The following is a 115,980-nucleotide window of genomic DNA, read 5'->3' as shown; positions in this document are numbered from 1 at the left end:
GGGGGGTGCCCGCGTCTCCCGTCACGCGAGCCGCTCTCTTTATCGCACCAGCGATGACGTCAGCCCCGCAATTCACGCGCACGCGATCCCCGCATTCCTGGCCGAGCCCCTGCGATCAACGCGCGCGCCGCCCTGGAACCACGGTGGGGGGTGGGTTGGGATGTGGTGGGGGAGGGGGTCACAGACGACGACGACGAGGAGGAGGAGGAGGAATAACAACATCCTGAGCACGCACCACACAGCCCCACCAGCACGCGGAGCTGGGTGGGGGGGGGGGGGTTTGCGAGCACCTATTAAGTGTGTGAAGTTGAACTTCGTTATTGTTTTTTAGTTTTTGCCCATCGCGCCGTAAGCCAACCGCGCTCATCAGGTTGCATCAGGAGGACGGTGGTGGCGCGTGATGGTCACGTGACCCAACAAACTCCGCTCACTCTCACGCATGCACGCGCGTGCGCGGCCGTGTTTGTCTTCCCGGCGATGGGGTCGATTACGCGGTGTGGACGAATGCGTTTGGGAGTTTGCCCTGCGCGAAGTCCCCCAACACACACGAGGCGGAGTGACACTATGAACCGAACCCCGGCGAATTGAGTTCGATTCCCGGTAAGGGATAACATCAGTAAACGATTGATTACTGAACGGGTCCTGGGTACCCGTTGCACTGACTAGCGTGGTGACGTTTGGTTAAACATCCCCCATGCCTGGGGGTGGGCAACCTAAACAACAAGAAGATGCCACTTTTTCGAATTCCGTAAAATAAAAACATCAATATTTCAAAAGTCGCGTGGATGGTCCTTAATAAACAACGTCACAAAACAGCCCTTAAAGAGCCGCATGTGGCTCCTGAGCCGCTGGTTGTCGACCCCTGCCCATGGATAACTTAACTCCCATGGTGAATTAGACTCCCATGGTGAGCTGGACTTCCATGGTGAATTAGACTCCCATGGTAAACTGAACTCCCATGGTGAGCTGGACTTCCATGGTGAATTAGACTCCCATGGATAACTTAACTCCCATGGTGAGCTGGACTTCCATGGCGAATTAGACTCCCATGGTAAACTGGACTCCCATGGTGAGCTGGACTTCCATGGTGAATTAGACTCCCATGGTAAACTGAACTCCCATGGTGAGCTGGACTTCCATGGTGAATTAGACTCCCATGGTAAACTGGACTCCCATGGTGAACTGGACTTTCATGGTGAATTAGACTCCCATGGTAAACGGGACTCTCATGGTGAACTGGACTTCCATGTTGATTTGAAGCTTTCGTGACTGCAGGAATCCATACTCTTTGGATCTTTCAGTAAAGAGTATGGACTTCCATGGTGAACTGGACTTCCTTGGTGAACTGCACTCCCATGGTAAATTGGACTCCCATGGTGAACTGGACTTCCATGGTGAGCTGGACTTCCATGGTGAATTAGACTCCCATGGTAAACTGGACTCCCATGGTGAACTGGACTTTCATGGTGAATTATACTCCCATGGTAAACTGGACTCCCATGGTGAACTGAACTTTCATGGTGAATTAGACTCCCATGGTAAACGGGACTCTCATGGTGAACTGGACTTCCATGTTGATTTGAAGCTTTCGTGACTGCAGGAATCCTTACTCTTTGGATCTTTCAGTAAAGAGTATGGACTTCCATGGTGAACTGGACTTCCATGGTGAACTGGACTCCCATGGTAAATTGGACTCCCATGGTGAACTGGACTTCCATGGTGAACTGGACTTCCATGGTAAACTGGACTCCCATGGTAAACTGGATTCCCATGGTAAACTGGACTCACATGGTGAACTGGACTTCCATTGTAAATTGAACTTCCATGGTAAACTGGACTCCCATGGTAAACTGGACTCCCATGGTGAACTGGACTCCCATGGTGAACTGGACTCCCATGGTAAACTGGACTTGTATGGTCAGGGGTCGGCAACCAAAATAACAAGAAGAGACATTTTTGTTCGAATTTCAAGAGCCGCACTGCAGTCCCAACAGAGCCCCCACCTGTGGCTCCGGAGCCGCAGGTCAGCCGACCCCTGCCCATGACCGACGCGGCGCCGGGAGGCGGAACGGGGCACCGTGGAGTGGTCACCGCACCAGGCACTGCTCATCTCAGGTTGAGTCGACCAAGGACATCGGAGGTGCTGCTGGTCGGCACTCGGGCTCAGGCGAAAACATTTGTGGGAGGACCAGGTGTGGCGGTCGCAGACACAAGTTTCCCCAGTTACATTGGGGAAGCTAAACGACATGTCTCGAAACGTGTTCGTGAGCATAAGGCAGATTTAGACCTATACCTTTGCCGTGGCTGATCATTTTTTTAATGCAGCTGGCTCACACAAAATTGATTTCTTTGAGACGATGGTGACTTTGCAAGCCTACTGGCTATCAACAAAGATTCGTTCATGCAGCCATCCACATATATACAGACACAATTTCAACCGAGAAGATGGCTATAAACTCAGCAATCATTGGAAAGATGTCATCAACCACTTTGAGTCGTGACTTGATTTTTTGTTTTTTTATTGTCAACCTCCACCGTCAGCAGTGATTGGTGTAGTTGCAGTTGATGTCTTTCCTCCTACATTAACATGAGCTGCCCCGCCCATGCTGCTGACACACTTTGGGCTACGATAACCCCCCATTTCCTGATGGCGACCGCTTGTGTTGCGATCGAAACGTCGTGACTTTTTTTAATGTTTTTTAGATTTTTTATTTTTTATTACTGAAAGAACCAGAATAAGTCTACATTATAGACTGCCAGTACGCTCACTCAGGTTCAGTTTAATAACCATTGCTACAGTCTACATTATAGACTGCTAATACGCTCACCAGCTTAAAAACCAGGCTACAGTCTACCAGGCTACAGTCTACATTATAGACTGCCAGTACGCTCAATTTTATTATTTTATTATTATTTTTTCTTTATCGAAATAACCAAAGAATATGAATTCCTGCAGTCACGAAAGTTTTAAGTCAAAATTTATGCCTGTGAACTTGGCTCATCTATGACCAAATCAGCCAGAACTGCACCCAATCTTGTGAGACCTTGGAAGCTAAGCGGAGTTGAACCTGGATAGTGCTGGTTTAGGTGACCACCACGATGCGCAAAAGACTGGTGGATAGAAGAAGGAGACTTTAAGCCATTGCAAAATTCCTGCTTTAGAATATGGATCAGAAACATGGATCACTGACAAAGAAATTATAAACAAAATGTGAACAGTGCACAAAAGTACGGAGAGAGAGAGACGCGATTTATAATTACACAGAGAGACAGAAAGAGGAACGGATGTAGGTATTCATAATAAAGGTTTTTGGGTTAGATCGCGTTTATTTATAAATGTGTCGTAACCCTCCACCACCCGACACGGCCAATCAGCAAAAAAAAAAGTGTCACGTTGACAAAAGACAAATAATTCACTACGTTTGAGTACTCAAACTGTAAATGTGGATTCACTCTTCAACACACCGGTGGGCTAAAGTAGTGAATTATTTGTCTTTTGTCAACGTGACACTTTTTTTTTTGCTGATTGGCCGTGTCGAGTGGTGGAGGGTTACGACACATTTATAAATAAACGCGATCTAACCCAAAAACCTCTATTATGAATAATATTGGTCGCGAAAGCCTACGTGTTAAACGGATGTATGTATGTTGAACTTCTTTCGCACCGTAGGTAGCCACCCGTCCTAATCGGAGGTGCGCGGAAGGACAACAAACTAAACACAAAACGCAGTTCAAAAGAAACGAGTTTGTCAACCTAGATAACACTGTAACAATTTTTGTTCGTTCCTGGGTAGTAAGTCTTATTTCTTAATTGTTTATGCCTCAAAAGTACAGAAAACTGATATTATTCCCTACAAACTTTGCTTTTATGACCAGGACAGTGATATTTTGAAATGTACCTATTTTCCAGAACATTACAGATAGATTCAGTGCTGAGTAAACTTGGAGTAACTTCTAGAACATTCTAAAACTCTCCAGTAATATAAATAGTAGTTTAAATACAGGGGCCTTAAGCCCACCAGTTCAGTTTAGTTCCAGCTGCCTAAGTGGATACATATCTGCATTTTTCTGAGATGGCATCAAGAGGCTACAAGCATCCGGCAGACGCATTTTGCTAAGTCTGCGGCCAATTTATCAAGACAAGAGCGAAAAAGTTATCTGTGGAAGCATCTGCTAAGATGTGTGAGGCCTACAAGGCATATGTCGGCATGCCTGTGGGGGATCAGGACAAACCCTGGGCACCTCATTTCACCTGCGAGCAATGCAAAAAAACTCTGGAAGATAAGATGGACAATTGTTGCTCGGAATTTTGGGTTATAAAATTTGTAAAAAAAAAAATTAAATTGTAAAAGTTTTACATTTTGAAATGTTTTGCAATTTTCATTGTTATTGAAAAAATATATATCATATATGAAAAATGTTGCGAGAATCTCATACACTTTAGTCATGGGTGAAATAAATGTATTTTTGTAGGATGGTACAGAGGGGAAAAGAGAGCCATTAAGTTCGCTATCCCAAGAATTTGGCAGGAACTCACTGACCACTCAAGCAACTGCTACTTCTGCATGGTGGACCCTTCCAAACGTCGGACTGGCAAGAATGCACCTGCTATCACGTATCTGGACCTTCCTTCATCCATCGCCCCGGTGCCACAATGCCATGAGCTCCCCGTACCCACTCCTCCGGAGAGAGAGCAGCCGTCTTTAGAAGAGAGCAGCAAGTCAGAGAGCGAGGAAGACGTTGTAGATCCAGATGACAATTTCAGAGGTGGAGCTGAGGAGAGAAACCCATACTACCCCAACCAAAAAGACCTCAACGTCTTGGTCAGAGATCTTGGTCTCATCAAGTCCAATGCCGAGCTTTAGACGTCTAGGCTCAAGCAGTGGAACTTGTTGGATGAAAGTGTGCAAGTCGCAGATCAGAGGAAGCGTCACCAACCTTTTTGCAGCTTCTTCATCCGTCAAGATGGGCTTTGCTTCTGCCACAATGTGACCAGTCTGTTCAGTTTCAGTTTTCAGTTTCATTTATTTGGTATAGCCCTGTGAGCCATTCGGCTCTTGAATCGGGTGCAACCGTAACAAACAAAACACAAAAACATGAACAAGAAAACATCTTAAAGTGACTATGCACAAACAGAAAAATCCAGGAAAAAACAGCAAAAATCTTCCAGAAAAAGCACCGTACACCAACGCTCTGTGCAAAAATCCCAGTGGAATGCAAGTCAAACAACAACAACAACAACCACAAGACAACTTAGATTAAAGCCATCATTCTAACTCCGTACTACAACAAAAAACATGGCCAAACAAAAAAAACGTTTTCGAAATCACCAAAATAAAGCCATAAAAGCAATGTAACAGTGATCATAGGAACTGTGACCGAAATTTCACAATAAACGACATAAACAACATGTACCACCAAAACCCTGTAGCCATAGCTGGCTGCATGAGTCACTCCACAATAGTAGGAGCATCAGTTGGAGTGTCAAACATTTCCAATGCGACTTTAAAGATTAGCACACTAAATAAAAACACAAGATCATACTTTGCAGCGGTCATCCGGAGCGAAACATTTTATTTTAGGCCACTGAATAGCAGTGGCAGCAAGGGGTGTACAACTCCTCTAGAGCAGTTTTGAGTGAAGATCTCATAGGTAGTGATTCAAGTTGCAGTTTATTGGCAATAGCATTCCAGACCCGAGGGCATCAATAGCAAAGGCCCTTCCTCCAGTATTTGTACGACAATAAGGAATGTGAAGCTGGTAAATGAGCAAAGACCTTAGGTAAAATGTGTTCTTTGAAACAGAGAGGAGATCCAGCAGGTAGTCTGCGGATTTTTTGTAAGTACATCGTGAATAAATAAGATCTGGTGCACAAGCCGTCGAACATTAAGAGATGTTAAGTTTGACCCAATGTAGAGATCACAGTGGTGAGTCCTATATGGGCAGTTCAATGCAAATCTTAAGGCGGAGTGATAAATTGAATCAAGCTTCTTCAGTACAATACTTGGGTTCTGATTTATCGGAATTGCCTTTAACCACAATGAGTGGCGCCTCTTCATTGACAGCTCATCCAGATGCCTCAAAACCGTGCTGCTCTATAATGGCAACAAGTACCCGTCTCTTCCCCTGGCTCACTCGGTGCACCTCAAAGAGGATTACAACAGCATCAAGACCTTGCTGGACGCCTCGAAGTATGATGAGTACGGCTGGGAGGTTATCGAAGACTTCAAAATGGTGGCATTCCTGATGGGTCTCCAAGGCGGTTTTACCAAGTTTCCCTGCTATATTTGTCTTTGGGACAGCAGGGACACCAAGGCGCACTACCACAGTTGGGACTGGTCACAGCGGACCGAGTTCTCTGTGGGGAGGAACAACGTCAAGTGGGAGCCACTGGTGGACCCCCGGAAGGTGCTGATGCCACCACTGCACATCAAATTGGGCCTTATGAAATATACTCTTTCATAAGGTCCAAGTACCTTCAAGACTTCTTCCCTAAGCTGTCTGAGGCAAAGGTCAAAGCTGGTGTCTTCGTCCGACCACAGATAAAGAAGATCCTGGAGTGCAATGAATTCCCCAAGAAGCTCACTAGGAAGGAGAAAGCGGCTTGGAACAGCTTTGTCGCAGTGGTTCGTGGCTTTCTGGGCAATCACAAGGTCGAAAACTATATGGAGCTGGTTGAGACTCTGGTGAAGAACTACGGTACATTGGGCTGTAGGATGTCCCTCAAAGTCCATATCCTTGATGCTTATCTTGATAAATTCAAGGAGAACATGGGAGCGTACTCGGAGGAGCAAGGCGAGCGCTTCCACCAGGATATACTGGACTTATAACGAGAACATGATGTGAGACTACATTTGGGGGCTGATTTGTGAAAGTGATTTACAGTATAATCGTAAATCTCGAAAAACTACTCACTTCTAAATCTTTTGTAGTCATTTTTGTATTACTTTAGTATAAATACATGTTAATTTTGATTCATATGTAATTTTTTCTGACTTTACGTGAACGAAAAGGCACAAACTCGCCATTTTTCTCATTGAAAATAGTTACATTTCAAAATATCACTGTCCTGGTCACAAAAAAACAAAGTTTGTGGGGAATAAGAGCCATTTTCTGTACTTTTTATGCATAAGCAATTCGGAAATAACACTTACGAGCCAGGAAATGTTTCTGTGTTACATAGTGCAATTTAAAAGTGCATAGCTCCAGTGGCTTCCTAACATCGGAAGGAAGAGCGTTCCAGACGGTCACAGAAACGCGTCTGAAAGCGCGCGATGCGGTGACCATCTTTGTTCGATGGCGAGTCAAAAATTCGCCGCTGCGAGGATGACCACTAGAGTTCGTGCGATGGTTTGTTTATGCTGCTTGACGAGATCAGCGAGGTATTGTGGTTCATTTGTGGCGAGCACTTCGTGTGCGTAATGGGAACGCGCGCACTGGTTAAAAAAGCACGCGTGGGTTAAAGACCCAAACCACAGTGTTAAGAAGAAGAATCTGGCTCTGGCAGCACCCGTTGCTCGAAGGGATGATGATGATGGTCAATAATTATGATCGAGTGGCAGTCAAGGGATGGCATGCGTCCGAGAAGACGTCCAATGTGGAGGATTATTTATGAAATCAGCTCGTGTGCAGGTGCGATCATGTGGAACGATGCATCGCAGGATTCTGATAGATGGCAACGGCTTGCTGTGGCCTTCATCCAGCAGTTGATTGATCAGGGCTGCTGCTGATGATGATGATGGTGATCATAAAGCAAAATCGCCGGCAGATGACAGTATCATTTTTTTGGTTACCAGTGGAATATGTTGTTCAGTCGCATAGCGCTGCACCTAAAAATAAACCCAAAGTGTTTTTTTTTCTCTGTGTGTGTGTGTAAATTGTTTGTAAAGCGCTGCAGGCACATAGAGACGATCCATCGGTGTGACGAAACAAACCTCGCGATTGAACCAGAATTAAATGAGGGTGCTGGGTTGGCAGCGGCGTACGATTACAACAACAACACCAGCAAGGCTGGAAGTCATATGGTGCGCGCGGCGGGGTGGCGGTGTCGCAGTGGTTAGCACACAGCGCTGTGAGCACGACCAGCAGTGTTTCGATTCCTATCCACGGCTAACATCTGACTCGGTCTTGTGGGACTCTCATCCACCACGTTGCACTCCAGGCCAGCATGTTGACGCAGTGGATAGAGACTATATTGCATGTACACATATAGAACCATTCGATGCACACACTTTAAGAACCCAACAATACAGCAGAAAACAAAAATCGCGAATTAATTAATTAAACGAGACCGAATTAATGCAAAGGGGTGTAGTAATAATTATAGTAATCCACACGAGGGAGAGAGGGCATTGTTGGTTAATCAGCAGTGGATAGAGAATGGCTGATGATATTTACATAAGCAACGATATACACACACAGAGAGATTACACGACAAAAAAACATTAAGGCAGCGTTACGAAATCCATCGCTGTGAAGGGAGTTCCGGGCCAATGTCGGAATGTTTGACTCGCGTGAACTTTACACATTCTCACAACGCAAACTGCTGCTTTCTAAGCGCCCAGGGTTCTCGCGAAGCCGCATTTGTTTGTGTGAGACAGTGGTGTGCCGTACACAAAATGAACCCGTTTCAAATGAACGTGGCCTCAATGTCTTTGTTGACTTCCCACAGTCGTTTTCTTCCTGGCGTTTGTCCCATTCGTGTGAGGTTTGCTGCCTTCTCCACTCATTGCTGTCCTAGCCCATCACCTCCACATCCACTCCACTCCACAGTCCTTCAAGTCCTGGTTCGCCACTTCCAACCGCGTGTCTCTACATAATCTGCAGGAGACACTCTCCCTCATTAGAGACACTCTCCCCTCTGGGTGTCTCAATAGAGACACTCTCCCCTCTGTGCCTCAGTACAGACACTCTCCCAACGCATTCCTAGCAGTCAGAGCAACACAGGAGGTATCCTGGAACAAATCCCATTTAATGTATACAGGGTGATATTACCAAGCCCTTAACATGGAATGCAACTCGTTAATTTATTTAAATCGTCCACTTAAAGGGCAACACACTTGGTCCATCAGGAATGTAGCAAGCATCCAATTCCCAACACAGTCACTTCATTGACATGTGCTGTGGATACAATGTATGTATGTTTAACTTCTTTCGCACCGTACGTAGCCAACCGTGCAAATGTGAAAGGCACTGGGAGCCGGGTCTGATAAGTGTGATTTTATCTTTCTCCGTGTTTATCTGGATTTTTTCTCCCGTGTCCATTTTCAGTTAGCAATCAAACAATGTGATTTCAATATGGGACCTTGCTTACCAACAGCAAAATATGAGAATATGTTTTTCTCTTTCTGGCAATACAACTTGTGTTAAGATGTTAAAACGCCAAACAGAAACCTTTTTTGCGAGGAATCATGTCTGCAGTAACCACACGTACTTGTGTTTGGTGATTTAATATTTAAACACGGCTGTTTTATTTTGCCAGAACGGTTAAACCCTATTCTTATATTTCGATATTGGCAAGAAATTTCCCATATTGCAGCTGCTCACCCGAGCTATCAATGACCTGACAGTGGCATCGTCTTTGTGCTGTTCGCCTTTTGGCGTTTTCTGGTCTAACAATTCGAGACTAGGCTCTAAAGAAAGCTGTCTTTGGTGTGGTCCAATCAGTTTCAAAGACAATGCATCATATACTGCCAGATCATGTTTTTTGTTTGCATGTTCACCACAAGTATCTGTGGTTCATGCAGACATGATTCCTTGCAAAAAGGTTTATGTTTAGTGTTTTAACATCTTATAACATCTGTGTTATTGCCATAAATGGTAAAACCTATTCTTATATAATGTGATTACAATACAATGGTACGATGAGATGCCGCTTGGCTCTGACCAGCCTCTAAAGACAACTCAAACACATCTGTAAATAATTCCAAATTCAACCTCTAGGCTTTGAAATGTAGTTTTATCTTTGTATAAACGTATTCAAGAGGCGTTCTATGAATAATGATCATTGCCCAAAACTTAGAATATTACAAATATATGTTTCCTTTAGTTAACGAATGTGTTAAGTTTGTGTTTTTGTTTGTGCACCACTACCAACGTGATGTCACTATCGTACACGGAATTCTCGTGCGTTTTGTGGTACGCCATGATGGAATAACGCGCGCTATTGTATTTAGACTTTTTATTGACACGTGCGAGCCAATTTTCAGAATAACGTCATCCGCAACGCCACCCAGCCTTGCACCGCGACCCAATAGCGTTGCCAAAAGCCAGTGCGGTACGGTGACCTGTGTGCTTACACTGTGCAGCATCTCAGCGTGTGTACGCGCGTGTGTACGCGCGTGTGTACGCGCGTGTGTACGCGCGTGTGTACGCGCGTGTGTACGCGCGTGCGTACGCCGAGATGATCTTCATCTCGCGTCTCTCGTTGTGATCGCACGCTGTCAAGTTTACTTGCGTTGCGTTCAACGCTTTCGTATTTCTTGCTGTATTTCTTTCTTTTCGTCTTTATTTGATCGGAATTATATTATAGTTTACGTGATTTTCTTTTTAATTTAAAGTATTATATTGTGTGTACATGTAATGTATTGATATGGGCTAGGATAATATTGGCGATTTTGTCTGCGAGTGTGAGTGAAATCCCCCAACCCTCTCCTTTACCATTATTTCTTATGGGGAACATTGCTTTGGACATACGCGATTTTGAGATAAACACGCTTTTCCAGGAATGCATCTATCGCGTGTGCCAAGGAGTGCCTGTAAGCTGTACACTTATTGAACAAAATCGCTTCTCACAAGCAATTGTTTAGCGACGGACACATTCCGAGTCTGTGTCTATTGTAGATTTATCAATGATTTATTTGTTCTAGATTTGAGTTTTTCGTGACTGCAAGGATCCATACTCTTTGGTTCTTTCGGTAAAGCCACGTAGGTAGAAAATAACATATATTTGTTATCTAGATTCCTCCGAATTCGGGTTACAGCGTTCTTATGAAATGATATTAAAATAACCTAAAAATTAATAATATCCTTGAACCTTTTGTCAGTGAAATGTTGATCGCCATTATGCGTGGAGTGCTTAGCACAGTGGATAGCGCTTTGGGCTATAAAGCCGGCAAAGCCGAGTTCTATTCCCGGACACAGCTGACATCAGTGGTGAGTGACATTTTTTTTGTCTTACCAGGCTTAGGCCCACTGAGCTATATAGCTCTTTTTTTTAGAAGCGAACTGGTCACAAATGATAGCTGAACGAAGTGGCTTATCATATGGGAATGTATAGCAACCAAATGCTCTAAACGCGTGTTGACTCTAAATGTGGAGGGAAAAAACCCGGAGGGTCCGGATAAAAATCCACGCGACCACGGGGAGAGAGACACGCAAACTCCAAAAATATACAAGTGTTAGGGTCGGGATCGAACCAGGTGAGGGAGTTAACATCTTAACCAGTCACCAGCTCACACCGGCCAACGTGGTTGGCCGGTGTAAGCTGGTGAGCAAGCAAAACGGGTGGGGGGGGGGAGAGTCTTTGTCTCGCAATGGATTTACAAAAGATGTGGATACAAGTTAAATATATAATGAAACAACACACATTTAACTTAACATTCAGATTTTATTGCACATACACTGATGCATATGTATGCCGCATACTTTCCGATCGCCCTTCGTGTATACAAAGGCGATCATTGCAGTAGTGTATGTAGATACAGATGCAATCACTTCAACTCCACACATCACAAAGATGCCTGAATAATGTAAACAATACCCAACATAGTAATGCATTTTTTTCTTCTTCTTCTGCTTCTTCTCGGAAATCTACTTCCAGCTATTTTACACCAGGCGTATAAATGCACGCTCTTGGCGCTGTATGAAACTAATAGAAAACAAGCGAACCTCGCTCCATATCAGCAGCCGTAAAGCCTTCCCTATTATATGCAGCTCAGTTTCCCACAAGGTGATGTTTCGCCTCGTACGAGTAAGACATATCGCACCCCTCTCTGCTCGCATATCTCTTCCCCCAGATCCTGGCCGATCCTCTGAAGTTGTTATCAACATCCGAGGGCAAGCGTGCGAGGCCACGACAGATGGTGTATCTTCGTCAGTATCTCCACTTCAAAGAAGTGCACAATGCATGGGGTTGACTGCCTCGTGTATAGGTGGCGTGGCCTGCAATAGCGTGCACGCATGTTTACCTGTTTATATATATAATATATGTGTTTGATATAGGATGATGATGATGATAATACAACACATAGCTTATATGTCTGTATTATCTCGCTCCGGAAAGTAAGACGAATTTACAAAACACGTGCCAATACAGTTATACCAATTTGGTTACACACACAAGCACACACATGCGCACGCACGCACGCGTCCCGGCTTACAAGACGCACTCCTCCTCCCTTTTGTTGTTTTTAAATATACAAAGCGGGTGTGGGTTGGGTGCCTGCGTCTTATAATCCGGAGTGAGAGCAAATACCATTCACGCATTCCGAATGTCTCCACGTCAAAATGTATACAGGACGGGTCCGGATCATCATCACCATCATCCGGGCAGCATTTGTTTAAGGAGGCAAACTCGAGACCGGTTTCGGCCTCCTTTGTCTCATCAGCAGAGCCAGGTTTGTTGAACGAATGCTGCCCAGTCGCCAGATGTCATTGGTAAGAGCACTCCATGTTAGCTGCGGTTCCCAATTCAGCCCACAAAGCAATCTTGTGCACGCACTCATTATGCGTGGCGAACTCCCGTATTTATTTATAAATGTAGAAATCTAGATATATATGACCTCTTATGATCATTCGGATTTTAAGATGTTTGTGTTGCTCAAGATGTTAAGCGTTTGCAATTCACGTGAACAACGCTAGACAGTAACAAAAAAACACTAATTATATTGTATTATTCTATCATCTGTTGAGAGAACGTAAAATCCGAGTCATTGTAAATCAGTGGCGAATCCATAATTGGGCAACCCTATACGTTTTATACACTGGCTGCTTTAGAATCATGGGACAAAAGATTAAACTTGCGCTACAATTATAAACAAAAAAAACGGTTTGCGAGTTTTATCGCGACAATGAATTGGGACACTGAATCGAATCGTGGCTCTGATGATTTTCTACGCTTCCAGCATATGTGTAGATATCACTTAGTCAATCCACTGCTAGATGGGCCATGGAGTTCTTTGACCATACTTCACCACGCTGGTCAATGCGGGTTGAAGGGAGAGGGATGCCATGACCGGATCAGATATCACTCGACACTTGGTCGAGGGTTTCATATCGCGTAGTGCGCTAATCACTGCACCACCGCTTCCCCCCTACCCATTGTCTCATATGTAGTGCAAATACTTTACGAAATTAAACGATTTGATATTTCCATCCACATTCTTTCAGCGTCAAAATGTCTTCATGCGCATTGCGTACCACGGGGGCGTGGCCGCTGGTCTCGTCTCGCTTGGTCTTCATCGGTGAGCCGTGGCCAACTGAGCATTTGCCCAAGCGTGTTGAACTTGACAGTGGGGTAAGAACCAGCGTAATTTTAAATACCACGAGCCTCGCTTGAGCTCTATTCATGCGAGCACTGCAGCGTGAATCGGATAAGTTAGATTCAGGCCACGGCTAAATTAAGAGTTTCGCAACAACGCACCCCCCCCCTCCCCCCATGTGTTCCGTGCCAGCTAACCTAATAGGTGCTCGCAAACAAAACTTGCACCACAACAATTTGTTTAAAGGCTATATGCGGTGATCTTTGTCCTTTTGTTTGGTATTTATATACACAGTTGGGTGCGTGCACATTTACAAAGCGTTGCTCGATATACACAGCTGATAAGCGCACACAACACCAGCACGCACCCAGGAGCCTTTCATTTGCACGCCGAGTGCCGACAAAGATCTTTTGTACATCTTGTACAAATTTAACCGGTGGCAAACAGGCAGTGGGAGTCCTTATGAGATGTTACAAATATTCACACCCTTCGCCTGGAGCGCGACCTTCTAATCGCCCGTCACCTCCTTGTCGCTCTTCTGCACGGCTACCACCACGGCAATAATTACAATCATTGGGTGAGTTGGATCGTTCTTCAAATGCCCGCACCTCCCGTTAGCACGGTTGGCTACGTACGGTGCAAGAGAAGTTGAACGTCGAAGAGAGAAACACAAACAGATCGTGATCGATGTTGCGGTGGAACTTTATCGATTCCTCCTCGCATGTTGAGGACTCGAGTCGACCAGACTCGAGAGTTTTATTTTGTCTCGGCATCAACGCTGCGTCGACACCACCACACAGCAGGCCAGAACGCCTCTCTTTCTACTCATTTTTCCTTCTATAAACTTTTATTTCTACAAACTTTACACTCACTGCTCCTCCACGTTGGAATCGCCTCCCTCCCGTCGAAGGTCGCCACGGTGGCGAGATGTTAACTACCTTGCCCGGTGTGCAGGAGGTCGTGGGTTCGATCATAGCCCAGACGCCTGCATATTTGGAGTCGAGAGTATTTGGTTGTTATACATTTCCACATGATAAGCCAGTTCGTTGAGTTATAATAGATTTATAGCTCAGGAGATGGATCCATGAAATCCGCTTATATACAGGTGGTAGTTGGATTGTTACACCGCAGGATTGTGAGAGGTGGTGGAGGCTTGGGGAGGCCTTCATCCAGCAGTGGATTTACCATGGCTGACGATGATTATTTAATTTTGATTATTGATTGTGATCATCAGTTTCTTATTCGTATAGGAATGATGAAGATCAACCAATAATTATCATCATCATACATGTGAATATAATTACCATCATATAAGTATGGTCTTCATCACACATTATCAACATCACAAATAAAATATAATTTAAAATATCAGCATTATAATGATCATCAGCTAAGCATCATTCAAGCATTATGATCATCACCAATAAACATTATCACGATTTACCATTCATACTCTTAAGGTGAGTAGCATGCGTAATGTCTGGCGTTTAAGATTGGCATCGCCAGTGTCCTCACAAACGCCAGCAATGTATTTTACAAAGTCTCACCAAGAAAAAGACCCCCAAACTTTATTAAATTACACAAATGCACTCTCAGTGGGGTTTCTCGCCTGGTTAAATAAAGGAATGATTGAATTCGTGAGTAGGTGAGTGGATCACTTTTTCGTTTCACACATTCACACGCACATCCACACGGGCACAAAGGTGTCACATAGAGCGTACGGAGTCACTATTGGGGCAAGTTCTGTAAGCGAGCACCCATTAAAGCTTGGCAATGCACACGAGGTGGGTGCTGTGGTCAGAACCACTGAGGCTGAGTGGACCTAGGCGATGCACAGGAACGGTTTGTACATCACTCGCCACTAATGTTAGCAGAGGCTGGGAATAGAGCACAGTTTGTTGTGTAGTGCGCTAACCACTAAGCCCCCGCTCCACCGAGGTAACACACACATATTCACACACACCCACACACCCACACTTAGATCAACAATGGGGCATAGTATACAGTGCATCTGAAAATTCATGTCGAGGCATTCATACGCCACAGACGAAATGTGACAGACGCACTCCACTCCCACGCACGTTCGCAGGTTCCTGTAAACATCGCGTGCTCCAAGGTGTTTGGCATGCGGCTCCCTCCCACACTGCAAGACTCACCCTCCACCCTCCACCCTACCCTCCACCCCCACACTCCTCGCACACGCGAACCCAACCTACATCAGCAGATTCTCAATTGAAACCGATTCCGGCGCGTATCTCTTAAACGATGAGAAACCCCCCTCGGATAAAAGAACAGCAACACAAACCCCAAAGCGGTCGTCAATAACACTGCCGTTAAATTAAATACATATATAACACGTGCTATCTGACATTTCGGGCAGTTCCCCTTGCCTTGTACTTCGATGCCAGTGGTTGTTGACCTGATGCTTTGATGGTTGTTGTTGTTGTTGTTGTCTGCTTACTGCCAGCGCAGTAAACATCGCAAACAGCACTCGTAGAAGTCGACACGCGTAAACCAATCTCGCATTTCTCTGTCTGACAAGTTTCATTTGACAAAAAAAGTGTTATCTTTGGTTTTTTGTCGCTCGTAGGCGGAGCCAAACTCTGTACCCAGTGACTAAACAATAAAACTAAACTCTTTTTTTTATTTGACCAGGTAAGGCCCACTGAACTAATATAGCTCTTTCAGAAGCGACCTGGCCACAAATGACAGCTCAACGAAGTGGCTTATCATGTGGACACGTATAGCAGTCGCTAAATACTGTGAACAGACAGGGCCTGTCCATACAAAGCCAGTAGGCACAAGGCAGCAGCAGTAGGCAATGCTAGCCATACTCTACGGATGATTTCTAATCGGGATGAAACCGACATGCAGTTGTCTCATTCTGTCAATACTGCTGCCTCGGATAACGTGACCACAATTGTGACCCGTGGCGATCTGAACCAGCAAGGCTGTGCCCGCGGTACGAATGTGCCTGGGCAGGACACGTCCCAGCAGGTGACGATGGCCATTGGTCAAGAATAATGATAGTGGCAGCCAAGAAATGGAACGCGACCTCTAGGACGTCCACGTAGGAGATGGAGTGGTGGAATCCTCGTGTGTGCAGGTTTCCAGGTGGATTGTTACATCGCCGGATCGTGGGAGATTGAGGCAGCTTGCGGAGCCCTCTGTTTTCCACCGATCATTCATTCTCCTCAAAGGACAGCCACTGTTGGCTTCCCACAAAGCAGTACTTGTTTTTATCTACCCTGGAGGGATGATTGGTTGAACGTGTCACTTTTCAATTGTAAAAGTATTGTAACTACAGTGACGTCTCTTTTTCCATACGGCTGGTGTAGATGCAGATCAACAACAAAATTGTACTTGTTAATGCAGATCAACAACAAAATTGATGCAGATCAACAAAAAAATTGTAGTTGTTGATGCAGAGCAACAACAACATTGTAGTTGTTAATGCAGATCAACAACAAAATTGATGCAGATCAACAACAAAATTGTAGTTGTTGATGCAGAGCAACAACAAAATTGTAGTTGTTGATGCAGAGCAACAACAACATTGTAGTTGTTAATGCAGATCAACAACAACATTGATGCAGATCAACAATAAAATTGTAGTTGTTGATGCAGAGCAACAACAAAATTGTAGTTGTTGATGCAGAGCAACAACAACATTGTAGTTGTTAATGCAGATCAACAACAACATTGATGCAGATCAACAATAAAATTGTAGTTGTTGATGCAGAGCAACAACAAAATTGTAGTTGTTGATGCAGAGCAACAACAAAATTGTAGTTGTTGATGCAGAGCAACAACAAAATTGTAGTTGTTGATACAGAGCAACAACAACATTGTAGTTGTTGATGCAGAGCAACAACAAAATTTTAGTTGTTGATACAGAGCAACAACAAAATAGTAGTTGTTGATGCAGAGGAACAACAAAATTGTAGTTGTTGATGCAGAGCAACAACAACATTGTAGTTGTTGATGCAGAGCAACAACACAATTTTAGTTGTTGATGCAGAGCAACAACAAAATAGTAGTTGTTGATGCAGAGCAACAACAATATTGTAGTTGTTGATGCAGAGCAACAACAAAATAGTAGTTGTTGATGCAGAGCAACAACAAAATAGTAGTTGTTGATGCAGAGCAACAACAAAATTGGAGTTGTTGATGCAGAGCAACAACAAAATTGGAGTTGTTGATGCAGAGCAACATCAAAATAGTAGTTGTTGATACAGAACAACCACAAAATTGTAGTTGTTGATGCACAGCAAGAACTGCATCTGACATCGACACCACAGTTACCGCCTGGCCTAAACTGTAAATATTCAAGTAAATATCCAATTGGCAAGTTGTGTGTGTGGTGGGGTAAAGTGTGGGTACTCCCACCTCTCCCAAGACATCTGATCAGCATTAAAGAGTAGGCAAATTACCGTCTGTAATGGATCTCAAGAGTTCACTCTGGCAGAGGCCGTTCAGCCAACAGTGACCTGAGCAGGCTATTGCGGGGCTGCACCTTGAGCTTTGTTTAAAAAAAAAAATCACCGTAGTATGAGTAGCATGGAAGCCTGGCAGTACAGCAAGTAGGTTTGTGAGCCACCGCATGCACAGGGAAGTGTCTTCCTCTCTCGTTTGCGTGGGGGTTTCTCTGGGAACTCCAGTTTCCTCCTGCACAAAAACACAAAACATTCTCGAACTAACAAAAACAATTTCCTTGCAAAGGTTGGCCGAAACTTGTCTGCAGGACTGCCAAAAGTGGCTTCTTTTATTTTTGAGATTCATTGAATCTTTTTTTTTCTGCTGGGTAAAGATTTTTGTTCTTTAACAAACAAAATAAAACGACTACAGTATTCTAATCTGTCTCCATTCACTCCCGGTTAGGCTCCGATTCACTTGCTCATCACAGACACACACACACGCACACGCACGCGCGCGCGCGCTACAATGGCCATGCCTTTGACGTGAATGGATGCAGAAACGTGTCAGGCCCTGAGCCCACACACTGGCCGCTCAGCCCATTATTTATTTGCATTGATCACTCTCCGTGTGTCGCCTCAATAGGCGCCGAATGCGTCGGGTCACGCCGCAGTGAAACGAGCGGATCGAGTGACGGCTGCTCATTCTGGTGACGCTAATTCATGTTGTTCGGTCGCTTGATGGTGGCATTAAGACCAGTTGTTGCGTGTCCGCGTGTGTCTGCGTGCGCTCGCTACAAACACCAAGATCCCCTCAATAGCATTAGCAGACTGTCGGGGCAATTGTTGTTAGCGAGCAGCTTTGAAGGCCGGCACAGGACACGAGGGGGTTGCGTGGCAAGCAACACGCCCGACCGCCTTTGTCTCCCTAGTGGCGCTGTTTACACACCACGCACCACCAGTGACGATTATCTGAACCGGTCCTGGGCCTCCTTTAGGCCAGCTCAGCCTTAAAGTTATTTAAGGTCCACTTAGCTATATCGCTCTTTATTTCAGAAGCGACCTGGCCACAAATGGGCGCTCAAGGAATTGGCGTATCATCATGTGGACATTTACAGCAGCCACATACTCTATAACGCGTGTGTCTTAACGTGGAGGACCCGGAAAAAAAATCTACACGATCACGGAGAGAGAGAGACGTGCAAACTCCAAATATACCGGCGTCAGGGTCGGGGTCGAACCCACGATCTCCTGCGCACCAGGCGAGAGAGTTAACATCTCGCCACCTGAGTCATCCCCAACAGCTCACCAACACGCACCCACCAGTGTAGTAAAGTATTATCACACAACCCCTCACGACCCACGTGGTGTGGGGAGGCCTTCATCCAGCAGTGGATTTATCATTTATCCATACAAATGTTTTAACGCGATTTTGAATGTATGTGTGTTTTTGTTGGGATTGTATTTTTGTTTGCTATGGATTTGTTCCTAAATCACAACACTGTAGCAGAGAGATCAGTGAATGATTAGTTTGTTTACTTGAGCATTAACTCAGCGATTGCGTAAGAAGCCTCGGCTAGGATCTAGGAGTGAGCTGAATTTAACTCAGCGATTGTGTTCGGCGAGGCGCCACGTGCAGAAGACAACTCGTGCGAGGGTTTAAGTAACGAGCGGTGTTTCTGAGGCTCAGAGGCATTGGCTCAGCTCTTGCCACTGACCTTGGCTTCCGGGCTGTGACCGTGACGTAATGTACAGAGGGAAAAAAATATTTGATCCCCTGCTGATTTTGTACGTTTGCCCACTGACAAAGAAATTATCAGACTATAATTTTAATGGTAGGTTTATTTGAACAGTGAGATACAGAATAACAACAACAAAAAAATCCAGAAAAACGCATGTCAAAAATGTTATAAATTGATTTGCATTTTAATGAGGGAAATAAGTATTTGACCCCTCTGCAAAACATGACTTAGTACTTGGTGGCAAAACCCTTGTTGGCAATCACAGAGGTCAAACGTTTCTTGTAGTTGGCCACCAGGTTTGCACACATCTCAGGAGGGATTTTGTGTGTTACCAATTTTTTCTTGGTGACTATGGTCCCAGCTGCCTTGAGATCATTGACAAGATCCTCCCGTGTAGTTCTGGGCTGATTCCTCACCGTTCTCATGATCATTGCAACTCCACGAGGTGAGATCTTGCATGGAGCCCCAGGCCGAGGGAGATTGACAGTTCTTTTGTGTTTCTTCCATTTGCGAATAAGCGCACCAACTGTTGTCACCTTCTCACCAAGCTGCTTGGCAATGGTCTTGTAGCCCATTCCAGCCTTGTGTAGGTCTACAATCTTGTCCCTGACATCCTTGGAGAGCTCTTTGGTCTTGGCCATGGTGGAGAGTTTGGAATCTGATTGATTGCTGCTGTGGACAGGTGTCTTTTATACAGGTAACAAGCTGAAATTAGGAGCACTCCCTTTAAGAGTGTGCTCCTAATCTCAGCTCGTTACCTGTATAAAAGACACCTGGGAGCCAGAAATCTTTCTGATTGAGAGGGGGTGAAATACTTATTTCCATCATTAAAATGCAAATAAATTTATAACATTTTTTACATGCGTTTTTCTGGATTTTTTTGTTGTTCTTCTGTCTCTCACTGTTCAAATAAACCTACCATTAAAATTATAGACTGATCATTTATTTGTCAGTGGGCAAACGTACAAAATCAGCAGGGGATCAAATACTTTTTTTCTCTCACTGTACGCACGGTGTATTCGGACGCATTGCCGCTCTTGAAATATTGAGATTGGTGCAGAATTCTAAACAAACAAAACATTAATTATTGTTATTTTGCTTGCCGATCCCTTGGCTTAGAATCGCGCTGACCGAACAGTGGCCTCAGCCGAGAGGCCCAAGCCTAATAGGCCTTGGCGATGGATTGGCCGAACTCACGAGAGATTTCTAGCCGGCCACGAAGCACATTAGCACCCGTGTCCAGTGATATCCGAACCTGTTCTTCCCCTAGGTCGACTCAGCCTGAAATTGTGACCTTGTGCAGTGTCATCATGAAGGTCAGCACGAGCGCAACAAAGGTGTCGTGTGTGTGTGTGTCGTGTGGGCAGCTGGCCACGTCCATCCTCGACACCGTGTGCCAATCCGGTCTTAATAGGTGCTCGCTAATGGCTTGCCCCAAGGTACCTGTGGTGTCGCTGCTGGTGCACCGCACCACATACGGTGCGGTGCACTAGCAGACACACACGCACGCACGCATACGTACACACAGCCACACACTGGACAGGAACACACACACGCGCACACAGTCGCACCTGCGGACAATCTGTGTGTCAGCATCGCGTGCGTGTAAAGGTGACCAGATTTTTTTTTGTTAAAAAACACCGCTCCCACCCACCGCCCCCAAGCCTTGAGCTCACGAGCAAAATAAACCTCTGGCTGTTGAGTGAGATTTTACCTTTACCTGGAGGGGCGGGGCCGTGGCGACGGTGGTGGTGGGGGGGGATGGAGGGGGGGGCCCACAGGTAACTTGGTCCCACCGTTACGTCATCGCCAGTGACGTCATCCACAGGCGCGTTAATGTTATTTTTACGCATTTGCCCTTTTTTGTTTAACGTTTCATTTGCCAACTGACCTGGTTTACATTTGGTGTTGAAAGCCACGGCGACGAGCAGAGTGATGAGTGCGGATTAATATCAGCCGGCCCCGAGCTGCGGAAACGATTTCATCATTGGCCTTCGTGATCTCTTGCCATAGTGTCGGAATGATGTCAGCTTCTTTCGAAACCAGGTCACATTCACAAATAAGAAATCGAGAGTCCACCGATTCACCTGACACTCAACCCGGTTATGGAAAATGTGAATATGCTTCGCCTGTTTCCGACAATAATAGGTGTTAGGATGTTCAAACATGAAATAGACAAGCTTTCGCGACCGCAGGAATCCAAACTCTTTGGTTCTTTCGGTAAAGTCACGTGGGTAGAAACATAATAGATCACGACGTTTCGATCGCAACACAAGCAATCGTCATCAGGTGGGACAACCACAGCAAGGAAAAAAACTGGCTACTTCAGCAGTTTGTGGTTGTCTGTGGTTGTCCCAGCTGATGGCGATTGCTTGCTTGCGTTGCGATCGAAACGTCGTGATGTCTTATTATTCTACCCACGCGACTTTACCGAAAGAACCAAGAATATAGCGTTAGAGAAGAGAAGGACGCCAACAGGCGAACGACACGAAGTCAATGCGATTCACTCGCAATGCGATTCACTCGCAATTGTGTCTCCGTTTGTGCGCAGCTTCGTGTGATGCGGTCACGTTCAGACTCTACGCAAATCCAAATTGTTCTTGTTGTTGTTGCTCGAGCTGGCAGCGAGCTATGCGTTGTAATCTTCAATGTTGGCTAAACCCCTGCCACCCACTCCTTCCCATTGTCTATGAAAGTCGTCCTCCAATGATAATCGCCACATCCCCGGTACCCGCCCCTACTGGACATCTGTGAAAAAGAGTTTTATAGCTCATCGGATTCATCCAGTATGAATGTTATCTTATATTAGGCGCTTTATACAATTATACATAGCATGACAATAATTAGAAATAAATGATTGGGTCATTGTGCGTGGTGTAGTTTTGACTCCGCAAAGCAACATGGGTCGATAAAGAGGAGTTAGGATAGGCCTGGTGGTAGTTGGGGGGCGACAGAAAGCTGGAGGAGCTGAAAGGAAATCATCCAACACGGCACTGGGAAGACGAAGGGGTACGGCGAGGGGTTTTAGCCAGGAGGGAGAAGGGGGCCACCGCTGTCGAGTGTGTTGACTAAAGAGGGCAAGTGTTGACTAAGGAGGGCATGTGTTGACTAAGGAGGGCATGTGTTGACTAAGGAGGGCAAGTGTTGACTAAGGAGAGCATGTGTTGACTAAGGAGGGCATGTGTTGACTAATTATGATGGCAAGTGTTGACTAAGGAGGGCAAGTGTTGACTAAGGAGGGCATGTGTTGACTAAGGAGGGCAAGTGTTGACTAAGGAGAGCATGTGTTGACTAAGGAGGGCATGTGTTGACTAATTATGATGGCAAGTGTTGACTAAGGGGGGCAAGTGTTGACTAAGGAGGGCATGTGTTGACTAAGGAGGGCATGTGTTGACTAATTATGATGGCAAGTGTTGACTAAGGAGGGCATGTGTTGACTAATTATGATGGCAAGTGTTGACTAAGGAGGGCAAGTGTTGACTAAGGAGGGCATGTGTTGACTAAGGAGGGCAAGTGTTGACTAAGGAGAGCATGTGTTGACTAAGGAGGGCATGTGTTGACTAATTATGATGGCAAGTGTTGACTAAGGAGGGCAAGTGTTGACTAAGGAGGGCATGTGTTGACTAATTATGATGGCAAGTGTTGACTAAGGAGGGCATGTGTTGACTGAGGAGGGCATGTGTTGACTAATTATGATGGCAAGTGTTGACTAAGGAGGGCAAGTGTTGACTAAGGAGGGCATGTGTTGACTAAGGATGGCATGTGTTGACTAATTATGATGGCAAGTGTTGACTAAGGAGGGCAAGTGTTGACTAAGGAGAGCATGTGTTGACTAAGGAGGGCAAGTGTTGACTAATTATGATGGCATGTGTTGACTAAAGAGGGCATGTGTTGACTAAGGAGGGCAAGTGTTGACTAATTATGATGGCAAGTGTTGACTAAGGAGAGCAAGTGTTCACTAAGGAGAGCATGTGTTGACTAAAGAGGGCAAGTGTTGACTAATTATGATGGCATGTGTTGACTAAGGAGGGCAAGTGTTGACTAATTATGATGGCAAGTGTTGACTAAGGAGGGCATGTGATGACTAAGGAGGGCAAGTGTTGACTAAGGAGGGCAAGTGTTCACTAAGGAGGGCATGTGTTGACTAAAGAGGGCAAGTGTTGACTAAGGAGGGCATGTGTTGACTAAGGAGGGCATGTGTTGACTAATTATGATGGCATGTGTTGACTAAGGAGGGCAAGTGTTGACTAAGGAGGGCATGTGTTGACTAAGGAGGGCAAGTGTTGACTGAGGGCATAGTGGAAATGGAACGACATTGGAATGCAACACGAGCAGAATAATTAACGTGACATTTCCCATTGATTCTCAATTACACTATTAGATGTTTGTATTGTGAACGTAATGAATCGGTATTAACCGCTATATGGATGCATTATTCTCAATTTCCACATACAACAATCACAATAACAATGTTTCATATTATATAGCGTCGCCGTTCATGCCAATTGCGTCTCGCAATGGCTGAAGAACCAGGGAAAAGATGTGTCATCTCCACGAATGTTTACAATTTATAGAGAATGTGTCATCTCCACGAATGTTTACAATTTATAGAGAAATGTCACTTCCACCAAAATTAGAAGCACGGGGTCGCGATGTAGGTCGATGCTGCTGCTGGTGGTGATGGTGGTGATGATGAAAGTCTGGGCGGGTACGTGTGGGAAGTGTTGTCCATATGTGTGTGCCTGTACGAACCCGTCGACCCGAGTTCGAGTCCCGCTCAAGGCCAACATCGGTGACGATTTATCTGAACCGATCCTGGGACTCCCCAAGGACGGCTTAGCCTCAAATGAGTTCCCGTTGCACTGTATAAACATCGCCACTGAGGGAGAAAAATGTGGCCCAGTTGTTATACTAACCATCCAGTTATTATACTGACCATGCAGTTGTTATACTGACCATCCAGTTGTTATATTGACCATCCAGTTGTTATACTGCCCATGCAGTTGTTATACTGACCATCCAGTTATTATACTGATCATGCAGTTGTTATACTGACCATTCAGTTATTATACTAACCATCCAGTTATTATACTGACCATGCAGTTGTTATACTGACTATCCAGTTATTATACTCACCATGCAGTTGTTATACTGACCATGCAGTTATGATACTGACCATGCAGTTGTTATACTGACCATGCAGTTGTTATACTAACCATCCAGTTATTATACTGACCATGCAGTTGTTATACTGACCATTCAGTTATTATACTAACCATCCAGTTATTATACTGACCATGCAGTTGTTATACTGACTATCCAGTTATTATACTGACCATGCAGTTGTTATACTGACCATGTAGTTGTTATACTGACCATCCAGTTATTATACTGACCATCCAGTTGTTATACTGACCATCCAGTTGTTATACTGACCATGCAGTTGTTATACTGACCATGCAGTTGTTAAACTGACCATTCAGTTATTATACTAACCATCCAGCTATTATACTGACCATGCAGTTGTTATACTGACTATCCAGTTGTTATACTGACCATGCAGTTGTTATACTGACCATCCAGTTATTATACTGACCATTCAGTTGTTATACTGACCATCCAGTTGTTATACTGACCATGCAGTTGTTATACTGACAATGCAGTTGTTATACTGACCATCCAGTTATTATACTGACCATGCAGTTGTTATACTGACCATGCAGTTGTTATACTGACCATGCAGTTATTATACTGACCATCCAGTTGTTATACTGACCATGCAGCTATTATACTGACCATGCAGTTGTTATACTGACCATGCAGTTGTTATACTGACCATCCAGTTATTATACTGACCATGCAGTTGTTATACTGACCATGCAGTTGTTATACTGACCATGCAGTTATTATACTGACCATGCAGTTGTTATACTGACCATGCAGCTATTATACTGACCATGCAGTTGTTATACTGACCATGCAGTTGTTATACTGACCATGCAGCTATTATACTGACCATGCAGTTGTTATACTGACCATGCAGTTATTAGCCTGACCATCCAGTTATTATACTGACCATGCAGTTGTTATACTGACCATGCAGCTATTATACTGACCATGCAGTTGTTATACTGACCATCCAGTTGTTATACTGACCATCCAGTTATTATACTGACCATGCAGTTATTATACTGACCATCCAGTTATTATACTGACCATGCAGTTATTATACTGACCATCCAGTTATTATACTGACCATGCAGTTGTTATACTGACCATGCAGTTGTTATACTGACCATCCAGTTATTATACTGACCATGGAGTTATTATACTGACCATGCAGTTGTCATACTGACCATCCAGTTATTATACTGACCATGCAGTTATTATACTGACCATCCAGTTATTATACTGACCATGCAGTTGTTATACTGACCATCCAGTTATTATACTTACCATGCAGTTATTATACTGACCATCCAGTTATTATACTGACCATGCAGTTGTTATACTGACCATGTGGTTGTTATACTGACCATCCAGTTATTATACTGACCATGCAGTTGTTATACTGACCATGTAATTGTTTTCTGACCATCAACCCCCTCGTGTACCGTGCCGGCCTTCATAGGTGCTCGCTAACAGCACTTGCCCCAACTTTCGGTCAAGGCTATACGGGTATATTTGTCTTTCGTATGCATATGCATTACTGTATATGTATATTTTAGATAAGTGTATGCATGGGTTTGTGCATGTTTTATATATATGCGGTGTATATATATCGACGTAATATGAAGCATTTAATACATTATAAGGTGGCATATTACGTCGATATATACACCGCATATATATTCAAAACATGCACAAACCTTTGCATACACTTATCTAAAATATACATATACAGTAATGCATATGCATACAAAGACAAATATACCCGTATAGCCTTGACCGAAAGCTGGGGCAAGTGCTGTTAGCGAGCACCTATGAAACCCAGAGCACTCTTGGTCCTCGCAGCGACGGCTTTTGGCTCGCCTCGTGGACGAAGGCGGCGGTCACCGCAGCATCGCGCGGCGCCTTCAGACGCGCTCCTGCGGCCATCTGGAACGCTCTCTTCCTTCCGATATTAGGACGCCACTGGAGCTGTGCACTTTGAAATCGTAAATTGAAAACTCATTTCTTTAGAACTGCTTTTTTGTACGTTTAGTTCGTTGCCCTTCACTCGCACCTCCGATTAGCATGGTTGGCTACGTACGGTGCGAAAGAAGTTCGGCATACCGTACACACATAGATTGATCATGCGGGAGTCTAATAAGACTGCTCTATTAAACCGGTCACGCGAGTTCGATTCCTGGCCATGGCAGGGGGCATCATGAGACCACCCTGAGCTTCCCGTAGCTCCACCCGAACCTTCATAAACATGTGTAACCTGTGAACATCAGCACTGGGGAGACAAAGGTGACTGACGTGGGTTCGGTTGAGGTCACGCCGCCCCCTTGTTTGCTGTTCCGGCCTTCAAAGGTGCTCGCTAACAGCACTCACCCCTATACGTACGTCCACGCTTGTCCTCAGACTACTTTGCACACTCAGCAGATGACTGATATTGCATATTAAAAATGGTTTATTTTTCTAGACTCTGAATGTTGCGTCGCGCGAGCATGCAGACGCGTATCCGTGAATGCGTCACAACGTCCGTATAACCCGTCGTGGTATTTGTGTGTGTCATCGCACACGTGTTTGTGTGAGTGTACTCAAATGACCGCCTGGTGCGGTGCGTAAACATCGCCACTGGGGAGACAAAGGCGGCCGGGCGTGGCGCTGTTGACGCACCCCCCTCGTGTGCCGTGTCGGCCTTCATAGGTGCTCGCTAACAGCACTTGCCCCAACAGTCTGCCAAGAGCTATACGTGGGGGGGGGGGTACCTTTGTCTCTGTGTGAGAGTGTGTGGAAGAGAAAGACTGCGTGGCGGTGATCGCGTGCTGCCTCGCCACGCTTTAAGGACGGCGGCATTGACACCCACACAGCCATGCAATGCGCACTCACGCACACACACACCTACACTCGCAGACAAAGATCACCCGTATAACCTTTAACAGACTGATGGGGCAAGTGCTGTTAGCGAGGAGCGACCACACGGGGGATGGGTGGGTGGCCGGTACCACGCCCGACCGCCTTTGTCTCCCCATTGGCGATGTTTACATCCCGCACAGGGTAATCATTTGAGGCTGAGTCGACCTAGGGGAGGCCCAAGATCTGTTCAGATGATCATCATTCCGTGTTGATCGTGAGCGGCAATCGAACTCATACACACATACGAACATATAGGCACACACTCACTGCCATTTACATACATATAGTTGCACGCTTTTGGTTTAAGAAAAGCGCCTCGAACGAGATAGCGCATCGATTGATTGGTTCACACACGCACATTGCACTCGGATGCATTCACTTACACTCTGAGCAGCTGCAGCTTTGATTGTGATGTTTGTTGCTGGCCGCTTGGCGGGGGTTTTTGGGTCTGAGCTCAGGAACTTACAGGCAATACATGGGTACGTGAACTCACACTTACACACGTAATGCATAGGTACATTCACTTACACTTAAGTACATATATGCACACCGTGCATACCCATCGAATGCGCGTGTACATCCACACAGACTTGCACTGCGCACTACACTCACGAAGATCGTCCCCCCACAGCCTGAACAGACTGAGGGCAAGGGCTGTTAGCGAGTAAGTCGCACGAGGAGCTGGGTGGCCAGCACCACGCCCGGCCGCCTTTGTCTCCCCAATGGCGATGTTTACACACCGCACCAGGTTCTCATTTGAGGCCGAGTCGATCTAGGGGAGGCTCAGGACCGGTTCACATATCGAACCCGGGTCGCACACTCTGCAAAGCAAGGAGAGAGAACACACACACACACACACACGCCCAAAAAGACAAAGATCCCCCGTATAGCCTTAACAGACTGTTGGAGAAAGTGCTGTTAGCGAGCACCTATGGAAACTCCACACACTCGCCCGCACTCTGCAGCAGAACGGATCTGAGAACGTAGCAGTGGCGATATTGACGCACCGCACCAGCGACTCAGACCGGCAACACGCACGCACGGCGAAATCAATCACACCGCGACAGACTTGATTCGCGCGGAGTTATGCAAATCGTCGATTTTGATTTTCGACCCGGGATTTTGATTGTATTTTTCGCTCATGGCCGTAGATTCAGCCTCGAAAGTTCAAAATTGCTCGAGAGTAATATACGAGCCCGGGCCGAACGTTCACGGATCATCAGACAGGTTCGCCATCGGCAGGACAAAGTAGTTCTCGTCCCGTAGAGTGTGACGCCTTCGCCGATGGAAAGTGGGGAAATGCCTTTACGCGCATTCACGCGCGGATAAATAAATATCGTTATTTATTTAGTAATATATAAGTATGTAGATATATATTTCGACAACTCGAAACATTCGTCAGTAAGGCGTTTTGGCAACGACCATTCTTGATATTTCCTCGGCATATCACATTCTTCATATCGCATGAAGAAGGGTAATTTCCCGAAACGTCGCCTATTATATATATTTTTATTTAAAGCCACACACACACAGTGTTATTGACGAATGCGTTGCATAAAAAAAATGTTAAATTAGCCTTGTTAATTGTTCACCACCCCCAATACAGTTCAGTAAATCTGTCTAAGCATCAGCAGCTCCCTCACTCGCTCGCTTGCTCAATCAATCCTTGAGGCCAACGGGCATGGGCTTCGAGTTGATTCGGGCTCATCAGCATTGGTTGTCCGTCTCGCGCAGTGGGCGGCTGCATGCGTCGCGTGCCGCGCGGTCAATGCGGGCGCCTCTCCTCGGCTCTCTCCTCTCTTGCGCCTGGGCGAGGAGGGGGGGGTCGGCTCAGGTGAGCGGACGAGAGCCGCTGTGTAGTGGTGGACAAGGCGCTTCCATTGCAATGTCTCGCAATAGTGGCAGTATCATCATCATCAGCAGCATCGTAATCAGCAGCAGTATTATCAGCGGCAGCGTTATCGGCAATATTATCTGCAGCAGTATTATTATTAGCAGCAGCAGCAGCACTGTCATCATTATCATCATCAGCAGCCTCAGGAGTGATGCCATTATTATTGTTAGTTATATAATCATCAGAAACAGCTGCCACAACATACTCATCACCATCTATAATTATAACGATCACTGTTAATTGTAATTCATCATCAGCAATAATGCAACTATTATTAGTAGCAACAGGAGTAACAACAGCGAGATCACTTAAGGTTATAACCAACAATTATCGGAATAGCTTCAAATGTCACGATAACTTGTAATATAATAGATTAGCATCAGCAGCAGCATCAATACACTCATCCATCATCATCAATCACGGCCACCCACGTCACCATCATCATCGCGCATCAAAGCTCTCATCACCCGGAGCGAAAACTTAAAACAGACGCAGAGTCGAACAGAAATGAAACGAAACATATTAAGCTGCCCACACACGTGACATTTGCGGTTGCCTCGAAGTTGTGTTTGACCTTGTCACTCGGGGTCACACATCTGATCGCCTCCGCCAACGCTCGCTCCCAGCCTCCCCCTGTATGTGTGTTGTATGTGTGTTGTCTGTGTGTTGAACTTCTTTCGCACCGTACATAGCCAACCGTGCTAATGGGTGGGGGAAGGACAACAAACTAAACAAACAAACAAAAAACCGTTCTAAATAAATAACTTTTTTTAAATCTCGATTTTAAACTGCGTATGCTTCAGTAGCTTCCGAACGTCGCAGAAGCGATGCAATGGAGAGCTTCCGTGATCTGACGAGATCCGGCATTTTCTGGGTGATTCGCTCATCGGCTTAAGCATTGTCTTGATTTTCCTTCGCCGACCTATTCCATTCCAGTTGTGCTATCGGCCTCGAGGCAAGAAGAGGCTACAATAAGCGTTGATAATGTCTGCATTGGCCTTGCCTCCTCACCAGTTCTAGACCAAAGGCCGTCAAAAGCGGACAGTACAAGGGCTATGCAAACGCCAAAGCACGTGTGTGTGTGTTTGTGTGTGTGTGCACATTGCACCACAAAGATGTGCGTCTCTTTGGTGTTTTAACATCTTAGCACCTGCATTATGTCAGAAAGGGTAAAGCGGGGGTTTATTTATACGTAACCTTAACAATGAGCGTGAAGGCTTACGTATAAATGAACCAGTTACATCGCATGTTTTTATATAGCAGTGGGAAGAAAGCAGTGAACCAGAAAAAAAAACCCATTCAGAACAGGGGGAGATCATACAAACTCCACACAGAGCCGGGAACCGAACCCAGGCCGTTGTTGTTGTCAGACACAAGTGTTACCAATTGCGCCATCCGACTGTTGCAGTAACCTATTAGGTTTTTTTTTTAAACCAAAATAAGGGCAGCAGATGAATCAGTAGTCGCTGTAAATCTGACAAAAGGACACAGCTCTATAATAGTCACCTGCCAGGCGCCTTAAGGGACATCCCTGCCGGGGGTGGCTGGAGGGAGGCGGGAGGGGTGGGGTGCGGGGACTTAGCATCGCGTGTTCAACTCAAAAATAATAAAGTTGAAAGAAGCGAGAGAAGAAAGCAGAAAGAAAGGCCTCACCTCGCTGGCTTGGAGAACGAATGTCGATAAGATAACAAACTCCGTACACCCCCCCCTCCCCCCATGTCCCCAGGAAAGAAAAGAACAACCCATAAAAAAACACGTTGATCCAAAAAAAAAGTAACGATCCCCTTCTGTTCACACACACACACACCTGTGCGCGTGACGTCACGGCGGGACAGGTGAGATATATATAAAGAGCAGGAGCGGTGACAAGCCGAAGTTATTTACGCGCTAAGCCCGACCTGTGCGGGCCTTACTGAGAATCTGCTGTAGGGAAATAGCAAAGCACGCGCACGTACGTACACAGGTACACACACAGGTACACACACAGGTACACACGCAGGTACACACACAGGTAGACACACGCAGGTACACACACAGGTACACACGCAGGTACACACACAGATGCTCACGCACTGCTCCTCCTACTCGGTGCTGTTGCTGCTGGTGCTGTGCTCAGATCTGTTTCGTCCTACATTGACGGCCAACCAATGACTGAACGGTTGGTTACGTTGCTGTTCTGGAGGTGTATGCGGTCAGCTTAGTGGTGAACTCCGACGTGAATACGAGTTGTATTTTAGAAGTCCGTGTGAGTGCTGCTGGGTTTGCCTGCGAGGAGCCATTGTCCAAGATCGGAGCGACGATTTCAAGAATTATCAGGTGAGGTTTCAAAGTCACTTTTGTTCAAATTAGAGGCTATTCTACGGCAGTATAACGTGTGCATGTAGGTTACACTTCTTTCACACCGTACATAGCCAATCGTGCTAATCGGCGGGTGTGGGGAAGGACAACAAACTGAACAGAAATAAACAGTTCCGAAGAAATTAGTTTTTAATCGAGATCATTTAAAAGTGCATTGCTCCAGTGGCTTCCTAATATGGGAAGGAAGAGCGTTCCAGACGGCCGCAGAAGCGCATCTGAAAGCGCGCTGCAGTGACCGTCTTTACGTGGTGTGAAGTTTGTTCGTGCAGTAGTGAAATATTTGGTGCACTTCGCAACCTAGGTTCAATTCCCGGTTATGGATACAAATGGCGAGCAATATCTTGGCTTGTCCTGAGCCTCCACTAGATCGACTCAACCTTCAAGTTAATATGTGGTGCGATGTGTAAACATCAGCACTGAGGAGACAAATGCGGCCGGCTGTGGTAGACTTTGTCAAAAACGTCAGTGCATCCCCGCCCAAATAATGCGTTCGGCGGCCCTGAGCCAGTGGTGGAAATTCCACATTCCCATGACGTGGGCAAGTGTATCCATTTGACGAATGAAAGCATATTCACATTTTGTTCTAACTGACATCACGGGGTACACGCATTTGCTTGGTGAAGCGCCTGCGCAGAGCAACGCATCCATCTCCTCGTCTCACACCGCTGCTTGGCACACGGCCAACACAGCAGGGCCATCCTCTGTTTAGAGTTACCCGTATCCTCGTCTTTGTGTCTCCATCCGTGCCTTTCCCCATCGCTGCCTCTCTCCACCCGTCTCTCTCTCTATTTATAATCAGTGTCCGACTCTCTCTCTCTGCCTCTCCTCCTCTCTGCCTCTGATCCATCCTCCGCATCCCACCCGCTCGGTGTTCCACTGACGGTTTTGAGACATCCCTACAAATCCCCAATTAACCCACCACCCACACCTCGTCAATCAAGACATCATCATACCAGTCGCGTAGCTACCGAGTGTGCAGGCAGTGCAGCTGCACCGGTGGGGGAGGAGGCGTAGCGGCCCAGGCGCCGGGTTATGCTGACCCGACCATAGTGGACATGTGCATAGCTCATAGGATTCCTCCAGTCTAAATACATAATCTGATGCGGGAAGAGTAGCGGGGGGGGGGTTATAAAAATTGGCCTTGGGGTCCCCCCATTGAATTTCTTGCACAAGGGAGCGGCATGCCAAACACGCTACAGCGCTGTTCAAACATCACCAGTATCATCAATACAATACGCCGCCGGTGCATCATTACATCTTGACCTCTGACCTCTGCGTGCAGGTGACAGGGAGACTCCACCATGGACAGCGCACAAGTGAGCGTCATCGCCTTCGGACCCACGGCCGGTGGAGTTGGATGTGGAGGAGGCGTCGAGGATGACGAGGAGGAATGCGGCAGCACCTCGAGTCCACTGAGGCGCGTGTCGCGCCCTCGCGGCGCCTACACGAGGAGGAATAAACCTCCATACTCCTACATCGCCCTCATCGCCATGGCGCTCAGGGACTCGGCCTCGGGGAGACTCACTCTGGCCGAGATCAACGACTACCTCATCGCGAGGTTCGACTTCTTCCGGGGCTCCTACACGGGCTGGAGGAACTCCATCCGGCACAACCTCTCCCTCAACGAGTGCTTCGTGAAGGTACGGCGCGGCATGGTCGGTGGGTCGGTCGGTCGGTCGCTTTCTCTGCTCTGCAGCTCCCATGGTCTAGTACTACTCACGAGTTAATGGACAAAAGTACATTACTTAGCATAAATTATTTTAAACTCGAGCGTTAAGGCGATGCTCATCTCTGCTGTTTACAGCCCTTATGGCCGATGATAGAAATTCCACATTCCTATGGCGGCACTTATTTGATCGACCCCGGAGGGATGAATGGGCCGAGTGAACCTCCATCCAGGAAATGAACTCACCACTTCCCATTGCGAGCCTCTCGCTGTACCGCTGAGCCACGTGGACGGACATAGCAGGAGAGTATGTGAACCCGGCCACTCTCGCCATTGATCTGGGCCCATCACAGCCCAGACGGTCACCGCATCGTGCGGCGCTTTCAGATGCGCTTTTGCGGCTTCCTGAAACGCTATTCCTTCCGATATTAGGAAGCCATTGGAGCTATGCACTTTTAAATCTAAATTGAAAACTCATTTCTTTAGAACTGTTTTTTTGTGTCTTTACTGTGTTGTCCTTCCCCGCGCTTCCGGTTAGCACGGTTGGCTACGTACGGTGCGAAAGAAGTTCAACATACATGCAGTAACACCATCATCTCCGTGCACAAGTGTGCGTGCCAGCCACGCTGTGGCACCGACCACAGGCACGGTTGCCTCTTGGCACGACTCGTCGATTCATTGCCGCTGTGCACGCGCGGCCCGTTTGGGCAGTCCATTGTCCTTAGGGCTATTTGACCCTACTTCACCGCGCTGGTCAGTAGCGATTGTGCATTGATTTTTGCGGCACCACCCGCCCTCTGCTGCCAGACCGTTTGGCTCTATATGGCAGGAAACCACAGTGCCTGGAGAGAACCCACCAACGCATAAGAAGGGATAACACGTATAGATTAATGAACCCACATGCCACAGCCCCAGATTCTATGACACACATTACGCATGGTGGTAGCCCATTATCCATGCTCAACCCCTGCTTGATTTTCGAGGTTCGACGGGATTGGGTGCATTGTGGGTGAATAGGGTCACAGGCTTTCATTATTTATGTACGTTGAACTTCATTTACACCGTACGTAGCCAACCATGCCAATCGGAGGTGCGGGGGAAAGACAACAAACTAAACACAAAAAAGCAGCTCTTATGAACTGAGTTTTAATTCTAGATGAATTCAAAGTGCATAGCTCCAGTGGCTACCCAATATTGGAAGATAGAGCGTTCCAGACGGCCGCAGTAGCTCATCTGAAAGCGCCGTGCGATTCGGTGACCACCGCCTTTGTTCGATGGCCAGCCAAGTCCGTCACGAGGGCATGACACTTAAGAACAAAAAGTCTGCACAGATGGGTTCACGAACCGGGTTTGAGTGCACAGTGAGCGAATAGCGTCACAGGCGTTCGTTCTGGTGATCATCTCACGGTGCCACTATCTTCGTGTGCCGCAGGTCTTGCGGGACCCGTCCAGGCCCTGGGGCAAGGACAACTACTGGATGCTGAACCCGGCGAGCGAGTACACCTTCGCCGATGGCGTCTTCCGGCGCCGGAGAAAGCGCCTCCCCCGTAAATCCGACGAGCTGCACCTTCCAAACACCGCCTCTTCCTCCTGCTACTTCTCCTCCTCCTCCTCCTCTCCACCCTCGTCATCAACATCACCATCGTCACCATCGTCGTCGTCATCTTCGGCGTCGCCGCCGCTGCTGTTGCCGCTTTCCATGGCCGGTCCGATGACCCATTCACCGGCCAGCCCCTGTTCTCCTGCACGGCATTTTTTGCTGAAGCCCCCGTCAACATCATCATCAGCAGCAAGATCGGGAGGAGCAGGTGGAGCAGGAGGTCTCGGCGAGCATCAGAACGTCAGGAAGACCTTCAGAAGCGCCTTCACTATTGACAGCATCTTAAGCCGGCCGGACCGGGCGACCGTGGAGGTGGTACGCTCGGACCACGAGAGGTTCGGGCTCTCCTCTTCTCCTCTCTCATCGTCGCCATCGTCACTGTGGCTGCCCACCGGGTCACCTCCTCATCACCTGCTCCACCCCTCGCCAGAGTGGGGGCTCCTGATGTATGAGCTCAGCCGGTGGCCGTGGATGGTTGATCAAAGTCTCGCTGCTGGTGGTGTTGTTGGTGGTGGTGGTGGGACTGTGGGTTCGTGTCACCATGCGTTCCCAGCTGCGGCTATGTGTTAAGCGGCTACGGTCGCGTTCTTTGTCTCTTTGTTTCGTTAGTTTTCTTTGTGCAACCGTTGTGGCAGCATCTTTGCCACGGTTTTGCGTTACGGGGTAAATTTATTGACGCAGGGACAGACAGACGAAGCGGGTTGATGGACAAGCCTGAAGATGCACGAGCAGGAATTAAAGACTGACAGGAAAGTGGATAGATGGATAGACAGACCTTGAGACACAGCAGGCAAAGAGAGAGTGTGTGAGAGAGGCATAGAGAGAGAGAGAGCAACTAGGGGTGAGCGAAAAGGGAGAACGACAAAGAGGAGGGATAATGAAGGACAATTTGAGCAATAGCGATACGGAGGCGGAGTGGTTGGCGCACTGCTCTTTAAACGCTGGTGACCTGAGTTCGATTCTCAGCCACGGCTAACATCAGTGGAGAGTGATATCAGAACCGGTCCTGGGCCCATGTGAAGGGCTGCAAGTTGCTCTTTTGCCCGATGATGTTTGTTTATAGGAGGCGCGGGTGTCTCAGAGGTTACAGCTCTCAGCTGGCACTGCTACATTTGTGAGTTGGAAGCCAGGCAAGCGCCGAGTGATTAAACTGGGATCTCAAGTGCAGTGAGTTGATGGTCTCAGCACGATCACCAGCGACTACACGAATACAATGAAGTGACACTGCACTTAACGTGTGGATACATTCTAAGAATCAAAAACATCGGTTTGACTGTCATCGGATGAACAATATCTCTCGGTGGCAGGGCAAGTGGGAAAGTGCTGCCTCTCCCCTTACTGCGTGAACCAGTGAATCTCAGACGTAGCTCTGTAATGTCCGCTTCTTCCGCGGGGCATTCGTTCTCTAGCACGATGGGTCGCACCGCTCTGCGTGAGACACGGATGGCTTCTTCACGACAACAATGCGACAGACACCACATTGAGGCTGAAACTCGGAGAAATTTACAAAATAACGAAATTTAAATAGAAATAAGAACGTGTATGATAGAGGAGCGTCAGTCAAAAAAATAAAGTAGTTCTGTGTCCCAAGTATAATATCTTTGAAAATACCAACTCTTTCTATGGTGGGGTCACATCTATCACACCCTTGTATAAATTGACTGTACATAGTCCCTCCAAAAATGTGTCGAGACCACGCACGCTCAGCGTGTCACGCATTGTGCGTTTATAAATACTTTACGCGTTAATCGTGAACGAATTGTCTGTGGCTTAAAGTAAAAGCCTTGACGTAGCTATGCCGCGTCCGTCTAGCGCGCCTTAGTTCTGGCTATTTGTGTACAGGTGAAACCAAAGCAGTCAAGGTATATATAAATATTATAAGTGATGTCAGTGGAAGTCTTGTAAATATTAGGGGACCCTTGTCTCTTCTGACAAAAGCTCTTCGTCTATTACCGGGACAATTCAGCCCCAGACACCCCCCCCCCATGACGATTTGATGAACTGTCGATGAAGCATGATAACGATTCGATTCAAGAATCGATAATAATTATTTTTAAAGTTACATTGAACTGTGACCCCTCCGGCGGCTGCAGCGATCATATGAACCCATTACTTACGATGTATACGAATTGGAAAATAAACTTAGATTCTTCCTACGAATCGATACGAATCGACGAATGGGTTCACCGTTATGCCGATAATTCCTAACGAGCCCCGACAGAAACAGCGGGCAATATCGTATTGATGAACCATTCCTTGTTAAAGTTAGCAGCAGCAGTGGGGCAATGCTACCACTTGTTGGGGAATAGTTAGCAGTGCTTTATAATGAGTTAACTTGGTGGTTGTACTCGGAATCTTCATGATAGTAAGGCTACCAAACGAACGTCAATTTGCTTTGGGTGAGCCACCCAGAGGCTGGGTAGCCCGAACTTGATTAACGTGTACCGACGAAATGTGTGGCAGTCGCTGTGAAACTTGTGAAATGTGCTCAGAAGAAGATGCGGTTTTCATGCGCACAGATTGCACGATGTTTGTGATTTTTCTTTTTTACACACTGCAATTGTTTGCAAAGATGTATATATGTTTGTGTATATATATACAATAAAACGTGGATCATGGCAGTACTGCGTCCTGTTCTGCGTTTGCCCTGTCCGTCACGACATCTGCGTTTAAGTTTTAGCAGCGGTGGCCAGTGAGAGAAAGTCACGGCGTGGCAAATGTCTTCATCCAGCAGTGGATAGACGATGGCGGCTATCGCCGCTTGCTGATGATGAAGAGAGTGGAGTCGGTGGCCAATAGATTGGCACATCGCAGACTATAAACCCAGGAAGCTTAGTGTGATTCCTGGCGACGGCTAACGTCAGTGGCGAGGGTTATCTCAACCGGCACTCGCCCTCCCTCCTTCACCATCCTACAATGAACGTCCGCACGTCCCTCTGGACACGCGACCATCCTTTGGACGTGACTTTTACAGGGGTCAGGATAGAGAAAAGCAATAGATAACACGCAGCCAGCCAGCCAGCCAGCTAAACTTTTTCGTCTTCTTCATAATAATGCAGTCCGGTATCACAGTGAATGGTGGCGCCGCTGTTTTCAATGCTATATTCGCCGACACGTGAACCCGTGATACGGAAATATAGTGTACATAAATATAGTGTACGCAAATATAGTGTACACAAATATAGTGTACACGAATATAGTGTACACGAATATAGTGTACACGAATATAGTGTAGGCAAATATAGTGTACGCAAATATAAGTGTACACGAATATAGTGTACATGAATATAGTGTACACAAATATAGTGTTCACAAATATAGTGTACACGAATATAGTGTACACGAATATAGTGTACACGAATATAGTGTAGGCAAATATAGTGTACGCAAATATAAGTGTACACGAATATAGTGTACACGAATATAGTGTACACAAATATAGTGTACACAAATATAGTGTACACGAATATAGTGTACACGAATATAGTGTACACAAATATAGTGTACACGAATATAGTGTACGGTCCAACACACAGCGACGCTTTACACAGGAAACGTGAATCGATCTAATCACCGAATCCATGCATCAATTAACCTCGAATTCAACGTATGGAATTAAAAAATTCTACGAATTGGAGCCAGGGTTGGTGGATCACGCAGAGATTAACATCCTAATGCAGGAACCCTCTTGAATCAGCAACACTTTCGTGGATAAATAATAGGCATCCGTTTACATACACCCGCGTATGATGCTACTTCGTGTGCGGACATGGTCAGGGCACTCGGCTCACGAGGTCAAACCCCAGAGGTCGTCACAGCCATTCTATCATACTATGTAAATGCAACAGTACTCATATTGATATACTGTCCCCGCCACGGGAACGTGGAAATTCCACCACTGGCTCAGCGAATGCTCGTTTGAGCAGGTCGACCCTCTGAATTGTATCGGCAGCACTCTATTATGAAAGGGTCTTCAAGGCTCAGGCTTTCCATTTAAAACAACGGACATTTAGCTGCTACTCTCATCCTGACGTTAATAATCTCCACTGGGGAGAGAAAAATGAGTGCGTACCAATTTGTGGCACTTCAACGCCAAGAATTAAAAAAAAAACGAACTGTCTCCCGCCACGGGAATGTGAAAATTCCACAGGACCGCCGACAATGAAAATAAGCGATGTGCTATTACTAAATGTCAAGTTGTTTTAATGAATGCATATTACCACGCACATCGGGGAGATGGAACGATCAAATCAGCTCGATTGTAGATCCGTGAATCGTTGCATCGCGAGGCAGTGCGATACAGTGCCAGCATTGGTAGGGGAGGCCTTCATCCAGCAGTGAATAGATCATGACTGCTGCTGCTGATGGCGATGATGCAGACGCCCGCACTAACTCACGCAGAGGCTGCAACGAGCAGAGTTCGACTCGGAATGACTCGGCTCTGAATGACTAGGCTCTGAATGACTCGGCTCTTTTGCTGCTGACTCCGCAGTGTGTGGTGAGAGAGAGAGATCTATATAATAATAAGGTCGGCAAGAAGAGACGAGAATCGTCGTGTTCCTCTCGATCGCGTGAAGTGTCCACAGATTGCCGCGACAAGTTGCCTCTGATGATGCTGCCGATGAGTCGCATCGCGTGCGCTCCACGGGCGATAAGATCGCGGTACCGTCTGCGGGCTGCGGGCTGCCGAGATGAAGGAAGACGACAACGGCAAGACGCCTCGTGCAGTCTTCCTGTCGATCTTAGACGCCCCCCCCTCCTCCTCCTGATCAGCGTAGAGCCAGGAGCATAACAAGCGTGGGGGTGCCTTCCCCCCCCCCCTCCACGCCGCCGCCGCCCCCCCTGGTGACCAAAGCTGCTTGTGGTGGCCCCGTCGACAACCACCATGAGGTTTGTTTGTTAAGAACAAGAACAATATTGGGGCCTCCATCTGATCGATTGTCGCGCCCCCTGAGATGATGATGTCGCTGCTGCGCCACTGTGCAGAGCACCACGTGTGCGTTTCTCTGCGATGTGCTGTCGGAGGTCCCGCTTTATGATGGGAATGCTGTCCGACGTTTCGCTCCACGTGCTGGGAGCTTCTTTAAGTGTGTTGTACACTTCCCATGGGCCGGACTAGCTTCTGTAGAGCAGTGGTTCTTAACATTTACTGCAGCCTTGCAGCCCTATGGTTCTCAATAATTGTAAATGTATAATGTTAACAAGTACATAGGTTTGATGAAACAGAGTAGTTGTATATTCTTGGTTCTTTCGGTAAAGTCACGTAGAAGGGAAACAATAAAATAAAAATAATAATAATAATAATAAATATATAAAACAATAAAATTCTCACGACGTTTCGACTGCTGTGGTTTTCACACCTGATTCTGATTGCTTGTGTTGCAGTCGAAACGTCGTGAGAATTTTATTGTTTGATATATTTATTATTATTTTATTGTTTCCCTTCTACGTGACTTTACCGAAAGAACCAAGAATACGAATCCCTGCAGTCACGAAAGCTTTAAATAAAAAAGAGTAGTTGTACTCACGTGCCCGTGCTTAATTTGCGTTTCGATTATTTACCTTCTAAAAAAACAAATCTGTCATTCCTCGCACCCCCTGAAAGTGCACCCCAGGTTAAGAAGAACCCCTCCGTATTTTCAAAAACCGCAATGCAAGTGACGAACACGAGACGGTGGTCGTCAAGAAACCACGGCGACACGGCGCGGCGGTCCTGAAAGAGCCACCAGGGTGCATCATGTCAACAAGAGTTGGTGCAATACAAGGACACTCTGGAGTGGGCTCGACGTTCAATGTCTCATCAGCACGGTCATGCTTATTTCAATAAACCATTGCTGGTGAACGGGTCGATGTTTAACGGCTCGGATCATATCTGTTAGAAACGGGTGCAGGTTCGACGCAACAAGGGCAGATGTGTGCTCCCCTCCACGTGAACGTGGAGCGAAACGTCGGACATCACGCCGAACAACACGCGGCACAACGGGAAAACACATGGGAGAGATACACAGCAGGCGCAACACCTATGCATGACACGTGTGTATTTGTGTATGTTTCAAACGGTTCGGGATGCTGTCAAATGCCACACAAACAAGTGTAAGCGTTGAGTACTTGTGAAAATCTCCTCTCTCTCTCTCCATGTGGGCAGCAGCCTCCCTCTCTCTATCTCTCTCTGTGTGGGCAGCGGTCCACCCAACGTGAACTACAATTGAGAGAGATGAGTGATGGTGAAAACTCAAAAGGCGCATTCCACTTGAGCCGCAGGCGTGCGATGGAAAGCACTTGACTTTAAGGCGCGCGACAGATTGAGAGGCGCACAATAGCAGCGATTTAAGAGTTTCTATTCACTTGCAGCCACTGCGAGGATACGAGCCGTCTCGTGCACTAACTCCCAGAAAGCCGCTGGGCAGATGGCTTGTGTAAGAAATACGATTTTTGTTTGTGCGTAGAGACGGATATATGCACGCGTCTTACGCGCTGCGTACACGGTGGTGCCACCTGCACAGGTGTGACTCAGCTGTCTGTGAGCGCCACGCAGTGACTCACCCGAGGAATGGTTACGGCGTTTCTCAGGTCCTAAATCGTCACACCAGCGAGACGTTTAACCACCTCGCTGGTGTGCAGGCGGTCGTGGGTTCGACCGGGAAACCCCGGAGGAGAACCGTGCAGAACAGTGGGACAAATACAAACTCCACACACCCGAGGCAGGGGAGTGAACACAAGTGCTGCAACTGCGCCACCCTGCCGTGCGATGCTAACCACACAAACTAAAACAATCGAGCGGAGTCACGTTGAAGGGAAACAATAAAATAATAAAATATATATAAAACAATAAAAAATTATATTCTAGATTTAAAGCTTTTCACTCCACCGCTGTCCTCGAGACAGCCTGGTCCCTTCACCTGATGAAGGCCGCTTGTGTTGTGGCCGAAACGTCGTGATTTTTGTTGTTTTATTTTTTACCTACGTGACTTTACCGAATAGAACCAAAGAGTAATAAAAATTCTCACGACGTTTCGACCATAACGCAAACGGTCATCATCAGGTGTGAAAAGCAACGGCAAGAAACATTTGTGGAGTTGAACAAAGACGTTGCTTTTCACACCTGATGATGACCGTTTGCGTTATGGTCGAAACGTCGTGAGAATTTTTATTGTTTAATATATATTTTATTATTATGTTATTGTTTCCCTTCAACGTGACTTTACCGAAAGAGCTAAGAATATGAATTACTGCAGTCACGAAAGCTTTAAATAAAAAAATAGAGCGGAGGATAAAATCTGTGTTGGGTGACGAATATCTTTATCTGTAGGCATCATGAATGTCAAACATTACAGCATGTCTTTGCTGCCCTTCTTTAACCGTAAACTCGTCGACGTGTTTCCAGGGTGTTGTTGTTGTTTTTATTATTCGACACGTCCGACGTTTCGCTGCACGCGCTGGAAGTGATTGTGTGGAAATGTGGGACATCATCCTGGATGGACAAGGCATGGTCGTCTCACCTGCACAGGTGAGTCTCCTGGAGAGTTGAACAAAGACGAAACGATCATTGGTTGCAAATGAATTGAATAGATGTCCCTTAGCCTCAAAAGCGGTCCCCAGCATAGGGCAGAATTTCTTTGCATATTTTGCACATAGAAATCACTTCAGTATACGCTACGCTTTTCCACGTTTACCATTTCGCCCTCATTCAAATACAAATTAACACGTTCTACGCAGCGCGCGCCGGATGATTGTTAAACACGTCCCACGTGACGCTTTAAGCAACCAACGCTGTCTGCGTTAACAGAGCCGATTAAAATTAAGATGAGGTTTGGGTGTGTGTATATACGTCTCCCGTGTGTGCCATCACGTGTTCCGTGTGTGTGTACACGTCTCCCGTGTGTGTACACGTATTCCGTGTGTGTGTACACATCTCCCGTGAGTGTGTGTACACGTGTTCTGTGTGTGTACATGTCTCCCGTGTGTGACAACACGTGTTCCGTGTGTGTGTACACGTCTCCCGTGTGTACACGTATTCCGTGTGTGTGTACACGTCTCCCGTGTGTGTGTGTACACGTGTTCTGTGTGTGTGTACATGTCTCCCGTGTGTGTATGTACACGTGTTCTGAGTGTGTGTACACGTCTCCCGTGTGTGTGTACACGTGTTCTGTGTGTTTGTGTGTACACGTGTTCTGTGTGTGTACACGTGTTCCGCGCGTGTGTGTACACGTGTTCTGTGTGCGTGTACACGTGTTCCGTGTGTGTATATACGTCTCACATGTTTTGTGTAAACGTGTTCCGTGTGTATATACGTGTTCCGTGTGTTTGTGTGTACACGTGTTCTGTGTGTGTATATACGTCTCACATGTTTTGTGTGTGTACACGTGTTCTGTGTGTATACGTGTTCCGTGTGTTTGTGTGTACACGTGTTCTGTGTGTGTATACGTATTCCGCGTGTGTGTGTATGTACGTACTCCACGTGACGTAGGCTATACGGGGATCTTTGTCTTTGTTAACCTTAATTCGCACTGTACGTAAGCCAAGGCCGTAATTATAATATATATTTTATTGGTGTATGGGGGGGGGACATCCCCCCAACATTCAAATATGCTCAACATGCCCCCCCCCCCCCAATATATTGCTATAAACTAGATTTCTGTTTATATGATTGTGGTTATGGTTGCACTTTATGAATCCCTAATCTCTACGATGAAACAAGAAAAGGTAAAAAAACAGAGCAATGTAATACAATAACACTATTAGACATTATTGTTAAAATAAAATAAAAAGTCCATCCTATGTGTTGGTGATTTTTTTTTATTTTAGGCAGGAAATTCGTTTTCAAATTTAGATTTTTTTCTGGGGGGGGGGGCCCAGACCCCCTGGAAGATTTGGTCCCCCTCAATGTTGACTACATTAGCTATGGCCTTGACGTAAGCCAACCCTGTTAATCGGAGTGCGCGGGGGAAGGACAACACACTAAATATTAAAAAAAAAAATAGTTCTAAAGAAATTAGTTTTCAATCTCGATTAATTTAAAAGTGGATAGCTCCAGTATCTTCCAACTATCGGAAGGGAGAGCGTTCCAGACGGCGCACGATGCAGTTGGCCGTCTTTGTTCGATGGCTGTCAGCCAAAAGCCGATGCTGCGAGGATGACGGCTCGTGCTCATTGTCAAGGGACGTGTTTAACAATCATCCGGCGCGTGCAGTGTAAAACCATTCGATTTGTATTTGAATGGGGATGGGTAAACTTGGTGAGCGCGTGGTGGTGGTGGTGGTGGCGAGGACAGGAGTTTGGGGAAACTTGCCGCTGCCTGGATCATGGTTTGGATTTGAACTTCTTTCGCACCGTACGGGGCCGTCCATAAATGACGTCACGCGATTTTGGACGATTTTTGACCCCCTCCCCCTCGTCACACGGCGTCACAAAAAGTCAGACCCCCCCTCAAATATGACGTCACAAAGCTCTGCCCCCCCCCCCCCCCCGTCATTGTAGTGCGTATTTAATGTGGCGCTGCACTCTGATGCTGTAGGAGAAAAAACATATTAAAAAGTCTATTTAATTAAGTAGAACGTGTTGTCTATATTTATTTAAAGTTGTGCATTTTGATGTGACGTCACATTTCTCACCCCCCCCCCCGTCGTTAAACATCGTCACAAATGTCTGACCCCCACCCCTAGGTGCGTGACGTCATTTATGGACGCCCCCTACGTAACCAACCGTGGTAAACGGAGGTACGGGAATTTAATTTTACGACTGCGAGTTATTCTGCTCAAACTAAACCTAACTATTCTTGGTTCTTTCGGTAAAGTCACGTAGAAGGGAAACAATAAAATAATACAAATATAAAAAATACAATTCTCACAACGTTTCGACTGCAACACAAGCAATCACACAATCATCATCAGGTGTGAAAACCACAGCAAATTTTCTTGCTGTGGTTTTCACACCTGATGATGATTGCTCGTGTTGCAGTCGAAACGTCGTGAGAATTTTATTGTTTTATATTTTTATTATTTTATTGTTTCCCTTCTACGTGACTTTACCGAAAGAACCAAGAATATGAATCCCTGCAGTCACGAAAGCTTTAAATCAAAATTTAAACCTAACTATTTAAAATGTATAAGACAATGATAAGTTGAATTTTGTGAGAATGGATACATTTCCGGAAATTAACCAATCTCGCGTACACATTGTTCATTAAACGTTTAAAAATAGCCCGACTTGTCTCTTAAAGCTATAACTTTTCATCTGTATGCAGCGAACACCGCTATAACTTTACATTATAAACGTAATAAATAACGAAGGTAACGTTTAATTACATTTCAAAACCAAACGTGTGCCCACTATTTTATATTAAATTGGTGGTTTTATTCAAAAGCAAATATTACAAATATAGAGAGCTTATGATACGGTGAGAAAACACTGGCAAATATTTACAACAAAAACATTCAGAATATAAAGCACATAAGTAGGTAAATAGTACTAACATTTTGTTAATCTGTTGCATAGTCAAAAACCCTTTACAATTAAAGTTGTAAGAGTAAATAATTACTTATTAACATCAATGTTATCTTACTAATTAGGCCTTCATTGTTCCCCGTCCTCCTCTCTTGCCTGGATGACCGGGCCCAGGTAGGACACTCAAACCAGGCAAGGCTTTTAGGAATGAAACGAGGGCTTTGGAATCTTTGTAAAACTAAACATTAGGATTTAAGATTTAAATATATATACATCTCAAAATCAGCTTGCAATGTAACTCGTGAAACACATGATTCGCCGAATTCTGGTGGAAATGTGTCAAAAGTTACCTCATTTGAACTAATGACAGATAATTGCCACGTTTGATTATAATCAATTCAACAAATTAGATTTTGTTAATTGTTTTATGCTCTTAGAGAGTCTATAATTGTTATTTAATAGATGTTTAATTACTACTGAAATATACCGCAGCAACATGAGTTCAACGCCATCCGGGGTCAACTGCAATTTCACAATCATCACCATCATCAATCTGGGGCCAGGAACAAAAGCACCACTTTGGACGTCGGCAGAAAATAAGCATTGGTTGTCCAACAGATGGACTGATCCTCCAGCCATAGGAATGTGGAATTTACACAATAGACTGGACTGCCAAAACTGATGAACATTACCAAAGGCTCAATTGTGCCGGGGGACACCACTGCTTCAAAAAATGTACGCGCTAATATATTAGAACAAGTTTTGCTCGCTGGCTGGCTGCCTGGAGGGACGGACAGACCATCACGTGCGCAGGTTGCTCGTGTGCTACAAGGGCAGCACGTGTTACGATGCTTTTGTAACAGTTTTTTTTTTTATCAAATGGCAGCACAAGCAACAATCTGTTAAATTAATTGTAAACACACCAACATCATCATGCTAAGCAACGACAGCGAACAATAGCAGTGCTACATATGGCAAGCACCCTCATTAAAATCGCCTTGATACGTCAAGGGCATCGTTATGATTATTACTGCATGCGTAAATGTGAACAGGCCACCCAGTAAATTTTGATTTAAAGCTTTCGTGAGTGCAGTAATTCATATTCTTAGTTTTTTCGGTAAAGTCACGTTGAAGGGAAACAACAACGTGACTTTACCGAAAAAACTAAGAATAGGCCACCCAGTGTTCGTGGAGGACTCTTGCCTATTACATCAGGAAATTCGGCTGCATATGTTTAGCAGGGCCATATTCTGCTGATGAGACCCAGGGAGGTGGAACCCATTGCATTACAGCGTTTGGCTGCTGAAATAAATGCTGTTGGAAAACTTTCAGTCCACCATTCCAATAGGCTGTTTGAATAAAACATTTTACATTGACATGATAAAACATTTTTAAAAATATGTTTTTTTACACATACCGTAGTGTTCTTGTTGAGTAAAAAATCGGCAACAACATCGGTGCCATGTAAGGCTGCCCAGGAGGCACATCAACAGATAGCACGACTGATTCCTAAAGCTCAGCTGGGCACTGTCGACACGTTCCCAATTCATCTAACTCTTGGCTAATTCCTCAGCATCCAGAGTTCATCATCACTACTTTAGGATGTAAATCACGCTCCCAGGCCATCAAAACGTTGAGGTCTCAACTTCCGAACAACTTCCACGGGCCACTCGGGGCCTTTCCAGATGGCCACGGGTCTTAGTCTCAGATGAGGCAGGGCTTGACGTCGTACGAGGCATGGCCAGGTGTGCACAGAGACTGGTCGCCCAGGTGTGTGGGCTGTCTGGCGTGGCCGGCGTTCGTTAAGCCCAGGGTAAAGTCCTTTCTGTCTTCAGGTGGAGAGGGGCACAGGAACAGAGGGAAGTCTTCTGTGGAAAAAAAATGCGTGTGTGATTAAACCAAGGGTCGGCCACCAAAATAAAAAGAAGAGCCGTTTTTTGTTTTCGAATTCGTTAACAATATTGAAACAGCCGCAATGCACGTGAATACGAAACGGTTCTTAATACAGTGAGGGAAAAAAGTATTTGATCCCCGCCTGATTTTGTACGTTTGCCCACTGACAAAGAAATTATCAGTCTATAATTTTAATGGTAGGTTTATTTGAACAGTGAGAGACAGAATAACAACAAAAAAATCCGGAAAAACGCATGTCAAAAATGTTATAAATTGATTTGCATTTTAATGAGGGAAATAAGTATTTGACCCCTCTGCAAAACATGACTTAGTACTTGGTGGCAAAACCCTTGTTGGCAATCACAGAGGTCAGACGTTTCTTGTAGTTGGCCACCAGGTTTGCACACATCTCAGGAGGGATTTTGTCCCACTCCTCTTTTCAGATCTTCTCCAAGTCATTAAGGTTTTGAGGCTGACGTTTGGCAACTTGAACCTTCAGCTCCCTCCACAGATTTTCTATGGGATTGAGGTCTGGAGATTGGCTAGGCCACTCCAGGACCTTAATGTGCTTCTTTCTTGAGCCACTCCTTTGTTGCCTTGGCCGTGTGTTTTGGGCCCTTTTTAATGCTGGAATACCCATCCACGACCCATTTTCAATGCCCTGGCTGAGGGAAGGTGGTTCTCACCCAAGATTTGACGGTACATCGTCCTTTTGATGCGGTGAAGTTGTCCTGTCCCCTTAGCAGACAAACACCCCCAAAGCATAACGTTTCCACCTCCATATTTGACGGTGGGGATGGTGTTTTTGGGGTCATAGGCAGCATTCCTCCTCCAAACACGGCGAGTTGAGTTGATGCCAAAGAGCTCAATTTTGGTCTCATCTGACCACAACACTTTCACCCAGTTGTCCTCTGAATCATTCAGATGTTCATTGGCAAACTTCAGACGGGCATGTATATGTGCTTTCTTGAGCAGGGGAACCTTGCGGGCGCTGCAGGATTTCAGTCCTTCATGGCATAGTGTGTTACCAATTGTTTTCTTGGTGACTATGGTCCCAGCTGCCTTGAGATCATTGACAAGATCCTCCCGTGTAGTTCTTGGCTGATTCCTCACCGTCTCATGATCATTGCAACTCCACGAGGTGAGATCTTGCATGGAGCCCCAGGCCGAGGGAGATTGACAGTTCTTTTGTGTTTCTTCCATTTGCGAATAATCACACCAACTGTTGTCACCTTCTCACCAAGCTCCTTGGCAATGGTCTTGTAGCCCATTCCAGCCTTGTGTAGGTCTACAATCTTGTCCCTGACATCCTTGGAGAGTTCTTTGGTCTTGGCCATGGTGGAGAGTTTGCAATCTGATTGATTGATTGCCTCTGTGGACAGGTGTCTTTTATACAGGTAACAAGCTGAGATTAGAAGCACTCCCTTTAAGAGTGTGCTCCTAATCTCAGCTCGTTACCAGTATAAATGACACCTGGGAGCCAGAAATCTTTCTGATTGAGAGGGCGTCAAATACTTATTTCCCTCATTAAAATGCAAATCAATTTATGACATTTTTGACATGCGTTTTTCTGGATTTTGTTGTTTTTATTCTGTCTCTCACTGTCCAAATAAACGTACCATTAAAATTATAGACTTATCATTTCTCTGTCAGTGGCCAAACGTACAAAATCAGCAGGGGATCAAATACTTCTTTCCCTCTGTAAATAAAGTCAAGAAGTAGCCCTTCACAGCTCCTGAGCCGCAGGTTGCCGACCCCTGGGTTAAACAAATCCCAAGGTCGCTTAGGAGGGACATCAACAGATAGCACGGCTCCGTGACTTTACCGAAAGAACCAAAGAATAATTCCTGCATTTAAGAAGGCTTCAAATCAAGTTTGAACCACCTCTACGGGGAAGATTTCCACACTACTCAGACTTAACTTCAAATGTAGCAATCTTTGGAAGAACGTAATCAACCAGGTAATGTGTTAACTGTTGTGTTATCCGACTCTCTGTGTTACATCGCATTACATTTCTAAGTTTAATAGGTTTGTTTTCTCAAATTTCCAATTTCTCTCCCCCTGCCGTTTACTCCGTTCACTCCCCCTGCCGCTCTCATTGACTTCCTTATTTCTCTGCCCCCCCCCCCCTCTATATATAATGCCTCGCCACAGAGGCCTTGTTTCTCTTTGTGTCGCTGTGTGTCTCTCTCTCTGCGTGTGTGTCTCTCCCTCTGGTGTGTCTCTCTGTGTTTGTCTCTCTGTGTGTCTCTCTCTGTGTCTGTGTTTGTTGCTCTCTCTGTGTGTTTGTCTCTGTGTGTCTCTCTCTCTGTGTCTCTCCGTGTCTGTGTTTATCTCTCTCTGTATGTGTGTCTCTCTCCATTCTTTCACACCTGATGACGGTTGCTTGTGTTGCAAGCGAAACGTGTATTCTATGATTTATTTTATTTTTACGTGACTTTACCAAAAGAACAAAATAGTAAATCCTTGTCATCAGAGCGCTGTAGTTCGCTCACTACATTGGTTTACAAAGGGTTCATAGTTTTTGTTGTATGTACGTATGTTTAACTTTTTTTGCACCATACGTAGCCAACCGTGCTAATCGGAGGTACAGCGGAAGGACCACAAACTAATCACAAAAAGCAGTTCGAAAGAAATGAGCTTCCAATCAGGATTTAAAAGTGCATAGCTGCAGTGGCTTGCATGGCCACAAAGTCACTAATTTCGGGAAACGTACAATTGCATATACCGTACATTGAGTATTCATTATAATGTTAACTATATCTAAAATGCAAAAGACACCAGGGATCTGAGAAACAACGATTTATAGGACACGTTAGAAATGGCGTACGCTCGGTTAAAAATCAGACTTGTTTGCCATTGTTCCGAATAAATAGGGGGAGTTGAGGCATTGGCATCTGCAAGGGTTCGGTGATTTAGATCTTGGGGCTGATCGGGACCACTCGTAAGTTTAACTATTTAAACACATTTTTATTTTACTAGGTAAGGCCCACTGAGCGATATAGCATTTTTTTAGAAGCGACCTGGCCACAAATAATAGCTGAACGAAGTGGCTCGTCATCATGTGGAAAATTATACCAGCCAAATATTCTAAACGCGTGTCCATTCTAAATGTGGAGGGAAAATGGGAGGACCTGGAGAAAAATCCACGCGGCCACGGGGAAAACTCGCAAACTCCAAATATACAGCAGCAGGCGTCAGGGCCGGGAACGAACCTACGACCTCCTGTAGACCAGGCGAGAGAGTTAACATCTCGCCACCTGAGTCATCCCCAACAGCTCACCAACACGCACCCACCAGTGTAGTAAAGTATTATCACACAACATCTCTACAGGGAGAGAGAGACACGCAAACTCCAAATATACAGCAGCAGGCGTCAGGGCCGGGAACGAACCCACGACCTCCTCCATACCAGGCGAGGTAGTTAACATCTCCTAGCCACCGTGATGATGATGATGATGATGAGAAAGAGAGAGACACGCAAACTACAAATATACAGCAGGCGTCAGGGCTGGGAACGAACCCACGACCTCCTGTAGACCAGGCGAGATAGTCAACATCTCTACAGGGAGAAAGAGACACGCAAACTCCAAATATACAGCAGCAGGCGTCAGGGCCGGGAACGAACCCACGACCTCCTCCATACCAGGCGAGGTAGTTAACATCTCCTAGCCACCGTGATGATGATGATGAGAAAGAGAGAGACACGCAAACTACAAATATACAGCAGGCGTCAGGGCCGGGAACGAACCCACGACCTCCTGTAGACCAGGCGAGATAGTCAACATCTCTACAGGGAGAAAGAGACACGCAAACTCCAAATATACAGCAGCAGGCGTCAGGGCCGGGAACGAACCCACGACCTCCTCCATACCAGGCGAGGTAGTTAACATCTCGGGAATAGATCCGGGATTGGTTTGGGAGCAGGCAGAGGAATCGGAGTATTGGGGTCGATGTTTCGTTTGCGGATGCGGGTCAGGAGACTGGCAAAGTCGATGAGGGATGGGGGAGGCCGTACGGAGTCGCAGTAGTGGAGTCAGGATGTGACTCAGGCATGGATGGAGAGCCTCAGCGGCAGCTGGGGTTAAACAAGATATTCGTATTTTTTACATGCCCATATAAATGTAAGGCAGTACAGTAATTGTATCTGCCGCCATCCCTGAGTCAGTGGTAGATAGAGTACATGGCAGGGTCACTCTCTAAAGGACGGTTGGCTACGTAAGGTGCGAAAGAAGTTCACCATCACGCTCCATGGGCAGGTAGCCCTGAGATGCACATGTCATTTGTTTCCACTTTCCTCTGTCTTGCCAATATACTCAAGTATTGTCAAATCTTTCTGGCACCAATCTCATAAGTCGCCAAGCCATTCTGTTAAGCCTTCCTTTCAAGTTCAACATAACATAATACAATCAGCGATACTCACTTTATCGACCTCAGAGAGATGATGTGGCCAAGTTGGCCCCCAACCATGATTTGAACTTGTGAACTTCCGCTTGTTTGCCAAGTGCCCTAACAGCAGCACCACTCATCATCCACTGCTGTAAATCATCATTAATCATTTACAACCATTGATCAATCCACTGCTGGATGAAGGTCCGTCCAACATGTTGTTTATGGTGGATTTGTTTAACTATACTTCACCACTCTGGTCAGTGCAGATTCCTTATGGGGGAGGGGGGGGGGCAGTTTTGGTTCAGATGTCACTCGCCACTGACTGATGCTAGCTGGCTCATCGCGTTCGAAGCGCAGTCCGCTCACCATTGCACCACCGCTCCGCCCCCCCCGCCCACAGCAAATGTCCGTATGTTTACTCCAGTATATTTATACACGTTATAAAATTAGCTCCGTGCGTGCGTACGTCCTGTGTGTACGAGTGTGTCACTGTGCGCTGGGCGTGTGTGCGTGAGAGAGAGAGAGAGAAGTCTGCTTTCCTTCACGCTCCACAGGAGGGGAGAGACACAAACTGTGGGTGGTCCCGGAGACCACAGCAGCCGAGCGGGGACCCGCACGGGGCTGGAGTTTGTGTGGACTTTGTAGGGGTGGCTGGATCCTGGATTCTGGGGGGGGGGGGGGTGGGGGCGGAATGGGAGCTATTGCAGAAAGTCTCGCGAACGGCGAGTGTTTTAACACTCGGCGCAGAGTTTACACACCCAGTGCTTAAATTTCAGCCGGAACAAGTCCGGAACGCTGTTCCAGGAATTATGTTGACGTGACTACACCCGTCTCGACCCGTGTTCTTTCCCCGTGATACTGCGGTGGTGTGGAATACAGGATACAATTTATACGGGATTCACTCTGGATCCGCGTAACTTTTATTCAACTGGAAGTGTCCTACGCCGATGCGCCCCGCTCCAAGCCAACCCTGGCAGCCTTTCGTGAAATATCGAATGAGAATGTAATCCCTGCACAAAGACAAAGCTCACCCGTACAGCCGTCACAGACTGTCGAGGAAAGTGCTGTTAGCGAGTAGCACCTATGAAGGCCGCCATGCCACTCGAGGGGGTGGGTGGCCATCACGACGCCCGACCGCCTTTGTCTCCCCAGTGGCGATATTTACACACCGCACCAGGTACTCATTTGAGGCTGAATCGACCTAGGTGATGCCCAGGACCGGTTCAGATAATCGACACCGGGTCACCGGGTTCTTAGCGCGGGACGCTAACCGCTGCGCCACCGCTCCCACGCGCACAATCCCAAACTGTGATCAAATCACCCGCACCTCACGGCTATCTGTTCAGATCTCGGAAAGTTAAGCTGGGCTGGGCATGCATAGCGCTTGCATACGTGGCCATCCACCACGTATAAAAAAAACAGGCCGCCGTATGGGCTGCTCCGAGGCTGAGTTGTTGGGCGGCCTTCTGTTGATGCCACCAACTCGTCGACAACCTTCGCTCGGTGGGAAGCCGCTCATTCTACGCTTTCCCCACAGTCTCGCGCCTCCCGATGAGCATCGTTGGCTACGTACGGTGCGAAAGAAGTTAAACACGTGTAGTCCGATCTGGAACTTCCTAGCCCCCCCCCCCCCGCCATCCATTGCTATCTACTGCCTTCCCCTGTTTAATTTTAGGCCTAAGATATATATTTGTATTCCTCTGCCTGTGACTGACTGACTGCAGCCTCTATTCAAATAAACATGCTCTCTGTTTCTGTGCAGCGTCTCTAGATTCGGCCGCACTGACAGAGGCTATACACATCCACATTGTACTGTAGTGTATGTTATTGTACGCCTCAGTGCATACAATGAGATTGGTTGTCTTGGAACTTGTTTGTGATTCTAAGTTCGTGGTTGCTACCACCAGCAGTGTCTTAATTTCAGCCCGGAAGAATCGGGAACCCCGTTCTGGGAAGTATTTTGACACGCCACATCAATCTCGCCGTTTATATATAAATAAACCTGTTCATAGGCTTGTAGGAATATACGGTTCAATAATATTGCGTTATTATGGACAGGTGTGCCCTATACTCTAGCGATAGTGCCTTATGCTGATAGTCCCTACTTCAAGCCAGTCTAGCAGCGTACCGGAAAATATCGAGTGAGATCTGAAGTCCTGCCTGTTAAATTGTGATTTCTAATTCCGCCGGTGCTTGCGAACTTGTTTTATACTCGTGCGAAGTACCCTACAGGGCTGCGTAGTGGAGCCGAGCTGTTGTAATAATTGTAGTTCCTAAAACTTTGTTTCCGTGGCACACCGCGGGGAAGGGGAGTAAGGTCGAGGATGCAATTCATGGAAAAGGAACACGGGAACGAGAAGAGGTAGAGTGGGAAATACGAGGAAACAAACGGAGAAACGCGAGCAAAGGATCAGGAGAGATGAGGATGGGAGGAAGAGGCTGCATCAGGGCCTTGATGCGGCTGCACCAACGAGCAGAGTCTGTTTCCACAGGGGGCGGGGAAAGGGTTTAGAGTGGGGGTGGCCACATTGAAGTCACGTGATTTACGGGAGGCTCGAGATAATTTAAATAGACGTTTGTCTTTTTAATGGTTTTTTTTCTTTCAAATTTGGTCGTTTTCACAATGTCACAGCTGTTCCGCCTCACACCGTTGTACTTGCTTTAAGAGAGCACACACGCAACTCTATTCTAAGCACAGAGAAGACGGTGTCTGTCCGTCCGTCCGTGCGAAGGCACTGCACGTTTTTATGGAAATAATACAAATCTATAAACCAATGCTACGAAACTCACCCCATGACTCAGCAACACCGATGTCCAGATGTAGTATTTAACCGAGATTAGGAAACTAAATGCACTTCCAAAACAAAATCGCTTCATAAATATATATAAGTTACATTATGCTGCTTTAAGCAAATGATGTTAGCACAAGCACCTAATGCCTGTGTCTGTACGTTTGTGTGTGGTGTGTATTTGTGTGGTGTGTTTGTGATTTTGTGTGTGGTGTGTTTGTGTATTTGTGTGTGGTGTGTATATGTGGATTTTATATGCGTGTATTTGTGTGTTTGTGTATTGTGTGTTTTGTATATCTGTGTTTACGTATACGTGTATCTGTGTGCTTGTGTAATATGTACATTTGTGTGTTCATGTGTGTGTGTATTTGTGAGTTTACGTATTTGTGTTTTTGTATATTTGTGTCTTTGCGTTTGTGTGTTTCCGTGTGCACATTTCTGAGTACAATTAATTCCCCTAACAAATGGAGGCTCCTGAGCAGACTGGCTTGCCCGTTTGGTTTTATAATTAGCGCAAAACAAATATTGATTGCAATTATGTGCAGCATGCATTAAATATTGGAACCATCGTCCGAACGTTGGCCCAACGTTGGGACATTGTCTCTGTGGCTTTCCGTACTTCCAGTTCAAATAAAGTTTGCGTACAAGTTCTTTAATAGCAGTTCACTCAACACACACGCCTGCTCTAAACCTTCTAATCATTGCATATTTACATCATATAATTGTTAAAACGCTAATTCTGTCAGGTACACTAAGAATTAGCATATTTATACAATAATGTGGGCTTAATTCAAGTTGTAATGCAGGAAAGCAAGAAAGTTTAAAGAATAACACAAACACGTTGGCCTTATAAGGATAAAATATGTAACAGATGACGTTTCGGGTATTGGCCCGCTTTTATTTTTGTTGTGTATGTACGTATGTGTGTATGTATGTAGGTATCTATATTGAACTTCTTTCGCATCGTACGTAGCCAACCGTGCTAATTGGAGGTGCGGGGGAAGGATAACGGACTAAACCCAAAAAGCACTGATGAAGAAATGATTTTTCAATTTATAATTTTAGAGGATTTAAAAGTGCACAGCTCCAGTGGCGTCTTAATATCGCAAGGAAGAGCGTTCCAAACGGAAGAAGGACCATTGTCTGAAACGTCGCCTATTCAGTTTTTTTGTATTTTGAGGTCTCAGTGTTATTGACAAATGTGTTGAGTTATTTTGCACCACGGCCAACGCAAAGGCAGCAGCATCATCATCAAAATAATTTGTATAATATTTAAAGAATAATGAGGTAATTAGATTATTTAGAAATGTGATTATTGTACCGGTTATTACACGAATATATTTGTCAAGAAATATGCAATGAAAAAAGACCAACGCTTTAACCGTATTTTTTAAATAAACCATGTGGTTATTGTGGGCCTGATCTCGTACGAGATGTACCGACTGTAACTTCACCAAATCGCAGCAGCCCAAGTAAATTTTCAGTTCACAGAATAGGGGTTTCATTCATGTTTTTAGCTTTAATGTGCAACTACGATATTTATGCAACGTATATAAATTAATTATGAATTGTATTTATTACATTAAATTACCTACGTGTAAATTATGCAAATTGTTGTGTATAAATTATACACGTATTCCACATGTCGTATAATGTATACACATTTGCAGATTCAAAATTATCCTCAACAATCGTACGAATCACGTTTGTTTTTGTGCTTGGGCCACGTGGCAGTTATCTGCTATTATAATTTGTCATTAACCCTTCACCTCCCGACAAGATAGCCACATTTACAAATACATTACCATTATAAATATATTATTGGTTCTTTCGCTAAAGTCACGTTGAAGGGAAACAATAAAATAATAAAATATATATAAAACAATAAAATTCTCACGTCCTGAGACGTGAGAATTTTTTTATATATTTTATTTTTCACATATATTTTATTATTTTATTGTTTCCCTTCAACGTGACTTTACCGAAAGAACCAAGAATATGAATCACTGCAGTCACGAAAGTTTTAAATCAAAATTATAAATATTATTTATACGTCCCAATGTACCGATCAAATTCTGACCACCTCCTCTTTAAGACTCTTCTTGACACAATTAAACACCAACGTAAGATGACGTTTTTACTCAAACTGCCTTGAGCATCATCAGGTAATGAACTCGGAGTAATCGAGTGACGTTGCCTCAGAGACACCCCAACGTGACAACACCAACGGCCCGCCGTGACATCACCAACCGCCACAGCGTTGCTCGTTCCCATGTGTCCTTTGTAAGTTGGTCCATGCAGCCCTTCAGTTCAACAATTGTACAATTATATATAATTTATATCTTAACGACAAACTGTGCTGTCTAATTGGCTAATAGAGATATTGCACACTGCTTGTTGATCAAACGGTGGATGCGTAGATAGCTGTATACATTAAAATATTAGCACGCATTCTGCCCCTTAACCACCCTCGATGTTTTCAGTTTCTACTTAACTCAGTGTTAATGGTGGGGGGGAGGGGGGGGAGGAAATTTCAGTCAGACGATGACTGAATGCTTTTCTTGATTCTAAATATCGCTCACGTCCAATAGAAAGCTAGTGCGCATCAATGTTCTGGTATGAGTGTTGTGCGTGCGTGTGTGTGGGCTGTAAATTGTGGGGGGAGCGGTAGTTGTAGCGGTCAGCGTGCTGCACTACAAACCCAGCGATCCGCGTTGGCTTCCCGCTCAGGGCCAAGACTAGTGACGATTATCCGAACCGGTCCTGGGCCTCCCCTAGGTCTACTCAGCCTCAAATGAGTACCTGTTGCGGTGTGTAAACATCGTCACTGGGGAGACAAAGGCGTGGTGCTGGCCACCCACCCCCTCGTGTGCTGTGCCAGCCTTAATAGGTGCTCGTTAACAGTACTTGCCCCAACAGTCTGTTAAGGCTATACAGGGGATCTTTGTCTTTGTTGTAAATTGTGAGTTGTGTTGTAAATTATACCAACGTCTAATAATGCCCAATGTTGGAGTCGGTCAACGAAAACACAAAAGTTAAAACGCCAGGGCCCAAAAAGAACCCTTAACCCCAGTATTCGGTCGTGAAATTATCTACAATAATCCAGCAGTAGGTTCAAGAAAGATCGTACAATCAATATAGTAATGTATAGATGCAAAAACAAAGATGATTTATAGATCCCTCCCTGTAATAAGATGTATAATGTCTTGTATAAAGTCATGGAAGAGCTGGTGACGTGTACAGCAAAGACCTCATGCTCAGTGCCTTCGATTCCAGGGCTCCATGCTATGGCTAAAGTCCCACAGCATGGGTATCTGGGTTTGCAATCTCATCGCGATGTAGTACCTTCACTACAACAGTCTAAATTCCCGACTCGTGTATTGTAGATAAAAGTTCCTTTCCGATACAATTGTGATGAGATCCCACTGGCATATCTATAACCGCCAATAATACTGCAAATCGCCAGAGCGATTTGCAGTATTATTGAGCCTTGGTTTTGTCAAGATTTAAATCAGGCTCAAAGTGTCTCCATCAGCAGACACTCACTGATCTCAAGGTGTGACTCGGGGCATATACGAACGTGTGGTCCATGCTGTGTGTGATTAATACCTGCAGCGCTGCCACCGTATGAAAGGAAGGAGGATCCCGTCTGCTGATGCTGCTGCTGGTGTTGGTGGTGATGATTGGTGAGATGGTGGATAAAGTGTGGCCGACTTTTCTCTGCCGGCGACAGACGGGTGAGGCTTGGCGAGCTGCCAGGTGAACAATTCTGGTGCCACGTTGGACTCAGGCCGGTGGCAAATTCAGACGATCCATGACCAGGAGGTGGTGCGTACAGAGGTGGATGATGATGATGAGGTAGAAGATGAGGTGCCTGGTCAGCGCTGGAGAAGCCCGTGCTCCCCACGAACAGGTGGTGGTGCACCGCGCTCAAGTCGCCGACGGAGTGGCTGCTGCCTTGAATAAAACCCAAACGGGACCCCACGTCCTGCAGGACGTCTGTCGCGTCCACCGCACGCACGTCCTTGGACCCGTGCGTCCCGGCGCCCAGGTGGCCCAGTGAGCCCTTGCTCAGCTCGGAGGACGTGAGCTCGTCTCCCTTCCCGAAGCACGCGTCCGCCCCCAGGCCCAGCTGCTGCCCCGAGCTGGGCCGCCCGTCATCGGCTCTTTGACTCTGGCGACGGTCACGGCCGCCGGGTGACCCCTGCAGCCACCGCCTTGCTCCGTTGCCCCCGCCCGTGTACCCGTCTCCTCCGAAGGTCGCCGCCGACTGCGGCCCATCATCAGCCACCGTGCAGGAGCCGAGCGCTTCCTTCCCCCTCCGCGCCATCGTCGCCGAAGCCTCCTTGAGACTGCACGTTGCCCCTTCCGCATACGCGACCTTCGTGAAGCTGGGCGACTTTGGTAGATCTGGCCCTGAATGTTGATTAGCGTGGTGCAGGGCAGACCTAGGAACGTCCATCCCGAGTGCCAGGTGGTGCTGCAGATGCCCGTACGACTGTTCGTGGAGCCCATTGCTGTGAAGATGATTGGTTTCGTGGTGATGGTGTTGTAGGTAGTCATGCTGATGGTGTTGCTGCTGCTGTTGCTGATAACTGTGATGGTCTTGGTTATGCTGGAGCTGCTGATGAAGGATCTGATGGGGAGGCGGATTATGATGGTGGTGATGTGGCTGATCGTGATGATGGAAAGCCGTCGAGGTCAGCCCCACCAGCCCGTAGTGCAGCAACGCCTGGCTGCCTCGGTACGCCTGACATTTGAGCCTGAACCCCCGCGGCCTCCGTCGAAACGATCCCTCCTCAAACATGAACTCGCTGGCCGGGTCGATGGTCCAGTAGTGGCCCTTGCCTGGCCGGCCCAGGCCCTTGGGCAGCTTCACAAAGCACTCGTTGAGCGAGAGATTGTGTCGCACGGAGTTCTTCCAGCCCTGGTAGGCGCCGCGGAAGAACGGAAAACGACCCTGCAGGAACTGGTAGATCTCGCTGAGGGTGACTCGCTTGGCCGGTGAACTCTGGATCGCCATGACGATGAGGGCGATGTAGGAGAAGGGAGGCTTCTCGGGCCGACGCTGGGCCCCGGGGCTGTGTCTCTTGTGGCCGCAGGGCCGTGTGGCCTCCGAGCCAGGTGACTTTAAAGGCGCGTGGACGCTTGAAGACACCTCCATGGTCATCGTCCCCTCTGCTCAGCGAACAGCACGTGCCACGCACACATAGGCCCATCAATCATCATCAGCAGTAGCACCAGCAACATGAATCGGCAGCAGCAGCTTATGGTTTATGCACTGCTGGATGAAACCTTTCCAACGAGACGACGCATAATCATTCTCCGCACAAAGCTGTATGCTGCGTGTCGGTCATTTGTTTTTAGCTTGAAGAACTGGGACAACAAAGGTCAAGTCGCCCTGAAATGTACCCAATCACGTGAAATTTTGTAAGATAAGCAGGTCTGAACCTGGTTAGTGCTCGGAAAGGTGACCACCAGGGCTTTCCAGGTGTTGTAGATGTGGAGCTGTAAGGTATGGCAAGTAGATGGCAATGTTGATTGTTAGTCCCGTATGTGCATATTAGGTTTTCTATAGGTACTCCGGTTTCACCCATTCAAAAACACTCCCGAATAGTATTTTCCAAAGAACCCAATGTAACATTCCCTTGAGAATGCATCTTGAGGCTCATGAGATGCACAGCCATCTTAGAACACAATGATATCTGCGTACACCGCACCTCCGATTAGTATGGTTCGCTACGTACGGTGCGAAAGAAGTTCAACATACATCACAGGCATGAACCACCACGTCTGGCTCTGTAGGTTCATCAAAGCACGTGTGCTTGAAAATTCGAATGCTTCATCACCGCCAGGAAACACGACCTTGCAATTTGCGCGAATAATTAATTGCGATGGTGCGTGGATGGACGCCTCGCTGAGCCGTCGCCATCTCTCACGGTCGAGCGATACAAGCTAGACTAAACTAAACGCTTTTTTTATTTTACTAGGTAAGGCCCACTGAGCTATACAGCTCTTTTTTCAAAGGCGACCTGGCTATCATAAGTTATAGCTCAACGAAGTGGCTTATGTGGAAATGTATAGCGGCCAAATACTCTAAAGCAGTGGTTCTTAACCTTTACTGCATCCTTGCATCCCTTTGGTTCCCAATCTTAAACATAAAAAAATACATATGGTATGATGAAACAAAGTAGTTGTACTCACGTGCCCTTATTTCATTTGTGTTTCGGTGATTTACCTTCTTAAAAAATCTGGCATGTCTCGCACCCCCAGGAAGGGCATCTCGCACCCCCAGGGGGTGCGTGCACCCCAAGTTAAGAACCACTGCTCTAAACGCACGTTGATTCAAAATGTGGAGGGAAAATCAGAGGACATGGCGAAAAATCCACACAATCACGCCGAGAGAGACATGCAAACCCCAAATATACAGACGTCAGGGTCGGGATCGAACCCATGACGACCTCCTGTACACCAGGCGAGGTAGTTAACATCTAGCCCCGCGACAAACGGCAACGTCGCACGAACTGAACGCATTGCTCCGTCTGCGCGGCAGTCCACCTCTGGGTCGCGTTCGCTCCGTTGGTTGCCGCTCTGCTGCCAGCCTCGACCCACCGTTGACGATGCTAGCCGCGACGTGTCCTGCCCATGCCCTGCATTTACTCTTCTTAGCAATTTCAATGATGAAGTTAACCGGCATGTTTTTTTTTCACTCATTCCACGTGTTCCCCTCTCTCTCTCCCCCAGGGTAATTCCAAGCATGCACTTCTCATTGCTTATTTGTGCACTTTTGGCCGTCGGTATATTTTCTTTCTCAATCCATCAATTAATCCCTTAACTTCGTATATTTAGAGATCACCATGCATGCACTAAATAGCGAGTGAGAATATATTTTTTGATGAATGGAAAATGATGTGCGAATTACTATGCTGGTGATGTTGCATTAATGATGATCGAGTGAATAAAACTATACAAACAGGAACAACACGAAATCAGACTATGTTGTGAAAGCCTCTGGAAGTATCATGATTGACCTATTATTTTATTGGGCTGGACAAAATCTCTACCACATTTTGGGAAGTCAACGATGTACTCGCTCTTGTCATAGGAATGTGGAATTGTCACGGCCGCCAGTAGCAGTGAGCGCCATTCCACCATGGTCCAATCAGGAAGGCAAATTAGTTTTTATTATTAAAATACGGTAATTTTTTTTTCGTAACATTTGTATAGTCATTCGCATTATTCCCGTTAAATGTTGAATAAATGGGATAAAAACAAATATGAGGCGAAAGGCAAAGTGTTTCGTATTGTCAACTTTAGCGTTGCGCTCTACAGGAGGCGAATTACTCGGTTCACTGATGATAGGGCTCGTGTATGCGTGAGTGCGTGAGTGTTTAGTGTGAGGCGTAGCTGCGTGGAACTCGAGCCTGCCATGTGAGTGGAACCAGCGATCAAGACTACTCACGCTCGTAATTAGGTTCACAAATACACCGTGTACATTTTTAGGTTTCATGATTTTTTAAAATTATTATAATCTACTAGATTGAGCAAGATGTCACCTCATTAGCCCTTCAAAAATAAATACATTTACAGATTTCCACCCCTTCTAGATCAGCAATATAACTTACACCAGTCAACTAGGTCAAACAACGCCTCAAACGAATTGAGTCGAATTATACCGCCTCCCCCTCTCCCACGCGACCCTGTTTACCAACAAGTCTGGTCAAAACAACTCGCATGATCGTCACGGCATGGGCACGCATTGAATAAGCAGTGGATTAAGAAATTACTTTCCATTATTGTTATACAAACATCTGTATATACAGGTAGTCCCCGACCTGCGATGGAGATGCGTTACGACGACCCCATCGTAAGTCGAAAATATCGTAGGTCGAAAATGGCCTAGCCTACCCAGGAGTCTTAAAGAATGGTGATAATTTAGCAAAACAGAGCAATTTAGAGTACCGTACTGTATAAACTATATACTGTATGTATTTATTAATAACAATACTGTATTGCTCAGTAAAAATTTTTGTAAAAAACAAGGTAAATTCTTAGCCTACCTATATGAACTGCAATTTCATAGAAAGTTTTTTTCAGAAAACAATTCTACAGTGAGGGAAAAAAGTATTTGATCCCCTGCTGATTTTGTACGTTTGCCCACTGACAAAGAAATGATCAGTCTATAATTTTAATGGTAGGTTTATTTGAACAGTGAGAGACAGAATAACAACAAAAAAATCCAGAAAAACGCATGTCAAAAATGTTAAAAATTGATTTGCATTTTAATGAGGGAAATAAGTATTTGACCCCCTCTCAATCAGAAAGTTTTCTGGCTCCCAGGTGTGTTAAAGGGAGTGCTCCAAATCTCAGCTTGTTACCTGTATAATAGGCACCTGTCCACAGAAGCAATCAATCAATCAATCAGATTCCAAACTCTCCACCATGGCCAAGACCAAAGAGCTCTCTAAGGATGTCAGGGACAAGATTGTAGACCTACACAAGGTTGGAATGGGCTACAAGACCATTGCCAAGCAGCTTGGTTTGGTGACTACAGTTAGTGCGATTATTCGCAAATGGAAGAAACGCAAAAGAACTGTCAATCTCCCTCGGCCTGGGGCTCCATGCAAGATCTCACCTCGTGGAGTTGCAATGATCATGAGAACGGTGAGGAATCAGCCCAGAACTACAATGATCTCAAGACAGCTGGGACCATAGTCACCAAGAAAACAATTGGTAACACACTACGCCGTGAATGACTGAAATCCCGCAGCGCCCGCAAGGTCCCCCTGCTCAAGAAAGCACATATACATGCCCGTGTGAAGTTTGCCAATGAACATCTGAATGATTCAGAGGACAACTGGGTGAAAGTGTTGTGGTCAGATGAGACCAAAATGGAGCTCTTTGGCATCAACTCAACTCACCGTGTTTGGAGGAGGAATGCTGCCTATGACCCCAAGAATACCATCCCCACCGTCAAACATGGAGGTGGAAACATGCTTTGGGGGTGTTTTTCTGCTAAGGGGACAGGACAACTTCACCGCATCAAAGGGACGATGGACGGGGCCATGTACCGTCAAATCTTGGGTGAGAACCTCCTTCCCTCAGCCAGGGCATTGAAAATGGGTCGTGGATGGGTATTCCAGCATGACAATGACCCAAAACACACGGCCAAGGCAACAAAGGAGTGGCTCAAGAAGAAGCACATTAAGGTCCTGGAGTGGCCTAGCCAGTCTCCAGACCTTAATCCCATATAAAATCTGTGGAGGGAGCTGAAGGTTCGAGTTGCCAAACATCAGCCTCAAAACCTTAATGACTTGGAGAAGATCTGCAAAGAGGAGTGGGACAAAATCCCTCCTGAGATGTGTGCAAACCTGTTGGCCAACTACAAGAAACGTCTGACCTCTGTGATTGCCAACAAGGGTTTTGCCACCAAGTACTAAGTTATGTTTTGCAGAGGGGTCAAATACTTATTTCCCTCATTAAAATTCAAATCAATTTATAACATTTTTGACATGCGTTTTTCTGGATTTTTTTGTTGTTATTCTCTCTCACTGTTCAAATAAACCTACCATTACAATTATAGACTGATCATTTCTTTGTCAGTGGGCAAACGTACAAAATCAGCAGGGGATCAAATATTTTTTTCCCTCACTGTATCTGCTATAAAAAACTTTTAACATGCATTGAACGTATGTATCGTATCGTGGTAACCCTAAAATAAAATCGCTATAGCTATGTTATCATACATGCATTGAACGTATCGTAACGTATCATATTGTACTGTACTCACCAAGATTATGTTCGTCGTCTGCATACTTGAACGATGTTAAGTTGTTGATGGCTACATTAACTTAGTTGTCGGAAGAGGAGGATGGCGATGATAAAGTTACAGTATCGTACCTCCTACGCTGCTGCGTTTGCCTGCCGCGCGAAATTAAAAATATTTTACAATTTTGTCATATCGCCATCGTAAGATCGAAATATCGTAAGTCGGACCATCGTAAGTCGGACCATCGTAAGTCGGGGGCTACCTGTGGTATGAAAAAAAACCTAAATGAGAAATTATTTTAATCTACACCGAGTTTTTATGGAATATCTGAATATATGGAGGTGAAAGCTGGACAATTACAGAGACCCTACAGAACAAATTGGAGGCAATATAATAGGGTTTTTTTTAATAAAGGGGATATTAAACATTTCATGGACAGACACACGATGAGTGACATAAATGTGTTACGGATAGCAGCAGGGTACACAAAAAGAAAATGAGTGATCATAAATAGAGAAGTGAAAAGTTATATTTCTTAGATATATGAGAAATCGAGAGACTGAATCGAAATGTTGTTTTGAATGGTGTATACCACGAGAATCCGGGAAAAGTCGAAAAGTAAGTTACAGAAGAAGTTTGAACAATCTGATGCAAACTTTTAGAATTTTCTTTCGTACGGCTGATCTAGATGCAATAACTAAAATTTCACATGCATGTAATCACGCCAGATGATAGCGTCAGGAACAGTGGAGTTGTTTCTCATCGCTGTGATGTCTTCGTATTTGTTTATCGGGAATTGCGTCGTTATACGTTGTACGGTCTGTTCTGGATGACCACAGTCGCACACTGGAGAGTTTTAAATGTTCTCTTTGTGCATCGGGTATCCGTATCTGCTATGGTTAGTGCAGTGGATGCGGTTTAGGGTGGACCATGAGCTCAGTGCTGGATTATCCTCGTAGCAAAAGTAGCTGCATGCGCTACGGGCCCCGCACTTTCAAGAGCCCCGCGCTAAATGCTTTCAAGCTATCAATTCCGGTTCAGTGATTCTGCACTTGCTCCATTACTATAGTACTATACCGCCCTTCAACTTTTATGAACGACTGGGTGTTTAAGGTTATCGATTTGTCGTATTATCTGGCTGTATACCAAATGAAAAAATACAATTATTTTACTATGCAAGTAAAAAAATTGTGTTTTATATTTGTGTTTTTTTAGGGCCCCTTTATAACATATGCTACAGGCCTCGCACTCGCTTCATCCGGCACTGCATGAGCTTCGTGGAAGATCAACACCAGGGATCTTCTGCACTGGGTCTTCATCATCATATGCCACGATCGCCGATGTCTTTGAGAAAGGACCGTGACTCACATGGAGAAACCGAGATATATTGTGCATGTGTTTGTAACGCAATTATAATTAAGTGCGAACTAATTTCAACATTCATAATGACTGCAATTTGTATGTAATTATGTGAGCGAATACTCCATGTAAATGGCGTTAATCGTTGGATGTCGAGCATAATTTAATAATATCCTTAAACACATATTTAGTACAAGATAATGGATACTATATAAACTATATATGGATATTAACTCATATTTTTGTTTAGACAATACAAAAAGGCACAGGCGCATACACAATCCACATCACTTTCATTATTAATATATTTAATCCGCAACAAGTTCGAACAACTTTATTATTTTGCAGTAGCACATCTATAAATAGAGCTATGCATTTCATACAATACATAGCGTGCATATTATATTAAACTGTTGAATAATGTATCCACAAAATACGATTTGTTGTATATTACGGATACAATATGCGCAACAAACTACGAAGTTCCATTAGTTCTGTAAGACTGTTAAACTAGTGCTGTTAGCTAGCGCCTATTATGGCTGGCACAGCACACGGAGTAATTTTGCAACTCCCCATTATCGCTTTAATATAGATGTTTACAACCATATAAAGTGATCATTTATGGCATGCTATTTGGCTCTTTCGGTAAAGTCATGTTGGTACCGACGAGTATGGATCCCTGCAGTCACGAAAGCTTCAAATCAAGATTGATCATTTATGGCTGAGTCAACCTAGTGGAATGTCAGGTTTAGATTCCGCTTACGTGCCGGTCTTCATAAGCGCTCGCTAACAGCACTTGCCCCAACAGTCTGTGTAAGCTACACCGAGGATGTTTGTCTTTGTATGGTGCAGCAATTAGCGCACTGGGCGACAACTCAGTCGCGACCTCGATTTAATTCCAAGCTATGGCTATCACCAATTGGATGAGTGATATCTGAACATGTCTTGAGCCTCTCCCAGGTCCACTCAGCTTTAAACGAGTATCGGCAGCACTCCAGCGGCAATGACATAACTCGTGCGCCGTGCAAAGCTTAATAGGTGCTCACTAACAACACTTTATCCAACAGTCTGTTAAAGGCTACCCTGACCCCAATGCTGTGACAATGCTACCCTGACCCCAATGCTGTGACCCTACCTCTAGCAAGAACCCTGACACTCACACCGAGACCTAACCCTAGCGACTTTGAACTTCACCCTTCATCTCGCTCTTGTACGTAATCATGTTGGATCAATATCTTTGCCAGGGATTAAATTGGCCAGCATATGTCCCGATGGGCGACCAGGAAAATACGTCTGCGCCCGGCACACCACATCGAGTATCGTTCTCAACATGCCTGTGTGGCTACAGCGATACACGCGCTTACTCCAGCCTACCAGTTGACCCAGAACAGTCATTGAGACGTGACTCACCCGCGCGCGCGCGTGCGTGCGTGTGTGTACACGTACCTGTGTATGTGCCACTGGAATACGCCTCAAGCATAGAGAAGAGCGAAGTGGGAAGTTGCCGGTGGTTATCACTGCGATGCACGGGAAGGGAGGGAGATGCACGGGGAGGAGGAGGAGGAGCGGTCGCGCGCTTGGGATGGAAGGGGTCACGGACAACATTGAGCCGTGGGGTTGAGTGTGGTGGTGGTGGGGCTGGTAGTTGGGGGTGAGGTTGGGCTGGCTGGGGAAGTGGAGGGGTCTACATACACCCCCTGTCCCCCTTCCCTCCCCTCTCCCCACCCTCGAGGGATCTACTCTAAAACTTGTGGAGCATAAAGAATTCATGCGGTGACATTCAGCGGTGCAAGCTGTATCACCACGAATGCGTGTACAGCTCTTCGTGCCGTGAAGTCACTGTTGGCCGGATGAGGGCCTCCCCAAGTCGGATGGGTCGTGAGTGTTGTTTGACCATACTTCACCCAACTATAAGTAGAGTACAACAATGTGTGTTGCTGCCCTGCCCTCTGCTGCCCGCAAATATAAACTAACAAGTGTAGGACTGTACTCATCTCCCTATCCCAGGGTTCTTCATTGCAAGGCCCGCGTGCCACTGATGGCCCCTGGTGGACTTTAGTGCGGCCCCGGACAACAACACGCAACATGCCAAAACACCTCCCCATCATCGTCGTGGTGTCAACCCCAACAATGTGGTGGCCCACACACCGATTGTGTCTTATCGGCGAATGTGGCCCTCTCTGAAAATTCGTGAAGAACAGTGTACAGCAGCATACGTAGAGGTTCTTCATTCAGCCGTGGATAAAAATTACGGCTCGTGATTATTATAACGTAGCGACCTCTAGTGGCTGCAGGTGTCACGCGAATCCATTGCATACAAACAAACATATTCCAGCCGTTCTTATTCCACCACACGAGTCTTATTCCACCACACGAGTCTATAGGCACGGTCATAGTGAGTGAGCTCAATATCGGCGTGAACCAATTGATGGGCCACACCGCTGATAATTAATTAGACGATGCCCGGATAACGACGAGTCTGGGCATGTGCCTGATGAAGGTAGTTGTAATTACTGGCGAAACGTCGTACTCAGATTGTAAATGTTGTGGCTTGGCTCTCCAACACTACCGGTGTGCTGTACTAGTTACGAATTGGCCACGTTCTGTTTACGTGACAACCCTTACTAGTTGGCTGTGTCGGGTGGTGGCGGGTTGAACGACACATTTATATATTTACGCGATCTAACCCAAAAAATACCTGCATTATAAATGAAGTGTGACTATAAACAAGTTTTTTTAAAATTTAATTTTACCAGGTCATATCCCACTGAGCTATAATGTAGCTCTTTTTCAGATTCGACCTGGCCATAAATGATAGCTCAACGAAGTGGCTTATCACGTGGTAATTTATAGCAGCCAAATACTCTAAACGCATGTTTCTAAATAGTTATTTCCTTTTTTTATTACCAATTTGATTCTCGCTTATACATTTTTTTTAATTAAAGCGTTAAACTAAAACCCTGCACTAAATTTCGATGTAAAGCTTTCGTGACTGCAGGGATTCATATTATTGGTGCTTTACTAAATGTTAATCATTATTACTATTAAATAACCGAAACGAGTCTTGAAATACAATATGTAATAATACAACGGTGGGGTGAGGGTGGAAGAGAAATATGTACAGGAGTGTAATTTGTACAAAAACATTTTTAAAAATACGAGAACTTAATCAATGTTGACACGCCCAAAATAGATGCCTGTATACTGTATCCCCTATAAGATTTGATTTAGATTAATCGTGATGTCCCTACACATGACCCTAATCCCTGGACCAGGTGGCTCAGCGGCAGAGCAATCGGAAGAAGGTCGCGAGTTCAAATCCTGGCCGTCGTGGTGCGGAAGGCAACAGTGATTATAATCATTTGGATATACTCGCCCCGCCATGGGAACGTCGAATTTCCACCACTGGCTCAGGCCTGTAAACGAGACACTGATTTACCTGCGATGAAGAAGGACCATTTCCCGAAACGTCGCCTATTTATGTTTGTACTGTTATATATTGTAATGATTCGTTTTTTTCTTCTTATTATTATTAATGGGCTGGGGAACACGGGACATGGATCTGCGCGATGCCTTTTAATCGCTGCGCATTAAAAAACCCTACAGCGCATGGGCATCGCACGCCTCCGCAGCCAATCCGATTGGGCGGATTGCTTTGCCCTCGGCCAATCGTGCGAGCGGCAACGAAATCTGACGCGGCGAGCTGACCAATGGGGAGACACGTCTCACTGGTGATGCGTGTGCAGCGTGGGAAATGTAATCCATTCGCCCGAACGCCTCGCGTAGCAACCAAGGGAGTGGTTTGTTTAGTCTTCGGTTGTTCGCGTGACAAGGCAACAATGGTTGGTTTATTTCAAACTTTATCACGATTAAAAATGGTGTTTAAGTGTTTATAATGTTTCTGGCTGTACTGGTGGCGTTATGCGTCGCGTAGTTTGTATGTAGAGTCTATTTCATGTTGTGTTGAGTTGAGGCCTTCGCTATCCTTTGCGTAGGCCCCGATGTTGAACCGTCATTTAAATAAGCATTACATGCTTTTTATATTGATAGTACAAGCTTCACGTGTTTTATTAGGTACGATAATGATTAACAGTGGTTATGGTGTTAAAATCAATATATTGTCCTTTCAATTGCGGTTCAGTTTACAGTATTCTATCCCTATGTTGTAAATAATTTAAACTACACTATCAACGTTGATGAGGTAACTCCAAACACAAAAATGCATAATTTTAAAATCGGCCATTTAATACTGAAATGTGATAGTATTACGTACCGTTGTTATGTATAATATGATGTATATACAAGTTGTTTGTCCAATGCAAACACCGGTCTGACACTTACCGCCACACGTTTCCTGGAGGCGGGGAAATACTTAAACCTTTTAGCTCTCATTTAAGAGGTGTGGAGTACGGATGGCATCCATGTAGATTTTTTTAACATGCAATGACGCTTCGTATTCTGTCGTCGATTTACATCGCCCTTGTACAGCAGGTGGCTTAATCCACTGCTAGATGAATGCATCAGCCTCTTGTGTGGGTTGTGTGAACATACTGCTTGTCGGTGTGAGTTGATGACTGGGGGTTCGGGGAGGATCCCAGAACTGGTTCGGATATCAATCGCCACTCGCATTGTGTACCGCGCGGCAGTCCACTAATAACGATACGACTGCGCTTCTCCAGTTAATGGTGTATCACTTTATAACCATAATTATGCACCATAATAATTATATTCTTTGGGTCTTTCGGTTAATGTCACGTAGATAGGTTCAAAGAAAATAACAAAAACTACGACGTTTCGATCGCAACACAAGCGGCCGTCTTCAGGAAAAAAAAGACCCAAAGATTAAGTCACCATAATAATTGTTTACACCAATATATTATTGTTAGGGTTCGACTTAAGTTACGAAGTAAGGTTACGTAGGTTTCTTTTGTGCCAATAGCCGCTTGCGTAAACCATTACGTTTTGAATTTATTTAAAGACAAACTAATTCAATTAATTTGCATTACGAAACATGCTCATAGTCGTTTTCGTGTGTTAGTTACACGAGTGTTAAAAGCTACATGCTCTGAGCTCGTAGCCAGTACAGTAGTTTAGTTAGTATGTCGGTTACTGGGACTACGTGTTGGACAATCAGAAGGAAGTGCAGCAAAATCCATTGTACTGAATTGTACTTTTATGCTACCACGCCTAGCTCCCGGCCTTCAACTCGCACTGACCAGCGTGGTGAAGCATGGTATAATATCACCACGACCTGCATAGTGTAGGCATGAACTCATCCAGCATTCGATTCACGAAAGCATTGTGCTTGTACATCGATTTAAACAAAAAACAGTACAAAAAGGGATTGTGTCGACTTAATTATGGTTATTAGGTAGGATGAGTTTTGTAACTCTCTTTATTAACTAGCATTCTGCCCGTCCCAGGACGGGTGTATTGCATTAAATCTGAAACTTGCAAGCGAAAATCAGACCGCGACGTGATATTCATTGCTTCAATTCGTGTGCAATTTGTAAGGCTGCAGTGACACATACTTATTGAATTTAAAGGTTATAATCCCTTGCTCATCATGGTTACGGTAGCATTACGTTCGGGTGCTATTAGGTACGGCCGTCTAACGATGAATCACGGTTGTCTTTGATACCCAGTCTGAGGTGGAGGAGACTCTGAAGAGGATTCAGACCCACAAGGGGGTGATTGGAACCATCGTGGTGAACGCTGAGGGTGAGCGCCGTGGCACATGCCGGGTCCCAATTGTTCACTGGAACAAGGGCAGTGAATCCAGCGAGGTGTCGTCATAGTGCATACGTGGCCCTTTCTGTCAATCCACAACTGGACGAGGGCCTCCTCGTGCCATGTGGGTTGTGGGGAGTAGCAATAGTAAACGTTTATCTGGAGATGGAAAACAACCCATGAAGACAACATTTGCATGGTTTGTCCTAGGTTAAATCACAAGTTTACTTTAATGTTATACAGGTAAAACAGACCATCCGCAACACAAATATGAAAATACGCTTAAGATGAAATTCCACCAAACATTTGTAGTAAATAAGAATCAGAAATAATTAACCAAATATTAAGTTAGTAATACAAAAACTATAGATTATAAAAATGAAGGAAGTCAATCTAGCGCCTCAGTGAAAATTGACGGTTTTCGAAAGATTCAAGGCACGTGAAGATTAATCGGTTAAAATTCTTATGCTCTCGACATGTGCATCGAATTGTGTGTGGAACAATATATTTTAAAATTATACAGAATTGATGCCGCTTTTTAATGATGGTTGTGACAAGTGAACTAAAACATAAGGTCAAATAAATGATAGTGCAGACAAGACTGAAATTATACAGACGGTACACTTGGGAAAATACAAACAATTACAAACTATGTACTTAGGGGGGGGGGGGGCATTGTATAAAAGTCTTCAACAAAATAAAATGTGGACATTGCCTTGTGTCACCGTCGCCCTCTCTACAGGCATCCCGATCCGCACGACGCTGGACAACTCGACGACGGTGCAGTACGCAGGCCTCATCCACCAGCTGACGATGAAGGCGCGCAGCACGGTGCGAGACATCGACCCGCAGAATGACCTCACCTTTCTGCGCGTGCGCTCCAAGAAGCACGAGATCATGGTGGCGCCCGGTGGGTCTGGGGCGCAGCGACACGGGGGGCCCTGCCGCCCAAAGTTGTGGTGGTGGCCGCAGTCGTAGCGGTGATAGTTTAATGGATTCATAATAACGTTTATTGGCATATTTCTGAAGCTAACTCATGTTGAGCCTTATATAGTGCTTGGATGGGTGACAACCATACATTAATGGGTTGCCACAGGGCTTGGGCGGCAACGTGGTGAGCAGTAAAGGTCGGAGCAGAAAAATACATGGCTGTACGCTACTTCTATGTCAGTCCACCGCTGTGAGGGAGCTACACGAATTGAATTTAAGAAGCTCCCAGAATGTGGAGGAAAATGTGAGACCTGCAAAAATACGTGGTACAACCCGAAAACACGTCAGAGCTATACAGCACAACAGCAAACACACATACACAGTAGTAGTTGATTACAATGTAATTTAAATTTATGTTCCATTGTGTTTCCCCATCGCGAATGCAGACAAGGAGTACCTGCTGATCGTCATCCAGAACCCGAGCGAGTGACATGGCTGTGTGATTTCTGTGTGCACATCACCCACCACGGGGTCCAGCTCCAGCAGAATTCAGTCCAGCTCTTCAGTCCAGAGTTCACCTCCAAACACTCTGTCTTGGGGTTTTACAACAAAATATGCCTGTGTCATCCCGATGGCTGTGGTTAATTCCACTTATATAGTGTGTATTAAAAAATATTAATTTTATTTACAAGTTTTTTCTATTTTGTTGGGCACTAAAAAAATTGACAAAACACATTTGATATATATGTTCATAAAATGTTTTAAAACTGCACAAGGTTCTGATGTAGAAATTAGTGAACATCAATACATCTTGAGCGTGCAGGGTCAACTGAAAAAAAAATGCAACAAAACCCTTTGTTTCAAAATGCAATTTGAAGGCAATCGTTGACTGATATTTTTTCATTAACTACTTGACGTTTATTAAAGCTGGCTTTTACATCAGCATTAAAACTTTCTTTGTTCCAAGAGTGATTGGTCTGAGTTGATCCTTAACCAACCCTATTGTAAGCTAAGTTGTTCTCCCACAGCATCACCCAACCGGCGACAACTAATTTATTTCACACACTACTTATGACTAACCACCTTCATATTAACGAAGTGATTGATACTCTCACTACACTCCTCATACATAGTAATTATGATTTTGTGCACAAAGTGCCACTGTAAATCTTCACAACGTCTTTAGAGCTGTTCCCAGTGACCATCTAATGTTCAATCATCTGGCCCCAGTTTCCCCATTCTTTGGAATTACAAATGTGGGATTCAGAATTTTGGGGTCTAAAATAATCTACAGCCAGTGGCTGGCGATGACTTCCTATTACTTTTCTGCGTCTACTGTTTGTCTGCTCCCTGATATTTCTTAAAACAGGTCTGACTTGGGCTGCTGTCTCATCTATGGTTACATTGCATTTCAGGCTTTTACCTTGCACTGTTATGTTAGATTTGCGTTACCCAAACTCGCAGTAATTCGCTAAATGTCCTTATTTCTGTTTCATTGATGCTGTAATAAAAATGTATGTCACAACGTGATTTTTCTCCATTAGTATTCTTATTCACTAAGTTAATCATCACCTGGCCTCAATTGTCAGAAAGAAAAACTAGCATTCATCGTTAAGTTGTACAAATTTTTTGTTATGTTTTGGAAAATTATTTCATCGTAGGAGGGTTCTGCATGGAGAGATGCATACTTGGAATTATATTGAGATGCAGTCAACATGGAATAGAGAACATGAAGGTTAAGTAAAGTAAGCATACTTGAATAGGACACGTCGCAAGAATGGATTATGGTAAATGATCAAGAATTGTGATGGGAGTGGCATCTAACATGGAGGACATCGAAGAGGATGTCTGCTGAATAAATGGAGTGATCAAAAGGACAATGCGGTGCTTGGTCGATTGTTATATCGCATGTGCCATGGAATAATTGATTAAACCTTGCCGTACTGACTTTAAGGGTTCGTGTACCTGGTTAACTCAATGCCCATTCCCACGTCACGGATTTATAGGAATCGAACTTCTCAAAAGTAGGCGGTTGGCAAAACTGACCACAACATCTGTGGTTAGCTGCGTAGATTCCTTACACCAGTGAGGTAACTTGATAAATATATGACATCATGCATAACAGTCATTGGTGAATAATCATGTAAGAATCTACCAACATAAAATTATGACGATAAAATGTATATCCATACGGTAAGCTAGAACGATATAAAAGACCTTTGTAAACTCGTTGATCGTAAACAGTGGTTTCCAAGAGTAACCAGCGAACAAATGACGTCATGCATGCAGGGCGTCCGGTTGAATGTTTCAATTTCCTTGCAGTTACTTCGCAACTTAGGATGACCTCACAACATGGACAATTCGTTAAAAGATCGACGTTCATTCCTCATTTTTATTTCTCAGAGCCACGTTGGGTCAGGCAAGAAAGGGAGTACGCTCGATTGAAGGAAAATTCGACTGCGCCCTATCAACAACAGGAGCACAAGTCGGCGGTCGGGGAATTCCCGTGCCCGCAAGCACTCCCAATCTAAACACACTTTATTGTTAAGTACTGAGCAATGTACACAACAACAACAACAACAACGACGACGAGAGGTCGTCATCCAGTTGTTTTAAAAATGACCGGACAAACATATAGTACCGTGGTGCGTGCGTCTCTCCAGCCAAATTACGCAGTGATATGAAAATGTTTCCCGCAATGTTGTTCTCGATTGTGCGATGGGTTTCACGAGACATAATAAGGGGCCGTCTATAAATGACGTCACGCACCTGGGGGGGGGGGAAGGGTCAGACATTTGTGACGATGTGTGACGAGGTGGGGGGGTTTGAGAAATGTGACGTCACATCAAAATGCGCAACTTTAAATAAATATAGACAAAACGTTCTACTTAATTAAATAGACGTTTTATTAAATGATTTCTCCTACAACATCAGAGTGCAGCGCCACATTAAATACGCACTACAATGACAATAGTTTAAAAGATTTGAAGCATGTTTTTTATGGAAATATGGGTTTGTGACGTCATATTTTAGGGGGTCTGACTTTTTGTGACGTCGTGTGACGAGGGGGGGAGGTTAAAAATCGTCCAAAATCGCGTGACGTCATTTATGGGCGGCTCCTATGCTAAAAGAAGTTCAACATACATAGAAGGTATTTAAGTAATACTCACCTATCAATCCAATTACCTCGCCACCCACCTACCCATCCTTTCATCTGCCGATTTAGAAGGTATAAACCCACATACCTATCCACCAACCGGACGACGAATGACATAACAATAGCTACCTACTAAGTTATATACCCAATTACCTACCTACTCATCCACCCACGTACAAACCTACTTATCTAACGATATTAATTTGCGTCGTTGTTAAGCATATAAGTAACAAAACAGATACGCAGAGAATACACATATTCACTTACCTGTCCCGCACAAATAGTATGTTTTAGACATCATACACGGCCTTCTGGGAGTGCATCATTTCAGAAGCGTTTGTTCATTTTTTTTTCTGTATTGAACCAAAGTTTGCTGAAATTGTGTGCTGCCTAAAAGGGCCTTTTGGCTGATGAGATGTGTAATAAGTAATATTTAAAAATACTTAAAAACACGCTATAATGAAATGTACCGTACTAGTAATGTCAGAACTCCACGACTCCCAAGAAGTGGCCCCGAAGCTTGCCACAGCGTAAGGCCAATTACAGCCAACGTCAGTTGAGTGTGGACAATTAGACCCAAGCCGAAACATAACATATAAAAAAGATTGTTTGAAAACATGTTTTATTTTAATGATATAATATAGTATTGTCATCAGTATGACATACGTATACCAAGTTTGCAGTCGATACCACATTGGGAAGCGAGTTAAAATTGAGTAACAAGATTTGAGGATTCGACAACAACGACAGTGAGTTAAATAAAAGCGTGTAAAAAAGACTTTTTATGTGAAGGATAGGTAACAGATACAGTATATGAAGGACGCGTATTGTCCGCTTATCTATTTTGTGACTTACATTCTAGACGCAAATTAATATTGTTAGGTCAGGAGATTAGTAAGTATGTAGGAATGTGATAAATTAGTCGGTGGGAATGTTGGTGGGTAGGAAGATGTGTTTCTACGGTCTACCTAGGCATATAGATGGGTAGGTTGGTGGGTAGGGAGCTAATTGGATTGGAAGGTCGATAGGTGGGTGGATAAGTAGGTCATTTGACAGATGTATAGGTAGGTGGGTGGGTAGGTGGGTTTTTAATTTCTCCGTAGACAAAATGTATAGGTAGGTGGTTTGGCAGGTAATTGTATTTCTCGGTGGGTGGGTAGGTGTGTGTTCTACTTTCTTCGTAGGTGGGTAGGTGGGTAAAGTAGGTAGGTGGGTAGTTGAGTAGGTAGGTGAGTGAGTGGGTAGGTGGTTAAGTGAGTGGGTAGGTAGGTGGGTGAGTAGGTGGGTAGGTGAGTAGGTAGGTGGTTAAGTGAGTGAGTATGTAGGTGGGTGAGTAGGTAGGTTAAGTGAGTGAGTAGGTAGGTGGGTGAGTATGTAGGTGTGTAGTTGAGTAGGTAGGTGGATAGTTGAGTAGGTAGGTGGGTAGGTGAGTAGGTAGGTGGGTAGTTGAGTAGGTAGGTGGGTAGTTGAGTAGGTAGGTGGGTAGTTGAGTAGGTAGGTGAGTAGGTAGGTGGTTAAGTGAGTGGGTAGGTAGGTGGGTGAGTAGGTAGGTGGGTAGGTGAGTAGGTAGGTGGTTAAGTGAGTGAGTATGTAGGTGGGTGAGTAGGTAGGTGGTTAAGTGAGTGAGTAGGTAGGTGGGTGAGTATGTAGGTGTGTAGTTGAGTAGGTAGGTGGGTAGGTGAGTAGGTAGGTGGGTAGTTGAGTAGGTAGGTGGGTAGTTGAGTAGGTAGGTAGGTGAGTAGGTAGGTGGGTAGTTGAGTAGGTAGGTGAGTGAGTAGGTAGGTGGTTAAGTGAGTGGGTAGGTAGGTGGGTGAGTAGGTAGGTGGGTAGGCGAGTAGGTAGGTGGTTAAGTGAGTGAGCATGTAGGTGGGTGAGTAGGTAGGTGGTTAAGTGAGTGAGTAGGTAGGTGGGTGAGTATGTAGGTGTGTAGTTGAGTAGGTAGGTGGATAGTTGAGTAGGTAGGTGGGTAGGTGAGTAGGTAGGTGGGTAGTTGAGTAGGTAGGTGGGTAGTTGAGTAGGTAGGTGGGTAGTTGAGTAGGTAGGTGGGTAGTTGAGTAGGTAGGTAGGTGAGTAGGTAGGTGGGTAGTTGAGTAGGTAGGTGAGTGAATAGGTAGGTGGTTAAGTGAGTGGGTAGGTAGGCGGGTGAGTCGGTAGGTGGGTAGGTGAGTAGGTAGGTGGTTAAGTGAGTGAGTATGTAGGTGGGTGAGTAGGTAGGTGGTTAAGTGAGTGAGTAGGTAGGTGGGTGAGTATGTAGGTGTGTAGTTGAGTAGTTAGGTGGATAGTTGAGTAGGTAGGTGGGTAGTTGAGTAGGTAGGTGGGTAGTTGAGTAGGTAGGTGGGTAGTTGAGTAGGTAGGTAGGTGAGTAGGTAGGTAGTTGAGTAGGTGGGTAGTTGAGTAGGTAGGTGGGTAGTTGAGTAGGTAGGTAGGTGGGTAGGTGAGTGGGTGGGCAAGGGAGGTAGTTACCGAACCCAGTTTTCCCTTAACACCACCACATCGCAACGACCGCGTTCAAAATCCCCACCACACCGTGAGCGGTCGGCAAAAACACCGGCGCCCAGCGCCGGGGAACACGTGGCCATGAGGCTGTGGCGATTACGTCATTGTTTGTCGCAGCATGAGGTCACTGTTCGTGTGTTCATGTACAGGGTGGTGGTGGGGGGGGATTTCCTCTCTTCAGCCACAAGCATCGCTACAAGTGTTGCGCGAACGATTCGCTTAGCAAAAAGTGTCCTTTTATTTTAATCAATCCGTATCGCAACCGAACGGGGGCACAACAACATCGACAGGCGTCCGTCTTAAGCGTCCAGCAGTGATGAGTCCCGAAAAGTCTTTCAAGCAACGGAGGTCATTGGGTGAGCTGCTGCTGTTGTTGTTAAACCGTCTCCATTTCTTAACTCAAGCGTTGTTGTTGTTGGAAATGTCATTACTGTGTATTTTAAACACATTGCTGAAAGCATCGTCGCCATTATATATGGAGACAAAGATCTGTTGTTTGTAGCCTTGTATACTGTACTGACCGGTGCTGTTAGCGAGCGCCTATTAAGGACGTTACGGGGGACAAGGAAGAGCGGGGTAATGGTCAACAACACGGGCCCGCAGCATTTGTATCCAAAGTGGCAGCGTGCACGAAGTTGTTTCCTCGTTTAAGGCCGAGTCGACCGAGGGGAGGCCCAGGGCAGGTTCAGATACAGCAGTGCTATGTCGTACAGATGTCCGTGGTCGGGAATCGAACCCAGGTTCAACAATGGTTGTAGTGGAGTCCGATTAGAATCACAAACGAAGATACAACAAAAATGATCCCCCTCCCCTCCTATAGCCGTGTAGACTTGTGTCACGAATACACGGGGCGATGGTACGGCAAGCACCTCGCACGCCTTTGTCTTCCCAGTGCTGATCGCGCATACAACACAGCCCAGGTACAGTGCTACTTTTAATGCTGAGTCGACTTAGGGGAGGCCCAGCTAGAACCGGGATAATACATTGGGCGCCACTGATGGTGACCGGGAATCCAGCTTGACAATTCCGTGTGTATGCCATCAATTGTGAGTTTTAAATGCAGTCAGTGTATGCAATACGGTATATATACACAATGAACAGCATATATACTAAATTTTGATTTAAAGCTTTCGTGACTGCAGTAATTCATATTCTTAGCTCTTTCGGTAAAGTCACGTTGAAGGGAAACGATAAAATAATAAAATATAGCATATATACTGTATTATAAAATTACTTTGTTTACACCATACGTTCAACATTGTCCTTTAGTAGTGGCGTGGGCATGCTTTACATAACTACGTGTGGTGAAGTATGGTCAAACAACGTATCATTCGCCCACTGATGAACTCCACACTTAACCCCTAATGAGGCCCATTGAGCCCAAGGTAAGGACTCATCTTGAAAACAATTCACCGTACTTGAAGATCAATTTGAGACTCTGAGACTTTATTTGGCTAAACAAAAAGCCATTAACTTTTTATTATTATTATAAACACACCACGGCGACCCGTAACTTAACATAACGTTGAAAAGGATCGATGACCCTGCAACATCCTTTGTTTTTATTGTTTTTTAACAGCTATGGACTTTGCCTGCCCGTTAAATCTCACGCCTCCAGTCGTGTGCCAAGACCTTCACAGGCATCACAACATCACGATTCGCTGTAAAATCCCTCCTATCCTAATGATTAACCACTCTTCCAAGTATCCGCGCCCTTTAATTGACCCACGGATCTAACTACGGACGTACTATCTGCGCTTTGATTAATCGTTTTCGCGTTTATGCCCGGATAAAGGGAGTCATTTTCAAGTATCAGAAGACTCATCCTGAAATCCGCGTTTACCCGACAGATACGTTGTTGCTTTGTTCGTCACACGTGGTTTTTAAATATACAATAACTTGTCGTAACGTTGCAGCCTTTTGTATTATTGACTTCTTGTACCATTCCCTGTAGGTAATTCCCCTTACAGATTAACCTTGGCCCATGTCGTGAACCAATTTCAGACGGTTCACGTATCTCCACTGTTTCTCCACTCAACATTTTAGACAACAAATGTTAATAACTGGCGGAATAACAATTAATAAATACAATGGAATATTTAAAAAAAAAATAATATTGTAAAGATATTCGATTACTGTTGTGACCACACCCTAACTTGCTCAGGTAGTAGGCCCAGGAGCCTCTTCCCAGCCCTCCCTTCTCGCCTAGATACCCCAGCCGAAAGAGTCGATTCAAAATCGGTAGGGCGGTCAATGAAAGGTAGTATGGCCTACATTAGCAGGGTGTATAAAATATCAGAAATAAAACTTGGTATCAACATTTTCAAAATGTAATCGATCCAGTCCTGAATTTTACCGTGATCAATATAAATTATCTCTAGTACCCTGGCATTGTTATACAACGAGCATACTGCACGTCTGCCAAGACTGGTTTTATGCAAAACTTGGCAGATACATTTTTTAAAAGCTGTTATTAAAAATAAACCCCGCTTTTAAAAATAAAAAAGTGTGCTCTACCTTGGGCTCCACCTTGGCAAATGAACAATCTTAGTAGCTTCTGTCTAAAAAAAATATATATCTGGCAGACTCTTATCCTCAGCACCCATTCCCTGAGCAGAAGGCAGAACGCACACACTTGTTAAAGTTCCTCCAGTGTTACGAACTCCTTACAATGGAAAATCGCCAAACAAACCTCAAAACATCTGCAGTTAACATTGTGTTGTATTAAATTTACTTTAGTGAACTGATGCAGGATCCTGAATACACACCCGGAATTGCACTGCAATAAAGCATGCGTTCTATTTTGTATATATATTTTTCATAATGTCCTAGTCAATACCATGCATATTTACATTGAGAAATTGTTGCCAGGAAAACTTAAAAGGTCATTAGATCCCGTGACAAAATTGCTACGTTGGCAATGCTGAGATTCTCCCGCAGGCAGATAATACAGCGTACTACGTACTGTACCGTGTTGTATACTCTGTCTGAGTATCCCTGTATACTCTGATAACATGCACATGTTGTGCTACCAGGTTTGTATTGTGGCAGTGCTGTTTTTCAATCGGACGATCATGAGTTTTTAAATCGGAGTTTGTTCAGCCAATCATCGCTTTTGGGGTGGATTTAATGGAAGCCCTTTTTAACAGCTTTCCCGATGGGTGAAGATTCTATAACAGGAGGAAATGAGCAATGGCCAGAGCTCGCTTGTAAAAATACACAATGACTACTTAGACATGTAGCATACAATTAGGTGATGTTCATTGATTCATACAATTACAGTATATATGCATCAATTCTTAAATTGTTAAAATTGTTGACTTAATTTTACAAACTGGATTTGAGGTTTTCGTGACTGCAGGGGTCCATACTCTTTGGTTCTTTCGGTAAAGTCACGTAGATATAAAACAAAATAAATTAAATCACGACGTTTCGGGCGCAACACAAGCATCCGTCATCAGGTGGAACAGCCACAGCTGTGTATCCCCTTGTTGCAAGCAGCTCTTTTGCCCGCCTCGGCAGTTGTTTCTTGCAGTGGCTGTTCCACCTGATGACGGACGCTTGTGTTGCGCCCGAAACGTCGTGATTTAATTTATTTTGTTTTATATCTACGTGACTTTACCGAAAGGACCAAAGAGTAATTTTACAAATTCTATGAAAATGGTATCCTAATGTTGCATTTTGGGAGCGAAAAGGAAGAATTGACCTATGGATAACAAGGCTGGCCTGTTATCCCGTGCCAACCACATTGAAGTGAATTTTGATTTAAAGCTTTCGTGACTGCAGGGATTCATATTGTTGGTTCTTTCGGTAAAGTCACGTAGAAGGGAAACAATAATAAAAATATAAAACAATGAAATTCTCACGACGTTTCGACTGCAACACAAGCAATCATCAAGCAGTCGAAACGTCGTGAGAATTTAATTGTTTTATATTTGTATTATTTTATTGGTTCCCTTCTACGTGACTTTACCGAAAGAACCAAGAATACACATTGAAGTGATTTGCAAGTTAAGTTTGACCCGGACAGTACGGGTATTGGCATCTGAGTGGGGTGCCAGGAATTGATTTGTACTGAGATGTGGTGGTTTTGTGTTGAACTTTAAACTTATGTTTGTGTATAGTTTTCATTGACCTAGGTTATATCTGAAATTGGTCTGTGGAAAAGGCAGTACCCCTTTTTCCACAGATGCTAAAATCTATATTTTTATCCATGTTATTAATGGCTATAATAAAGTGTTTACGTATGTCTATTCTTTTCCACCATCAGCTTCAACACAGCTAAGAAGAGTTCCATTGTCCTTCGAAATCCAAAACTAACTCTGAAAATGTGTTTTTTAATCATGCAGTGGAGAGACAGAGAGATGTGGAGCAAATTCGGTCACAGCATCCCAACAAAATTCCAGTGAGTATCATTTTTACCAATTTGGGATAAATTTGTATTCTGTATGTACGTTTTTGAGAGATGTGGAGCAAATTCGGTCACAGCATCCCAACAAAATTCCAGTGAGTATCATTTTTACCAATTTGGGATAAATTTGTATTCTGTATGTACGTTTTTAAAATGTATGTATTTTCGTCTATTTAGAAATTAGGAAGTATTGACATGTGGTCACATAAGACGTAGAATTACGCTTAACAGGCTTTACACTTGGTTTATGATCTCCAGTATACGAGGGATGGACATATTTGCATGAGCATAACTTAGCTGAACAGATTATACCTAAACTCTACGTCATTTAGAATTCTAATTTATAATTCATTTGACAAATTAACATATCTTAAATTTAATACAGAATTTGTGAGAACACAGCTGGGTGTTGGCTTTGTTGAGGTTCTCCTTCAAAGGATTTAATTTCGTAAATTGGCTCACGGCCCCCAGCAAATGTGAGCATCACTTCATGCTTGTTTGAACATGGAGACATATGATGTTTTTGTACTTATACTGGACAAACTAACTAAGCGAGCCTCATTCGCTAGATGAGATGCAATGGTGGTGTCCTGTGTATATTTGAACGTACATTTGGAGAGGTAGCGTAGTGGTTACCGCACTGTGCTACGCACCCTGCGACCTGAGTTTATTTCCCATCCACGGCCAAAATCAGTGGAATTGATCTGAACCAGTCCCAGGCCTCCCTGTGTTCACAAGTACCTTGTGCAGTGTGCAAACATCGGAACTGGGGAGACAAAGGTTGCCGACCGTGGTACTGGCTATATCACCTTTCCCGCCATACCAGCTTTCATAGGTGTTTGCTGAACAGGGCTTGCCCCCAGCACTTTCTACAGCTATACAGAGAATCTTTATCTTTGTGGTTTGTGCATGCAGGTGATAATAGAGAGGTACCGTGGAGAGAAGCAGCTGCCAATGCTGGACAAGACAAAATTCCTCGTCCCTGACCATGTGAACATCAGTGAGCTCGTCAAGATTCTCCGGTAGGTCCTTCAACAAGGGTAGCTATTTCAAACATCATGATCATTAATCACCATCATGAAGAAAGTAGTTGGGTCCAGAGCTGGCACGTCTATCTAACAACTTAAGAGGTGTACATGTAATAATACAAGTATAATAATAATGGTATTTGTTTCTCTAGGCAAGCCTCACTGAGTCTCAGGTCTTTTTCAGCAAGGTCCTGCATTGAAGGGATCTTAGAAGTAGTTCTGTAATATTCGCTACTAACACGAATGTTTGCACGGCGCTGCAAATTATTCGAATGGATTTTTCTCAGGACAGTGAAAGCATAATTGGGATAAAATTGCGGGAAAAGGTTTATTTTAATGTTAAGAAGAGGAAGGTTCTGCATTGGGATGTTTTGCCAGTTACATTTATAAGTGTTTGGCCTGTGTGTCAGGGAGCATCAAAGTAAAGTAGCATTTTAATGCCCACCACGTAACCTCGCAGACCCGATGATAACACTGTGTAACAAATTTGTATTTATTTTTTGTTCCTGGGCAGTAAGTGTTATTTACTAATTGCTTATGCCTCAAAAGTATAGAAAATGGCTATTATTCCCCACAAACTTTGCTTTTGTGACCAGGCCAGTGATATTTTGAAATGTACCTATTTTCAATGAGAAAACGGGTGAATTTGTGTCTTTTCGTTCACGTAAGTCAGAGAAAAACAACATATGAATGAAAATTAACATGTATTTATACTAAAGTAATACAAAAATACGACAAAAGATTTAGAAGTGAGTAGTTTTTCGAGATTGTTCCTCCCCACAGAGAACTCGGTCCGCTGTGGCCAGTCCCCCCTGTGGTAGTGCGCCTTGGTGTCTAAATATTTTACTAAGGAACACAAATTGTGTTACATCGTGTAATTTGTGCAAGGTGGTCACCCATCCAGGTGTGAGACTCAAGCCTGCTTAGCTTAAAAAAATCTAACGAAATCTGGCACATTTCTGGTGATTTGACCATAGGCCACAGGACTCTAAAACAATTCAATGCAAAGCCAACGTCCATATCAGTGTTGGGCGTCCTCATTTTGTCAGCAGTCCTGATGGAAATTCCCCATTCCCGTGGTGGAGGTAAGTTTATACATAGGACAGCCACGGTTATGTGTTCAAATGTTGGCTGGGCCAAAATACTCTTGTCAGATATCTCATATGTCGTAGCCAGCTGTGTTGGCTTTCACAGTCTGACTTAATGTGTAGCGAAGTGGAAATCGAAGCCTTGTAAAATATTTATCATCAACCTCTAACCCTCGTATGGTGAGGCTTGGCCTGCAAGAGCTGATAAGTTTGCTCTGTGTGCAACGCTGGGCTTGAGTGTTCCCTTAAAGGCGTAAACCCAGATCAATATCATCCCATCTGTGCAGAACTACCAAATCCATGCTCTGGATGTGGCTCATCAAATTGACTAAGACAGTCCAATAAGTGAGCTTCGGCCTGGTGTGTAAAATACGGCTCTTGATCGTACTGTACAAACGATATGCTCATTAATAGCATTGGATAAACATTTCATAGGATGCTGCTGAAACTGAGTCATACTCTGAGGCTCTCCTTGGTATGTAGCATATTATTGTTATCATTGTTAAGGTCCATATTGTCATCAGCAATGTAATTATCAATATTATATTTTATCATCTGCAGATTTACTATCATCGTTACTATGAAAGCAATTTTTTTTCAAAATATGAATGTTTCTGAATAAATAAAGGGCAAATATGTTCAGTAGTTTTTTTTATTCAACATAACAGCTGTTGTGGTTTTATATCAGCTTGGAATTATATTTGTTTTGCTTGTTAATTTATTAATAACATGTTGTATCCCATTGCACATCAGTTTTGTCTGTAACAAAATTACCACGAGTGTGCTCGATCTTATCGGATCACATACACTTAGCAGGGTTGAGCCTGGATAGTGCTTGGATGCATTCCCACCATGCACGTTAGATTGTCATAGGCGGCTGTGGGGATTTCAGGGTGTTCAGCAAGGTCTTTTATGTTCCCTGGCTTTACTAACTCATACTGAGCAGCATAAGCGTGGTCACATCACCCCAAAGTCCCGCATGGCGTAGGAATCCATTTGTCCATCAATGTGTTGACAAAGGGCTGGAAATGTATTTACCTGAAACTAGGATTACCGATACAAATAATTTCATTGGTTGCATTTCTGATATTATCATGCATATTCGTATCACTAGTCTTGGTGGTACTAGTATCAGATGCGATATCTGCAGCCACTGGTGGAGCCAGTGGGGGGGGTGGCACGTGCACCCCCAATGGTCCGATTGAAATCCCTAATTTCGATCGGATCATTGGGGTTTATTAGTAATAAATCGGCCTTTTGCGACAATAGTCTAAGTCAATAATTGGCAATATGTAACGGCAAAGCAGTTATAAGTGACTTGCGGAATTGTGCGCAGTTGCGTATACAGTACACGACTTCCCTGAAGGCATCAACACCTTCAGCGAGCGCGATGCCGATCACACAACGCGGTTCGAATTCGACCCTCGATCGATGGCTGCGCCATCGCCGCACATGCGTCGAATAAAAAGCAAGGGACAAGTCCTTACTAACAACTCCTATCATTTTTCATTGCTGGAGGGGTTGCCCCTCCTACCTGAAAATCCTGGCTCCACCATTGTCTGCAGCTATTGTCTACCTTTGTTTCAGAGTGAAGCTGTGTTAGCAAAATAATGCCAATTTTGTTTTATCCAGGAAAGCCTCACTGCTTCTCAAGACTTTTGTTTAAGAGGGTCCTGCTACATTGCAATTTTTGGCCAGTACCACTAATGAGTGTCATGTCGGAGGAAACTGGAGTACTGGAGAAAAACTACCCTGAAGAGGGATAGCATTTAAAGCTCTAAGAATAAAGATGTATTAATCAATTTACGTATTTCTTTATACTGGCCACCTCACATCCTAAGCCTATTATGCCTGGTATTTCCAGATAGTCTCCCATTCGCTTACAAACTAGGCTCGTGGCTACTTAACTTTAGGGATCCAATGAAGTTGTGTGCGTTTCGGATGAGTGTGTCGACGGAATGATAAGAGCATATCTAGTTCCGTGTGTGTTCGTGCGTGTCTGTGTGTGTCTCTACATGTGGTAGGTGCTGTCTACACAGCGGTTAGCGCGCTAAGCTATGAACCCGGCCACCCGAGTTCGATTTCCATTCACAGCCAACACCAGTGACGATTATTTGAACAGGTCCTGGGCCTCCCCAATGTCGACTCGGCCTCAAATGAGTACCTATTGCGGTGTGTTCATATCTACGCTTGGGAGACAAAGGCGGCCGGGCTTGGTGCTGGCCACCCACTCCCTCGTGTGCCGTGCCAGCCTTCACACGTGCTCGCTAACAGCACTTGCCCCAAAAGTCTGTTAATGCCATACGGGGGATCTTTGTCTTTGTAGGCGCCGTCTGCAGCTCAGCCCGAACCAGGCCTTCTTCCTGCTGGTGAATCAGCGCTCCATGGTGAGCGTGGCTGTGCCCATATCCCAGGTTTACGAGCAGGAGAAGGATGAGGACGGCTTCCTCTACATGGTCTACGCCTCTCAAGAGACATTCGGCAGTGTCTAAAATACGCTCAGCACCCCCCCCACCCCACCAAATAAACACCCAGACCCTCGCGGCCGTCGGACACTCACAATGATCACCGCCACCACCACCGCCAGCACGCACTCTCAGTTCCACTCTGATGCTGTCGTACATGGGCAGAGCTGTGTAGAGTAGAGTTGCCATCTGTGTGGAAATCGACTGTTGTAGAATAGGGTTATCTTTTGTCTAGATTTTACCTTTAATAATAAGGAACCTGATCGTTATAAAATAGTGACACCATCTATCTCTGTTTTAGCCGAACATGTGTACATGTTGTAGAAATGTAAACATCTCGTATAATATGATACCAATAGTATTTCCAAGGTTTCTAGTCTGGGCAGTGGCATCATAACCATTTTACCTTTTTTTGCGCATTGCACTTCTCCAGTACTTATTTACCACCACAGCCCTTGGCTGTTATGAGGGCCGTAGAAAGAGAGGGAGGCAGGTGGATACAGTTAGCCTGGAGCCTCAGATCCGAAGGGATCTCAGAATGAGAGAGGGAGGGGGACTTAATGACATTTTGCCCTATGCCTCCAAGAACACTCTGGTAGCCTTGCCCATTTATCCAGTTCTGGCAAAAACAATTTAAGAACCTTGCTGGATCCTCATTGTGCCCAGTCCCATCCCCACAAAGTTGCGTGATCTCACCCTACCGTCATCCTCGCTCTCTCACACCATGCTCTTCTCCCTACCCCCTTACGGCATTGCGGCCAAGCCAGGGAGGGGAGCACGTTTGCTGGGTAGAAATTTTGGTGAGGAGGGGTTAGGATGGGGTGGTGGTGAGAAGTTGGTACTATAGTTGGGAAAACAAATTTAAGCAAGGTTTAATGGGAAAGTAAGTTCGGTAAAATTAAGTTACGCAAAAAGATTATGCATTGGGCTGCGAGTGGTGGTCAAGAGAGTGCCGATGATGATGCCACCGCCAACACATTTCAGTTTCTCAATCCCCATCTGCGTGCGTTATCACCCAAGGCTGGAAAATTCGAGGTGGACTTTTGTTGCCTCAATTTTGAAACTACATCCACTGGCGGAGTCAATGGTGGGGTGGCACGTGCCCTCCCAATGATCCGATCGAAATCCCTAATTTCATCGGATCATTGGGGTTTATGAGTAATAAATTGGCATTTTGTGACCCCCACTGCCACTGTGTAGCATATTATGTGCCAGGGAGATGATAGGACAATAGACTTGAGTCCATAATTGGCAATAAGTAACGGCAAAACAGTTATAAGTGACTCAGAATTGTGCGCAGTTGCGTATACAGTACACAACTTCCCAGAAGGCATTCACCTTCAGCGAGTGCGATGCCGATCACACAACGCGGTTCGAATTCGACCCTTGATCGATGGCTGCACCATCGCCGCACACGCGTCAAATAAAAAGCAAGGGACAAGTCCTTACTAACAACTATAATTTTTCATTGCTGGAGGGGTGGGCCCCCCTACCTGAAAATCCCTGCGCTCCGCCACTGGAGAGGAGCTGGACAGTCAAAAATGTACGAGAATTAAACGTATGAATGCTTACACTTGGAAGAACAATTTTAGAAGATTAAACAAAGTTGCAGTGCTTATCATTTTTAACTAAACCTTAACATCACGTCATACAATTAGTAGGTAAAGGAGATGGTTTGATAATATAACTGTCTGCTTTGATCGCAAGCTAGATAGTTGCAGTCCAGGAGAATATTAATCCGACTGCGTAAAGTTTTGTTGTATCTGTCTCCAATGTGTTTTGGTTTGTACTGCGTGTTCGGCAATGTTCGATTCATGTACTTCTTCAGGTTATGAATCTTAGATCCGAATCCTGAAGAAGCTTCCAGAAAGTAGAGTGAAACGTTGGACAAAATGCCGGACAACCTGAAAGCACATTTGAGGGATCATTAACCTACTGCACAATAAGTATAGGCCAAAATAGTGTCCTATAACACACACATAATACACAGGTTCACTTTTTAGTCCATCAGCTTTTGAGCCTTTTGGAGAAATGTTTTCCAACAAAGCAACAGCATGCCTGATGATATTGGCAAGAGCCCTCCCTGATCACCATGGGGCCCATTCAGCACCCAGACATCAAAACTGTATAAAACAGATCTGTTCCCAATTATTGCTATAAAACCCATATTCTGCCAAAACAGCACATCGTAACTTGGTACAAATCACACGGTCAGACGCTGACACAATTACGCTCCAAGGCATCGTGGTGAAAACTTTCAAACGTGTTAAACGCATGTTCTGCATACCCAGTGACATTTTAAAAGCTGGTTGGCTGCAGTGAACTTGCAGGCTAACAAAAGGATATTGCAATGTTTGGTGTAATTTTTGCAAGATGCCTGCAGCTTGTTGCACATAACAGCGTGCAGCTGTGTTTACGGTTTATTTTTCACATGGCGATCGTGCAGCCACTAAGCATACATTTACTTGCTTTGTGTCAGTCCACTTTCTCAAAGAGGGTCTCCCCGCACCTGTGGGGAAGGCTGGTCAGTGCCAGTTAATGAAGGACCGGAGCCTGGATGTGGGAGCCTTCGAATGATATCAATCCTTGCTGCCAACCGTGCAGCCCCCCAGCCCACACAACAACAACAACCTCTTGGGCTCGGCGGTCACCCATCCAGATTCTATGTCGAGTCAACCCCTGATGGGATCAAGTGCGTTCTCTCTGTGATTTGGTCATGGGTAATATGTGGGAACGTTTAGGTTCTTGAATTTACTACACCCACACTAACATCGATTTATAGGACTCAAGCACATTACGTGCACTGTATGCGTTTCCAATTTCACCTTTAACTATTCAGCAGATGTGTAAACATATACCCCAAAAATATTAATTTTAGTTATGTATTTCCTTTTCCTATGTGTTGAATGATTAATATATACTGTATACTGTAGTTCTCAAGTTGTGTGCAGGCTTGATATGTTTACATCGGGTTGCCACCCTTGAGGTGAACACAATCTGGACTATATGGGTGATCGGTGTTGTACAGTAGCACTGCAATCATCACATATTTGCTTAAAGACAGTGACATCAAATAAGGCAAGATATGTTAAAGAGTCCGAAAGTTGTAAACATTCTTGCAACCGCATGGATTATGCACCGCTTTCCGAACATGCATGTCTTTGGAAGTATTTAATTAGCGGTACAGAAGCTGATGGGCAGTCGTCGGGGGTAAAACTCGTTTGAATGTTTGCAAATGCTGTTGTTTTTTTGCCTCTGATTTGTGTAAATGTTTTGGGAAGAAAAAAACATCCATTTGATCAATGTGGCCGGTTTTAAATTAGGTGAGTCTTCGATTGCAACGCGACTTTATACTCCAGTGTGGTTTATACAGGGTGTTATAAAATGATGGACCCGATTTGAAATCGCTGTATCTCTGCAATCACGAACCGCCCATGAATGAAACTCTAACCACTTGAAAGGGCGGGGCATATAGAGGGCAGGGCATAGTTTTAAATGATTACCGCTCGATGCCTCTCCCAGCGCACAAACAGCCCCTAGCCTCAGTCGTTCGCAAGACGGTGACCCCACCGCAACACAAGGGGCGTTTTGCGTTCTGCAGTTCGGCAAGACTGAATCCGTAATTGCGGTGCGGCGTGCGTTTCAACGGCGTTTTGGCATTGATCTGCCAATGTCAAAGAGCATTCGTCGTTGGTAGCGACAATTTGAGGACACGGGCTGCTGTTAATGTAAGGGGAAGAGCACTGGGCGACCACGCACCTCAGAGGGAAACGTGGGAAGAGAGGCGTTTGGGACGAATTCAACTATCGTCTCGATGTTGTCTGTACAGCAGGTGGAGGGCACATAGAGCATTTATAAAATGGTTAGTAAAACTTGATAAATCATTAAACCGTTTGTAACGTTTTGTGTAATTGTAACATGTTGCCATCGTGAAATATACTGCTTTGAAATTTCGTCCATCATTTTCAAACACCCTGTATATTGGATCATCTTTACGATAGACGTACTGCTCCCGCCCGGTTATGGATGGATGGATGGACAGCGATTGCATAATTATATATGCTTCCAAGCACTTTGGTTCTTATTTACCTACGTGACTTTACCGAAAGAACCAAAGAGTATGGATTCCTGCAGTCACGAAAGCTTAAAATCAAGATTGAATGCTTCCAAGCTTAATTGAAACGCATTATAAAGAGAATAGCGTTGAGCAGACCCAGCTGAAATATGTTTCTGGCCATACTAATTAAGTATGGGTGGCAACCCTATGTGGCCCCGTGAGAGAACGAGATAAATGACATTGGTTGGTTGGACTTTCGAGCGATGCAACCGTGTGAGAACAGAGTGACAATTTGACTCACAAAATGTGTGGTGAATATTTGTCGTCAAAGTGTTTTAGTGTGGCAAGCGATTGCAACGAGTGCAGGACGGACATCATCGAACGTGATGGTGACTACGACTACCACCAAAGACCAACTCGTGACCATGACGACGAGACGAAATTAACTTTGCTTGAATGAAAACGCAGACGAAAATTATTTATGAATGAAGAAGACAAAGCATGGTAATTAGATATACAGCTTTCCCTCTCTGTATGCGGGTTAGGTTTGTGCGATTTCGCTGTACAGAATGCGGTTTGAATCCAATCACATGCGGTCGGACGTTAGGCAATGTGCGTAGTATATGCGCAACTTGGCAGGCAGCTATCAAGTGCGCTTTTTGCTCTGTGCGCCCATTTTGGAATACATCTTCTGCATAAAGCGAGAGAACCATGTATATGTATCGATTCTTTTACCAAGTTAACTGATTGGCTGACCTAATAATATTAGGGTGTAAAATTATGCGGTAACTGACATCAATCTTTATTAAATAACTGCACCAAATGTTCGACTGCTTTAGTCCGAATCGGGCGTGGAGTCGTTATGTTCCATTCTGTTCTGCTCTGGGTGACCACAGTAGAGATGTTTTCATTCGTGCATCAAGAATCCTCATTTGTTTCGGGTTGTGTGGATGCGGTTTTGGGGTTGCCCGCCCGCAAGCTGCTTCCGCACAAACCATGGCAGATGTGCGCACTCGATGCTCCAATGGAAATTTAAGGGAATGACTGGATGAAATCCACAGACTTAAGACTTCAAAATGTCACGTCATCGACTGGACTAATATAAAACATGCCGATTACATTAATACTGTACCGATAGCAACACGTGGAGTTTTATCAACTCCCAAGATTACAACAAAGCTGGTTTCATCCCATGTTATGCTTCGCGTGGTGTTACACACGTAAGTAATGCGTAGCAAAGCACTGCTACCCAGTCTCATACTCGCACGTCGTGTCAAAATGTCTCGGATGATGTGTTGCAAGACGAGTTGTGTTCGTGAACGTGTGGATTATTTCGTTTTTGAGAGATATTCGCTTGTGTGACTACAAAATAAATACGCTCGGTTTTTGTTTTGCCAAAAACAGTCTTGTGTTTTTTTGTCTTGTAACTTCGACACAACATTCATGATATCCCTGGGTGCTCTTGTGGTATGGTAAATAGAACAACTGCCTCGTTAATGTTTTTTGTTGCTAATGTAGAAATTACGCAATGACATCACGTGTGCAGTGCAGTCCCTAAACCAGGGGTCGGCAATCCGCGGCTCCGCATCTGCGAGCGGCTCTGTCGAGACTGCTTTGTGGCATTATTCACTTGCATTGCTGCTCTTGAGATATATATTTTTTGCTGCTCTTGAAATAGATACATTTTTGTACAGAATTCAAAAATATGGCTCTTGTTATTTTGGTTGACGACCCCTGCCCTATACCATGTGGAACACCACGACATCATCTCGCAGTGGCTGAGTGGGTAGACTGAGTGGCCGTGGGTCGAGTCCAGATTTCAATTTACCCTCTTTTTTTATTAATTCAATCATACAAATAAGGAAAACTGTAAAGTTTTTGATATGTTAATAAGTAAATTCTCAATAATGTGAAAACAATTATTTATTAACCATAACATGAATATAACCCAACAGGCCCTGGTGCTGTAGTGGATAGCATGGCTGCCTCTGAAGCTGGTGACCCGGGTTTCAAATTCCAGACTTTTTTTTCCAATTTACAAATCACAACGATATCACTGTTTCTGTATACAGCTATGTGTGCGCAGTGCAATCACCAAACTATGTGAATCCCATTATATCTGCGTTCGGACACGGTGGCTCATGAGCAATGAGAGCCAATCCTGGAGTGCAGAGATGCAAGGTTTGAATCCCCGCCAGAGACATATACGGGGCAAGGCGCAAGATAGACTGGAAATGCACGGGATGGCAAGTGCAGTGCAGCTGGAGATGCGGAGAAGAGATGAGAACCCCAGGTGTGGAGATGGCCGAGACTTGGACCAGATGTGAAAGAGACGGATGTGTTTTACAAATGGATATTCCGTGCATAAAGAAGACAGCGTGGAAGTTGGTTATGTGGCAAGTGTGCGCAGGAGGAGGTGGCACCACTCGCAAGGAGTGGAGGAAATCCAGAGACTTTGGACATGTGGAGACGAGAAGAGAGGAAAGAAGTGAATCTTTGTTTATCTAATAAAGGTGTGGCCACTAAGGGGCGCTCTTCTACCACTAGGGAGCGCTGTTATTGAATAACCAGTCAATATTTTTTTGGGGAAATAAGCTTAAAACAGGGTTTTCAACAGATTGAAGCTGTAAGCCATAGTTTTATGTAAAATCGCAGTGAAATCTGCCAGTAAAACAAAAAGTTATGCTAAAATGGTATTACAGTAAATTTCTACCACCAAGGTGACTCCGGTTTCCTGGAATGTGGCATTGAAATGCTGTCTGTGACAAAACATTTTTTTACAACAATATGACCAACAACACAATTTATATGAAATAAATAACGTTAAATATTACTATATGAATCGTATCTACAGTTAAGTATAGTTAAATAACTCCTATAACCACACAGACTGTAAAGGCTGCGGATTGAAGAAAATGGCTGTATATGTACAAAGACTAAGCAGTAAAAGGGTTCAAACGAAGTGGAACATTACCAAACGAAAGATATCCAGGTGTGCAATGTTTTCAACCCATTAAGAGCTCCTGCTAACGTTTTTTTTACTGCAAAATAAATTAGTAAAATATAACGTGAGCAAAAAAAACATGGTGTCTAACAGGCAACACGTGACTTTAATTGTGACACCCCAGGGAGTAGCAGTCGCAGGATGGGGTAGAGAGAAGATATTCGTTTTACGGGAGGAATGGAATATGATTGTTGTTATCTGCAGTGGGAGTTTGTTCCAGTGTAGGGGAGCAAGCTGGGGAAAGGAGTGAGAGAGTGAGACTGGGCGCAGGGCGAGGGAGGCACAGAGAAAAACAGGTGGAGACTGGGAGCGAAGAGGATTGGATAGGACAGAGTAGTACGAGATGAGAGAAACCATAAAAGCAGGGGCAAAGAGACCACGGAGGGATTTATAAAAGAGAGCGAGACATGTAAACGGACAGCGATGGTAGAGACAGGGAGCCAGTGGAGTTGAGAAAGTCGAGCAGAGGTGTGGGAATTGTGATGGGAGGTTAAAAATGATCCGGGCTCGGGCATGTTGTATCTGTTGTTGGAAAGGAGTTAAGGTGTAGGCAGGAAGGCTGAGAAGAAGGTTGCAGTCGTCTAGATGAGTGAGCACGAGGGAGTGAATCGGGAGTTTAACAGCAGAGAGAGAGAGATGAAGGGACGGATTTTGCGGTATGTTGAATGTGACAGCGGCGAGTGCGGGCAGTGGCAGAGCTGTGGTTGGAGAGAGAGGAGTTGAAGATGACCCAGAGGTTGCGAGGCAGAGGAGACAGGAGTGAGGAAGAATGGAGGGAATGAGATGGTAGGACTGGTTGGTGCGAGTGTTGCCCTTTAGCGGCACGGGACAGGCAAGCGCCTGAGTAGAGAGCGAGTGGTTGGATCCCTGAAACTTGGCGCCCAGTGTCACACCGGCTGTGTCGATCAACCTTGACAGCCGTGGGTCACTTGACTGGGTTGGAAAAAAAACCCCTGGCTGTCGTCACCCGGGACTGGCTTTTCATACAAGATTCACTCGCTCGCGACAGGCGGGGAAGTCACCGCAGCGTGTGGGGCTGCGTGGCTGTCAACGGGGAGGTTAAAGACCCTGGGAACATTGGCACTGACGAATTCGGAGTCCGAAAACAGACGGGGACGGTGATGTGAGTTTTCCCAGGCAGCCTTCCCCGCCGCCACCGCTGCTGCTGCTGCTGCCACCATTCCAGAAGACCGCCGGCGAACAGAGTGGAACAACGCGGACGGACCAGGATCAACCGCGGTCTCATTCGAGACCCAATCATCGCAACTCCTGGCTTTGACATTTCTCCTCGAAGACGCTGGAGCGGATGTGTGGTACAGTATTATACTGATGTGAAGCCTACCCATTAGCGTTTTGTTCCGTACCAGTTTGTGTGTTCGCCGACCACTATATTCGCTGGTCATTGGCTCACCTGCTACATTTGCACATTGAACGTGGCTCGGCTTTACTCCGACTTCATTGCATTTTCAGCGTGATCTACCTTCTCGACTTTCCCTGTCCCCCTCTCTTAATGCTACACCAGATTTTGACTCTTCTCCACCATACTCTTCACTCCAATGTACCCCCCCCCCTCCTGTCACAGAATCATGTTCTCTTTTACATAACCCCTCGCCCCATTACCATATCTCCTTGTTTCCCCAATATTCCTTTCCTCTTAAGATCTCACGTCCCTTACTTGTATGTATGTTGAACTTCTTTCGCGCCGTACGTAGACTACCGTGCTAATCGGAGGTACTGAAAAATAACGAACTAAATTTAAAAAAAGCAGCGCATGAAGCAAGGTAACAATCGTTGCCACCGCAGTTTAGTTTTGTACTCCAACTTAACCAGCGCAGCAGCAGTGGATTGTGTGCGTTACAAAATTGGCTCGTCACTCTGGGACTTCAATAAGTATTCTTTAGTCCTTTCGGTAAAGTCATGTAGGTATAAAATAAAAAATAAATTAAATCACGACGTTTCGGGCGCAACACAAGCGTCCATCATCAGGCGGGACAACAACATCAAGAAACAAGTGCCTGTGTTTAACACGTAGGCTTTCGCGACCAATATTATTCATAATAAAGGTTTTTGGGTTAGATCGCGTTATTTATAAATGTGTCGTAACCCTCCACCACCCGACACGGCCAAATAGTAAAAAATGTGTCACGTTTACAAAGGACAAATAGCTCACTACTTTAGCCCACCGGTGTGTTGAAGAGTGAATCAACATCATTTAAAATTCGAGTACGACGTTTCGCTGGTAATTACACCCAGCAGCATCGGGCAATTCGCCAGAATGGTAAAGCCCTCACTTGCTCCCGGTCTTAAATAGAGCAGCATGGTGACGTCTGTGTTGTGTCCGAAACGTCGTGATTATTTTTTTTTTATTTTATACCTACGCGACTTTACCGAAAGAACCAAGCAGTCACGAAGACTTCAAATCGTGTTTTTCAGCTCTTAGGATTTCTCAGACAGAATCAAATACAATTTAGATTTATTGAGCGCCTTCACTCGAGGCGCTTGACGTAGCCTACAAAACGGTGACGCAGAATGGATTGATGTGGTTGACAGGGGCGTGCTACAAGGATTGAGGAGTGAATGACAGCGATAGAGGAGTTCTTAGGGATCACGAAAGTTCGATAGAGGAGGAACAGGAAGGCGTGGAGGTGCAAGTGGAGGAACGAGGATGGGCGATATGAAAGAGGTGGGCTTTAAAAGCGAAACGGTGCTGCTTTTAAATTTTGACTTAAAACTTTCGTGACGGCAGGAATTAATATTCTTTGTTCTTTCTATAAAGTCACGCAGATCGAAAAAAATATAATAAAAATAAAGTGATTAAAAATATCACGACGTTTCGATCGCAACACAAGCGGTCGTGATGACAACCGCTTTATTTGTATTATTGTTTATATCTACGTGACTTTACCGAAAGAATCAAAGAATATGGTACTGCTTTTTTTATTGTGCGTTCTTAAATAAAGGTAAATGTTTGTCGTTGTAGCGATCATTCAAGAACAACCGAAGTATGTGCACTCCGATTGGCTGCATGAACAGTTGTGGGCTTGTGTCCTTGGCACCAGTCATGGCCCAGCCCGACTCAATGACTCAACATACACACATCGCTTGTCACATTGGCATCTAATATATAAAAAACATATCTAAATCGCATCACCAGCTGTAAACACGCTCAGTTGGGTCTCCGTGAAAATACCGGGGTTTTTGGATAGCCCCAGCCCCTGCATTCGCCCGGTATTTTGAGGACACTGCGAGGAAAGACATGACGGAATTGACCAGTGTGCTGATGCATGCATGTACCATGTTGAACTTCTATCACACCGTACGTAGGCAATCGTGCTAATTGACGGTGCGGGGGAATGATAATCAAGGTGGGAAACGTGCGCACACAGACAAACACAAGGGCACAGGGAACACGTTCCTTGAATTTTTCAAAATTTATTTTTTGCAGAAATGAGTGACAAGAGACATATGAAGGATTTGTAAAAAAAAAAATTCAACATGGCTCCGATTGCATATGTACCAAAGCGGCGATGGTGGTGTTGGAATGGACATTGGCAAAACAAAGAAAATAATATACTTTAAAAATACTGTATTCGAATAAAAAAACCCAAACTGAAATATGCAGCTACAGTGATGAGCATGCATCCGCATTGACTAATTTTTCCATTGACCTATCAAGCACAACAATAAGACATAAAAGATCCCCCGTATAGCCTGTAACAGACTGTTTGGGGCAAGTGCTGTGAACTAGCACTTATGAGGGCCGGCACGGCGCACAAGGGGGTGGGTAGCAAACACCACGCCCGGCCGCCTTTGTCTCCCCAGTAGCGATGTTTGCACACCGCACCAGGTACTCATTTATGGCTGAGTTGACCTCGGGGAGGCCCAGGATCGGTTCGAATAATTGTCACTGGTGTTGGCCGTGAGCGGGATTCGAACTCGGGACGCCAGGTTCATAGCGCAGCGTAGCGCTAACCGCGACCCTTCACGACAACCATTGCTCCCACATTCACGCACACAACATGCCCCATTTAAAACTCCTCAGCCCTAAACCACGCACGCTTGCGAATACCTCCTATTTAACTATACATAACGATATGGCAAGTGCTGTTAGCGAGCACTCATGAAGGCTGGCAAGTCAGGCAATAGTGCAAGTCACGCAATAGGCTGAGTTAACGTCTGGGAAAATTCAGGGCAGGTTCAAAGGTTAATAGGTTCCACTGTTGTTCATCATTGCTAGGGAAGGGAACGGTGGTGGTTTAGGTCATAGCATTGCTTTAACCATCCAAGCACACACAACTGCTGCCACTCACCACTTCACATGTTACAAGGGTGTTTGTGCCAGGCTAGGTGCACATGACAAGTAATGGAGCAGGCACAGGTGTTATGGATAGGCTAAGAGACTGATAACTGGCAGATAGACTTCAAAAGACAACACTCCTCTCTTTAGCTCTATCGAGTGTAAGACCGGTTTGAGATAATATTTCTACCCCCATAGCATTTTCATCCAGGGATTGAGAATTTTACATATTATTTGAACGCTGGGGTACACATTCTATTGTAACAATTAATCCTCTCGTGGAAGTATGACCCAATCACTTAGCAAAACTAGGTGGGGGAGGGGGGGTTAAACAATCACGTGGGGGTTTGAAATAACAACAATAATAGGATTCTGAATTCTACGCGAGTCACAATCCTACCTCACAAGCTTGTGATGCCAAGATCGCATGATGTTAACTACCTCACTCGGTATACAGGAGATAGTGGGTTGGATCCTGACCCCCGACGCCTGTATATTTGGCGTTTGCGTGTCTCTCTCCACGTGGTCACATGGACTTCTCTCAGAGTCCTCCAGTTTTTCCCTCCACGTTTAGAAACACACGCTTAGAGTATTTGGCTGCTATACATTTCCATATGACAAGCCACTTTATTGAGCTATCAGTTGTCGCCAGGTCACTTCTGAAAAAGAGCTGCATAGCTCAGTCGGCCTTTCCTGCTAAAATAAAAAATGTTTAGTTAAAAAGGATAAAAAATGTTTTAGCTAGATTCACCTCACACTGGCAATGTGCATGACGAGGTGGTGTGGTCAGTATCTCGTCCGGGGCCACCTTTGTCGCCCCAACATGTGATATTAAAACACTGCACCAGGTATGCACTTTAGGCCGAGTAGGCCTAGAGCCACTGGCGTTCGCTACGGCCGCGATATTGAGCTCAGGTCTGTTGAATACATACAACAGGTCACTGATGTCATCACAGTCACATAACCATGCAACAGACACAAAACCACTTTGCTAATTCTGGAGAGAAGCTTCGGTTTGTACCGATGTTTTGTGAGCGTGCCTCTTTATTTATCTGCAGTGAAGTAGAGGAGGAATTGAGAAACAAAAGATAAAACAGACTCTCTGGTCAGATCACTTGAATTAACAAATCGTCGCATTCATAATCATATCTGCAGGGTCGATCAATTGAGTACCACTTTGTGGGAAGTCAAAAGTGGATCTTCTATAGACAATACTTGGTCCTGTCATATGAATGTGGAATTTCCACCAATGGTTCAGCATCGCCAATGGAGATGTGCACCACCCCACACCTTGTGTTGAGAGCGAGACTCTTTGACTTGACTTTGTGTGTCCACATTTGAGTTGGGGTTGTGGAGGTTGTGGTTGAGGGGACAGGGGGAGGGGTGGGGGGACAGGGGGGGGGGGTGGAAAGGTCACGAGGTCATTAGGCCGATCTCCACGCCCGGAAGCTGAACCCAAGGTTGATGCAGTAGCAGCAAGTGACCACGAAGGCAATAACCTGTGCACACACAAACACACCCCACACGCACACACCACACACAGACAAATATTCCATGTGTAGCAATGCCAAACGAGTGTCTAGAAACATACCAGGGGTGCAGGTGGTGGCAGGGGGGCAGGGAGGCAGGGGGAGTCCCAAAATGTCAAACTTTATAAACAGGGTCCCCCCTACGTTAAAATTAATAATAGAAACATTCAATGCATTTTCGAGGTTTGGATCCGCCACTCAACCACGCAGACAGCTGCGGCTAATTCATGCTGATGCCAAGACACTGACATTGACAGTGGTGATGATGTGGCTGATGTCGCTACTGCTGCCACCACTGGCGCAGTCGTACTGGGCCCCCTGGGCCACGTTGCTCAGCGATTGCGTTTAAAAAAAAAAACCCCATCAACGGGCATCATCGCAGCCGCTCCACCACCTCGTGCCATAGCCGAGCCACCTTCGTGGAGCTCCACTGCACCAAGACGAGCGTCGCGAGCGTCGCTCGTCGTCGAGGAGCTCACCGCGGCCGCGATGTAGATCCCCTGCTGATCCCCCTGCTCACGGGCGATGCGGCTCGACTGCATCGCCTCGACCACGGCGGCCGCGAAGTAGAAGCACACGGCGCACGCGTTGAAGAGCAAGCCCTGCGAAAGGCACGGGGGGGGGGGGGGGGGGAGAGGCCAGGACGCGGTAGGACAGCAGCAGAAGGGAGCGGAGACAACGTTAGGAGCGCACGGACATCATCTTGTGTGTGTGTGTGCACAGGGAGCGGTAGTGTAGAGGTTAGCGTGCTGCAATACGAACCCGGTAACTCGAGTTTGAGTCCAGCTCATGGCCAACATCAGTGGCGATTATCTGAACTGGACACGGGCCTCACCTCGGTCGACTCAATTGAGTGCTCACTAACAGCACTTGCCCCAACTATATGTTAAAGCTATACGGGTAATCTTTGTCTTTGTTTTTTTGTGCATGTGTGTGCATGGAGAGCAAAGCCAAAGCTAAAGATGCCACATATAGCCTTTGAACAGACGGTTGAGGCGAGCGCTGTTCGTGAGCAGCACCTGTGAAGGTCGGCACAGCACACGAAGGGGTGGGTGGCCAGCACCACGCCTGGCCGCCTTTGTCTCGGAGTGGATGGCGCAGTGGTTAGCGCACTGCGCTACAAACTCGACGGCCCAAGTTCAATTCCTGCTCACGGGCAAACACGTTCCAAATATCTGAACTAGTCGTTGGGCCTCCCCTAGGTCGCCTCAGCCTTAAATGAATACCTCGCGTGGTGTATAAACAGGTAAGGACTGGCTTCGAATGCTCGTTAGAAGCAGGAAATCACTGCGACTGCTGAGAGACACCCGGCCCCATCACAAAACCCCTGGGGCCAGACAAACCGAGGCACAGCGAGCGAAATAATCTCCGTGGTGGTCGTGAAGGAGGAGCGCAGAAAATGAGGGCTCAGGAAATTGCTCCATGGCCCGAAAGTGACTCGCGCATTTGTAATGAATCCAAATTTAAACCCCTCTCCCTGAAAATTCCTCTAATCAGTCGAATTACTTCGCTAAATTATACACCAGCAGTCGTCTGAGTAAATATATGCCTAAAGATTTGTGGATGTACAATCAGGGATGTTTTTTTTTGTGCTGTGTGTGCATTTTTGTGCGTGTGTTTGTGCGTCTGTGGCGTTGTGTGCGCGCGTGTGCATGTGTGTGTGTGCTTTTGTTCGGCCGGATCGAGGGGGCTAAACGGGCGCGGCATGGGCTAGAGAAGAGATGGAGTGACGTGGTGCAGGAGAATCTGGAGCTGAGTGGACTTGCCGATGACTGGTACCAGCGGTGTCAAGATCGGCCTCTGTGGAGGAGGCTCGTGAAGGACGCTACTGGGCAGTTGGAGGCAGTCGCCCTCCAACAACAACGGAGGGCGGAGGAGTGACGCTCACAACAACGAGCGGAGCGCCGGGTGGCTAAAGCACAGCAAGTTGGCACAGTAGGGGGCACAGGTGGTGCATCAGCCAGTCATCTCGGTCATCTCATTCAGTCGACCCGTGGCATCTGGGTCTGCCCCGTGACCTCCTGCCAGCGGGCATTCGACACTTCACATGGCCTCAAGGTGCACATGGCCTGGCACATTCGTCGTGGTGATGTCACCGCCACTTAGTGGCGAGTGGCGGTTATTGTTGTTGTTTGCACGTGTGTAGGGAGCGGTATAGTAGCGATTAGCACGCTGTGCTACGAACCCGGGGGGCCCGAGTTCGATTCCCGCTCACGGCCAACACAAGTGACGATTTTCTGAACCGGCCCTGGGCCACCCCTAGGTCGACTCGGCTTCAAATTAGTACCTGGTGCAGAGTGTAAATATATATAAGGGAGACAAAGGCGGCTGGGAATGGTTGGCCACCTACCCCCTCGTGTGTCGTGTCGGCCTTCATAGGTGCTCGCGAACAGCACTTGCCCCAACAGTCCGTTAAGGCTACACGGGGGATCTTCGTCTTTGTTGCGTGCAAATGTGTGTGTGTGTGATTGCATACGTTGGTGTGCGCACGTGCGTATGTATGCATGGATGTGCAAGAGTACATCCGTGCGTACACATGTGCAATAACAACTGCTAATTCACAGCCGTGTCGAAATGCTGCTGGATGAATGGCTGCCCATGCCGCGTTGGTCACGGCGGTTGTTTGACCATACTTCACCACAATGCGGGGGGGAGGGGGGGGGTTCGCGTGTACGTTCACGCAAGTGCAACATCGTTAGTGGGCCGATTCGAAGTGGTAGGCACGGAGACTTAATTTCATCTTTCCAGTTGGACAAACCGGAAAATATTTCTGCAAGCCAGCACACGACATCCAGTATATGCAATGAAATGTGCCTTACAAATGTAAATCAGTGTAATCTTTAGTATTATCACTCCAGTGGGGAGATATTAACTACCTCACCTAGTATGCAGGAGGTCATGGGTTTGATTCCGATACCTGTATCTTTTGAGTTTGCATGTCCCACTGGGATTTTTGCACACAGCGTTGATATGCGGTGCTTTTTCTGGAAGTCTTTGCTGTTTTTTTTTCTGGATTTTTCTGTTCATGTTTTTGTTTGTTGCGGTTGCACCCGATTCAAGAGCCGCATGGCTCACAGGGCTATACCTCCTCATAAATCAACTGAACTCTCTCCCTGGGTCCTCTGGTGTTTCCTCTCATATTGAGAATCAAAATGCATTTAGAGTATTTGGCTGCTATAAATGTCCACGTGATAAGCCACTTTGTTAAGCCATCATTTGTGGCCAGGTCGCTTCTCAGAAATAGCACAGTGGGCATTACGTGGTAAAATTAAAAAAAAAATCCTTTAGGTTAGTTCATTATGATTACACTTATACCACCAAACTGAATTCAGCGGAACCACGTCCGGACACGTGGGTGCCGCGGGCGCTCCCCATAGCGTGTGCCGGGGGGACGTGGTCTCGGCACGCGCGTCCAGCGAGCTCACCAGCAGCAGCCAGCGCTTCTGCACCATGTGGCGGTAGAGCTCTGCGATGTAGATGATGAACATGAAGATGGTGAGGATCCAGAAGGTGATGGCGACGCACACCACGAAGCCCAGCGGCGGCTCGCGCTTGTAAGGGGTCGCGGCCACCAGGGCCCACACCACCAGCCCCAGAACCTGCACAACAGCAGCAGCAGCAGCAGCATCATCAGCATCATCATCATCAGCAGCAGCGTTGTTATCATTGTCGTCATTGTCATGATCATCATCATTGTCATTATGCGTGTTTACCCAGGAGAGCAGCAATGAGTCTCATGACTATTTGGCCAGGGATTAGCGATGGTTGTGGTGCGAGTGCTGTTATGGAACACCGATTAAGGCCGGGATGGCAAACGAGGGTGGTGGGTGGCTAGCACCATGACCGACCACCTTTGTCTCCTCACTGCTGATATTTACGCACTGCGCCAGGTACTGTACTATTTAAAGGTTTAGTCAACCTAGGGGAGGCTCAGCACCGGTTCAGATATTTGCCACTGGTATTGGCCACGAGCGGGAATGAAACTCGGGTCGCCAGGTTCGTAGCACAGTGCCGTAACCATAGCGCCACCACTAACGACAAACACATACATACAGAACACATAATAAGCCAAACATGTGTGTGTGTATCCCGCGCGTGACGTCACTCCACATGAGGCCCCCCTCATTAATAATCATGAGCGGGTGACGTCACTCCACATGCCGCACCCCTCCCCGATAACCATTAGCGGGTGACGTCACTCCACATGGGGCAACCCCGCCCCTGCACCATGCGCAGCCGCCTTTGTCTCCCGAGTTGCGGTGTTTACACACCGCACCAGGTACTCATTTGAGGCTTAGTCAACATACAGACACACATGCAGACAACAACAACCGCCATTCGCCACTAAGTGGCGGTGACGTCACCACGACGCTTGTGCCAGGCCATGTGCACCTTGAGGCCACGTGAAGTGTCGAACGCCCGCTGGCAGGAGGTCACAGGGCAGACCCAGGTGCCACGGGTCGACTGACTGAGATGACTGGCTGATGCACGACCTGTGCCCCCTACTGTGCCAACCTGCTGTGCTTTAGCCACCCGGCGCTCCGCTCGTTGTTGTGAGCGTCACTCCTCCGCCCTCCGTTGTTGTTGGAGGGCGACTGCCTCCAACTGCCCAGTAGCGTCCTTCACGAGCCTCCTCCATAGAGGCCGATCTTGACACCGCTGGTACCAGTCATCGGCAAGTCCACTCAGCTCCACGTCCTCCTGTACCACGTCACTCCATCTCTTCTCTAGCCCGTGCCGCGCCCATTTAGCCCCCTCGATCCGGCCGAACAAAAGCTGTTTCGGCATGCGGTGGCTGGGCATGCGGGCTACATGACCCAGCCAACGCAGCCTTGCCTGCCGGAGGAGCTCACCGATGGGACCGTGCCCAGATCTTTCAAGGATTTGTGAGCTCCTCACACAATCCAGCCTAGTTAAACCCAGGATGGATCGTAGGCAGGCCAGCCTAAATTTTTCTAACCGGCGAAGATGTTCCATTAGGGAGGTCCACGTTTCGCAAGTGTAGAGAAGGGAGGGAATGACTGTGGTCGAGAAGACCTGAAGCTTAGTGCGGAGTGACAGACCAGGTAGCTTCCACACAGCGTTACGCAACCGATGAAAAGATATTGCCGCTCGACTGATTAGGAGTGAGACTTCTGCTGTTAAACTGGAGCCGGTCATAAGCACACTGCCCAGGTATGGGAAACTCTCCACTCTCTCCACAACTGCCCCATCACCGATTGGGAGTTGTGGGGTTGGAGTGTCCGATGGTACAAAATACCCAGGCAGGTGCTTAGTTTTGGTGGGGCCGATGGTAAGGCCCCATCTCTTAGTGGCACGCTCCAGTCTCAGCAGCAGCGTCTCCAACTCCTCCTCTGAATGAGCAGCTATTACCTAATCATCGGCATACATAACGTGGTTGAGCAATAGGGAGCCATCCCTTGACCGCATCCGGGCATCGATCAGCCTCCCATTATATCTGTACCATATGGAGATTCCCCCGGTACAGCTATTGAAGGCTTCACGAACTACGTGGTCAAAATAGATGTTAAATAATGTGGGAGCCAGAGGACATCCCTGTCGCACCCCAAGGTGTACAGGGAATGGCTCTGACTCCCGGCCACGTAGTTTTACCCGGGCCCGCTCACCATCATGAAGGTCCTTAATGATCGTGAGCAGAGGGTCAGGTACTCCAAAAGCACAAAGAACAACCCAGAGCCACGGCCTACTGATGGTATCATAGGCCTTGACCAGGTCAATAAAGCAGAGATGTAGGTCTTGCTGTAGCAGACGGACATAAAACATGGCATCTGTGCAGGACCGCCCTTTCCTGAAACCACATTGGGGCTCCGCAAGCCTCTCCTCAGCGTGCCTGGCAAGGCGATGTTGAATAATCCTTGCCAGAACATTTCCCGGCACACTGAGGAGTGAGATGCCCCTGTAGTTGTTACAGTCTGTGCGGTCTCCCTTCTTAGACAGACACACACGCAGACACATACACACACAGACACACACAGACACACACAGACACAACAAAGACAAAGACCCCTCATATAGCCTGTAACAGACTGTAGGGGCAAGTGCTGTTAGCGAGCACCTATGAAGGCCGGAACGGTACACGAGGGGGTGGGTGGCCAGCACCACGCCCGACCGCCTTTGTATCCCTAGTGGCGATGTTTACACACCGCACCAGGTACTCATTTGAGGCTGAGTCGACTTAAGGGAGGCCCGGGACCGGTTCAGATAATCGTCACTGGTGTTGGCCGTGAGCGGGAATCGAACCCGTCGCCAGGTTCATAGCGCAGCGTGCTAACCGCTACACTACCGCTCCCCTACACACACACAGACACACACACAGACACACACGCTCTCAAACGCGCATCCAGCGGTTGCTCATCGCTTTTGGCCACCCTTGATCGAATTACAAAAATTTCCACATTCTCATGGCGGGTGCGGGATTTATGAAGCGTCGTGTAAATGCTACCGCCAGAGCTATGGATGAATCGTCACAATTCGATTAAACAATTTATCCTATTTTTGTTGGTTTTAATCATTGCGTAGAATGCCGATGCTTCTTATATAGCTGCTGCTGTGGCCGAGTGAACCGATGCCATACAACATGAACAAATCGAAAGGGACAATGAACAAGAGTTGTGATGATGAACGTTTGGCTTAAAGTCTCGATATTCATCAATGAATGGACGAGTCGTTCCACCTTTGTACAGACGAATGGAGGAGGGGGGGGATCTAAATCTTTGACTTGATGCATTTTCCCATTAATAAAGCAACCAGGAAGAGATCGCGTGCTGCAGGGACCTTTGGCAAGTGCCGTCACGAAGAAATGAAGCTCAACCGGTTTGTCTGCTCCACTTTGCAGTGCAAAGATTACCCGTGTAGCCTTGAACAGACTGTTTGAGCAAGCGCTGTTAGCGAGCACCTACGAAGGCCGGCATGGCACACGAGGGGGAGGTGGCCAGACACCACCCCCAGACCGCCTTTGTCTCCCCAGTGATGATGTTTGCAAGCCGCGCCAGGTACTCATTCAAGGCTGAGTCGACCTAGGAGAGGCACAGTGCTGGTTTAGATATCACTTGCTTCTGATGTTAGCCGTGGCCCGGGAGTCTAACTCTGGTTTATTGTTTTAATAGTACGGTGTACTAACCACGATGGCGCCTCTTCCCATGCGGAAACTTTTGCCCAAAGAGCCAAAGTAAGCCGTTTCGAAGTAGGCAAATCACGATGCATCCATTTATCCACTATCATCGATTCAAGGACTCTTTTAAGGAGGATCCTGCTCCAGTGGCTTTTTACTTTCTGATGTTTTCAGCCAATCGTTGAATTGTTTAATGACGTGGGAGACAAGCGGCAGACCCGGAGAAAGCCCACACACGCCCACGGTATGCATGCATAGAATTGGGCACGTGAAATAAACAATTATTCATATTTTATGCTAATCAATTCAAACTGGATGCTAATATTTAGGCTAACGCTGTATCGACAAGACAGGGGAAATGAGAAACAATGCAAACTAGGCGGGTTTAAAAAGGCTAAATAGAAGTCAAATCATGATCAATTCTTAGGTTTGGTGACACTAGGATGCTTTGGGTTCAGTGAAAATGCTTAGGACTCATGGAGCCAAACTAAGGTAAAAGCAGTAAGAATTCGTAACAGTGAGGTGGCCAGTGTCTCAGAGGCCACAGCACTGAACTAGTGCCGCTGAGAATCCTGGGTTTAAATCTGGGTTTCATATACCCATGATTATACCGAGTTCAAGTGATTTTATGAACTTAGTGCAGTTGCCAATGACGGCACCATTTAACATTTTTTTTTATTAATTTGGCTCAATTCCAGCTCTGACATACAATGAGCAATATGTGCAGAGAATGTGAAAGGTGCGCCTTTAATGTAGATGACGATGATGCTAATTCACATGACCTCAGTGGTAATTTAGTGGCATCCACTGTTGGGGCCCATTCTCTAGACGCAGGAGGCAGAGATCCGAATGTGAATATCTTCATCTTACGACATTGACACCAACAGCACACAGCATCGATCATCATCACCATTAAACGGAAAATTAAAGACAAACCACAGTCGTACGGATGTGGCCGTGCAACCCAAACTATGGACCGTATCGTAAACCACTGCAGTCTGCGCTCATTGAACGGAGAAGTAACAGCAAAGCCACACGAAACTCAAATTGCCATTTAGCTCATGAAGATATTGCCATACGCAAGAAGAATGATCATCATCATCATCATCAGCTTTGATCCGTGACCTGCTGGATGAAGCCCATCCCAAGCTCTCACTTTCTCTCACAGTGCTGCAATGTAAAACAATCCACCTGACACACGAGACGATTTCTTCGTTCCGTCTCCGCAGGGGAGATCCTCGCAATCACATTCCGTACCGTGGCTGCCACTCCATTTTTTTCGAATAAAAAAACCACTTCAATATTTCAAGAGCCGCAATGCACCGTGTGGTGAATACGAGATGCTGGGTCCTGAATAAATAACGCGTCACGGAGCAATCCTGAAAGAGCCGGAGGCTGCCGACCCTTGGGATAGACCACTGGCCAACGTCCATTTAACACCAAGTTAACTTTCTTTTCTTAACACTGAAACATTATTTCCCTAACTTGCCTTCATATCCACGTGTGTGTAATGGTGCAACTACAATACAATTGTGGGGGGGGAACTAAAAATAGGCTTCACTGGATGACTTGTAATATTGATAACTAGTACATGTCATAACCACCATCTTCATCAACCATGATCAATCCACTGCTGGATAAAAGCCTCCCCAAGGCGTTGCCACCTCTCGTGACCACAAGATGCAATTAATTTATTTCAATTGCCAATGTGCCAAATGTTTCGTGGCCAATTAAAAGGCATTTATTTGGATGACTGCATCAGCTTCTACTGACACAGTCATCCAAACTCTTACAAACAGAGGACCTGAATAAACGAAAAGTTTGGAAACAAATGAATACGTCGCTTTGTGTGGTTCCTAGGTGGATTATTGCAATGTGGAATCGTGAGAGGTGGTGGGAGCTTGGAAAGGTCTTCATCCAGCAGCGGCTGATGACGAATACAAAATTGTCTCCCTCTCTACGCGAGCCACGTCCTTTCTCAAAGACGTTGGCGATCGTGGTCTCTCTTCCATGGAGCTCTGTACATGAGATTCACTCATTAACTTGGCATCGTTATGTTCAAATTGCTCATGCAACTTAATTCATTGTCTACCCCAGCTTCTTGTACCTATGATTTCCCCCAGTCAAAACACATTTAAATCCAATAACTATTTTTCTCATTACGTATTGAAGATCTCGAACTATTCCTTTCTCTATTTTTTTATTTTTTTGTTGTGTACCCTGCTGCTATCTGTAAAACATTCATGTTAATAATCTTGGGTCCGTCCATGAAACTTTCTTAAAACACACATTTCTGTTGCTTTTGTAGTTTTTTGTGTCCAGCTTTCAGAGACCCACATAGAGATACATATACTGTACTTACAGAAAGACTCACAAACTAATATATTTCATATCTACATACAGCAGACCCTGCAGCAGGATTCTAATTATCGTTGTCATTCATAATTTCTTACTTTTCAATAGTTACAATTTTCTGAAATACAGTACAGTATTTTGTTTACAGTGTTAAATTGTTAATGTACAATATTTCTTATTTACGAGTTTATGAATGCTTCAATTTTTTGTTTAACCGTAACAAATTTCATAACACTGATCGTATGGGTATTTAAATATAGTACAGTGCATTATTGTGTTCCGACTTACGAACGGGTCACAGAAAGTAATTACGTCTGCAAGTCGAGGACTGTCGCATATCTATCCCTCTGTTCATCTCTGTTACTCACTATCCATATACTACCACATAAATATACAGAAATAAATCGAGAAAGATCATTTTTTGTAAAAAAAATACAGCCACAACTTCGATGGCGCGAATAAGCGTACAGCTTTTATTATAAATTCGGAACCGCCGCTAACCGATGGAGCTGTGGATGCGCTCGACAAAACATGGATACAAATAATAAAATACAAAAAGGACTTCTGTATAAACAGGGGCCTGCGGCTCACTTGCAAGGTTGTTAGGCAACCCGCGCTGTTGTTTTTCCAGGGGGGTCGGGTTTCTCGTCGATTCATTCCAGCCGGGGGCTTCAACCGTCCGCGCTGGAAACGGGTACGATGAATTGCTCGACAGAAAGAATGAGACGATTATGTCAACGTGTAGCATGAATGCACGGACAGAATGAACGATAAATTATGGTCACGTTGATGGGCAGAATTAATCCCCGAACATAGTGGTCCATTATGTTCATGTTGAGGGAAGCAGAATGAATCCTCGACAGAATTATGAATTATGCTAATATTGAATGGTGATCGATGAGCGGACGAACAGACTAAAAAGGTTACCAATGGCTTTTTCCCAGTCCCAGTCCTTGTTCGGGCAAAGCCACCCCGAATTCCTCCACATATGGGTCTGAAAATTAACACTGTCATTCATTCTGTCCCCTGCTGCGAGTCGTTAGAATGTCGACGTGCGAGCCAGGTGAGGCGAGGTGCGAGCCAGGTGAGGTGCGAGCCAGGTGAGGTGAGGTGAGGTGCAGGTGAGGTGCGAGCCAGGTGAGGAGTGAGCCAGGTGAGGAGCGAGCCAGGTGAGGAGCGAGCCAGGTGAGGTGAGGTGAGGTGCAGGTGAGGTGCGAGCCAGGTGAGGAGCGAGCCAGGTGAGGTGCAGGTGAAGAGCGAGCCAGGTGAGGAGCGAGCCAGGTGAGGAGCGAGCCAGGTGAGGAGCGAGCCAGGTGAGGTGCAGGTGAGGCGAGGTGCGAGCCAGGCGAGGTGAGGCGAGGTGCGAGCCAGGTGAGGTGCGAGCCAGGTGAGGAGCGAGCCAGGTGAGGAGTGAGCCAGGTGAGGAGCGAGCCAGGTGAGGTGAGGTGAGGTGCAGGTGAGGTGCGAGCCAGGTGAGGAGCGAGCCAGGTGAGGTGCAGGTGAAGAGCGAGCCAGGTGAGGAGCGAGCCAGGTGAGGTGCGAGCCAGGTGAGGAGCGAGCCAGGTGAGGAGCGAGCCAGGTGAGGAGCGAGCCAGGTGAGGAGCGAGCCAGGTGAGGTGCCAGCCAGGTGAGGTCTGAGCCAGGTGAGGTCTGAGCCAGGTGAGGCTTGGGCGGGACGCGTCACGCCTCCACGGGATGATGGACGATGGGTCGGAGTAATGACGGAATGCCAGCCGAGGAATGGAACGCGTCCCAGAGGACGTCCACCTCACGAGATGCATGGAGCGATTCGTTCGGTCCGCGTGCACACAGGCGCTAAGTGGATTGTTGGTTCAGAATCAGAATATTTATTCGTAGTTGAGGAATCCGATGAGCTCCAAAGCTCTTTCATACATGTCCAGTAGGGGCAGTTACATGGCAGCACAGTGGAAAGGCTATCACCAACCCGTATAGACCAGCATGGTGAAGTATGGTCAAACAATTCCCATGACTGACACGGTCTGAGGAGGCCTTTACCCAGCTGAATATCTGCAGCTCGCTGTGCATCCCCCTGTGTCAGAGAAAACGACGTCAGAATATTTTCCCTACGGCTGCCCCAAATCCTCCGTCTTCAAATTTCCAGTTGACCCAAAATGCCAATGCCATACTCCTCACCCGAACCCACAAACGGGGACCACAGCACCCCGATACTCACGCGATCGCTCCCACTGCCTCCCGATACAATTCCAGATCATTTCCAAGACCGCACTCACCGTATGCAAGACCCTGCGTGGACTCGCTACTGCCTGTCCATACCTCCACAACCCCCTCTCATTCCACTTTACCCCCCGCCCCTCCACACACTCTCCACTCCAGCAACCAAGGCATCTGTCGAAGGCCCCCAGTGGACCATGGCCCAGTACCAGTTTGCACCGTCTACTTTGCCACCATCCACTCTGGAACTCCCTGCTCACAGACATCCGTGCTGTCAACTCTCCGTACCCAAATTTTGATTTAAAGCTTTCATGACTGCAGAGGTTCTCTGCAAGCCATCTGGCTACCATGAGAGATTCGTTCATGAGGCTATCCACATATACAAACACAATTTCAACCAAGAAGATGGATTCTGGCTTAGCAATCATTGGAAGGATTTGATAAACCATTTCGGGTCTTAATTGATTATTCACGCTTGCGGTGGCTTTCAGACCGCATCCATTATTTTCGTCTCCCCCCTCCTCTTTTCTGAACATAGATGGACTCGTCCTTCTGAACAAACTGTCAAATCGCTCTCCGTGGTGCTTACGTTAAAAATAACCGCCACTTTTTTTTAAATTTCTTGCTGTGATTTTCACACCTGATGATGATTGCTTGTGTTGCAGTCGAAACGTCGTGAGAATTTCATTGTTTTATATTTTTATTATTTTATTGTTTCCCTTCTTCGTGACTTTACCGAAAGAACCAAGAATATGAATCTCCCTACCCATTCAAGTACAGGCTCAAAGAGTTTCCTCATTTCCTCTGCCCGACGACGAGCTGTATATACGTATGTATGTTGAACTTCTTTCGCACCGTACGTAGCCAACCGTGCTAACAAACACCCGGTTTTCGCACTGCTCTGTACTGACGTTTTCGAGATGTGGTTACATCCAATTTAACGTCTTGCCAAGTGTTCGTTGCATTGGCAAATATCCTGAGATGTTTACGTCTCAGAGCAGGAATAAAACAAATTAAACGTATTCTTAGTTCTTTCGGTAAAGTCACGTTGGAGGGAAACAATAAAATAATAAAATATGTATTATTTTATTGTTTCCTTAATAATAAAAAAATATGTATTATTTTATTGTTTCCCTTCAACGTGACTTTACCGAAAGAACTAAGAATATGAATTACTGCAGTCACGAAAGCTTTAAATCAAAATTTAAATTAAACGTAACTATATTTCATGCTTTTTTTTACGTGCAGCCATTGGTGGCCAGAATGAGACGCATAAAGTCACTACACTCGAGAACCCGGATTCGAACTCCAGGTTACAATAAAATCCAAGTGACAGAATGCAAGTGACGCAGCCAACCGTGCTAATCGCGGTAATCGCACCAACGATGGGCCGCGGCAACTTGCCGAGTGTTATTGTAACTCGCGGACCCTCTCAGGCTGGACATCTGTGAGTAAAGAGCTTCACAGCTCATCGGATTCCTCCTCCAGTCTAAATAAAGATCCCGAGTCTACATGAAACCGCATCTCCAGCCGCTTCACGAGGAGGAAAATAATAAAATGCGTCGCTGTACACATGAACATAAATGGGGTCTTACAGTCTCCACTTGTGCAAGGTCAGCAGAGACTCAACCGCACAGAGTTCAAGAGGGAAGAGAATTCAAGAAGGTGCCAACCTCCTTCCACGGAACGAAGATTGAGGACCGTGGGTGGCCTTTGTGGGAAGGAGGAGGCCTTTGCTGCTGGAGCGGAAAGAACGTGGCCGGAGACTACTAAACTAAACTTAGTTTTTATTTTACCAGCCAAGGCTCACTGAGCTATATAGTTATTTTTTCAGAAGCAGCCTGGCCACAAATGATAGCTCAACGAAGTGGCTATTCACGTGGAAATGCACAGCAGCCAAATAGTCTAAACGCACGTTTATAAATATGGAGGGAAACGCGACCACGGCGAGAGAGACGTGCAAGCTCCAAATATACAGGCGTCAGGGTCAGGATCGAACGCACGAATCTCCTGCATACCAGGCGAGGGAGTTAACATCTCGGCCACCGCGGAGTGGAGTGAGATGAGAGAGGGAGAGTTGAGAAGCAGGGACCAGACGAGTTTTAAACACAATCTCAGACAGGGCTGGCTGGGTTCGTGGTCCGAGCGCGAAGCCACCTGGCACTTCCACAGCAGCGATTTTCACCGTTAAGGAGGGCCGTGACTTGCTCGGTGAAACCATCCGAGCTCGAAATAATTTGCAAATTAACGTGCGTCTCTGCATTTTCCAAAACTGTCGTGAAGGTAAAGGTGAAGCACTGCAATTTTTTCCTCGCGCCACTGCTGGCGGAAGAAGCCGTCGCTGGAGGCCGCTCTAGAGAGAGTCACCCTCTCAAGTGGGATTTGGCCTCCTCTTCCACACTGGCCAGACGTCTTGGAAGAGGTGTAAGTACCCCACCAAACGTAACCTGCCACCTGCCAATCGACTGGTTGTGTGTGTACCCATTTATAACCTCCGATTAGCGCGGTTGGCTGTGTACGGTGCGGAAGAAGTTCAACATACACACGTACATACCACTGGGAGAACAGAGGCAGGGGTACTGCATTTGAAATAAAACAAAAAAATACTTGCACCTTTGTTTTAACTGTCGCACGGGGCGATCGACTCGAATCGAACCCGGCGACCTGCTACTATCAATTATAACCAAACCAGAGCAGCATCCACAACACTGCGCTGAGCTTTCAAAGGCTGGAACTCGACGTGCAGGCACATGGGTATTTGTGAGCATGGTGAATGCACGTGGGCACCTACTATTTCTAAGAGCATGCAGACTGCAGGCACTGTCTTGAGAAAGCCTTCGTCCGTTTTCAGCCAGAACTTGGGTTGCTCGAGTCGACTCATGTTCGCGCACGTCCAAAGTGGCAGCACGCCCCCAGGAATAAGAACAAGATCTTCCCAGAGCCTCTCTCAACTCCACAGCGGAAAACACAACACGCGCGCGCTCGCCTATGAGCTGTAACGTGTGTACTTGACTGTGTTACACTCCTATCGGTTAACGTGAACGCGAAATTCAACTATCACATACAAGGGCTATTGCAGTTCCCAGAGCGAGCGAAGGCGTTGGAGTCTGCCTGTCTGTGACTGAGTGAGAGAGAGAGAAAGATTACAAAGCAAGCGAATGGTTGCACGTCAGTAAACAGGTCGGGTGGGTTTGTGGGCGTTGGTTGGATATTCTGTGGGGGAGAATGCCGTTAGTGGACGGGGTGTGTTTGTGTGTCTGTGTCTGGGCCAGCCTGCTGGTTTTGAGAGATGCCTCGGGGCGACCCAGGTGGCAGCCGCCCCTCCAATGAGTGATTTCATGATTCGCAGGATCAAACACTTTTTTTTTAGTAAAGGCGCGGCCCTGAAATTGTTTGGCCGTGCCATTGCTGGCGGAAAGGCGTAAACTGTTGAGCCAAATACGCTCCAGGCCTAACTCTCCCAAGCTGGCCAAACTATTTAAAACTATTACTATATATACATTTTTTTTACCAGGTAAGGCCCATTGAGCTATACAGCTTATATTCAGAAGCGAGCTGGCAATAAATGATAGCTCAACGAAGTAGCTAATCATGTGGACATTTATAGCAGCCAAATACTCTTAAATGCGTGGTGATGTTGATTCTAAATATAAAGGAAAAACAACCCAAGGACCCGGAGAGAGACACACAAACTCCAAATATACAGCAGGCGTCAGCGTCGGGGTCGAACCCACGACCTCCTTTATACCAGGGGAGGTATTCAACACCCCGCCAAGTGTGGGTACTCCCACCGTCTTGTTAAAGATGGGAGTACCCACACTTTACCCCGCCACACACCACCAGCCGGTCGACTAACTGGGGTTTTAACCCATTTATTGCACTGCAGAGTGGACAGGGGCGGTGTTGGGCTTCATGCAATTTGTGCCAATGTTTAATGAACTTCCGGCGCCCTGGGAGATGGAGAGTCCAGCGCGTTATCATCCCATTACCCCACCGTGGCAGCATCGACACGCAGGTAGTGGTAAGTTGGCGAAATGGCACTCGTCGTTGCAGCTTGCACAGCAATGCCAGTTTGGTGGCGGGTCAGTCGCTTCACATCAGTGACCTGCTGGCTCGCCCCTACTTGATATGGGACTGCTGTTCAGCACACCTGTGCTGGTGAGAGGGGCCTGCTGTTCAGCACACCCGTGCTGGTGAGAGGGGCCTGCTGTTCAGCACACCTGTGCTGGTGAGAGGGGTC

General features: G+C 45.8%; 5 protein-coding genes across 7 annotated transcripts; 3 read left to right on the top strand and 2 right to left on the bottom strand.

Annotated features, from left to right (window-relative positions):
- The first annotated feature begins 31,167 nt into the window (after positions 1-31,167).
- Positions 31,168-37,844, top strand: LOC116952074 (uncharacterized). Its single transcript, XM_032971106.2, has 3 exons — positions 31,168-31,915; positions 33,240-33,597; positions 35,056-37,844. Exons 2-3 carry the CDS (start codon positions 33,259-33,261, stop codon positions 35,791-35,793), a joined length of 1,077 nt encoding a protein of 358 aa, XP_032826997.2. The 5' UTR covers positions 31,168-31,915; positions 33,240-33,258; the 3' UTR covers positions 35,794-37,844.
- Positions 37,845-45,554: 7,710 nt separating this feature from the next.
- LOC116952060 (uncharacterized) lies at positions 45,555-69,479 on the bottom strand. 3 transcript variants are annotated; one of them, XM_032971080.2, is made up of 3 exons: positions 67,315-69,479; positions 58,350-59,918; positions 45,555-47,534 (listed from the first exon to the last, which is right to left on the bottom strand). In XM_032971080.2, the coding sequence occupies exons 1-3, from the start codon at positions 67,346-67,348 to the stop codon at positions 47,371-47,373; spliced, it is 1,767 nt and encodes a 588-aa protein (XP_032826971.1). In that variant the 5' UTR covers positions 67,349-69,479; the 3' UTR covers positions 45,555-47,370. The 3 variants fall into 3 exon arrangements, with proteins under 3 accessions (XP_032826971.1, XP_032826972.1, XP_032826970.1); XM_032971081.2 differs by having other exon boundaries at positions 45,555-47,531; XM_032971079.2 differs by lacking the exon at positions 45,555-47,534 and adding an exon at positions 48,549-52,616.
- A 91-nt stretch (positions 69,480-69,570) lies between these two features.
- DYNLRB1 (dynein light chain roadblock-type 1) lies at positions 69,571-74,058 on the top strand. The gene is made up of 4 exons (XM_032971128.2): positions 69,571-69,710; positions 71,514-71,589; positions 72,341-72,508; positions 72,975-74,058. Exons 1-4 carry the CDS (start codon positions 69,579-69,581, stop codon positions 73,016-73,018), a joined length of 420 nt encoding a protein of 139 aa, XP_032827019.2. The 5' UTR covers positions 69,571-69,578; the 3' UTR covers positions 73,019-74,058.
- A 4,241-nt stretch (positions 74,059-78,299) lies between these two features.
- MAP1LC3A (microtubule associated protein 1 light chain 3 alpha) lies at positions 78,300-92,631 on the top strand. The gene is made up of 4 exons (XM_032971129.2): positions 78,300-78,537; positions 82,531-82,586; positions 83,508-83,614; positions 87,035-92,631. The coding sequence occupies exons 1-4, from the start codon at positions 78,498-78,500 to the stop codon at positions 87,198-87,200; spliced, it is 369 nt and encodes a 122-aa protein (XP_032827020.1). The 5' UTR covers positions 78,300-78,497; the 3' UTR covers positions 87,201-92,631.
- Positions 92,632-97,650: 5,019 nt separating this feature from the next.
- Positions 97,651-115,031, bottom strand: LOC116952083 (CKLF-like MARVEL transmembrane domain-containing protein 8). Its single transcript, XM_032971126.2, has 4 exons — positions 114,532-115,031; positions 103,486-103,659; positions 100,540-100,662; positions 97,651-100,030 (listed from the first exon to the last, which is right to left on the bottom strand). The coding sequence occupies exons 1-4, from the start codon at positions 114,619-114,621 to the stop codon at positions 99,956-99,958; spliced, it is 462 nt and encodes a 153-aa protein (XP_032827017.1). The 5' UTR covers positions 114,622-115,031; the 3' UTR covers positions 97,651-99,955.
- Between the last annotated feature and the right edge of the window lie 949 nt (positions 115,032-115,980).

Source organism: Petromyzon marinus, chromosome 45 (genome assembly GCF_048934315.1).
Source record: "Petromyzon marinus isolate PM22_M1 ecotype Great Lakes invasive population chromosome 45, UKy_Petmar_22M1.pri1.0, whole genome shotgun sequence".
NCBI lineage: Eukaryota > Metazoa > Chordata > Hyperoartia > Petromyzontiformes > Petromyzontidae > Petromyzon > Petromyzon marinus.
This window is presented reverse-complemented; position numbering and strand designations above follow the sequence as displayed.

What these genes read in the sequence shown, in the direction of transcription:
- LOC116952074 (XM_032971106.2), top strand. Translation starts at nt 33,259, where the DNA reads ATGGACAGCGCACAAGTGAGCGTCATCGCCTTCGGACCCACGGCCGGT. An exon ending in TCAACGAGTGCTTCGTGAAG is followed by an intron (nt 33,598 to 35,055) that starts GTACGGCGCGGC and finishes CGTGTGCCGCAG; the next exon opens with GTCTTGCGGGACCCGTCCAG.
- LOC116952060 (XM_032971079.2), bottom strand. Translation starts at nt 67,348, where the DNA reads ATGCTTGAGGCGTATTCCAGTGGCACATACACAG. An exon ending in TTCCAGTGGCACATACACAG is followed by an intron (nt 59,919 to 67,314) that starts GTACGTGTACAC and finishes TTCGCTGAGCAG; the next exon opens with AGGGGACGATGACCATGGAG. An exon ending in ATACGGTGGCAGCGCTGCAG is followed by an intron (nt 52,617 to 58,349) that starts GTATTAATCACA and finishes CCCCCCCCCCAG; the next exon opens with AATCCAGGATCCAGCCACCC.
- DYNLRB1 (XM_032971128.2), top strand. Translation starts at nt 69,579, where the DNA reads ATGGGGAGACACGTCTCACTGGTGATGCGTGTGCAGCGTGGGAAATGT. An exon ending in CATCGTGGTGAACGCTGAGG is followed by an intron (nt 71,590 to 72,340) that starts GTGAGCGCCGTG and finishes CCCTCTCTACAG; the next exon opens with GCATCCCGATCCGCACGACG. An exon ending in CGAGATCATGGTGGCGCCCG is followed by an intron (nt 72,509 to 72,974) that starts GTGGGTCTGGGG and finishes TCGCGAATGCAG; the next exon opens with ACAAGGAGTACCTGCTGATC.
- MAP1LC3A (XM_032971129.2), top strand. Translation starts at nt 78,498, where the DNA reads ATGAGTCCCGAAAAGTCTTTCAAGCAACGGAGGTCATTGG. An exon ending in CAAGCAACGGAGGTCATTGG is followed by an intron (nt 78,538 to 82,530) that starts GTGAGCTGCTGC and finishes TTAATCATGCAG; the next exon opens with TGGAGAGACAGAGAGATGTG. An exon ending in GAGCTCGTCAAGATTCTCCG is followed by an intron (nt 83,615 to 87,034) that starts GTAGGTCCTTCA and finishes TTGTCTTTGTAG; the next exon opens with GCGCCGTCTGCAGCTCAGCC.
- LOC116952083 (XM_032971126.2), bottom strand. Translation starts at nt 114,621, where the DNA reads ATGAGTCGACTCGAGCAACCCAAGTTCTGGCTGAAAACGGACGAAGGC. An exon ending in AGAAGCGCTGGCTGCTGCTG is followed by an intron (nt 100,663 to 103,485) that starts GTGAGCTCGCTG and finishes TGCCTTTCGCAG; the next exon opens with GGCTTGCTCTTCAACGCGTG. An exon ending in GGATCTACATCGCGGCCGCG is followed by an intron (nt 100,031 to 100,539) that starts GTGAGCTCCTCG and finishes GTGTGTGCACAG; the next exon opens with GTTATTGCCTTCGTGGTCAC.